Below are 135,468 nucleotides of genomic sequence, written 5' to 3' on the forward strand. Positions count from 1 at the left end.
TAATATTTTATTCCATTTAGGATTAAATTATGAAGCCTATGATGGAAAAAAAGCTGTACAAAGAAAGGCATCCAGTTACTCAGTCTTACAGTCAGAAAGTTGCGTTTAACAGCATAGGATATTTCACAGAAAATAAATCACAACAGGACAGCCTGTGTTCCCTTTTCAGAGAGCATGAGTGCTCCCAGTGCAATGTGATTTTTTTTTTCTATTTTTTTTTTTTTGGTCAGCTTCAGTTTTTTGTTTTGCATCTAGGACATATTTGCAGCTCTCTCACTATCAAGTGTGAGTCTAAACAAGACACATCTCTCAAATAACACCTTCATCTTCAGAATAAAAAGTGCCATGCCTCTGAGACAGCTTTCTCCCCTCAATTCTTCCTGGTCTCTCTGAAAAATGCATAGAAATTTTTCTAGGTATGAAAATTTGCTTTATATAAGCAACAATACAGTTAAGTTTTCAAGCTAACATTTCTTCTAACAAATGTCTATTAGCTGCCTAGTCTTGTAGAGGCAAGTACCTGGCACTGTAACCTCCACCTATTTGTTCATTACTACACCCCAGAAGTAGTTTGCATAAAAACTTTGTAAGTTACAAAAGAAAGTCACTAGTGATGAGAGGAAACATTGCAAAGGGAAAGTAGAATATCTTGCTGCTGACCATACTTCTACAGATTTCAAGAATTCAGTGGAAAAGCTGATAGTTATATAAAAATGAACTTCAATGGGTCGATATGGGTGAAAGTTGCTTTTATTCCTGTAGAAACATATCTAGGGAATCGTAGTCATACTTAAATAAGCACTACTTGTTCCTTGTCCAGGGTAGTGGGAAAAAACTGGTTTAGACAGGCAAATACACTAACTGCTCTTTGTTATAAGCTGCATACCTCCAGTTCAGTTCTGGTTACACCACCTTGTCTATCAGCAAGTGAAAATAATGAACTTGATTCTTGACCAGTTTCCTTGAACATAGCAGATAACAGGTGTACCCTAAGCATACAAAATTAGATGTAAACTCATAATATTACATATTTTGGAAAACACGTGCTGATAAATGGAACAGGGGCCTGCATTTTGCTTGAGAGTGAGCTATGCAGACAGATAATTTCCCCTTTCCCCTCCAGCCCCCTTCTTTGACAGCTTTTAAAGGGACACTGAAACAATTATTTAAGCAAGGTTTCACTACTAACAGAAGCATCTGACCCTGAACTAATAAAGCCAGCCAAAGTTTCATTCTGTTAAGAACTGATCACTTTTTTTCTGAAGGAGAAAGATTTAAAAAGTAACAGCATACCCTCATAACATACACCTTAATATTATAATAGCTAGTGTGGGCTTCTAAAAAGGTTTAGCCAGCTAGATTTCCTGAGCTGGTACTAGGCTAGAAGAGGTCAGTGCAGTTTTAGATTACTGTGTATTTCATCTGTTTGAAAGAAATACCTCTGCACAACACTTCCACACAGATAACTGAAAATAGAGTCTTCTGATGTGTTCAGTTGCTCATAGGGAAAGCAAAACAGAGCTGTTTTAGCTCCCTGAAATCGGACATGTAAAATGCTAATGCCTTACATCTATAGCTAAGTCAGCCATGCAGCAGACGAGGTTGTTTTATGTTCACATCTGTACGCTGAGGGAAATGGGTCCCATATAATCTCTCTCAGTGTGACTACAAACAATACATAAACCTACTGTAGGAATCCCTTTAGATAGGTTTTGGTGTCAGTGATGCTCCAGCTGGTGTCTGGTGTTTTTATAGATGCAGACCCCATTATCCAGATTTAGATTTTTATTTGCATTGAATAACTCTTTACACTTATTGATGTTAATCATATGAAGATTTAGGCACATGCTTGCACTGACATATGAAAAACAATTCGGCAAAATGTTGAGTTCAAACTTCACGGAATAAAAAAACCAAGCTGCTTGTCAAGCTCAAGGTTTGGTATTTAAAATTGTTTTGGAAATGTGTGGTGATGCTCACAAGGGTAAGGAAGTCCACCATTGCTTTATAAAAATTCTGTCTAAAGCCTTCTGTCTTTTGTTTGAAGTTTATGTTTTTCTGAAGTTTCTGTCACACTGCAAACAATATGCAGTATTTTGTACTCTAGAGTTGCCTGTAGAGAAAACTGATGTTCACAACGAGGATAACTTAATCTTGAAAATAAACTGACATTTTGACTGGGCTTATTGATTGACCGTTTTATACAGGAAGAAGTACTTGGAAATAACATTATTGATGAACTGGCAGTTTCTGCTGTGCACTTCATTACCACATGCTGTAAAGTAGTACTTTAAAAAATTTACTTCAGTCCAAGATTTCTCATAAGAAAGGGTACTCACCCTAATAATTTCTATGCTGTCCTACATTCACAGTTGTATTATCATAGCCACTGAGTACCTATGTAGGTAACCAGAGGCAATACCAAATGCTATGAATTTGGCAAAAAAATTTTGAATTTTATGAATATGAATTTGCCTCTTTGGTACATGATCAAGCCAGTACTGTTACTGGTTCTCCCATAAACTCTATTAGTTTTACTTGTTGGTGGTTGTTTTTTGTTTTTTTTTTATCAGCTTTGCATTATCACCTCTCTGTGATAATCACCTTATCTTTCATGCAATTATTGCCCCCCAACCCTCATTTTTATTACATGTTTAAGAAACAAGAGAAGTCAAATAGCCTCTTAGGCTATGCCCATTTCTACACTGGAAGCATCTGCACCATTTCATTAATGAAGTGACATCAATGCATGTTTATCTGGGCAAGGCATGATACACACATCTGTGGGTATGCAAGTGCGGGGCATACAGCTGACATATAAAGGTGCCATCAAGCTCATTTTTCTGTTTCTGTGACTTCCAAGAGGGGGTGGAGGACAAACTAACAGATGGGAAGCATGTTTACTCTCCCTTGTTTTCAGATCTCATGTGTCAGTATCCAGCAGTGCCAGATGAGTGTGGATTTTGAAGTTGAAGGAAGGAGGATTGATCACCTTAAACTCCCTTTACTTGAGCAGGGGCAGATAATGGTAGTCATTCGAGTTATATCCCTGAATTACACTAATTTGATTTTCAGTGCAGGGTGGGACCACAAAACCCTCCTGCACCTAAAGAGGCAGCTGGCTTAACAGAGAGCTTTATCTAGAGCAGTTCATGATAGTTAATAACAAGGAAGACACTTCAAGTTGTAACACAGTGAGAATTGCACAGGTAAATCAGTCTTCAGAAGTTGATTGCAGGCAAAGTTCTTTTACAGGATACATTTTTCTTTATTGATACTAATTCTTTGAATGCCAGACATCCAGAGAAAGAGGTAAATAAATGCAAAACAGTATTACAGAAAAATAACAGTGAAAAATGTAGGAATGAGAGCAGGTGGTAGAGCCACATGACCTTAGATTTGCCAAGTACAATCTGTATTCTCTTAGGTTCTCTATTATCTACCAAGTATTACCTTAACTTCTCAGCCCAGAAGAAAAAAATGCCTTTGTCCTTATTTTTGCACAGTATTTGCTAATATTTTATATTAGTTATTAATTAGCATTCTACAGCACCCTACTTGCAGCCTGCTACTGATAAGCCTAATAATGAGAAACAAAAACAAATAGGAATGTTAAACACAGCTGCTTGGGCAGTCACACGTGTCACAGTGACTTTGTGCAGCAGGAGTCAAACGGGAAGAACAACCATAAAATATACCAAAAGCAAGGCACACTGAAGTAAGTATCAGGATAATACTTTATTATCTAATGCACAGTGAAGAATACAAAGGCATGTAACTGGATTTTTCTGAAGGCCTAGATCACAGCTACAAGGCTACCAAGTAGGGAGGATATCAGAGAGCTCCACACTCTCTGCCAGAAACGTTTTCTGCCTCGGCTTCTGTGCATCACGCCTGGTGTAAACCAAGCATGAGGGTGGTGTAAAAGGCTCCATCTGTCATGTTGGCTCAGTTCCACTCGACAGAAGCCAAAATCCATGAAAGTAAGAGATGAGAAATCAGAATTGTGAACCCACTTCCTCCTCTCTCCACTTTGCCTTTCCCCAGTTTGTACTTCTCCAGGAGCAAGAGAAGCTGTGTCTCGTTCTAGATTGCTTCTTGCAGAGTGAGGGGAGTCACGGTTCATCCATCTTCCTCAGCCTTCCCTAAATAAGATAGAGAATGAGGGATTTAAATTTCTTAAAGAAGCAAAATGTTTTCTGAAGAGTAGTAGAAACCAGTCATTTCATCACTTCAGAAAGCCAACATACACTTCCTGGCTGATTGCTCTGCCCCATGCTGCTTTCAGTTCAATATTCAGAAAATGTCAGGCAAATTGTAAATCAAGTGCAAGTTAGAACAGTCTTTGTAACTGCCTGACATGTAGCAAAACACGTCAAGATGATGCAGTATCTTTCTAGGCAGTGGAAATGCAAAGACTCAGTCTTTGTCAGTAGGTTCTTGTTGAGATGAGTACTCTTAGTTGCAGGATTAACCATCCCCATGGAGCACCTGTGCAATGCTGTCTTAGCAGGGTCACAAATTACCAAGATAATTCAGAACCATTTATTTTTCTTTATTGTTTTCTAAACAAAGCTTTTCTCTGGACTCATGGTAATTCCTCTTTAATTCAGTCATGTTATGATCACAATTTAGATAGGGTCCTTTTACAGCCATATTAATCCCAATCAAGGACAGAAAGCAGTTCTACACTTTCCACATGGAAAAAGACCAGTGCTGTAGGAAGCATATCATGAGGCTGGAGAAGCTTGGATTCACTCTGGGTAGCAATTCTTCCTGTCTTGTTAATGAAAACTTATAGAGCAATCTGGTATTGCAAGTCCACACTGACATCTAGTGCTGAAAAAATTGCACAAGCCAGTGAGGAAATGAAGGAAAAAAGTGTTGGATTAGGAATGAAAAATCTAAAAGTATAGCAAAACATCCCTCCTGCTTTTTGAAAATGCCTGGTGGTTTGTGGGTCTGTCCTGTGGGCAGGAGATGCTCTGCTGTCTCCATGAACTTAGATGCTGAGGGGGCATCCCTTGGAGAAATGCATGGGATACGGGGTCTGACAGACAACACAGCAAGCCCTGGCTGCTCCTGAAAACTGCTCTTGAGGTCATGAGGCATCTTGAGTTGTGACTTACTTTAAGTTTGTTTTGTAGTCACTGCTACTGTAGGACTTGGTCCAGATCAGTATAATTAACAGATAACTGCTGCCAATGGCCCAGTAACCCTGATATTATAAACAAAGACTTGATGAGATTGAAATGTTCTCACCTTCCAATCTGAGAAGAGAATTTCCTGTTACTTTGGAAATATTCCCTCTTTAAGCTGTGTCTAGGCTTCTTTTTTTTTAATTTTAAATTTTTTTTAGTTCTTGATGTTCTCTTACCTCCCATTACAACACAAAAAAAAAAACCCATTCTCATCATTTTTAAGCACACACAAAAATTTGCACTTTACAATATTTGACTGTGCCTTTAAGGACAGGCAAAGATTGTAAAACAAAATATTTGTGATTTTTTTTAATTGTAGTTTCTACCTTCCATGGGGAAGTAAAAAGTAATAATAGTATACAGAATAATGAATGTTTTTCAGTGTCTTAGCTGCCAGCACAGTTCCTTCCCTGTCACCAGGGAAATGGTGAGATTAAAACCATGTGCTCTGTGTGCTTCAGAAGTGAAATATGCATGTCAGTGTTGTATAAATCATCAAAGGAGATGAGCAAAAGGACAGATCCAAAGCCACCAATATCAATGGACTTTTTTTCCCCATTAAATCCCATGAGCTTTGGATCAGGTCCCGGTGGATGCCAAACCTCTGCCAACCCCACTGAGAAACTGTTGTCCAAATGCTGGTGTGCTGTTTGGCAGCCCACAGCTGTGAGGTTGGCAGGTGTATCCTTCATGGAGAGAATTCTGGTATTGATGAGCAGGATTTCACAGTGGGACCCAGCACAGGGGAATTCTTGTTTCTCTGCACGGAGGCAAAGCAGAGCCTACCCTACCAGTGGCTGCTGTGTGTGAGGGCATTCTCTTCCTTCAGACACACACTGAGGCACACCAGCAAGCTGTATCTCCTGGTACTGCCTGGGGAGCAGCTCTTCCCTCCTCCTCCTTCACAGCACAGCAAGCAATGGCTGGCAGGATTTAGCCCTTACTGCCTTGCAAGTATGAAAATCTCAGTAGGAAAAAGTGGCTTTTGTTCTGTACATAGTACCCTTCTTCCCCTTATAGTCAGAATCAGCCCAGGTGCTCAGATGTAATTTCTTCCATCAGTTTTTGCAATTTTTAAGTTGTTTTTTTTTCCCAGGGAATTAATGATACAAAAGTAAGCAAGTTGTCACATCCAGGCTGCATTTCTTTGCCCCTGTATCTTGTAATCAACAACAGTATGCAGATTTTTTTTCAGACTTTTGCATCTAGGCTGGACAGATTGGGATGTGCCTGGAGTATTGGTAGACCCAATTAGACAATAAATAGTGTAAGTAGCTGTCAAAAAATAAGGCTAATGCAGGAGAAAGCATGTGGCATCTCTCACTAGATAAGCTAGAATGATTGGCATGTTCAGTCAGGAACAGTAGTTTTCTGATTTAATGGGGGCTTAAGACAAATTATCTTGCAGCTGAGACCATGCAAATCAATCATTAAAATGTCAGGTTAGAGTCCGATGTCAGATAAAATTCCATTAATATCAGTAGAATTGCACCAAATTTATCCATCCAAATTTATAGGGTGTGAAAATTGACCCGTAATTGTTATTAGGAGCAAAAACATGCAAAACTGTATCACATGTCTAGAATTTTCTTCAAATAAAAAGTAGTAGAATAGTAAAGCCAAGCATGTACAATAGACTAGAGTAGAAAAGAAGGAGAAAGAACAGGAACAGGAACAAGTAAAAGAAAAGGAGAGGAAGGGGACAACGGAATGAGGAAAGAAAAAAGGAAAGAGAATGAAAGACTGGAAGAAATGCCAAGAAAAGAATGCAGAAAATTTCCCTGAGGAAATTTAAAAACATGGAAAAAAATACAAATGCATATTAATAACATTGAATTAAATAATTTTAATACTACTGTCATCATGTCATGTTCATATTCATCCTTTCCCTTTCTGCTCCCAAGAAAACCCAAGAAATCTGGTGCTGGTGATTTATTCAAGGAGCCACTATAATTTTAAAGGTGACTAGTTTGCAGAGCATATTTGGTGCAGTGATTGAGCATCCAGTACAAACACAGTCAGCTGTCATTAGTTCCTAAGCCTTTAGGAGTATTCAGAGTGTGTGGAAATCAATGTTTTTTCAGTGTGGTACTTAGGCAATAACAGCTCCATTCCCAACTAAGAGCTGGCTTGCTTTGTGCTGAGCACAATCTGTTTGAATTTCAAATATTTGAGGGGAGGCATCGAGTTAAGTTGAATGGTAATAATTTAGTATTTGGTGCTTAGCATTAAATCCCCCACTTGATCCTTTGCTTTCTGCTTAGAAGTGGGGTTCAGTAAAGGGAACATTCCTGTTCATACAAGCAGCATGAGCTGGGGCTACACTCACAACCTAGGTCAGAGAGCCTCCATGGGGCTTCCCGGTGACTCAAGACTTCGACAAACCCCCAGTCTGGGGTGAAAGAATAACTTTTGTAAAGTATAGATTGGTTTTACAAACAGTAGCTGTCCAAAAGACAGGAATGACAGAGTTTTGGCAGTGTGCAGATCCATGCAGCAGCAGATCAAGCTGGGGTGGCTGACACAAGTACCAGCCTTGCCTCATCATGCTGCCCTTATCTCAGAGGCTGGCATCCTTGCCTGGAGCTGACAGAAGGATACAGACAGCTTGACATGTTAGGGTAAAGCAAAAAATATGTCAGTCAGGAACAGTGGCAGTTCAGGAGCAGCTGTGTGACCCATCAACACCCTCCCCTGCGAGGCTGGGAGAAGGGATGGCACAGTCCTGCTTTAATCCATTGCCACATCCAAGTAAATATCCCGAGACTTCAGAATTTGGCTATGAACAGCTTCTAATTCAAGCTGGCGGTCCTCAGCAACAGAGAAAAATGTAAATGCACAATGACAAGTTATGCAGTGTGGTGTGTCAGACAGTGACAGCAGAGGAAAAGAATGCTTTAGAAAATTCACAGATACACAGCAAAACCCCTGGAATTGAGGAATCTAAAGAGGATTTTTTTTCTTTTAGCTCCTTCATTATATTTGGAGTAATTATCCTTTCCTTCATCTGAAAATTGTTCTTTCCAGAATCCTTTTAGACTTCAGACTTCATTTAAAATCATATTTGATGATCTGATAGTTTGCTCTGTCTGACAATATTACAGTGCAAGTTTCAACAGCTGTAACCCACCTGAACTGATATGCCTCTACTAATAGTGTTCAAACCAGGTCCCTACTTGCAGTGGAGGCTGAAGGAGAAATGTTAATGCAATTCCATTATTAGGAAGGGCATTTTGCAAAGAGAAGAGAAAAAGTCACACTGAATAAGGATGCCAAAAATTATTAAAAATATGTTGTTAAATCAAGATTTATTTATGTGAAGGATATATTCCCAGTGGAAGAAAACTGGAAAGACAGTATATTTTCCCATAAGAAAAGGAACAAAAGGAAAGAGGGTACAATGCTTGAAGAGCAGCAGCGTAAGTCAGAAGAAAACTCGTCCTTGGTTTTAACCTATCTGGCTTAATTATTTGGGCAACTTATTAGTCAGTCTAGTCTTTAGCTGATTCCATTCCTCCCTTTCTACTCTTTACCTCTCTTAACATTTTGTCAGGATAAAACATATTACAAATTGCAAGAGGCTCAAACAGTGAGTAAAACCAGAAGGTCAATACATTTTGTACATATCCTTATGATAAGAAGAGTTTTGGAAACACAGAACTTTTAGGGAACTCATGGTATCCAAGTTATGCAAATGCCAGTCACTGAAGATCCATGTCACTAATGCTCACCTGCTAAGCAGAGCCATGAAGCACAGAACATGCAATTAATATTTTGGCAAAAATAGCTTGTAAGTTCATATACAGCAGGACATCTCTGAAAAAATGAGTCAGTGAAATACATTGTCATGTAGAGATTGTAGCAACCTGAGGAGCCACTTTTGAATTCACCTGGCAATTCACAGATATAACCTATACTAGAGGAAAATGGATAAATATTTTTTCTGATCAGCAGCTGACAAACCAAATGTATTTACTGTCAATGCTGCACAGTTAATCACAAAATCCCAGAAATCAGATGGTACAGAACCTACTGGTTTTTGCTAATATTGCTGTATGGTACTTATTAGGGCTTTCTCAGGTAAGAAATTAATTTTTATTAAGAAGTTTTGTGGGCATCAAAACAGAAGTAATGAGAGAAGAATTAGCCGGGAGTCCAGAGGCAAATAGGGTGGGAAGGTCTATATAGAACAGCTTGTTGATAAACAGTAGGTGAAAACTCATGAGAAAGGAGGAGGATACCGAATGGAAACAGCTTTGCATATTGCCTGAATATTCTTTCACCCCATTTTAGAGAGGTAGGGTGAAACATTGTCAAGGCTGATCTGTCCCACAGACAGGCAGTAAAGAATTTGGTCTCTCTCTTTATTAGTTTGCTAACTGAGCTGACTGGCAATTCAGACCACGGGTGGAAGTTTAATTATCATCCCTGTTGTTTTCATTATAAACTGCTGTTCCTTGGTGGTTTATCACTTCAGTTTTTAAGGCCTTTTTGTGTGTGGTTTGGTCACAGAGGTAGTAGAGCTAGATTGATTTAGAAACAGATTTAACCAGACTGGTGCTGAAATTGTGGTTAAACTAGCCTGACATACTTCTTCACCTCTTTCTGTAACACACATGCTAAAAAAACCTGCCCTTGTATTTACCAGAATTAAACATAACTGGAATTACATTGATAGTCTTTGCAGAAAAATCTCACTAAGACACGCTTCTTGGAGAGGCATATGATCTATCTGGAATTTCTTAATGAGACTAAGCCCGGCTCACATCCAAGGTGCAAGTCAATTGATCAACATTTGCAAGAAATCCTGAATTATATTCCAAATTTAATTTTTCACAGAGCTCAGAAGATCTTTTCCCTATCCTCCTCTTCCAGATCAGGGACATGCCACTCTCCCAGTTCTATTGGTTAATAAAGATCTGAAAGCATAGCTGTTACTGAGAGGCTTACATGTGTTTCACGTACCAGTAAATATGCCTGAAAAGTGAGAACCTGAGAGGATATAAAGCAGATTTCTGTAGACAGTAATGCCTTATGCTGGTTTTCAAAGAAAAATGGTGGAATTTAAGGAATTTTTTTCTTCCTCCATAAATCAAAGAGGTTATGGAAAGAGTTATTAGTTCCTCTTCTCCACAGCAAACTATGCTTTTGAAGGCCTTCCAGAGTACTTGACAAAAAACTGTTTACCTACCTGCTCAGGTCTTTAGAGGGTAAGAATATATTATTTTGGAAGATGCAATTATATGGTTACAAATCCAGCATGCTGTGTGGCTATTGGTGTAGGTAGACATTATAAAATGCTTCCAGAAAATGTTTTGATATTGGCAAGAAAAGAGTGGGAATTGATGAACCAGGTTTTCCCAGATCAGATTGTTGAGCTCTAGCCCCTCAGGATCTGTCTCCACTCTAGATCTAATTCAAGGGAGCAGCAGACCCAGCCTGTGCAGCCACGCTGCAGGGCTGCATTCAAGTGCCATCAGCCATCTCCATCCTAGTGCATCTTCCTGTGAAAGGAGAGGGCAGGAATACAGAGGTGGAAGAACTTTGGTTATCATTTGTGTTTGGTGTCAGAGCTTCTGTGGGTATATCCCACAGTTCTCAGCCTTATACTAGCCCAAGTTGTTCTGTCATTTATTTCCAATGAATCTTGGGCCAAAAATTGGAAAAGCCTAATTTTAAATAGTTTTCTTGCAAAATGGTGCTCCCCATGTTGCCACTATCACTTTAGGGATTTAGGGTTATAACCCAACCCAGTGAAGTGCAAAGGAAACACTTGGATGAGCTGCCAACATTTGGGTACAGCATCTAGCTAAGACCCTGAGTGAATCCCTAGGGAGCACAGAATCACAGAATATGCTGAGTTGGAAGGGACCCACAAGGATGATCAAGTCCAATTCCTGTCCCTGCACAGGACACCCTAACAATCCCACCATGCCCCTGAGAGCATTGTCCAAACACTTCTTGGTCTCTGGCCGGCTTGGGAACATGACCACTGCCCTGGGGAGTCTGGTCCAGTGTCCAACCACCCTCTGGAGTGGTTGGGCCCTCAGTACTGACAAGATGTCCACAGAGAGACTGACACCATTTCTCCTGGCAATACTAACTCACCAACACCTGGCTTCAATGGTCCTTTAGCTGTAGGAAGGGTTTGTCCCCAAAAGTCACATGTGGCTTTTCCCACTCCGATCTGTTTTCTGCAAACCTGTAAGGGCAGTTGGAGGGTCACAGCCTTTCCCTCAATAGCTTCTTCTTCCTGAAAGCCCCTATCCAGAAATGCTGGATTTAAACAGCCCAGGTGACGATCTCCCCAGTTTCTGAAGTATGGACAGCTCTTTAATTAACCCCATTTGTGGCCTGACCTCTCGTTGCTGTCAGATCCGCTTTCACTTTTTATTTCCTCCCAAACATGACCCTGATATTTACAACTTCAGAAGTGTAAGTTTACATAACTTCAGGAAATTTAGAGATTAGCAGTCTTGATGGAGAAGTGTGTAACTTCCAGCAGAGAGGGATCATATCCCAAACAGCCTGAGGAAATCAATCTCTTTCCTCCTTACAATTCTTTGTCTTGCACGTGTGACATCCCATTTCATGTTCATCCAGAAGCATGTTTTCACCAGTCAATCCCTTTTTTCTATATGCTGTTACTGTTCACATATCAATAAAGCTACAGAAATAATATATTCATATAAAATGGACTTTTCACAGCATTTCTTACGTACTATTTTCACTAAGCACAAAGTCAGATTATATATTTCACCAAAAGCTTTAAAACAAGTTTGGTTTTCAGTTCTTGAACACACGAGTTACCCAGCATTTTTCTCTCCTACCCGAAGCAAATGCTGGTAATTGAGAGTCTTCTTGCTTGACGCAAACCTTCCAAACACCATTTATGTTGGATGACTGGCCTTTGGGACACACATACACAGATGTCTCATCTTTCAACATTTAGCCTGAACCAAGGCAAGAGACAAACGGGGGATCATCTCCTCTCATCTGTCTTCTTGTCACGGCTTGCTGCCCTGCTGATAGGTTACTACCCAGATAGGTCCACCATGCCCCAGGCAGTGCCCCTATCTCAAGAGACATCTCTGAACCATTTGCAGATCCAAAGCAAATCCATTTTATCATATATATACACGGATATGCGTTATCCAGCCTACCCAGTGTGAATTTTAACTGGTGCATAAGCGCTGTGTAATCATTGTTTTGTGTGCTATTTTTGCATGTTTTACAGAGATACCGCCCTCTGCATAGCTGGGGTGTTTTTCCATTTGTATGGTAATGAATCAGTATGAAGGGGGCCTTTCCTGCTCAGTTCCTTGCCCGGCCCTGGTCCCTCGGATAGCTGAGCAAGGCCAGCAGCAGCAGAGCCGCTAATGAAGGTAGGGAAGATGAGGACAAAGAGCCCCGCCATACCTATTCAGGGAGAAATCTGCATCTGAAAGTGCCTGCTGGAAATGGGCGCGATGCCAAACAGCAGGGAGAAGGGGGACGCTCTGGAATATAAAGGAGGGCATACGATTGTCTTTTTCTGTCTTTAAGTCACTGGCTATTCTTAAAAAGAAAAAAAAAAGAGAAAAAAGTAGGAAACAAGGAGAACGGTTTGATTTGGCAGCTGCACGTTTTATATCCATATCCCAGCAAATGCAACACCTTTTCTCCCACCAACCTGCCTGCTGCTGCTACTCTGCTATTACTGCAAGCATTCTCCTGTCCCCTCTCTCCCTAAGAGTCTCTACCAACAGCTGATGAATGTGCTGGATCTACAGTTGCCCCAGGATGCAGCAGTCCAGGCTGTGCCGTCTGAGCACACAGGTGACTTAAGCACTCATTTTCAGGGATCGCTTTCCTCTGGGGAGTTTAGGTTATGCAGTTGAGCCCGATGCCCACAGTTCAGGTCACAGCAGCCACCACTGCTCAGCAGCTTTTGCTATTCCAGTTGAATGGGTTTTGTTTGGCAGTTCTGCCTCCACCCATTCCTACTCTTCTCCCGTGGGGAAGGTGCCACGGTCTTTCCCACTATAGTCCCCCTGCTGCCTCCAAGAAAAGAAAGCTTCCTCCAAGAAACCGTGGCAGCCTTCATGTCCTGATGTGTAGTGGCATCCCCTCCTGAGCACAGGTCAAAACACACAGCTGTCATCAGAAGAGAAAGAAGGAAGCAGATCAGCAGCAGCAGCAGGTTCATCAGTACTGGCATTCACAGGGGACAAACCGCAGCAGGAGCCTGGATGACAAGTAGGAATGGCATACCCAGCCAGTGGACAGCATAATGCTGGAGCAAAAGCCAGTTGTCTCTCTCCCCTACTCCCCTTTTGGTAGCTAGGCTGATTAATAGGTCCTAATAATAGGGCAGCCCGCCCCATGGGGAGAAAAAAATTTAAAAAAAAATTAAAAAAAATTATTATATGTAGGCCAAGGGTGGAGTGAAAGCCCTGAATTATGCTGAGCTCTAAACCTGGTGTTCAGTGTGGTGGGAGAAAACCTTCAGGACCCTCAGTGCAAGTTTGATAACAGTGTGTGAATCACATGCCAGGGGACCTGGGCTGAGAACCTGCTATCTAAATCTCAGCTTCCCCAGTACCAGAAACACCCCAGCTGAGGCTCATCCAGGATTCATCTGCAAAGACTAAGAAAGAGAGGAGCGGTGATTGACGTGGTAATACAGTATCTCCCATGCAAAACTGCCCTCAACCCCCTCTAGCATTTTCATTACCAAATACACATCTTGTTTTCGCACTGCAAAGAGCATGGGAATGAAATGTGATAATGAGACATAACGAGATGCATGTGTGAGACAAGCTGTGGACAGGCAGTGAACATAAAAAGAGACATGTACATGTGCACATACGGGAGAAGTGGCAGATAAGCACTTTCTTATAATCTGGCAACAATAACCATGACAATAACTGAGTTCTGTTTTAATTTTCCATCCTCCATGTGCTTTTGTGTCTCTCGAGAAAACAAGCAAATGACCAAATTGCAAATGGTCATTCACAGTGAGCAAATGAGGCTTTCTATTCAGATTCTTATAACTAGAGTTCAGTCAGCCCTGTCAAAAATGTCCACTAATATCCACTTATATGATCAGGTAAGTTTATTTAATCTGTCTTCCTGCCCTTTGTCATCTGTATATTTTTTTCTTTATTAAAAAGGAGAATGCTGCATGGAATGCCCACAAGAATGCATCTTACAGAGAATATTGGAAAATATAAATTCCAAATTCCCTTTTCATAATTTGTGGCACACCCAGTGCTAAAAGCTGCTTCCACTTTATCATGAATCAGAACTAATGCCAGACCTGCCTCTGTTTCTTACACTTGCAAAATTAATACTGGTAAGCTTCATCTCAGAATGGACTTAGAGAGATTGTCTGGCAGATATTTTCAAATGATAAATAATAGGGGAGAAACAATACTGTCTGGACAGTGTACCAGCTGAAGAAGAAGCAATATTCATTCATAAAATTCTTTTCTAAGTATTGACATACTGCAACTACTCAGCATGAGAGGCAAAAAAAAGTTATAATCTATCCATATCCTCTTCTTTTTGGATGGTTCCCAGTACTAATTTCAGCAGAGGAGCATTCTGGACTGAAATCCTCTGTCTTTTCTACTTATAGGAACTCAAAGGCTGCACATAATGTTGTAGGTTTTCAGATTTTTTTGCAGTAGTACTTCTTGTCCTTCTACCTTTTTGTGAGGTCAGGGATCCACAGCAACAGGCCTTTAGCTGAAAGCCTGTTGTAAACTGAACCAACAGTAGCAGATGCAGAAACAGATTTCCCTCGGGAAATAATGTCAAGTCAGTCTGACAGCTGTAGTGGCAAGTACTAACAATGTTCATTGCCCTTGTAAATCTTGGGGATAAACACCCCTAACACGTCAATGACTGATGGTGGAGATTGAGTGGAGTGTAAGTGTTGTAGTACACAGCGTACATTCCTGCACTTCCATTGTGCAAAAATGGCAATGAATGGTCATTTATACTGGGCAGGGTGTAACTGCTGTGCCACAGAGCCCATGGGCAGGCAGTGCTGGGTTGGGTGCAGAGGCTTCTACATGAACATGTCATGATGCTCAGTGTTCATTGATTCTTTTACTCCCTTGTATTTGTTGCTGTCCAGGTAAACACTTCCTCTTATTGAAGCAGAAATTGTTTAGCACAGTGCATAGCATTGGCACAGCATAGCACAATGCCAAGAGCCATGCAAACATTAAAATGTGGATATGATTCATTCCTGCTGATGGAAGCAAACCCATGGCATAAGAGAAGGAAATTATTCTGTTTCTTTCCACTTTGACATGGACATCTCTATGACAGGCTTGAGGGATTTCTAGTCTGGCTTTGTTCCCTGTTGGAAAGAACATTCCCTTGCTGCAACCTTGCAGGAGAGGTTGGCCTGGCAACACACCCTCTTCTGGGCTGAGATATGTGCTTGTCTCATGACAATGAAGCCCCCCCTAGGCAAATTTTTCCTCTCAGCCAGCCTTCCAGACACCATCTTTTTGCCCTTTTTGCATTAGAGGGCAAGGAAATTACTGATGGGACATCAACAATGAAGGGAATGTCATTGGCGAAACCAGCAACCTGCTTTTCATTGTTACTTTTTTATTCATGCCTGGATCATGTGCAGTGGTTTCTATGACAACAGAAAAATTATTTCTTAACATAAATCGAGTTTGTCAGACTTCTACTTGTGCATTGCACTTCCTGAAGGCTAGAAAAGCAATTCTGAGACCGAAAACAGACAAACTGATCGGCTCTATGAAAATGGAGCTACCAAGGATCTAAAATAGAAAAGATTCTTTGTTTTCCTAGGGAAGTTTCTTCCTAGTATTGCATTGTTGTTGTTCTTTTTTATTTTGAGTAAGAAAAGCATGGGAATAGTGAATATCACAAGTAATACACTTATATTGCAAATGCACACACTTTGGGACAAATCAGCTGTCTTTCTCAGAAAAGAAGTGTGAATGTTCAGTACCGAAACAACACAGGAAAAAGAAGAGAAGGTTCATAGGAGCTCCTTTTTAGAAAATGTAAAGAGGTATCTGAAAATCACATTCTGTGTCTGATGCACAGGTAGTGATAATAGTTCTTGGTAACCTGCTCCCCAGAATGCAAAATCATAAATTTACCTTTTACTTTCAACTTGTTTCTCATCTTGTCCTCTGGCATCTTTTTTGTTAGCCCCTAAAAGTACAGTTAGCATTAGCAGATTGCAATGACTGTTTTGCAGGCAGTTCATCCCTATGCCATGTGTTTCTGCTGCACAGCAATTAGCCTTTTAAAATAGTCTGAATTTTTTTTACAGACTGAGTGATGAATGGTAGCATCCCATATCTCTTTAATCTAGAATGATCATAATTTTTAGCTATAGCAAAACCCTTGCAGAAGCTCAGTGCAGTTCGTAGTATTGGTATAAGCTATTGGTTCTAGGCAGTCGGTTACTCTTGCTAATCTAAAATTGGTGGTTAACAGGCTGTTTCACTTGAGCTGTCTCTTACCTAAAGGGTATCCTGTTCATCCTATGGAATGAACAAACAGAACAAACTCCACCCCTGGATATGGAGAATGAGCTACAGTGTGAGTATGGACAAGCATATTGCCTTCTGTCCATAGCACAGCTCCTGTTTATCTCAAAGAGATCTTCCCTGAATGAGCAAAAGCAAAGCCTCACCTTTGCTGCAGAAGGTAATGGATTGTTTATTATCCCTTCACTCTTTCAGTATTTGATTCAGCGAAACTCAGTAGGAGTGATTTCTCTTCCCTTCCTTCCCATCTTCCTTTCTCTTTCTGCTCTACTTCCTTCTTGGCATCCCTCCTTTCTTCAGCCTTCTCCTTCCAGCAGTTCCAAGCCCAGCCTCAACTGCATCTTGGCTTCATTTCTATTCCTTTCCATCTGCTAAAATGTATTCATGTATTATGTATCAAATGTTGACATTTATAATGTTGTCAATAAGGTTTTGAGTCAAAGCCTGAATAGAAACAAGCAAATTGGTCAGCATTTATATCTCATCAGTATTTTATATCTCAGACTATTTTTGGACTGAAGAAAGGAAACACTGCACAGTTTGGACCTGCTAGGAAGATTTCCTGAACAACCATGATAGATAAGAGCAATTTTTCACTTTAATGGAAGTATAAAAGCCAAAGAATATGATAGTTTCCTATGGTTAACTCATGAATCAAGGTGAGCTAGTGTTTCAAGAATCCTGTATCGAAGTAAACATATGCCACTGCAGTGAAATGAATGTGCAGGCCTTTTAGGATGTCCACATACACACACATGCATGGCTGGGAGTGGGGCTTGTATTCTTAAGGCAGCAATTCCACAGCAGTTTAATATATGATCTAAAGCGGGGTTGCCCTCCACCTTTCCTGACATGCTCTCCTTGTGTGATCATAAAGAGAGCCAGTTAAGGGGGAGGAATGAGCAAATCATTTCATGAGGTGTGCAGAGGGGGAAAAGAAAGCATTTCCTTCCAGTTTAGCTTTCCAGCTCACTGCAGGATTAGGTATAGTTTTTGCCAGTGTGAGGGAGAGGTGAAAAGTCGAGTCAGCAATGTGGTGAGGCAAAGGGGCAGGTAGTCAAGAGGTAACAGCAACCTTGGTCAGCTCAGACTCTGACAGAACTGCAGATTCAAGTGTGGACTTTTATCATCTCAGGTATGACTTTGTGGTATCCATGAAAGCACGAGAGGTGTGTCAAACTTGCTTCAGCAGCATTGTGGCATTAGGGATGCTTAAATTTACAGCCCTGTTTTTAATTTCTTGTCTCTGATGTATTGATTGCTACTCTTCCTCCGATCTCTTTGCTATGCATCACACTTGGATTTTAGGAGAGGTTTCAGACAGCTCTGGATATCTGGATAAGACAAATTTCTTATTCTCTACAGATTTATTTATGTTTATGGGATGCCCATATCTGACTGTTTGGATATGCACTCCATATACACAGAGTATTCTGATTGCAAGTTCCATAGGTCTTCCAATTACCAAGTGCTACAATCAGAGGGAGACAAAATATGAAATAGGATCTGGAACAGCATCAAAATGTGATTCTTTTTTTCCATTTCATCCAATAAAAGTTTCAGCACTTGGAAGAAATGGAACAAAATATTACAGAAATCCTTAGGTGTGATTTCCTCTTGGTAAAAAAAAACAACTGAAACAAACTGAAATTCAGGTTCTCCATTAACATGATGGAACAAAGTAAGAACTAGGCAAGGTAGACTAACAAGTACATGGCTGAATCTGTAAGGAACAAAAATGAAAAGAGGTTATAAGTGAGAAAAGAAAAAAACAGTGTTTTTCTGAATGCCTCAGTTAGTCAAAGCCCTGCACAAATGCCCAGCTAGGTGAGCTGTGTCCCCTTTACCCTCTGATCTTGGTCTGCAAATGATTCGTGTCATTCACTGATCCTCTACACCAGCTTGCCAGTCAGTTACTAGGGAATCACAGTTTCTCTTTTTGCATTCCATCCTTGCTTTTACTTAATTCAGTTAATCTCTCAGTGGTATATTTGCAAGTGTGAAAGAAGCAGCAGTGAAATGCAGAAGAGCTTTCTCTCTGTGCATGGCCCTTCTTCCAACCTGCCTTTGTGTTTAAATGTTTTCTCTTGTGTTTGCTTCTTGCTCCTCCTGGTCTTTTTAAATGTATCTTTTTTTCTCTAATCATTTTACAAACACAGACTCAACCAAAGGACACCCTCCAGGGCAGAAAAGTTCTGCTTTATTTGCTCTTAGAGGTCACCTACTCTGAATATTATATTCACAATTTATTTTAAAATTGCTGTTTATCCATTCTAAGTGGTTCAATCCATACATAATGTCCTAAAAAAAAATAAAATCTGGCCTTGAAACACTCTGAGGACCACCCAAGAATTGCTGAGCACTTCCCACTTCCATGAGAAGTGAAGGCTCAAAGTAACCCCCTGCGCTGTGCTTTAACTCTTCTGGCAGAACAGGACTGCAAGGCTTCACCCTGATGCTTCTGCTTCTCACCTTTTCTGTTTGCTAAGCATCAGCTGGCATCAACCAGTACACTGCATTTTTTCAGGTGTATCTCAAACAGAGAAGAGCTCAGCAGCACTTTTTCATACTTAGAACCATCTCTTGTAGCTATCCAGTCAAAGGAAATTAAATGTAGGAATATTTGCCGGAGAATTCCAAATCCCACCCCTCAGTAGCTGAGCACAAGCCTTTCTGGGAGAACGTGTTTTATATCAATCACAAAGAGTTTACAGTTTAAATGTGCCATTCTGGTGTATGTGACATCCATGACTTTTCATCCACTACAGGATGATCCTGTGCCACTGCAGGATGATACCTGTCTGTCCTAAAATGGAGGCACACCTTCTTCTCTCAGGAGGCGAGTTCCAAAATGGAGCCAACTCACATGTGGCTTACAGGAAGTAGTGTATTATTTAGTTTCCCTTTATTATTCATAGTCACCAGGACCCATTAAAGCTGTGAAGCTGCACAGATGTTTGCCAAACTGGAGCTGTATTCTTTTAACTGATAGTGCACGTGGCAATACAATCCAACATCTCATAGTAGACACCTGAGGGTATTGTCGGGGGTGGGGGGGGAAAAAGTGATGTTGTGAAGTGATTTCAAAAGGAATCAGAAGTGTTCAGTCGTGAAGCTAATATTTGGCAAGGGAAAAGTGACAGTCTATAGAGAACACAAAATATATTTTTTTCAGAGGATGGTGACTGGAGAAGGATATAAGGAAGCTGTGCCAGAGGCAGAACCAACAAATGAGAAAATAAACTGTACCACCTACCAGAATTTTACGTGGCAATACATAATCTAATGGGCTGTAATCTCAGCTAAGTAGGCTGGAATAACTCCATTAAAATCAATGAACTCAGCAAATCCAGATGGGGACATGGAGAAGACGTGTCTTTAGCAAGTCGTTTTGTTTAAGTCACACTTTGGTGCTTTCTATGCCGTTTGTTTTCCTCTTGTAACACACTAGAGGCCAAATTCATTTTCCAAGGGTGTCCAGCGCCCAACCCTGTCAGCATCATTGCTGCTGTCAGAACCAGCACATGGAAAAGTGCAGCAGCTTGGAGCAAGATGCCCATGCTGGGCAATGGTAACAAATGGTAGCCAGACAGGAACACACTAGAGCCTCAAAGCAGCCCTCTGAGCTGGCCTGCCCTGGCCAGGACTGGCAGGACAGCCCAGGACCAGGCAGGGCCAGGGATGCTTGGGCAGGCAGTGCTCCCAGGGAGATGTTACACCTCATCTCCTCTGCAGACCAGCTGCTTCTGCTCCTCCATTGTTTCCAGAGGAGCCAGGAACAGGCAATTACAAACCTGCACACATGCTGGCAATCTGTTGCCCCATTATGTTCCTCGATCTGCCCTCTCTATGGCTAATGAAGTAGTGAAGTTAGACACAGGGCACTCTGCATTCAAAGCACAAGAGCAATTTTAAAGGAAAAACAAAGCTTTTGACAAGAAAGAACTTTGAGGGAGCTAAAAATTTTATTTTATGGCATGTAAAACACATGCTTGTGATAAAATGACCTAGTTATATGCAACAGACAACTTGCAGAAAAACACCAGTGCTAAGCACAGAGCAATTTAAGGGGAAACAAGTCTCTTGAGAGTTTTTGCAAGTTTTGTTTATAATTTCCTTTGGCAGCATGGATGCAAGAGAGGAAAAGCACCTGATTTGTTTTTCCCTCCAAGTCGTTTTCCCTCTGTTTGACCTCTGCAAGTCAGAACCCACCACAAACAAAATTCTGGAGCAAAGATCAGCTACATCAGACCTCCAGGTAAATGGATACCTTGGCTCAGAAAGCTCACTCAAAATGAGTCACTCTTGTTATTCTCTTCCTCAGATTGTAAATGACATTTATTGAGATTTTCTCTCTATTTTTTCCCATCATCAAATGACCTTTAGCTGTGTGGGCAACACCAAATAAGTATAACCCTGTCATACTATGGGTCAGGGAAAAGCCTAGAAGAAAAGCAAGGGTTGATGTAAGTACACTGCCAACCAGGCCATGTATTCATCAACTAATCTCAGGCAAGCCTCCTGAGATCTTTATCAAGTTAAATGATCAGTTCCCTTCCTTCTTTTCCCATTTTTCCTGTTGCCTTTGGATTTGCTGCCTATTCAGAATAGTTGTCTTGGTAAATAAAATTACTTTGGAACCAAGTGCTGGCTCTTCTGGCTGACTTTTCCAGAGCTGTTCCATTCCTGATCACTGCAGTACAGGAGCAAAGCATTATGAATTGAAGCATTATGAATTGAGTCCATTATTCAACTCCTCTCTAGATACAAGATGTCCTAATTTATGAACAATGTGGAACAGTTGCTGAGTTTTTTTGGCATAGTGAGGGCCTCTCATAGGTCCTCCTCACTATAACCATAAGAACACAAATATTAAGGACCTCTTAGTTTTCCAGCATTTTTCTGCAACACCCTCAGAAGTCATCAGGAGCATCTATTTTCCAATGAAAAGTCACTTACTGCTGTCAGTGGGAAACCAATTTGTTTCTCTGACCTGGCAGTGAAAAGAGATACAGGAATAACTTCAAAAGTAATTTCAGCAACTTTTCTTCTGTACTTTTTAGAGCAGTATATGTGTATGTTCCTAAATGTTCTCTTCAGGTTAGCTATGCCTGCTTGTCTTTGTGCTGGAAGGGCTAAAGCAGTACAGCTTGTGGCTGTAAACACAGAAGAGCCTCTGATGGCAAATTGTAGCCTGAACCTCCAGCCACCTGCTTGTGCCTGCTGTACTAGAAGGAACCTCAAGAGAAGGCTGGAAGGCATCTGGGTTTCAATAAGTCACTTTTCTCTCACTGTGGAAGTCCTTTTTCAGAGCCTGTAGAGAAGAATAGACTTGAGCAGGCTGCTCAGCTCTCCGTCCTTACTCCAGAGGTACTTGGGGACCTCATCAAAACTGGGGAGTTTGGGAAGAAAACTGGTTCAAGTGATTTTGAAAAGCTCTGGGAAAGGAAGTCTCTTTTTCAATGTACTTTCTTTTCTCTACATGTGCATATATCTTGTGGTACAGGCTGGAATTATAAATCATAGTCAGAAAGGTAGTCTTCTGAATGAAAATTAGTCCTGAGACTAAGGAGGAAAAGGTTGGCATCCTCCACTTAGTCAGTGGTCGATGATAGGTGTCTTCCAAAGTCTTTTGAAAGCTTACACTCCTTTTTTAGGATGTGATAATTGCCGCCAGTGGTGGACAGGTTTCCACAGGCTATAGAAATAAACTCTGTGTCATGGTTTGTACCTTTTTTCCCTGCCCCTGCTTTTCTCAGGCAGGTTTCATTTACAAGGTATGTAAGTGCTGGCCTATTAGGCAGTCAGCTTCGTTGTGGTTTCATCTTCACTTACAGGGACCTTCTTCAGCCAACTTAAGAGACCGAGAGAACAGCTCAGACTTTTTCCACAGGCTTTATTTCTCCCATGAAGGGGGTCCGGCAGCAATCCAAATACATGGGTTACTACATGCACTTTTATAGGGTTCGTGTGGGGGATCAAAAGTAAACCAATAGGGTATAAAATTGAAACACTTAGCCAAATACATTTGTATTCCTTTGTACGAAACAATCAATAATAAAGAATCCATTCTAACCAATAATATTCTAAAAAGATAAGAGAGGGTCTACATTTTTCTAGCATTAGTCATTCTAATTAAGTAGTTTTTCTTATCTCAGAGAGAATAGCAAGGGGGCCTCACAGGGGTATCTCCAGAGGGATTTGTCTCCTCTACAAGGGTTTCTGTAGATCCTTGCTATCTAGAAGACTAAATTTGTGTAAAATTAATGTTCTCCTATTGATAAGATTTTGTTAGTACTTTGGACTTGATCACCACAGATTGCACCCAGTTTGGTCACTGTAACCCCTCATTTGGTATCGCAGCCTCCATTTCTTGGGCATTGCCTTTCCCCAGTGACTTTCTAAGAAGCTTACGGTTGGCCATTTTGATTACAGAAGTCAAAACCTGTCTTTGCTTTCTCTCCTTCAAATGACCTATCAAAACGGCTATCAAACCTTGTGATGGTGATAGCATTTTAACCATTTTTTAATTTAAACATACATTTCTTTGCCTCTGCTCAATCTGCCTGTATGTCAGATTTTGGCAACCATGACATGAAAAGAACTGTGTGGGACTGGGACTAGAATAAGTTGCTGTGCCACAAGAGAAGTCATGAGTGTCTTGGGGACAAGTCAAGTTCCTTGGAGGTAACTGGGTTCACCAATTCTGCTGGAACATGGCAAGACAGGGATGGGTGTTACTAGCACTTGGAGCCAGCTTTGTGATATATATTTAGTTGCATGACATCCAGACTTCATTTGCCACTGAGAGGTGCCCTATCCATGTCTATATTATTTGTGAGTTTAATCTTTATAGCCTAATTTTCAAAGATAGCTGTCTCTTCCAGTCCCAGTGACTAAAATTGTACTTTGGGGGATTTACTTCCTGTGAATTCTTAAATAATTGCTCTATTGATTACACAAGGGGGAAATATTGCTGCTGCATGTAAGAACTGTGCGATTGGACTCTCGAGGGTTAAGATTCTCCTGGCTATGATCATCTTCCCTGTTTGGTCAGCTCCAACAAATTGAAGACAGGCAGAACATCACTACACAGTACACAATTACATTTCTGAGACATTGCATCTTGCTGTGCTATCTCTTCTTAAATCAGAACCTGTTTTCACTCTTATAATTTAATAGAGCATGATATGAAGCCTTGAATAGAATGCATTTCTTTAAAATTTGACTAAAATAGCTTTCCTTCCACAGTGAGCACATCTTTTTGCTTTGTTTTATGGTCAGTTGACTTCCATTTCACACATACACATATTTTATGAAGTGGATCAAAAGAGATCTCTGAATTATTAATTTACTTTGTGATTTATTTTAATAGTTTCCTTATATGAGTTCTCAGAAAAAGAGTTATGTAAATGGATATTTTGCAGACATAGCACCTCTTCTTGTACATAAACATAGTCAAGTATATACTTTTATGCTTTTCATGTGAAGACCAGAAGAAGAATTAGTGGCTGCTGAAGAAGAGTTTAATTTACATACTTCTGTCACCTCTGGGCTTTGTTAATCTCTGTGACTGTAGGCTTGCAAAGTAAAATGTATAAATTTGTTTACCAGACATAGCATAAGGCCCTGCACTATGAAAAACTGGGCTCCGTTCCTACTGAGTTAGATACCTGGAGTGAAGCTGTGGGAAAAGCTCTATTTTTAATTTTTTCAGCCATCTAAGACAACAGGGCTTCAAGGCCTAACTACATTATCTTCTGCTTCCCAAGGTTTTCTGTTAACTCTGGGAAATGGACATCTGCTGGGAAGTCTCTGTATAATTTGTGGTCAGATGGTTGGCCCCTTCATGCTCCACTTATGTCTTAAATCCCTTTTCTGTGTACAGTGCAATTGGGTTTCTTGTCCCAGCATGAATTGTCCATTTTTATGACTACACTTTGCAGCACAAAACCTGGGCATTCTTGCAGGCAAATGTTCATGATCAAGTAAAAGTACTGTTTCAAAGAGAGCTGTATCTCTCCACATTTTCTCTGCCATATCTGTCAAAAACCAAATTGCTTAAGGAGGTTGAGAAGGGAATTTGCATTCTCAAAGTTCAGTCAAAGAAAAAAGCCCTGGTCATGCTGCCTGGCACTGGATTGTGGACTGAGTACCAGCAGGGCCCATGTTTGTACAGGGGAGCTGTGACTGATTATCAACAATGATGGGCCTGATTATTCCTAAAGCCTGAGGAGACCTGCAGGGGGATTAACACTGGAGGACAGAAAATGCTCCTGGCACAGATGATCTCATTAGAATATTTATTGGTCTAAAGAAGCCAAATTTGAAGGTGTCAGTTATATTCCAAGGAAAACTCCTTTGTGACAGGATGCTTCGAGAGCACAAGACCTTTAACGTATTTACTCTGTTAAGGATATTCAGGACCAATGCATTAAATGTGGTGGTGAAAACAAACATGAAGATTTGAAAAAAAGAAAAGGAGCAGTAGGAGCCAGGCTTAGATTTCATACATTTTAGAAGCTGTGCCTATGGACTCAAAAATCTGTAACATCAATTAAAGGGATTCTGAGCTTGTTTGCAGAAGGATACACTTTCAACAGACTTGCAGAAATCTGAAATATTAGAATGACATCAAGACCACTTGATTACACTTCACTATACCAATATGACTTTTTACAAAGCATTTGTTAGAATGTCCAGAAATCTGCTGAAAAACAGGGTTCAAATATTTCTTCTCACTATTAGGCTGCTATGACTGAAAAAAAAAAAGAAAAAAAAAAAAAAGAAAAGAAAAAAAGAAGCAAATCAAATCACGGTGTTCTGTGCAGTTTAGCAGGGTACCCAAAAGGACATCTGACAAATGGCAGAAGTTCAGCCACGGATTCCTTTGTCTCTTATTCAAAGGGAAAAGAATGTGAAGAGATGTCCTGTTACACTGCTACACAGTAGGTCCTTTTTTGTACTTTGCACTTGCACTTGAAAGGAGACATGATACTGAACTTCAGGTAAACCTGATCTCCAAAGAGACCTCCACAGAGGGTATAAGCACTGATCACTTAAGAACTCTAAATCCTGCAAGATAATTAAGATTTCTGATTTCATCACACAGTGATAGAGCCAGTCTGTCAGCACTACAATAAGCAGTGTAAGTGCCAAAAGAGTCTCTGGGAAGCCATCCCTCATCATGGACATAGATACCTCAGGAGACAGGAACATTCCAGTTGACTCAACAGCTTGAAGCTTCCTTCATGTTCCAGCAGGGACTTCAGAAAGAAAAGTCCTGGATATGTTGAATTTCTGCTAAGAGCATGGTTCTACTTTAAAGGAAAACCCTATGGAAACCTAACAGAAGAGCTATGTTTCATAGAAACATCCCACCTAACACTGAGAAAATCGTATGGAGCACCATGACTGAACATCAGAATTGCCAGTGTTACAACCTTAACTCTATCCCTTGGTCCATCACAGTTCCAGTCTAGCAGGGCATATTTTAGGCAGGCTGAAAGGAAATTTCAGAGTCTGTAGCTTCCATTAATGTGTATCTTAACCTATTTCTCCCAGCAATTCTGAAGTTCCTCCCAAGCCAGTGGTCTTTTGTGTGTCCCATCCCATCATTCTTCCCTCCCTCCCAACTGCCTAAAGCAATGTTCTTTCTTTCCTGATACCTCTTTCCTGGGGAGTCTGAGGGAGGGAAAATTCTGCTCCTCCTCTGTAAATCCCCCACTTACTTTGAGAAAGACATTATAAAATTTACTATTAGCTAAGCATTGCCTGGTTCAGGTGATTCTTGAAGACTATGGGAAGTGGCAGTTTAGAGAACAGCCATAACTGTACTACCATACCTGGATTATATATTTTCCTGCTCCAACAGGCAGCAGGAATGTGAGACAAATGTTCTTTCACTGTTGTTAAATTGTGGCCAAGAATGCTACAACTGCAAGTTCATCACCTTAATCAATATTAACAGTAATCATAAGAAAATTTCTTCAGGTTAAATGGGAAACATTTTGATTTCAGATGAACACATTCAACCAGCACTTCAACCATTAAGTAGATGTCTGCTGGTTGCTCATCATTTTGTCATATTTTAATTTTTGTTTATAACTGGGTTGTTTTTATTTAAAAATAGAAACCCAGAATATAAAATTCTTGGTGGTTAATATTTTGATGTATGGCTCACAACATTAGAATGTGTATATATCCTACCTGAACAGAAAAACTATTTCCAGTTCCTCATCAACCCTTAATAATGATGTTCTTAACCAAATCATAAATTGTGCTGATTTTTACTCCTTACAGACTGCAGATTCCCATTACTTGGGGGGGGGGGGGGGGGGAAGGAAGGGAGTTATGTAGGTGACTGTCTCCATTAATTAAGCTATTCAAATCCAATTAGCTTTTTCTAGAGGGTATTTTATCTCATTACAGTTCTCTTAACTTGAACAATAAAACAAACAAGCAGAAACTACAAACCCAGTCTCACTGTTCCCTATGTCAGGACCAGTTAGTGTCCTGCTCGCTAGAAAGTGAGCATTGATGTTAACACGTCTAGTCAGGCCTGCTTTTGCCTTTCTCTAGGCTGGGGAGCAACTCTGATGTTCATTAGAGACACTTATCACTGTCACAAGAGAATGGCAAGCCACACCACAGCAGCAGTGGCCCACCATGGCCCTCATATTCCAGCAGCAAGAAGCTTTTGGATGTAACTTGCCTTGTAGGCAATCACAAATCCGGTTACTGTATTTAAAGGTGAGGCTAAAGTTCTGTTCTTGATTCAAAAGACACTGCCTGTATGGTGAGAGCATAGCACGTGTGAGGATTTCCAGGACTAAGGCTCAACATGGTTGTTTCCCACACAGGATTTCACCCAGTCATGTGGAAGTGAAATGCTACCACACACCAAGTTGTTTTGCCATCTGGACACTGCAGGAAGCATTTTGCTTCTCATAAACAGACTGAGATCATCTTTCCTCATTAGCTAGGTCATTAAATGGCTAGCTATCATGCCATGTTATAACGTGCACACTCCAATGCCTAATCACTTCAGACCTATAGCCTCCAAAATACAAAAATAAGGACAGATCCATAATTTTACATTGCTTTGCTGAAAGATGCCTCAAACTCATGTTTAGTGCTACTTAGCAGTGTGAATGAGCACCATTCAGGTCATTTACTCAGCAGTGACAGTGATTGGCAGCTCTAAGAGAAATACCCAGGTGTTTCTGTTCATTTCTTGCCACCTTGAAGGACTCTGGCAGCTGATTGTAATCCAAGAGAGGACTCATAAAACCAGAAAGAGGGGGTAATAAAGGCCAGATATACTGGGAAGCCCATGAGAACTGGGAACAAGTTCAGTGAGTGTCAGTGACTCAGAAACAACATCCTCCCTTAGGAGTAATTTTATGTTTTTTTTGTTAGAGGGCAGAATTTGAATTAATGAGAGACTTGATGGATATAAGTAATAATATTTCTATTTGGGAACTTGCATAGTCAAGAAAAACAATCTAAACAATCTGTGAGTGCTCATAAAAATGGATAGCCCCTGAACTAGAACAATGTAGGACTTGGCAAGTTGGATCTCTGAACCCTTTTGCCCATAGCAGGTATAATTGCTGGCATGCACGTGGAACTGTAGTTGCCAGGAATAGAGCAAACTGAGAACTGGTTTCAAGACTAAACATCACCAACAAGCCTGAGACAGAGAAAAGAAATATGCCAAAGTAGTTTTAAATTAGAGGATTTCAAAACACTTGTCATCAATATCAAAAAGGACAATTTGGCACACAACTCCTTTTCTCCTCTGGTCTCTGAGACAAAGCCTTTGTGTCTGCAGTGTTGTTTTGTACCATATCAGATTCTGCATTAGTGCATAATTGCATGTGTTGACTCTTCCTTTTGTCCTGCACTTCTTCCACAAGTGGTGAAATTGTAAACTATATGGATAAACAGCAATTTAGAGATCAGATCTCTGTAATCCTAGTTTCCTTCAGAGCATGGATTAAGAAGGGACAGCATCATAGACCTTGTTAGTTTATCAGATGACCTGGGCGGAAGCCGAGACTGCTGTGGAGGGAATAGCTGGAGGCAAATGAAGGGAAATAGGACAAAAATCTGTAGGAATTCAATATCTATTTGTTCTGCTTCTGACAAAGCAACATGTTTGGGGCAGACAGCTCTTGCAGCAAACTTCAGCACCAGGGTCTGCTTTGTAATGCTGGTGAGCCCTAACAGCAGAATTTCCCTGTGACATTTGAATGGTTAAACAGGTTTTGCTTCAGAAACTAGAGGAAGTATTACAAGTCTTATTATGATTAATGGATGTCGTTATACTGCCCATTTCCTAGATGTGTTGTAGCTAATTTTAGGCAACATGCATCAACCCGTTGTGCAGTCATAAAGTCATTGGTTTCGAAAACACATCAATCTCTAAGGAATGTGCAGAGCTACAAGATGGGCACATGAATTTTAGATGCTTGAGACAGAGCCTCAGTGTCAATGACATGTCCATGCAACAAAGCATTTGAGGGAGCTGAGTTGGGCAGCTCTACAGAGCCCAAAGCAGAAATAGCATGCATCAGACATGCAGTCATTTTGGCTGAGCCCTGAATCCTTCATCCATTCAAAAGACAGCTTTGTAGATGACTAAATGACAGGTTTGCTTTTGGAATGCAGCATTTACTGCTACTTTGAAGGGATGGTGCCTCAGTTGATAAACTTGACAACCCCTTTTAACTGGCCCCGCAGGGAGATTGTGACCCTGGGTGATGATGGTCTTTGTCAATACTTAAGATTAGGCTGAGCTCCTGGGTGATGCTACAGAGGTCGCCTCCTAAGCATATGATGGTGTTACAGTCACCAACAAACAGGAGTTCCTGGATTGCCTCTTCAGTGACCCTTGCAGTTGGATTTCAGTTGCTGTGGATGAACCAGTGACCACTGTCACCATTTGTCACAGTCTGAGGAGAATAGGCCTGATGACTGAAGGGGGGTTGAAAAAGGGAGCAGCTACTTGGTCCTGTCTTAATTCTGAGAACCTGTTGCCTTGTTGACATTCGTGCTCCTACACCATGTACTCGGTGTGTCTGCTGGCATGTTTCTCACAGATGCTCAGACTAAAATTAATCACTACAGCCACCAATTGTTATCTGTCAGAACAATTGCATAATCTGAGCCACAGGGTTTAACCTACAACCTTGCCTCTGCTAAACTAATCCAGGCAGTCATTCTTGTAAGGTAGAAGCATAGTAGGAGAGATCTGAGTGGATGGTGACTTTCTTCTCCAGCTGGTGTACACTGAGTGAGAAAGCAATCAGACATGAGATTTTTCATCAAGTCCCCAGTTAGGGTAAGGTATCATACAGGTTCTGAGAAGTGTGTGTCTCTTGTTCTTTGTCTAACTTCAGGTTTTGCATCAGTAATGTCCCGAATCAAGGTGGGAGTCATCTCATCTGACATCAGATGTCTCCATCTGAGCTGGCCTTTATCTTCAGTGAAGTAGGTACTTGTAGGCATGAGTCATCTGCCCTCTTTGAAATGCCTGCACTGGGGTGAGATGACTCAAGCTCTTCCCATTTACTACAAAGAAGCTCAAACCACAAGCTCAGATAATACCTCAAGATATTAAGACTAGCCTAGCACTATTCTTTATGTCTTGAGGTGTGTCAGTGGCCCAGTGGAACTCCTGGCCTGTCCTTTCTAAACAAAACAAAGCATTTGCCCTGAGAATGATGTGTCAAATTCACGCCTACTGAAGTGGGTGCTCTCAAACTGGAAATGGCCTAGTTTCAAGTAAAGTATAAATACCATGGAAATACCTCCAGTCCCTGGCTTCTATATAGCCAACTGATAGCCAGCTATATTTTGCTGATGTTTTACAGTCACGTCTTCCTGTTATCTTTTAAATTATATTTCTCCAGCCACCTTCTACTCTACAAGGTACTACTGAGAGACAAAATAAAGCACACAAAGAGTGGACACAGCAAGACATACAACTAATTCTGCCAGCTGTATGGAAAAAAAAGTGATTGCCCAAAGGATTTTTTACCTCTGTCTTTTTTCTTTAAAAAAAAATAGTAGTTAGTTATGACAGCAATAGAGTGATCTTAGTGGGCAGTGTCCATTTAAATTATTTTTTTCTAATCAAATAGCTAACTTCATCAAGCAGCCAAAATCAATGCTTTGTATTACGCAGGGACCCAAACTCATTAAGGCTTTATTATTCAAGCATGCACCTCCCTTCAGCTTTTATCTCCCCTCAAGGGTTTTCATGGTAAAGCAGGCTTTTTTTTTTTTTTTAATTAGCCTTTCTGCCCTGGAGTCTTCTATTTGATTTTCCAATATCCAGGGAAGTATTGTTTTTTCTAACTACTCAATCCTTGAATAGAAAATTTTGCCTCTTATTTCTACATTATCAGTGATAATAAAGCCTTGCAGAAGACATTTTGATAATGCAGAGACAGAAGTGCACAAAGGCAAAGCGACACTTCAAAGGAGCATTAGCTCTGATATTGGAATCTCATTTATCTAACTCGCTCCTAAAGGACAAGTTAGCAATTCTCGAAGGTGCAGTTTGCACGCACACGTGAAGTGGCATGAAAGACCTCTCGTTTCAGCAGAGCTGCCTGATCCCAGCCCCCTTGAGCATGTGGAGCTTTATGAATGCTGTTGTTGCATTTTCATTTTTCCTCAACTTTATTTTCATATGGAGAACCAGCTGCTTGCTTAGCTGTTTCTGTGTGTCTTGTGTGGGATCCAGAAATGGTTGTATAAGGATTATGGTTATTGTACAAGGTGTAATCTGCAAGTTTGCTGCTTTCCCAGTATGCTGAGCAGCCTGTGACTGCTCACCAGCCCATGACTATCCATCCAGGTACATGTCTCAGTGTCAAGGACACTGTGCCTTTGCTGCTTAACTGTGGTGTATCTCATCGACAGGATAACTAATGCACATACAGCAGGGCATTATTAATCAATGTTCATGTATTCAATGGGGATGAGTATATTTCTTATCCACTGGAAATACCACATGCACCTATTCAGGAGCTATAATTTTATTAATAAGGACATTAGAGCATGTTGCCCAAGGGATTCCTCAAAGCTCAATCCACATGCTGGACCAGATTGCTGTCAGTGACTGGTGAATCTGTAGGGTGGGTAGGAGCACAGGGAACCTGGAGCTGCTCACAGGGCAGAAAGGCTCATCTGGTGTAGCAGCCAGGGCTCCCAGAAGACAAAGAGGTCTAAAACTGCTGTCACCTTTTCTATTATTTCCATCCTTTGCACAATAATTCACTGTGTGCCAGCCTTGAGTGCCAAGGCAGACATTGCACATCTGCGGCACGAAACAACCTGGTGCTGAGCTGGGTGAGACAGACACACCCCTGGTAAATTTCCATTCTGGCAGGTAACTAATGTATCTGTCTCCTTCCCTTTACCAAGGACTTACACTTATCTTACCTCTGTGCTTGATAACTTCCTAAGTCTCCATACCTTGCTGAAAAACTGTGATGTCAAAACTGAGAGCAAGAAGCGAAAGCTTTCAGCAAGAGACAGACTCAGGAGCTAGTGTGACTGGGAACAAGGCATTTGGTGAAGTTTTACCTCAGTTATTTTCAAACTAACCATCATCATATGAAGAAAATTCAATGTGAACTGTTGGCAAATTGTTGTCCAAAGCACGAGACATTTTCAGGCAGTAACTTTGAAAGGAAACTATTCTACTCCTTCTAGTAAAAGAAATGTCTGCAAGCAGCCATTTAAATGTCTATGCAAATTGATTCATTCAGTGATCATTTTGCTCCTACTAATGAGTTTATCTATAGTCTCCCAAAATCCCCAAGCCCTGGGGAATTTAAGTTGGGCACTGTTTTGGGGAAAACCACAATAATAATAGATGAAAAAATGGAATTCATTGAAATAGTGTCAAAGAACTGAAATTGGCCTGAAATGGCTGTCAGACTGAAATTTTTTTGCTTTGCTTTCTTGGTCCAATCAGCTCATTTTCAAAGTTAATTGCTTCTTAGTGTAAGCTTGTCGGAAACAAGCCCCAGCCCAGTGCAGAGGGCTCTGAATTGTGCATTAATTTTCATACGTACTCTGTATGCTTTTATATTTAAATCAGGTTGCCACAGAATTCCTGATCCATCCTTAAGTCTTTAAGGCAGATCTTAGCACTGTCCTGCTCCCCACATGGATTTGGAGACAGAGTTTTCTTCATTCTGCATCACCAGCATGGGAAACAATTTCTTCTATAGTTGTGCATGCTTCTCTGCCTTGCATTCCTGTAGGATAAACACATGAAGGGAGAGGGCTGGCAGCACAAGCAGGTGTCTGGCTTTGCAGTGCCCCATGTCTACTTATTTCTCTTTGTTCTTCTTTTTGTTCTCATTTTTTCCATGGGTGTCAATTTAGCAGTGGAATTTGGTATGTTGCTTCATCTGAACCTGTGTGATTTTGGTGAGCACAGTAAGCCAAGCCAGGCTAGCTCATGCTCTTCTGGAAAGTTCTGTAATGTACTGGACACTAACTGGAAGTCTCCAGAGTGGAGTGACCCTGGTGCTTGTATCAGCCTGCTTGTATCAGTGATGGGGATTCCCAACCCCTCTGACTTGACACCTCACCTGCATGTGTAAGCAGTTCTAACCCTGGTCAAAGCCAGTCAAGGCTGCTTCTTGTCATGAATCACAGATCCTTGGTAACTTAAGGAGCCCATGGGGACACAGGTTTCATAAATGTGTGACCCAAGGATTTAATGTGCTCTGTGTTCAGAAGGTGTCTGGCTGGCACACTGAAGAATGTGGTGCTTTTAAAATGCCATGAATAGCATTTTTAATACAGATAATTTGATTGGAACATTGCTAGTTGATTGAAAGGGAAGCTTCTCTTTCTATCCAGACCATGATTAAGACCATGCCAAACATACCAGCTATGCATGGTATTAAAAATAAATACTTAGCTCTCAGGAACTCTTTAGATCATTAGCACATCTAAAAGCGCCTCAGGAAATAGGACTGCCTCAGGCCTTTAGTATCCACCTAGTCTACCCTTCTGCTCTATGATAGAATCAATTAGACGCAAACTAGATTTTTGACAAGAGTTTTTCTAGCCTGCTCTTAGAAACCTTTAGTGACAGAGACTCAATAAACACCCAGGCAATCTCTCCCAGTGTCTCACAATCCCTAGAGTTAGGAAATGTAATTTTCTGGTCTAAGCCTTCCTTGCTGAAGCTTAAGTTTGCATTTCCTTGTCCTGCCTGTGGTGGAAAGACTATTCCCTGGGCCATCAGCAACAGCATGTTTGAGGGCTGCAGCCCTCATTCTAAATCTTCTGTTTTCTTTTCTGGTCTTACTGAGCAGTGCCATTTGTACAGTCTTTTCTTATTGGTACTGTTATTTAGACACTCCTTCTCCCCATGGTCACTGCTTTCCTTTGAATACTGAAATATATCAAGTGCTTTTGTTTTGGTGTGCTGGCAGATGCCAAGTATAGGTCTCCATCAGAGCTGTGGCACTCCCAGTGTCTTATGGATAACACTTGACCAAGTGAATTGAGTGTCTCCCACACATTTTCACTACAGCATGTTATCATCCATTCATTTTAAATCAGAAACTGTCACCCTTAGCTCTTTCTGTAGAGTTTCTGGTGGCTAGGAACACCAAGAGCTACAGAAGTAAAATGGCTCAAGCAGTCCCTTCCAGATTAGAAGCAGGGGTGGGAACAGGCAAGAGGAGGTTGGTTTTAGAGAACTGTGTGAAAAGCAGGGAAAGAACAGAATGTGAGAATGCAAGTGTCAAGGGTTCTCAGGGAAGCCTTCATGAGAATTGCAGCCAGTTCCCAAACCACTCTCCTGCATTCCATCCCATCCTGGAGTTTTCTCTGTTTGCTCCAGACAAACCAAAGTAGTTAATCTAGCACTCACCTCCTTAAAGAGGTCCACGAGGTGGTGAAGGCCATACAATATCAGATACACACCTGGAGTCCTCCATGAGTGTTATTCTGCTGTGCCAGGGCACAGTTCAGAAGAGAAAACAGCCCGCAAAAGCAAGCACTCGGTGCTGTAGGGTGTGTCAGGCTCACTTGCAGTTTCCATGTCTGGGATGAGCACAGCCCCCTCCCTCTCTCACTGACACAGCAATGGCTGGGGGGTGGGGGGGGGGGTACAGTGCTGCATTCAGAGAGGTCACAGCACAGTGTGGTGACAGCATCAATGCAAGGTCAGAGCACAGGAAGGATGACTGATGCAAACAAGGATGGCAGGGTGGGGAATGAGAAAACAGAACCTGGAAAGCTCTAAGCATATTATGCTCTCTTGTTACCAATTTTCATTTGCATTGAGAAGGCAGCTTTTTTTTCTAATCATCACCAGCACAGAGCATATTTCCTGACTATGTGGAGTGGTCCAGTAAGGTAAGATGTTCTCATTGAAAGCTATGTTGCTTAGAAATGAGAAAGTTTGTGTTTGAAGAAAGCCACCTTTTTTGTTTTTTTTCTTGATGCCCTACTGTTTGTCAGGCACTGACAATGCTCAATGCCATGTGCATAGCATCCATGCCTGGAAGGAAGGCGCACTCTGGTGAAGAGTGGCACAAGGTTGTCATCCTAGCTGCAGAGAAACAAAAGCTCCAGGAGGCACTGCTGTCAGGAACAGAGGGGACATGGAGCCTTGCAGCTGTCACCCTCCGAGTGAAGCTCCCTATTCACTCACCTCCTGCCATCCATGCTCATCGGGGCCCCAGATATTCCCCCCTCCCTCTGCTTGTCACTCATGAGCCCCCAGGGATGCTACTCTCTCCCCTGCAGCATGAACAAGAAGCTCTGTTCTGAACTCGGTTTAGCAGGAAGCCTCACAGCAATAATTAGAAAATATTCAGAATTTGGTTGGGGTTTTGTTTGTCTTGTTGTGGGTCTGCAGCAATGAGGCAGCTCCCATGCCCCTAGCATAATTATTTATGAATGCTCCACAGAGACCAGGTCCTGTCAAGAAGTGATTGAGTCAAATGCTCACTGGCTGCACCGCTTGGCTATTGTGGCAGTCATCCTCACCGATCACTGGCAGAACAGGATACTGCCCTTATTAAAACAGACTACCTAATTGCCTCCTCTGGGAAGGAAAGAGTTCCAAATCCTCATCTGCTCGGAAAGCAGCGGACCCAAAATCCCTGTTTATATCTCTATAAAAATACATGCATAGGTGTTCACGTGACTGTAGTTAGTGCATACACACTGGCATGTGCACACAGGTATCAGAGAAAGGTGATAATGACCTCTTGAGGTCTCCTGCATTGTGTGAGGTAGTGGGCAGCTGATACGTTGGTAGGTGGATCTCACCAGGTATCACAGAGATGACAGTTCAGTACAGCTGTGTAAGGAGAGAGAGCCAAGTACCTGGGTCCCTTCACACTGGTCCCTGCAGATAATCCCTGCCTTGTTGCTCTCTTTGCTATGCCACAGTGTTATAGACTTTCTCCCCCCAGTTTGTGGTCCCACAGGCCAGCAGCAGGAGAGGCTTATTACTCTGTATTTATAATATTTTGTAGCATTTGCACTCTAAAAAAGCAGGAGCACAGCTTACCCCGTGTGTTAGAGCACTGCTATCAGTACTTGGCCCACTGATCCATATTTCTGCAGATTGCTGAGACTGGTGAGTGGTGTGGCCACCTCAAACCTACATATCCCATCAGTCATATATCCTAGACAGCTGATAGGGTGTGATCAGTGCCCTGATGAGGATATGAGAGGATAAAGATGGATGAGAAGGAGACACTGACCCAGTGACTTGTCTTCTGTTGTGCAGTAAGTGCTAATGCCAGAAGTTTCAATATGTGGTGCAGATGTATGTTTTCTCATATGAACAGTGAATTTTCTTTCCCTGTCTGACAGGTCTCTCCTGTTCAGGACTCAATGCAGCTCCCACTCTGATGGCTACATACCACTTCTCTGCTACTAAAAAGAAATTAGGCTAAAAAGAAAAGAGGAGGAAGGCCACTTCAAGCATTTCTGGTTCCCCCCAGATATCTGTTCTTCCACAAATACTAGTTGAGTGAAATGTTGGGGGTGCACATCCTGTGTTAAGTAACATATTTCAGGACTTGAGTACATTTTGGTGAAGAACTTAATTGAACCTGCCTCTGCAAGTTTTATTTAGTGGCCCCCACTTCCTGTATTGGAGGCCAAAGTTAAAACCTTTTCCTGTTCTCCATGGTCACATCACTTATGACTTCACAGACCTTTAGTATCTCCTCTCTGCATTTTCTCTTTTACAAGAAAAAGAGTCCCAGAAACATTTATCAGTGTTACGTTTTATCTGCCATTTACTGCCTGTTCCCCTTGCAACTCTTTGCATTTGGTTTTCATTTTATTACACCTATTAATTCATTTTCCTCCAGCTATTAACTTGAACTTTCACAGATGAAGAATGGGTATAACCTGGAGCCATGGCTCACGTACATCACAAGTGAGAGTCCTTCTGCTGTGTTGAAAGGGCTTTTAAAAACAGGCAGCCTTGGATCTGATTTATGATGTCTCCAAGGAGAGCTTAATTTGTAACTCCTGAACAGAAATTCCTAAAGATTTCAGAAGCACTTAGCCCCAATTTGCTGGCAGAGCCTCATGCCTTGAAACAGAGAGGACCCACTCCTGGTAGTTGATGCCTTTGGGAAAAGTGCAGGGCATTGATTGTTGTAACTGGATGTATGTTCTACTGTGCTACAGTGCAAAGATAGAGCTTGGTGAGGCATGCAGGGCTTTGTTTTAACCCAGTTTTAAGAGGAAAGAGGCAGCTCTCTGCTCTGCCACAAGTCTGTGGTTTTCTAAAGCCTTAAAACACTGGTAGCAAAGGGCAGCTGTCCATGGGTTAGATACAAAAAGAACTTATTTTGACCTAGAAGGAAGTTCCTCTCTTCCTAGTTTCACACTATCATGTGCCATCAGAGCAAAAGGATTTGTAAAAGCCTATAAATAAAAAAATGGGGCAGCTGCACTTCCATAAGCCTCTGCCTCTCTGCCATAGACACATCCCTTACGTGCCCAAATGATGGGTGGGGTGGATGAGGTAAATGCTGAGTTGTGAATTCCTGAGCCACCCAGCCTGTTACTAATTACCATGATTAAATATTGACACAGTGACTGCACACAGGGCTCCCCGGCAGAGATCAGTACCCCTCTGTGGCGGCAGCAGAGAAACCCAGACAAAGAAATAGTTCCCCAAGCACTTACAATGCAAGACTCCATCCTACAGTTATCACCCCCTGGGGACTGGCAGCATGTGTGAGAGCTTGCAGAGCTCTAGCAAGAGGCAGGTGGGGGTCAGGAGGTTTCCGACCCCCAATCATTGCCTTTGGGACTCCGTTTGCAGCAGTCTCCAGCAGCTGGGTAGGGCGAGCAGGATGAGGCAGCACAGGGGGATCTGCTTCCCTGAAGCAAACACAGGCTGTTACTCAGAAGAATAACAGGGTCCTGCTGCTCTGGCTGGCAACCCCAGGGCATTCTCAGGGAAGCTCCTATACTGATCTCCTAGTCCCGCTTGGCTGCCTCCCTGTACACCTGCCCAGGCCGGCAAGGCTGGTAATTGCATCCCCCCACACGCTCCCTCAAGCACCTAATGCCCTACCCTGTCACGGGTCCCAGTCAGAGATCAGGACAAAAGCTTGTGAATCTGCACTTGAGATTGCTCCTATTCAGGAAAATGATGAATCGTATCTCTAAGAGGGTCCTGCACAGGGATGCACAAACACACCTAAAATGGGAAGATTTTGTCCTAGTGATAATTGCTGCCAGAACACAGAAGCCTCTGGAGGCTGTAGTTCCTTCTCTCTCCTCCTCTTCCCCAACACTTCTGGCTAACGTGCTGGGCTGTGTGCCAGGGAGCAGATGTACTACAGCATGGTTTTCACTCCTGTATCGTAGCCGTGTCCAGCACTGATTTTGACCATGGTCATTTTTTAATACAGCAGCTGACTTGGCCACAAGTGAAAAATAAAATACGATCCCTCGCAATTGCAAATTGCCTAAAGCCATCTGAGCTCCTTCTCTGGGAACAAGAAACAGTATCTGTGAAGCTCCTCTGTATCCAGTGCATCTAGTAGCCCAAACTCCATTCCTTCTTCGTTACATTTTCCCTCTTCATCTCTTCAAATCATGCTGGGCAGCTGCAGAAGCCAGGAGGAATTTGTGTCACGTTAGTACTTGTAAAGCAGCAGAATATTAAGTTTCTCAGCTTGACCCTGCTCTAGTATTAAGGTCTTTAATGAATGCTGCCTGTTGCTTGTGTTAAGAACAATCACTCCAAAGTCTGAAGCTCTAAGGAGCACTTGCTTTGTGGCTGAGCTTATGCCAGACAGAAGACTATATTTTATTTCAAAAGTGATGATAGTAGAGGTAGCTTCTGAGATTGTATATGCAGGGAGACAACTACGATACAGCATGTATATTAATACAAAATGTTGCAAGGCACCAACTTCTCCATTACCCTGGTTTCACACTGCAGCATCCAGCAGCTTTCACCCTGTAGGGTGAAGGGCTGCAGCTGCTGTGAGGCTGGATGGGACCACCCTGGCTCCAGCTTCCCTCTTTGCTCTCCCAGGAGCAGTGAGGATAGGGAAAAAGAGTCAGGAAGTTATGCTGCAGCTTCTTTCCCCATGGAGTGTCAGAGGCTGCAAAGGCAGATGGAGGCAAGGGGCCAGAGAGGGGACTAAGGTACTCACTTGTGGTGGCTCCTGTCAGTGTACTTTCTGCTGAGGACAGCTCATACTCAGAGCCAATGGCAGCCCTGAAAAGCACTCACAGAACCTACTTATTTGGGATGGGGAGAGGAAAAGACAGGAAACAATGTATTGATTATCCAACCCACACATCAACAACAGGATGTTAATTACCAGACTGTAGCACATTTGTAGCATGCACGATTTATACTGGAAACTGTTGTTTAAAGAAAATATCAAGGATGATATTCCTTTGGCTTCTGGTTTGCCTGTACTGAGCATGTTGCTTGGTACTTTAGTACATGCCTGGTACATTTCTAGTTAACCAGAACTTAGCTGGGAAGAAGTCTGAGCCATCCCCCAGGTTTGCAAATGAACTGGGAGAGGCGTCAGGGAAACTCGATTTTGTTCCACTCCACCTCAGACGTTTCCCTGGTCTTCAGGAAAGATGCTGTGGCTGAGGGGGTCATTCTAACCCAGATGTAGGTCCCACACATCTGGCCTGATTGAATTGGTTTTTAGCCACTGAGAGCTGCTCAGTGTCCAGCAGTAGAAGTGCTTATCCAGTCGGAATGAAGGGGAGGGTGATGTGGGAATTTGTAGAGAAGGAAACACACTTTGTCCTGATTTCTCCAGGTACTTTTGTAACCTGGAGATGAATGAAAGGAGCTTCACTTCTGTTCTTCCACTTTTGATGATATCTTAATAGTCATTAATTAACACAGTCATGTATTCAAGTACTTGAACACTGGTGTTTAGGAGTAACTTCAACCAGCACTTGAGGACTGGGATGGACAACGTGGTCCACAGCCAAACAGCTGTGAAGCATGTACACAAGAAGTGACACACCACCATCTCAGGCAGTCATTTGACTCACATTGCTTTCAGCTGCAGCTTCTTTTCTTGCTATTCCTCGCCCCTTAAGAATCCCCACTTGTTATTCCATCATCTCCTCTTTTGGGGCCAAAAGGTGAACCAGCCTGGGTTAGAAATAACTTCATTTGTACCAAGGTTGTTTTCAACACAAATCAAGTCTTCAGTCTCTTCTCGTGTGTCCTGACAAATAATCTCACTGACACAACTGAGAGAGCAGGGCTGGAGAGAAATGAGTGAACAAATGCAGAATGAAGTCCCACTTGAGCTAGACCTCCTCTAGAAGTGTGCATGCCATCCAGGTGCTATCTCCTGCTTATGCTGCTGCTGTGCAGACAGGGGCTGCCTATTGCTCACAATCTTCAGAACCTGCGTGGGCAGTACAGTGGTAAATGTAAATGCACTCTAAATATGAGTATCAGCAACTGCTTTACACCTACTGAAGAGCTGAATGTGTAATGGAGAAGGTAGTAGTTCAAGTGGTAGTCCCAAGTCTTGCTGTTGGTTCCTCAGTGACTCTTCCATAGTTCCCAATTTTTCTAACTCTACTTCCACTTCATACATTAAAACACATAACAAAGAATTTCTATGCTTGTTTATGCAAATTTGTACCCAGAACTTTAGTTATTAAAAGAATAGCATGGGCTTAAGTGCAATTGGTCTGAATTTTCTGATGAAATAAATCCAGATTTTACTCCCTTCTTGAGAACAACTAAATATGGGGTGGTAACTTATACCTCTGCAAATCAAGTACTTATTGTCCACCTAAATTTTTTCAGCCTTCTTTCAAATCACTTTGTCTCCTGCTTTACAGAAGATAAAACTTCAAATGCTTAAGTTCAGCCTGTAAAAGCTGTTCATGGGTTGGCACAGAGTGTGAGCTGAGACAAATGTTGTCCCAGGCTATCTGTCACTTCAAAAGCCATCAGTCCAAAAAAAAACAGAAGCTGATTTTACATTAAGGCATCTATGGCACATATGGTCCTATAAATACATCACAGTGGAGACTTCTATAGGTTGTCAAGGGGCAGGTTTGTATTTATGGCATCCAATGAATAAAAACAAGGGAAAATTAATTTCCTGTTTTGAAATGAGTCTCAATTTTAACATGGGGAAAAACTACATCACGAAGCTGACTGCAATTTAATGTACACAACTTTCCTGTTTAGCCATTAAGCAGATTATTCTCTGCTGGATGGATGTGTCATTCCTTTTAAAGTTAATGATAGTCCCACATATGCCATGACAGAATAAATGTCGAACTATGTGAACCATTTAATCCCTAAAAGAAAATGGAGTAAATCCTTCAAGCAATGTAGGATCTGCCAGCAAAGTGATGGGAGCCTGTGATGAGTAGAGAGCAGAACTGAAATGTAGGGATGTTGTTTAGCCAGCTTTGGCAGCAAAGCCAATTGAAGATGTTCCCATCCCTCCTATGCACATCCCTGTCCCCTTATGCTGTCATCCCCTGCTCCCTGAATTGAAGCAACTGTATAAATGAGCTGCTAACAGGACTGAGGTTTAAATCGCCCCTTCAGAAGAAACCAGAAACCTGTTTGCCCTTGTTGATCTTTGACCCAGCTCATTTCACAGTTCTGCAGACAATTGTACCAGAGGCACTGGGAGCAGCAAACAGCGGCCAGAGTCCAGAAACAAGCAATTGGGGAAGGGCTAGGAAGAAAACTTCCTATGCTGGCATAGGAGGAAGCAGGTGTTATGCCAGGGTGCCTGCCTTGGCATACACAGGATGGCTGTGCCACCTCTGCACAGGAACACTGGCTCACAGCACTGTGGCTCACCCAGCTGATGACTCCAGCAGGATTTGGTCAGCACATGGCTTCTCACCTGTGCCTTTGCCCAGGCTTTGAGGTGGACTGTCCAGTTCTCCTGGATCACTGCCATTTTATTCAAGGTCCATCCCTGCTGTCTGCCCTCTGAGGCACCTCTAGAAGTCATGGACACATGCCAGAGCAGCATGACTGGGGACTCCATGACCCAGAAAATCCTGAAGATAAATGGAAAAGGCAACACCAAAACATCTTTTGGAGTTCTTTATGAAGCTATAAAGCAATCGTTTAGATGTACAAAAAGAGCAGGAGCTGGATGAAAACCAGCTCCAAGATTCACTGATTAAGCTGAAGGGGAAACTGGGATTTTACCCTTTTAAGAGGCTCTTGTAACCACTGAGCTATGTCAGTAAAATCAGCCTTAACTGTGTATTTTCACCCAGATTTCACAACTTAACAAGTTTATCAATAAACAAACCCAGCGGCATTACTTAATATCATGAGTGCTAACTTGCCAGGAGGTCAGAGCCACTGCAGAGGAACTAAGCTGGTCCAGCCCACTCTATTCCCATAGGATGAAACTCCACTGGGTGTCCCCAGTAACAGCCTACCTGCAGACCTGGGATACTTTCATTCCCCACACTTCATCACAAAACATGCATTTCTTTAAGAAATAAAGAAGATTCTTGCCTTTGGAGTTAAGAATCTTAGAGGTCTTTTCCAACTTTAGTGATTCCACAATTCTATGACTCTGTGATTTCTGAGGTAACCTTCATGGTGTTAATGAAAGATGGTATCACATAGAGTTGAAGGAATGCAGTCAATCACAGCAGAGACAATCACAAATCACAATCAGAAAACCAGACTTTTGCTGCTTCAAATATAGAGCAGGACATCAGACTGAGTTGTTTCTTCCCCACACAGGGTTTTCTTCCAGGGATGAGTCAGTCCAGATTCACATGGAGTCTCTCACATGGTACCAACAGAATATTAAAGTGAAAATAGCCAGGAGGGTCTTGCAGATCTGGCAGGTCAGCCTCTGCAACCCCTGTTTGCCACCTCACCTTCTCTTGCCAGGGTTATGACAAGATTGATGGGGACTTTGCGAAGTCCCCTGATGTGTTGATGTGTTGTTGTGGTCAAGACAGCTCCACATGCAAGGCTGCTGCTCACTGGCTGCTGGCAGTAGCTCCTGCCTGTGTGTTTGACCTGCTCTTCTGGCTGGCTGTAGTTTGGTGAGCCACATCCCTGCTCCCACACTCCCTGCATTGGATACCATTTGCTGTAGTAGTATCAGCAACAGCGGACAGGAGCGGGGAAGAGGACAGAGGACCTTTCAAAGGATACTTGAAAGGAATGCCTCCCTTAGCTAGAAGGGGCTGTGCTGTTCATCAGAGAGGCTGTGAACTGTGACCGTTTTGGGGCTGAGAGTGCAGGTGTCAGTAAAGATGTAACTCTGAGCAAATGCTCACCATCTCCATTGCCAGGATAGCTAATAGGAACATTGGTTATTTCATCAGTCTTCTCCTTTTTCTTGGATGCTCTACTCCTCTGCTATCACGGCTAATGAATCATTTTAATGGGATACTGAGAATGCAGATTGAGACTATTTAAGTACCACTGCCGGAAAAGACTGCATGCATTCTGAGAAATGACAGGTAGGTGACAGGCACTGACTGGAAGGTTTACTCTGACAAGCAGCAGCTGCTAAGGCAAGGGACATCAGGGATTCAGGGACCTGCAAGACCATATGAGCTGCCCAGCAAACATGCTGGCTTCAGTGGCAGTAGTCAGAAGCATCCTATTCACATCTTCTGTGTAATTTGATTGCATGTCTAAATGTCTGATACACAACAGCAAGTGTCAGGCCACTGCAGATGACTGAATGGCTAAACTTGGTCACTATACTTTGATTGTAGTAACTCTCAGCATCATCATCCCATTAAGCAAGCTGTAGGCCTGGGCAGGTCCTTTCTCCATGGGTAAGGCTTGCAATACAGTTCACAAACAGTCCTGTTGCAGGGCCAGTGGGAGGAAGACTTTATTAAGAAGGAAAACATGATTTTTATTGTTCTGAAATAATGGTGGTGAAAGCTCTAATGTGTGATAACATGTACAAGTTCATGCAAATGGACATGGTGACAAGCTGTGCCAAGGGTGCAGAGGACTTTAGCCTCAGACCTGCAGCAGTGCCACCCTCACAGAGCAGCAAATAACCCTGTCTGTTCAGTGTGGTGGCTGGCTGGGTATAGTCATAAGGACTTGGGGTCCTGCCAATGCTCTTTTTGCAAAGGTTGAAGAAGCTGAGTGACAGGGGAACGGGCCAGAGGCTAGCTGCAGTTCCTGAAGCAGGACCTGGTACAGAGCACCCCTCTGGGGACTGGTGAGAGGAAGAAGTGGGGCAGTGGCTGCCGTTCATTTCTTGGGTTCCACACAGATGACTCCTTTCCAGAAACACTCCAGTTTTGAGATGTTATCTCTACCACTTCTTACATGTTTCTGAAGACTGTTTAGTGGTGGATCTGGCAGTGTTAGGTAAAATGCTGGACTCAGACGATTAATTAGAGGCCTTTTTGAACCTTAATGATTATAACCCAGTGGTGGCAAGTCTAACCCAGAGATGGCAAGTCTATCCCCAGTTTCCCTCTTGAATTCTTTTATGTGCTGATGGATGAAAGCATGTTCCTTAGGCCTTTGCTGATCTGCTGCTGCAATGCTATCCATCTTTTAGCAGGGATGCTGTACAAGGCCAGCTTGATTGCCTACTTGATTGCTCATCTCTGCCTGAGAGGATACAGGGAGTGATGATGAACCCTGGTTAGTGATCATGTTACCAGTTCTGCAGGTAGTGCCCTCCCTTTTGTTGGATGACACAACAAAAAAAAAAACCCCTGTACATTGACAAAACCTAAAGGAATTTAGTGAGAGCCTTGTTCTGGTGATTCCCAGAAAGGTGCCTCCTGCTATCCTGCAGAGCTGGAAAACCACACACTCATGCCCTGGTCCTGATGCAGTTGGAGAGGTCTCAGCAAACATTTCATTATCCCATTTTATATCTGCAGCACATGGATTACTGCATCCATAAAACTGTCATGCCCTCAGGCTCAGATATTTTGCCATGGCAAGAAAGGGTCCATGGTCTGTGCTTTGTAATTTATGTTCTGCATAAATAATTTAATTGCAGCCTGGTGCATTGACTTAAGAAGGCTCAAAAAACAGCTGAATTCATCAAGGTTAAGGCATTCACTTTCCATAGCCAGAGGCACGTGGAGGAGATATGTGACCAGCACCTGGTTGACCACCCTAGGCACGGCAGCCAAGAGGGCCACTGACAGCTGGATGACCCATCAGCAGCCTTTGTCATGAGATGATGTGAGCTGGGCCCAAACTCACACGCTCAGCTCCCGGAGGGGCCACTCCCCATCACTGCTCCATGACTCACAGGCAGCTCAAAGCCTTCCCTGATAAGGGGTTTGCAGAAACAAAAAGAAATACAGTAGACAAGGAGCAGTAGGATAATAAAAAGGAAAAACCTTCAAGAAGACCCAAAATAAAAATTTCCAAACTTTTATTAAGCAAACCAGACAGTGCAAAGGCATAAAAACTGGCACTGATTTTATGTGTGAATCACTGCATTTCTTGCACTATGTGGTCTCCTGGACCAAAACTGCAAGTCTCTGCTCTTTGCTAGAGTTGAGCATATGATCCTTAAGGACACAGAGGAAAATGGAGAGCTGTGTTTGGAGGTTTCCAGCTAAACAATAGAGAAAAGGGCAGCCATAGACCTGAGTATGCTGACCAGGAGAAAAGCTGGGGAGAAAGGCATATTTTGCAAACTGCACTCCCAGTCACTTGGCCTGCAGCTGTAGCTGGGGGAGAAGGTAACGAGTGTGTAGGGCAAATGCAAGGGCAATTGACGTCCACTCAAGGTAACTAATTTTCTCATTACTGGGAAATGTGATGCACATGTTGGCAGTGTCCTGCAGGCACTGGTTTCAGGTCTCCCCCTGACAGGGCTGCTTACTGCAAGGCAAAGACATGGAATGCATGGACAATGTATGTGCTGACTGTACATGGAATGACTGTCTGCGACCTGTTTGTCAGCCTCAAGTCATTTCAATGTGGCAGAGATTGGTTCCCTTCCATTGCTGTTCCTATCCCAGAAGCTGAAAAAGTCTGGGGAAAACTCAGCTCCACCTCCAGTCCTGGGCCAGGATGGCAGGTAAAATGAAGTAGGCTGGGATTGCAAGGATCTGGGCAAGCAGCGGTAACATCTGATCAGCAGCTGCAGCGTGGCTGAGGCCAGTATGGCACAGTGCACACAGGTGAACACTGAGAGCAGAGCAGTGTGATCAGCAGCCACACCACTGCAGCACTGAAGTGCAGATACACACAACACAAAGCACGGCTGGGGCAGAGCTTGCTCTGCTGGGCCACTGCTTCTGATGCTGTACAGTTCAGCCATGATCCCAGAAGGAATGGGTACCATCAGAGCCAAGAGGTGTAGGCACCAGATGCCATGGCCCTGTGCAGCTTTGACAATGCTGGCACCCATCTTCCAGCTGCTTCTCCCTCTTGCTTCAGGTTCTCAACTTGTCTGCAAAGGAAAAGCCTGTCTCCAAAGCAGAACTTCCTGCCCCAGGAGCTGATTCTGTTCTTCCCCAGCCTGATCCCTTCTCCAGCAACAGCCGAAACTGCCAGAGAGAAAAAGCAGGGTCTCACAGGCCAGCAAACTTGCTTTTGTCATTCCCGCAAAGCCACCATCAGCTAGAGCTGTTTCAAAATGTAGGCTCTGCTGACCTCTAGGGGACTGCTACAAACCCAAAAACAAAGACTTCAAAGCTCATGGCATGTTACAGCCCTTCTTCACAGGCTCCTCAGGAGCCCTACGGTGGGGATAACACAGCTGACAACCCACTCCTGGTCTCTTTAGCACTACTAGGAGTTGTAAATAAAACCCCTGGCTCCAACACTGCCTCTTTCATCTCACCTTTATGGCAGCAGTACCTCAAGAAATGTGTACAAGCAAGGTTAGGTTGTTGGGGAGATATTACTGGCTATCAGACTGCCTCATGGAATTGCTGTTTTTCAGCATGGAGAAGCATGCTGGGAGTTTGTGGCTTTTAGTATCAGTTTATCCAATAAAACCTATAAAAGCCTTGCCTCGGTGTCACAAATACAGCTTGTCACACTACTCGGTGAAAAGCATGTGTGCATATACTTAGGCATTGGAAATAAAGTTAAACATGCTTTTTTACATTTCATCACTCAGTAAACAAGTGGAAGAAGCAAGAACCTTGTCACAGAGTAGAAGGAACATGAAGAAAATATAAAGCGAGATGAAGAAAATATAAAGTCTGATGTGCTCTTTAAAACAGCACATGGTGCTGCCAAGGGCAGTAACAGCATTTCCCAGCTGGCTGATTGAGGACAGCTGTGGTGGGGAGCAGAGCATTAGGCAGAAGCCAACAGAGGCAGCACATACGCAGTACCTCTAATGAACCTGTCCTTGATACAAAGCCAAGGCCTATCATAGCCCTAGAGTATCCTAATTTCTTGATCTGGAGAAGGTGTGACATAACTTTGGAGAGCTGGAGTGTAGACAGACTTGAGCTGGGAAAAAAAAACCTGCGCACATGGCAGTGGCCCCAGCTGCAGCCACCACCCTGTAGGGCAGCTCCCCACCACAGCAGGGCAGATGGCTGTCCCAAGGCTGAGGTCCATGCTAGCAGACAGCTGATGTCTAAACTATTTAAATTCACTTGACCTTCTGATGCAGGAAGAAGCCCACCCAGCAACCTGAGAGGGCAGCAGGCTCCAAGCAGCTGAAGAGGTGCTTGCAAACAGCACTGTTTTCACAAGGGCAGCTGCATCTGTAACGAGAACCTAACAGTCCAGTGGCTTCCACCATATGCAGAGGTCTCTCAAGAAGCTGCGGGACCTGTGCTGTTGGGAGCACGCTCCAGCATGAAGGAGGCAGTCCTGGCAGGCACTCCACCAGCCACAGGAATGACTTTATAGGCAGCGCTTAGGGCTCTGGGCACACCAGAGGGCATGTAATTGGCATGCTCCTACTCAGTGCTCATGCCAAAGCTGAAGTGCCAAAGGCAAGTGCTAAGTTAAAGCACTTCATCTTCCATGCGCTGGAAGATGTCAACCAGAGAGGCTGATGACAAAAGGTAACGACTGACTTTTTCAACTAAATCAGGATGAGAAGATGTCAAAGTGGCAATTAAGTGTTTAAAGAAAAGAGACAAATTATTTGAACATAATCACCATTTTCATTTCAGCATTTTTACGTGTCTCTTAATTAGAACAGATGTCTCCCTATTCTGTGCAAAACAGAAAAGGACCTGCAAGGTCTGAAATACTGGCTCATACACAAATACTACTACCAATTTCCAGCTTCTGACAGCAAATCCACTGCCTCAGACTGTGCCAAACCAAACCACCTGATGATTCTGGGTCCATGAGGTCTAGCTTTGCAGTGCCCAAAGCTCAGACGACATCATTTTCTCCTCCTTACACCTGTAAACACTGTGTTATCCCACCATGCACTAGCAATGCCCATGGAAGTCAAGCCTGTGCCACACGCAAGGCAGCTGTGTTTTAGCCTCTCAGATTCACAACCAAGCTGATTTTGCTCACAGAGAAAAGACACCATCAGTCATCAGAGTTTGGTAAGATCTTTAATGGGAAGCTCATGGTGTAATGACACTGCTGGATTTGACACCTTGGTGATGGACAAGGAAAGAGGATCAGAAGGCAGCCAGTGCTCCACTGAAGGCTTACACCTTTGAAAGTGCTGACTCCTTTCACAGGGCAACTTCTTTTGCTGACTCCTTTCACAGCTTTATAGTCCCAAACACAGAGAGGTCTTCCAGCCAGAAAAATGGTGGAAACCACACCAAAGACAGCCTTGGCATGGCATGGCACAACATGATTTCTGCTTGATGTGTTGAGGGCTGACTAGTCCCTGCATTAGTAAACTTGACAAAAGAATTGCACTGACTGAAATCCAGACCTGACATTTCTACCACCACCACCCCTGAAGATGAAAGCTTCCTGTACATGCAGTAAAGGAAGACCTTTGCACAGATCTTTGCCTACATGAGCAACAGCATGTTGGTACAGACAGGGAATTTCAAAGTTCAACGTATTTTACATTAAACCAGTAAGCTTCATTATAATCAGCAATAACTAGTTCAAAGAAGTTTGTTTTTTTTTTTCTTGTAGACAAATGAAGGCCCTTTTTGTTAATCTATTTTTTTTTTTTTTTTTACATCCAAGCTTGCACTGACAGTGCAGTGCTACACAGATCTGTATAAACTGGGATTTGCAATAATGCAGATGTGCCTTTAGGGACAGTCATTCTTGAAAAAAATCAGCAATGAAAAAAATTCAAACACAGATCATGTAAAAGACAATTTGGCTCACTGTACAAGTAAATGTGTTTAAGTGAAGAGGTGTCCTCTGCTCACCTGCCACAGACATCAGACACCAACAGTGCAACTAAGTCTCAGAAGTCCAATAAAAACCCAAAGTGACAAGGTCTGCCCTCTTAAGGACCAAACTGAAGGACTCTTTAAATATCTGCATTGGAACTCATATCCCCTGAGCCCTCAGATCCATGCTTAGCCTGCAATGATGACTTAAAGTCCAGCCTGTTACAGGGTCTAGGAGCTGCTGCCCTGAGTCACTCCTGCCTGGCTCTCACACAAAGCTTTGCCAGCTGCAGCTGTCTGCAGAGACAAGCTGCTAGGGTGAAGGGGAGGTCCTGCCAAAATTAAACACATAAAACAAAGCATTTGCCTCTGCTCAGCAATTTACAGAAAGGGGCATCCAGCTAATGCCCCTGAAGGGATCTTTCCCAGTTTCCTATGTTCTCTGGCCAGACCTAAAACAGCCAGCACTGAGAAAGAGACTGCCCAGTGACCAAGGCAACGAGACAAGTCTCATTTTCTGGATGCCCAACCTGGAGAGCCTCAATGGGTTATGATTTTCAGAGACTATATTACCTGGCTAGATGTAAATGCCTGTGAAAAGATACTGGGTTTGGCACCTAAATTGACTGCTGTCTTCTGCACAACCACTGTCTGGCATGGACAACTCACAGTCCTCAAAGGATAGCACATCTCCCATGCCACCTCATGCCCCCGTAGAGAAAGGACAGTGTGACTCACACGGTGCTCAACTGCAGCTCCACTGATGCACCTGGCTTCAGGTTGTGGGAAGGAAGAGGCATTTCTCTTCTACTTCCTATGCTTCCCTTCTTCTGGGAATGAGAACTTCTGAGAACAGAATGGTAAGGACAGACAAGAGGGAAGTATGGACACAGGGTAAGGATACAACCTTGCCTCCTGACACTGCTAAAGCTAACACTGAGTAAAACAGCCATAGACATCAGCCCTGGATCCCAGACAAAGATCAGGAAAGATGCTAGAAGAGGCTGGGAATATGTCCTGAATAGCAGCTTTCCAAAACAATGTCCACAATATTATTTCAATAGTTTTCACTGTCACAGACTCATGTCCTACCTTGCAGAGGGGTAAAGGACAGGGACCTACTCAGCAATGCTGCAGCAGAAACTCCCTCCCGCTTTTCCCAGCCACCATCTCACACAGCACACCTTCTGTGGGACACAGTCAGCTGACACGCGTGTCACTGATGCAGGAAAACTAACTATGGCTATTCCCAGAAAAAGTGGCATTCTTACAAGCATGAGACTTTCAAAGGCACAGTGCTAGGCATGGAGGGAAACTGCCTAGAAAAGAGCTGGGAGCAGGGCAGGAGGTGGAGCTGAAGTCTGGTAAGGGTTCAGGTCATCGTCCTCAGGGCCGAGCTATTCCCCCCGTTTCTGCAAGATAACAGACAATTTTTTCTCTCATGAGCAAGTCCTTTTAAGAGATGTTACTATCCACCTAAAAAAGGAGCTTCCTGTACCCTGACTGCTGCTCCTACCAACTCACACAATATCATAATGCTGAAGAAGAGGAATAGGCTTTTCAGTTCGCCTTCCCTATCCCTTCCTCCCTCAACCATCGCAATGCATTAATCAGGCAGGACACTAACAGGAAAACACAACTGAGCTTAAGGCCTCAGTAGTGTCCAGAGGAGCTTTTTTACAAACTGCATGGATTCAATATGCAGATACCTGGCAGGATTGCTTTGGCTGTCTCAGAAATCTCAGCATCTCTCTGAAGGGGCTTTGCTCACTCTTGCCCCTGCACTTGTCACAGTTCTGAAATCTGCCTTTCCATCTGGCATCACATGTATTTCTCATTGCCCAAGTAGCACTCTGCTGACTGCACTCATGCAACTCATATTTAGAAGCACCAGTTCTGCAAAAGGCTCTGCTCTGCTGTATTTTTATTTAGTTAGAGCATGAAATGCCTATGAGAAACGCTGAGGGAAAAGGGAGAGCCTTCTGTATCCTTTCATTACTGGTTTGCTGTGAGAACAGGTAATGACAATGCATGTCTCTGTTCACCCACAGACCTTAAGCACTATATACACTGCTGGACAAATAGTACCAACAGTCCCTTTCACAAAAGGCTTAAGATGGGACTTTCAAAGGAGTTATCTTGCTCCTGCTACATTTTCCAGAGGCCTGCATGCATAACTGGAGGCCTGCCCTGAATTTTCAGAGACTGAGAACCACCTAAAGCTCAGGGCAAGGCAATGGCAGAACTACAAACCCACATCTCACCGAGTACCCAGGTTTGCAAGCATTTATGCAAGTGTTGGCAAATCTTGTGTCTCAGTCTGGCAGCCTAGTCACTGGGTCAAGCTACCCCTGATTAACTACTGAATGGCTACTAACTGCAATATGTGTAGGAGGGAAGGAAAAATAAAATACAAATGAAAAACAAAAACATTTCATAGTACAATCAAACCAGTTCCACACCTCTTGCATCATTTGGCAAGTATGGAAAAGTTACACAGTAATAGAGAAACGTATTTGGTCAAAGTAAGGAATCAATATTTTTTGATAAAATACATTCTATATTAATGCTCATTCACATTTAATACATGCAAATTAAATTTTCTATGTATAAAATTCCAGTTTATGCTCAGTGCTGCCTGGTCATGTTTCAGTTCAGCAGCAGGGCTCAACACATTCAGCTCCTAGCAAAGTGGGAGGAAATGAGAGCACTCAGCTTTCTGCAGGACCAAGACACACACATCCTCTGGTCCTGCAGATCCTATCTGAACAAAATCTCTCTGGCTTCAGTGGGAGTTTTGCAGGGTAGAGCACTGCAGAAGAGCTGGATGTCCAGCATTTGCAGTCTGTGTGGAAGTCACTTAAATAGTATACGACATTCCAAAGAAAAAGTGAGTTAGTGAATACAGAAAATAATAATAATATATCTACATAATTTACAGTGTTTTTTTGCTTGCAACTGTATTAATGCTCAACCACTCATTAACAATTCAATCGATACGCAGGGAAAGGTAGCAGAGTGCAATACACATTACAACCTCCTGCACGCAATTACAAGCACTGGATCTTAGTCTTTCCTGATTTCATGAATTCCTTCCTATCCCACTGCTACCAGCACCCAGTTCCCACTGAGCCTTGTGGAATTAATCCCTCACAGCATTTAGGCCAGTCCACACCTCTGCCACAGGTCCCTGACACCATGCAAGGCGCTTTTAGCAGCAGGTCCTAAGCTACTACCCATGTCCACCCTGCACCCTCCCCTCTGTTGTGCCAGCACTCATCTGTGCAGCCACATGCTGAGCCAGATGGTGGGCCGTAAAAAGGCAGAGGGTTGTGTCCCAGTCAGGCCAGGCCTGCTGCCCAGCTCACCAGGCAGGTGTGCATTGGGTGCCTGCACCTGCACACTGGCTCCAGCCACCCGCCTCTCAAACAAATGGGTGGGAGTGCCCATCAAACCTGAACGGGCAGGACTTTGCCTACAGCTTGCACTACTGCAAATTGTTTGCTTGCATTACACTAGAGCAGAGGAAAGTCAGCCCCATAAGATCTACTTCTGCAAGCCACAACCCAAGCACTGGATGCTATGAAGAGAGAGGTTCGTCCAAAGGCAGGCTCTATTTAAGGCTGTAACATCTGTCCTAGATGGAGAGGAAAGAAAAATCTGGGGGCTTAAAGCAGGGATGGAAACCACTGGTCTTAGACTTTATTTCAGTAAGCAAAAAGCCTATTGCTGCTGTACAGTGTTACACAGTGAACTGCCGCAGTTCTCACATCACTAGTCCATACAAAAGGTGCTGCAACTACCATGTCTATGCCTGCAGGCTGAAAGAATGTACCAAGTTGCATTAAGCTGAGTCTTTCTTCCACTTTTTTTTTTTTGCATTCTTAAACTCTGACTTTTACAGTGTTGCAGACACTTCTGCACAGACTCAGGTAACATCATCCCAGTTATCTTTGCCTCTGATGGAAAAAGTCATGTGCTATTCACCTCTCAAAACACCATCATAAATGTAAACCATCAAGAAAACTTGCTCTCTTTAGTAACCCTGGAAAAAAAGTCTTTAAAAATCTATTGAAAAGGAGACATCATTAACAACAGGGTTTTCAAAATTATACAGCGAGTTGTTTATAGGAATTGTCCAAGCATTTTATCCTTGCTCACTCTTTGTTTTCATAAAGCTAATTCTGTATAAAAGGGCTTTTGAAGCATGTGACCTTTGTTCTACAGTTTTTAAAAAATTGGAAAAAAAGAAGTGAATTTAGAAACATCTTTCTTGATTGTGGAAAACAGCTGTATTATAACAGAACCATCTTTGCTTCTAATATTTCGGTACAAAAGGCAAGTAAATAAAGAGACCCTGCATCTTCACAGTCTGACACTCATCCAAGTTACTTAGAACTACATAAAACAGGTAATAAATATGAGGAGTTGTCTTCTCCTTCATACTAAAACCCTCACCAAACCCCTTGGGGAACAAGTCCCCTGATAAGCAAAACCCCACTAGATTTCACACCAGCTGAAGCAGTATTTCAGCTCCCCTCCAATAAGGTGTAAATACCCAGACTAGCTCAAAGGCCCAGGAAGAGGTCCAGCATAATCTCAAGAGCCTGGTGGTGGTTGATACCCTTATGGCTTCAGTTGTTGCATTCAAGTTGCACTCAAGGAAGATCCCAGAAACTACAGGCCTGTCAGTCTCATTTCAGTGCCCAGCAAAAACTGGAAATACTGGAAAATATTCTGGAAGGTACATAAAAACACCTGGAGTACAATGCAGTCACTGGTCACAGTGAGCACGGCTTCATGAAGGGAAAGTCCTGCTCGTCGAACTTGATTTCCTTTTATGACAAGGTAATCTACCTAGCTGATCAAGGGAAGGAAGTTCATGTAATATATATGAGTTGAGTAAAGCTTTTGATACTGTATCAGAAGTATCCTTCTGACCAAAATGTCCAGGACACAGGTAGATAAACATGTCATGGGATGGGTGAGCAACTGGTTCACAGGCTGGGCACAAAGGGTTAGAGTGAATGAGGTGACATCAGACTGTCAATCTGTCACCAGTGGGGTTCCACAGGGCTCTATCCTTGGCCCCCTGCTCTTCAACATTTCATTAACAACCAGGACACAGGACATGAAGGAATACTAAGTTTGCTGACTACACTAAACTGGGAGGAGCTGTCAACTCTCTCGAGGGCAGGAAGGCCCTGCAGAAAGACCTTGACAAATCAGAGAGATGGGCAATCACCAACTGTATGAAGTTTAACAGGGGCAAATGCTGGATTCTGCACCTGGGACAGGGGACCCTGGTTGTGTGTAAAGACCAGGGAATGAGAGGCTGGAGAGCAGTGCTGTGGGAAGGGACCTGGGAGCTCTGGTCAATGGCAAGTTGAACGTGAGTCAGCAGCGCTCTGGCAGTCAGGAGGGACAACCCTGTCCTGGGGGCATCAGGGACAGCATCACCAGCTGGGCAAGGAAGGGGATTGTCCCCCTCTGCTCTGCACTGGGGCAGCCTCACCTCAAGTGATGGGGGCAGTTTTGGGAGCCACAATGTGAAGAAGACATTTAACTACTAGAGAGTGTCCAGAGGAGGGCAACAAGGATAATGAAGGGTCTGGAAGGGAAGCCTGGTGAGGAGTGGCTGAGGTCACTTGGTTTGTTCAGTCTGGAGGAGACTGAGGGGAGACCTCATTGTGGTCTTCAGCATCCTCAGGAGAGGAAAAGCAGGGGCAGGTACAGATCTCTTCACTCTCAGGACGAGTGACAGGACCCAAGGGAATGGCCTGAAGCTGAGTCAGGGGAGGTTTAGGCTGGATATCAGGAAAAGGTTCCTCACCTAGAAGGTGGATGGGCACTGGTAAAGGCTCCCCAGGGAAGTGGTCACAGCACAAACCCAACAGAGTTCAAGTAGCATTTGGACTCAATGCTCAAGGCACATGGTGCCCTGCGCAGGGCCAGGAGTTGGACTCCAGGATCCTGATGGGTCTCTTCTAATTCAGCATATTCTATGACTCCATGATTCTAATGAACAATGCCACGGGGTTTGAGTAATAATTTGGCAGCGTACCAAAACCAGCAAAGCTTAAAGTTAGTTGTCATGCAGAAGTGGGATAGGCGACAGCTATTTTTTATTTGATTGGTAAGAAAGCAGCACTTGCCTTTGGATCACATGGTGTTGGAGTATGAGGGCTGGTTATAATGTGTGATACTGGTGCCCATTACGCCCAGATATTAATTCAGCATTTGGGAAACTCAGGTGTCAGTGAAATGACATCGATGTCTGACAACCCCCGGATTTCCTACTCACCATTATTTTTGCTACGCCTTCATATGCACTTCTGCAGCACCAACCACTACTAAACTACTTTTTTTCAGAAGTCTGCCCACATTTGGTACTTTGTCAAAAACCTATAGCTGTTGAACTAAAAAGAAGCACAGGTGGTGTTTGCTCTCTGCGCTGGTTTCCTTGGAAAGGTCACGGGTGAGGACTCAGCACTGTCCCCACACGCCTCCTAATTCTTGGTACTCTACATTCATGTCAGCAAACACTACTCTCGAACACAAATCGAAGAGACAAGTCAGCGACAAAACTACTTCTAGACTGATAACGGCAGAATGCTACCAAGACAACTCCATAGAAAACCCACTGAAGCAGGAGCAAAATTCAGGTCACTTCTTAGCAAAGCTCATCACAGATTATTATTTTGTTTTTTTAAAACCATTTTTTGTAAAACTTTTATCTTGGCAGCCAGACATCCCTTTGTGACATGCTAATTCAAACAGGCTAGCGTGGGACCACCTGACCCCACCTGGTACCAAAGGCTTCCAAATTTTTTTATAGCTTCTCAGAAAATCACTGCTGACTGACACCCATCTGTTGGTGATCGGCTTCTGGTTCCTCTTCTTCCACATCTGCGTTATATTCTTCAAATGCATCATCATCAACATCTGGAAGCCCAAGTAACTACAAAGAAGAGAAAATACTGTGTAACAGTGAATTACCCAGTTGTACAGCTTTGCTGCAAATCTTCACACAAATACTACATGCACTTCTTAAAAACCTCAAACCCTGGAACAACTGCATAATGATCTTGGCTCTCTTTCTCTTTCTCCTGAGGTAAAGAAAGATTTGAAAATGCATCCTCACACCAAATTAAGCGCTCAGAGACCAGAAGATAAATAAAACCAAAACAAAGCACTTGCAAAAAGCTTCACGTTCTTCCCTGAGGTCACATTATGAATTGTTGAATGTTTAGACTTGGCAGTGGTTTAACTTCTGAAAGAACCATGATAATACTGTAGCAGTAGTTGTCTTGGTTGAAGTTTGTTTTTTGTCAGCCCTATAAAAGACAAAGAAGAAAACATCCTCATGAAGGACTGGCTAGCGTGGAGTAGGCAAGGAGTCCCTAAAAACCTAAAGAACCTGCCATGTCAAATGCTTCTCTTGAACCCTTTGCTCCATCACAGCAGGCAAAGTCTTGCATACTGTGTGCAGCCCTTGAAGTAAGAATTACTGTGTATTCCACTGAAATATTGTCCCTTTAAACTTCTGCAAATTAGATTTGGGCTTGCAAGGAACTGCCAGCCCATCTTCCTTGGACAATGTTTGGATGCCTCCACCTGATGGCTCTGACCACTGAATGTCTCCACTACAGGAAAAGGAGCAAACAGCTATGTTTGGACTTTTCCCCTCTCCCCCAAAAGGCTGCCAATCCAACAGTCATCAGGAAGACAGATATACCAAATAATAGTCAAAATAATGCATCTGTTGTGAAAATTTTGTACTAGAATCCTACACTAATAGCTATTAATAGCCACAAACCAAAATCATAGCCCGGGCATTACTGAGAATACCATGCATTTAGCTTGCCAGGGCTGGAAGAGCAGCACAGATGCATGTAGCACCCTCTTTGGAGAGTGATGCAGCTGTTAGCTCTTGAAAGAGGCAAAGCCTGGAAAATTCATGAGGGTGACATTCTTTAGGTGAGAGCATGGAAATGAGAAGGCTGCAACAAGGCATATTTACAGGGACCTAAACTAATTCAGTCTGTGATCGACAATCAAAATTATTCAGTGGACAGAAATACAAGGCATAGAATCAGTTTCTGGGTGCAATGAAGCTTGTATTCCTCACTGTCACAACAAGAAAATCAGATTTTTATTTACAGGGTTTCTTCAGCAGGGAAATGGAAGGAGAATTTGCTGACCAAATCCCCTCCTTTGCATTTTAAAAATACTTACTTATGGAGAGACCCCAAATGGAAAATGTTCTTGCTTTCTGAGCAGAATGAAGTAATTGTTCCTATGCATACATATTTTTCAAATCAAATGCTTAACTGAACATGAACTGCTCAGCTCATTTTCAGGGTGCAGGGGTTTTATTTCGTGGTGAAGCTAAAATTAAAATACTCAGTCTTCAAAAGGTAAATTCAAGGATTCTTTCTAGACTTTCTTATACACCAGTATTATTTTTGCTAAACTAATTGGGTATATTCAAATTAAACGTGAGTGTTGTACTCCTGTTTCTATCACCTGGTAGAAATAGTTTTGACTGTATTTTTTTTCCCTACCTCTAGTCATAATTCCTCTTTGATTCGCAAGGAAATGAGTCACATGAATCTTCATTTTATGGGATACTGTACTGCAAAATTATCACAGAAAACACAACACACACCACAAGAATTCCAAAGACATACACAATCCCAAAGGATGGGGAGTACATCCTGCTTTTCACACATTCCCTCTCTCTTTGCCATCAGGAAATCCAGCTACTCTTTCCCTGCAGCAGCATAAATCAAAGCCAGCAGTGTCAATTGGAGTGATGCTGTAGACTTTAGTGGTTTTACAGAGGAAGAATGGGGATGGGATGGGATGGGATGGGATGGGATGGGATGGGATGGGATGGGATGGGATGGGATGGGATGGGATGGGATGGGATGGGATGGGATGGGATGGGATGGGATGGGATGGGATGGGATGGGATGGGATGGGATGCTCCTCCAAGGGAGATGCAATTTTATTCTCTTGCAGATACTTTATAACTCCAAGACACCAAGGACGTTGACCATGCTTTTAGGTGTCACATCCTGTTGTTTCCCACAGGATTATGGTGGTCCCTCACTGATGTTAACTCCTTACTGCTCTCTGGACTGCAGTGACAAATCAGCCCACATCTTCAACACAAGGAGGGAAGATCAGGGTCCAAAGTACAGGGAGTTCTACAAACATTGGGACAAAACAGAAGGAGGGTGTACAAAAGGTACGGACAAAGTAAGACGATGAAGATGGCCTGGGCTGATCCTAGATTGACTCCCACCTTGTCTTCTTTCCCACACATTAGTTTCTGCTTCTAGTCCATAGCTGCTTCATATATTAAAGTATCAGCTATGCAGCAGACTTTAAAGGACTTAACTGGAGAGGAAAACAAGGAGAAAAGGCATAAGCAAAAAAACTGTTGTAGAAAGAGAGAGCTGATCCATCAGCAGAAAAGCCAAGGGGAACAAAACTGCCAGACAGGGATGCATGGTTAGGAGGAGGTCAGGGGCATGATGAGGAGGGAAGGAGGGAGGATAACACATGAGCAGCATTGCCTGAACTATAGCTATTTATTTCTGCTGGCCAAAGTACCCATCTGGAGGTAAAGGAGAGGTCACTGGGACATGCATGAATACAGTGCATATGGAATAAATGGCTTTTACACTGCAGACTCCCCACTTCGGATGTAGGCTTTCCAGGCTGAAGATGAGCTCAGTGTAAGACCCCTGGAATGTACTGCTGAAGTAGTATGACTCAAGCCTTGGTTTCCTGCAATCTTTGCCAGTTGGAGTGATGTCCCTCAGGCATTTGTTTTATTTGTTTTTCTTGACCCTTTCAAAGTGCCCTTATTACAAATAACCTCACAATTACTAACTCATGGAAGCAGAGTGACACCATCTCCTACTAAAAGTTGGCACACAAGCACAGTGAAAAATAAACCAAGTACAAGACTGAGCTTTAGCAGTCCATGTGATGCCACACTAGAGATCACATAGCTCTGTTGAATCTCTGTAGGAAGGACTATGACTACAGGCAGATGTGCTTAAAAGCACCAGCATGGGCACCTCCTAGCACCAGAGCATGGCACCTCTGACACCAGAGAGACCAAGGCACAGGAGGAGATAGGATGCTCTGAGGCAAATAACAGTATTTGTTCTCAGTGCTATTGGTTGGTATCATGTACCCTCATGGTGTCTGGCACTTCTGGATGCTCCCTGAAAAAGTGGATAATAAGGCAAATTACAAAGTTTTGTGGAAACTGACTCAGGAAGGCAGTAATGGGCAGAGACAACATGCCCCTCACCACCTTCAGTAAAGAAACATCTTGACCTTGTCTACAGCAGGACTTAGGGGTGTGGTTTAATTGTTGCAGGCAAACCAGCACTTTTTAAAGGCCCCATCTAATTAAATATCCTGCTTCGCACTGTGTTTAGGCCCATAAAACATTAAGGAGAGATGCCTGATAAGAGTGAGGGACAAGCACGCAGACCTAGATCACCCTCACGGTCTTCTGTGCCCAGGGAAGACTGGTGAGCAGAGGGAATTCTCTGTCTCTCATTGAGAGGGATGCCAAGGGCTGGGCATTCATGTTCTCATTGCCTCCAAAACACAGGGCCCAGCAGCATGGGAAGCCAAGCTCATGGAGATATGGCTGGGCTGTTATCATGAACATGCAGAGCAGGACTGAGCTGAGTTACCGGAAAAAGTTGGTTTTGTAGTTCTCAGTTACGGGAAGGCAGATGCTCATTCTGTGGACTAGGGCATGGAAAGCTGCAGATGCACAGCCATTATTTTCTTTTAAGTATTTCCCTTCAAAGGACCCCAACAGTGAATTTCAGAACTGTCTAATAATCATAGATGTCTACCGGGAATACCAAAATGGAGAAGACTTTCAGAAGGTGCTTAGCAAATACCTGCTAAAAACCTGGTCCCCAGTGTCCCAGACTGACAGCCAGTGCCACCAGATACTTCAGAAATGCCCAGTCTGACTTTCAGTAGCAGTTTTTCCTCAACTGCCATTTTTCACACAGGAGTTTGCCAGACTGGTCTTTGTCAGCTGATTTGCTGGAATAGAGAATAAATACCCTGCAAATGCACGTTGCCGTGAAGATGGCAGCAAAGAGGTTTCATTAGTAAAATGGGTCCAGCAGAGAAAGGACAAGAGACAGTACAAAGTGATGCCAAGGAAATAATTTCGCAGTACTGAAGTAAAGTGGTTTTGTTCTGGCAAAGACCTGAGGGTGCAAAATAACTGTTTCCATGCATCTACTGTAACACCATTCAATTTTTAAAATCTTTTCTCCCATGTATGTGCTATTTTTAATAGTTACTATGAGGGAAAAATATCAATACATTCCTTAATCAGACTTGTCTACACACACCCATACCTCAAATGATAAACCCAGTTTTGTTATCTGCTGATGCAGATCTCTTAATACTGGGTCAAAGGAGGATCTGAGAAACTCAGTATCTGTGGTACAACCACAAGAAAATAAAGAGGTACTCAATTACAGTCTGCAAGAGGTCTCTGGCAATTGAGGACACCATTTTTGAGCAAACAAAAGCAAAATTAAATTCAACAGCTAGGAAGTAAAACTAGAAAAATGCAAATTGCAAACAAGAGTTACTCACAGCACCATAACTAGCCATGAGAAGAAAAAGTACCCAACAGTGTTGCATCCTTTAAGTCACCTGAAGACTACCTCAAGAGTGGGTGTCTATGGAAAAGACACATTCTACTTCAACCTACTTCAATTTACATAGCTGTGGGAATCATGAGGTGAAATGTGATGTATTAATGAAGGGCTCAGGCTAAAGGAGCATAATGGTTCCTGTTGCTTTGAACCTTTTCATTCTGAAGAGCTGCTCAACTTGGTTTAACTGAAGTCAATTTTTCAGTAATTTAAGTTATGCTGGAATAGATGTTTTTTAAATGAAATAAGTAATCTGCACCAATTAAATTGTTTCTGAAGTCCTCCTTAGTTAAACCAGTGGAAGTTTCTCATCAAAGGCACAGCTTCCTTGAGCAGAAGACAGCTATAAAGATCCTAGAGCCCAATGTTGTTCCGGGAAACATACTTCTATTTTTTGCATGTTTTCACAATTACAAACAGCTGTAGTGACAGATCAGATTTCCAGTCCTTTCTAAGAAAAGTGTACATCTGTTCTATTTATTTCTAGCCTCTCAAAGGATTCTTTAAAACTATGCTCTTTTACGTCGACCAGCTGTGGTGATTTGTGCAAGGGTGTAATACAGCGAGGGCCAGTGTTTTCATATCAGTGCTCCAGGCCCTCCCTTTCACACTAAATACTTGGGATACATTTCCAGTCTTCTCAATTAGTCAGCCAGAAAAAGACAGGAGGGAAAAGGTCTATATTTTCAGTTGAGTACAAAAATGCCCATGTGTGAACCTTCTCAGGGACATCATGGGAGAATGGCTCTGGCTAAACCTTTGCCCTGCTTTGCACCAAGCCCTTAGCCAGCACCAAACATTCAGAAGGAGAGAAGGCTATGTAAAGGGAGCATTTGGCAAAAATGAAGGGCAATGGCCAGCCTAAGACACCTCACCCTGATGAAATCCCGACTTTGGCACAAATCTTAAGTGTTAAACAAGGACGGAGAAAGCTGAGTAGCAGCAAAACAGAAAAATACAGGCCCCCTCCCCACAAAACCCAGCTTCTCTTGCAACTTCTTCTCAAACAGTGACTAAACCAGCATTTGCAAATACCAAGTGGCAACCATCCTAATGGAAAATCTGTATCACTTCAGCAGAAAAAACCCTCAACCATAAAATAAACTGCCCTGAGGAGAGACCGTACTTCCAGTTTCCCATAGGTTTACTCTTGCCGTTCATATCCTTGCAAAACCCCCCAACTCTGCCACAAAGTCCCACAGCGCTGACTCGTATCCCATTCCCCGGAGTCAGCGCTGCATCAGCAGGATGTGAGTCCCTGCCCTCTGCCACTGGCTGACACACCAGTTGGCCTCCCACCCCACGCAGGAATCTCATCCTCTCAAACACAGAGATGGAAATAAAAAGGCAGCTGACTTCCAGGAAACAATTTCCAATTGCCCAATGGCAGCTTATGTGCTAATGCTCCTGTACGCAGGCAGCTAACCAGAGAAGTAAATCTCTGGAGAAGAAAAAACACCTTGTTCTATCCAGTGCTGTCCTAGTAAAAGTCACAGTAACTGTCAATGTTTAGAAGGAAAAGAAAACCACTTACAGGTCTGAAAGATTTGAAGACTTTTTCCAATATTTCATGGAGTGTCTTTTTCCCACAAGAGGAGATGTAGTCCTGTGCGAGCTGCAGAAAAGGTAAGCAGTCCTCACTTTCGCTCCACACATGCTGAAAGCCAATAGCAACACAAGAAAGGAAAGGCATTAACAGGAATTCACACCAACCTTTCCATGTGATTTTATAAGGTGACATGTTGTAAACATCTGCCAAAGTACACTGAGCCTCCTGCAGTTCAGACCCTCCCTGGGGACAGGCATTGCAGGCTCTTTCACGAGCCATGTTTCTGAAGAGGAACCTGGATTATATTAACATGATGTATCAGAAAACACAGAAATCAATCCAGAAGTGGAAATGCCTCATGGTTGCACCAGCCATGAAACGTACACACATTTGGCACACGCATATTTTACCTATAAAGGTGCTTTTGCTCAACATAACCCTGCTCAGACCTGGAAGTCATGTTGGGTTTTCTCTTTTTCTGCATCTGCTGCAGTGAAACCCTCAGGAAGTGCTAAAACATCTCCTTGTCTTCCTGGTGTCAGTGTAAATATGATGCAACCCTGGAGGTGGAACTTGATGTGTAATTCTCTCAATGCAGAAGATGCAAAATCTGCCTACAGGCTAGACACAGAGCCAAGGAGAGACATTTGGGCACTCACAGCATCCTGACACTTTGAGCCTCCCACCCTGTTTTGAGATTTACTCCTCCTGGAACCCAATCTTCTCTTCCCAGGCAGGCACATTTAAACCCATTTGAGAACCTCCTGTCTCACTCCTGCTCTGGAGATGCTGGTTCCCCAGCCTTATGCTATGAAGCCTCTCTCAAAACTGATGTTTATTCTGATGCTAGGAGGCTGTCTGAAACAGAGCTGGGAAGTGATGGAGGGAGCACACAGGCAACAATGCTTCCTGTGCCCGAGGCACAAGCTAAAGCATCATCTTAAACACCTTCTGTTTAAAGACTTGGTGCATGGGACTCTTGGGCAGCCTGCCACACAGAGAAGTGCAATACTGCCAAATTGGCATGAGACTCCTGTACCTCTCCTTTTGTGCAGCAGCTCTTTTCCCCAAAGTGCCTTTTTACTTGCTATAAACAGCAGGTTATGCTTAAACAAAGAAAGAGGAAGATCTCTCCAAAGCTTAACTAACATTTAGGGAAAGACTCGAAATGACAGATGTTTCAATCCCTAGCATAAGGCCTGCATGTTGCCTTCCTCTTCAGTGGTGAGTATCTGCCAGGGATGCAGTTTTGCACTTAACGAAAGAAAACATCACCTAAATTGCACCTTTAAGATAAAAACTGTAATTGCTTTGCTATGAACCTCATTTGACCTGCATTTTCTTTGCTGCTTGTTGCACTTTACAAGCATAAACATAATAAAATGCTCTATTATGAAAAGAGCCCTGCATTACAGAGTACATTCTGCACTTTCCACATAACCAGTCATGTCTTAACCATTCTGGCAATAAAAATAAGTTCTTTACAGTCCTGCCAACTCTCAAACACACATACCACAAGTCTCATGATACTTCATGCCATCTTAAGAGTCATGGGCCTTGTAATCCTATAAATACACAACTACATCTCAGCTTCTGTTCACAACAAAAAAAAAAAAAAAGCAGAAAAAAAATCTGCACTTTGTGATTTCCATGGCCTAAAAAGGCAGAAATACATGAAGTGAGCACAAAGGAGCCCTCTTCAAAATATCAAATGAACGCTTCCAAATCACATTTTAAAAACAGCCTTTGGAGATGGTTTTGGAGGTTTGGTCTTCATACCTGAGGTTAGCAATAGCTGTTTAGTTACTCCTAAACTTCAGAGCTGAATGTTGCAGCTTGGCAATTCCTGGCTCATGATAAACCTGTTGCAATTGTTTATATATATATAAAACAACTATGACTGCTGAGATCCTCATTCTTGTTTAAATTGTGGCTTCTTCTGACTACCAGAGCCATACACAGGAGCTTCCACATAAATGAAAATCAGGCCCTGTCCTTTAATAAATCATAGCTGGTTCATTCCCCAGGGAAGGTTAACCCCATGTTATCCTACTGTGTTTTTACAATCTCTTTTCAAGCTGCACCATATTTTAGACACCAGTGTGCATTCATCAGCAATAGGCAGAACAAGATGATCTAGCACAAGGGAAAAAACTCAGAGAATAATCTGATCACCGAGTTTTTGAGTTTTTTTGCATAGCATAACGGGGCAATTAGCAAGTAACAATTCCAAAAATCTCCCCACCTGCAGAGGATTTAAAATGTTGACTGTAGCAACAAACACATGACTAAGTTTCATGAGCCATTAGTGCACACATCTCATTGGGAAATGGGTTGATTTAATCTTTTCCCTCAAAAACCTCAACCATAATAAAGACCAGGGTTGTAATGCCTGTAGGTTCAGCTGCATCTACAGCTCTCTGTGGTGGTTCAGTGCTGCACCCAGGCAGCACAGGAACTATCTCAGCACTGACTCACCCATCTCTACAGGAACCTGCAACAGGAATTTAGGCCTTGCAAAATTAAAACAAACTTAATTTCAGGATTCAGCTCCTGTTTAGAAAGTTCAGTAAGTCAGTAAGGCTGCGTATATGGAGATGCTTTTCCTGGAAAACCTGATGCTTGACAATCTCTCTGCAGTGGGAGAAGGTGGCTGCTGGCAAACAGGTGGAGCACAGTGTTTGGCTGTGCAATTTAAAAATATTAACCTCATCATCAGAGTATGCGTTTTCCAAGCTTGCCCAGTTTTGCTCACAGTTGCTTTGTGTCACTACAAAAGCACACAGCCACTAATTTCCACTTCAGGTGACCCAAGATCATGGTTGAATTATTTAGTTCAGAATCTACACACAGCACATAGCTGAGGAAATCAACAGGGCTGCATCTGGAGGGGTTTGCTTTCCCTCACACCTTTAGATGACTCAGTGTAGCTGGATGACAGAATCACTTGCTGGCCCACCTTTTTCTAAACAGCCTACTTGTTGCGCACGACAGCAAAACTTTTTATTTATGGGGATAATTTGACTTGCATAAAATATTCAGACCCACTGACTCTGTTCTGAAATATTTTCAGGAAATCTTGCAGCAAGACAGCATCACATTTTTATTTTTTTATCAGTTACTTTGAATACCAGTAATAACATGGTGACAAAACAAATAACAGACTGTAAGGAATACCATCACAACCCTCACTCTCCTTGATTATGGCTACACAAGTCCAGTTAATTTCTCAAGAACCTCAGGAGCATCAGGAGCTGAATTATACACTGTTCAGCTATCTAAAATGCTGACTTGGAGTTTCAGTATCCAGGTGGTACTGAAAATGCCAATAAGCATCTACATGGATCGCCTGCATCCCTGGCATGTCAAAAGCCTAGCCTAAAGATATCTTTTCAGGAAATGAAAAGTATCAGATACTGTGATCCGGGATCTCTGCTGTTAGACAAAATTCAGTGCTTTTCTCCCCCAGATTGCATCTTGGCAACCTTTCCACGTTTTTCTCCTCTCCTCTTTCCTTTTAAGTTCATCATGCTCATCATTTCCTCCTTACAAGTGGGTTATCATGGAATTCTCTGGCACCTCCTACATAGCTTTTTAAGTCACATCATTATGAAATGACGACGTAAAGAACAAGAATACCAGGCATCAGATGCTTATTAAATGTGAGGCTCCTTTATAAGAGGCACAGGGTGCAAGAAGGCTGTGAAGTGTGTCACTGTGAATTCTGTTTATATTTACTCACTTTCACACTCCGCACTGTGTTAAAGGAGCCATGCAACAAAGCTTAAAGTGCAAATGGTAATCAGTCCCTTGGCTTGTATTAAGTCTCCTTAAAATAAACTTTAGCCTGTAATTGCACATAGAAAGCAAAGTTATAATCTGGAACATTACAAAAAAGCAGAGTGACTGCCAAAAAAAAACAAGATAATCAAGCTGGGAGCAGAAATTAAGTACCACAGTGCACTAGGAGAAGGAAATAGGATGCTGGAGAATCTAATCATTAGTGGGTCTTCATCACACTGAAGAAATGCCATGTCTTTAAAGAAAAAGAATTAAGAATGACACCTATCTGCCTGTCTCAAAAGTATTATTACAAAGTGCCTCAACTAATAAGGCTAGAAAAGATAGAAGAAAACACCACTTCTAGTTTTCCACTGCTTATGTTCCAGATTTGACAGGAGTTGGCCCTTCGCTCCATTTTACTAGTGGTGACTCTGGGCAGGGAGTTCTTCCCACATCAACCCTGGAATGAAAATATTTTCAGAAAAAAAAGGGAAAATGTGATTTCAAAAGGAAAAAAAAGGCCAGCATTGGAATAGGGTCTGAAGTGGCTTAAGATTTTTTTTTGAAGTTGACTAGACTTTATATAAAAGAGTGCACTCGATTACTGAGCAGTGTATAAAGAAACAATAGATGTCCACAGAAAATAAATGGGCTTTCTTTGCAATTTCCAACATCATTAGTGTACAACCACAGTTTTAGCCTAGTGCTGCACTGGATTCATGCATATTCCTGTTCAGGAGTGCAGCAGGCACAGCCCTTTCTGGGCACAGGCATACACAGGGGAGGAATGAGCACTTGGGGTCTGGCAGGCTCAGAGGTGCTGGGAAGACAGATGTGCAGAGCTGTTCCCACAGAGGACTGAGAGAATACACACCCTGAGATACCCCACTGCTACATCTGAAGATCTCATGAATCCCTGGACAGATGCATAACTAAACTCCAGATAACTTCTTTCATAATTCAGCATCACCATCTACTCGACAAAATAAATAAATGAATGTCCTGCTCGCTGGGATCTGTGGTCCTGGAGAAGTCACTCCACTGCTCTTTGTTTCCACAGACCCATCTGCCAAATGGGCTCACTCTGCACTTATCTGTTGGAAAGGGAATTAGAGAACATTTGTCAAGCAAGTGGAGAAATGAAACTTGCTCCGTAAAGGAAGAACCTACAATGTTCCTACAATAACAGCGCTAGAAGCTGTTTTGTTAAAATAAGCAAACCAAAAACCCTTCATTGAAGTTAACTGGCACTTGGCACCCTACAAACCCCGTGGAGAGGTGCCGCTTTTCCGTGAGTCTTCCTGCACTTCTGCTCACCGCCGGGAGGGTCTGGCCGAGGGGAAAAGCACCCCCAGACTCTTGCCAGAGACAGGGGTTGTAGTGCTGGAGCCTTTTCCGCACAAACTCGGCGCTGAAGTCCGCGAGGGGCGGCGGGGTGGGGGCGCCCGGCCGGCACCTGCACGGATCCCGCGGCGGGCCCGGGGGAGCGGCGGGGGGGGCGCGGCCCTCCTGTCATCCTGACTCCATTTTATTCCAGCCCATTCTCCATTTGCCGTGACAGCCCTGCCAGTCCGCCCGTCCCCGCGCCGTGCCCCAGCCCCGGCACCCCGGGAGGATGGAGGCGGGGGGGGGGGGAGCGGCAACTGCAGCCCCCGCGGGGCGCGGGGCAGGCGGGGGGGACCCGCACCGCTCCTCCCCGCCCGCCCGGAGCCCGCAACCGCCCCGGGCCGGGTGATGGGGAAGGGGGGTGGGGGGGGCTGGGGGGGGGCGTCCCGCCCCCCACCGGCACCGGACTCCATTTTGCAGATTGTGGGAGGATCCCCCCGGCCCCCGGCCCCGCCGCCCTCCATCACCGCATCCCTCCCTCCTGGGCACGGCCCCGTCCTCCGCCCCACCGGCGCTCCCCCTCGGGTGCTCCCCGCGGGCTCCGGGGATCCACACGGACGGAGCGTCCCGGAGCGGCGCGAGGGCTCCCCGCGCGCCCACGCACACGCGCGGAGGGTGCCCCGCACGCCCGTGACCCCCGATCCCCTCACGGGGCACTCACGAAATTGTCGCCGCAGGCGGCCTCCGGGCACAGCACGTAGAAGGAGACGCCGGGCTCGGCGTAGAAGTCCATTCGCCGCTCCGTCTCCTCGGCGGCGATGAGCTGGAAGGGCGTGCGGGCGCACCATCGCTCCGCCGCCTCCGCCAGCGCCTCGAAAGCCATCGCCGACCCCGCCGCCGCCGCCGCCGCCGCCTCCCTCCCGCGTCCCCCGCGCCTCGCGCCGCCCCGCGCCCGCCCCGCGCGCCGCCCCTCCCGCCCCCCGCGCCGCTCCTCGCGACCCGCGAGCGGCTCCCGGCACCGGCCCCGCTGGAATTCGCCGCAGACAATTGACTCGACGCCTCCTGGCAACTTGGGGGGGGGGAAGAAAAAAAAATAAAAAAAGGAAAGCCCCACGCATGGAGGCGCAGTCGGCGAGACCGTGCCTCGCCTGGCTGCTTCCCATCCCTCTTCCCAGAAGTGGGCCGGAATCTCGGCAGCACCAGCTGTGCTGTGCACACGGGTACCCCCTGCACCGGGTCCCGTGAGAGCCACCCACGTGTGAGCTGTTAGACTGTCCAATACAGGCAAAATCGCCCTGTGACTGTGGAAAGCTTTACAGAGGTTTTCCCTCGCCCGCTGTCCTGTTACTGTAGATCCGTGGGTTTGTAATGAGTTTCACATTACTCTTCCAAGCTTATCCCAAGGAATTATCTATCTATGTGTCCAGCCTTGGCATAGGAGATGTGTGAGCTGGTCTGCGTTAATAAAAGGCCTTAGGTTTGCATTGGCATGCACTGTGCTGCAAAGGGAAAGAAATCCTCACAGGCCTGGGTGGGTTTTCAGCGGGAAGCCCAGGAGTTTGTAGAGGTGAACAGGAAGCACAGAGCTCATACATGGCAGTGGGCAGAAAAGTTTACACGGACAGAGAGAACACGGGTCGAAACATGTGTTTCTGGTCTCCAGAGCGGTGTTTCACCGCATTCCCATGGCAGGCACCAAAAGCCCTGCTGACTGGATCAGTGTCACACACCGAACGCTCCCCTCGTACCTATCGGTTGGTGCAGAAATAATTTGACCACTCCAAAGCAATGGTGGGGTCACCAGAGGTCTATTCCAGCCTGAATGACCCTGAGGATGACTCGGTTACAGCATGGTGGCGATAAGGATTCTGTGATTCCAAGCTGTAGAGAGAAGAATGTGATGGAGCATGGCAGCACCAGCACAGCTGCGGCAAGGACGCGTTCCCGCTGCCTCCGGCTGACCTGGGGCACGCTGGGAGCACCCACGCTGCTGTGCTCAGCCCCACGGCCACTGTCTCCTGCCGAGCACCAAGGTGTCAGGAAAGGCCAACAACATGAGTGCCTGCGCAATTGTAACTCAGCTCCTTTATGCATGGTGGGATGAGAGTGCTTGCTGTTTTTTGCAGAGAAGGGTTTATTCTGCACGGGTATTTTAGATAATGCCTTCATTCTTGGGGTGCTCTTAGAATAGCAAGTGCTGAACACTTCTCATTACACTTGGAGCTGTACTCTGAATGTGCAAAACATGGTAAAAATTACCAGTGTTCCAAAACTCCTGGTCTAGCTGCCTCAGATCTCAGAATCTGGGTGTGCGCTTGTAGGTACTTATCCTGGTTCTGGCACATGTCTCTTCTCCAGGGTAAAATGAGGCAACATCAGTCTCCTACCTATTGCATAAGTCTGGGGAGGCGAGTGCAGTAACACCCGCAAAATACTCACTGTGTGGGGTACTTGTGGAAGACCCGTGGCTCTGCAGGCAGCCTGGGCCTGGAGCAGTGAGTCCTGAATAGCTGGAAAGGAAGTCCTAAGCCTCTTGTCACTTCCTGAAGGAGCCAGGGGTCTTGCAGAAAACCAAATGTTACCACAGGCTGTCAGGGTTCCAGGTGTTGGCAGAACTGTTAGTTGCATGCAGGACTTTTCAACTTTAATATTCTCTCAGTGTTGGGTATTTGGTGTTTTCCTTTCCAAATGCATTTAAGTAATTAGCATAAAAATAGGACATAGGAAAAATATAGGAATATATATATATGAAAAATCTTTTCTCCTAATATGTGACATTTGTAGTTTGCAACCATTGGGCAGGGAGCCACCACTTGGACAGATATCCCTCTGCCACAGGGTTCAGCCACCAAGGTCAATCTCAATCCCACTGTCTGTGCTTCCCAGAGATCTGGCTTTGTTTTCTCTTATCCCCAAAGACCATACTGGCATTGGGTGAGGACGTGGTGGTGGGAGTGACACCTCGGCCTTTCCTGTTGCTGTTGGGGCCATTGGGTTTGGGGCCTCCCAAGGTGGGCAGCCAGGTAGCTGTCTCCTCCTGTCCGGCAGTGCCCTGGCCCATAGCAGCAAGGGGAGGTCAAGGCTGCGTTGCAAACAGGCACAATTTCAAATAAATGGGATCTCAGTGTTAACACCTATGATTTATGTGCATTTTCAAAGCCCCACATGAACATCCTTTTAGTCCTTAAAACATCACTTTGAAGTATGTGGTGTTTGTTATCTCCCTTCTGTGGAGTAGGGAAGCTGACAGGTTTCAAATGAGATTTTGAATATCTTGGTGCAGCATGCTCTGCAAAATCCTTTGTCACGTTTGAGGGTGCAGCCATTCAAATCAGACAGATGTGATTATTTGTTTATTTACATGTGATGAGTCTCTTTGCTCTAACACCTGTACCCCAAAAGCAGATTATAAAAACAGTCTGGTAAAGGGTAGTGATTTTGGCAATGCAGAAGTGCTGCTTGCAGAGCAAGCCAGGCTCAGTGGCCCTGACCATGTGCTGATGCCAGGGGGCTTAGGGATGGACACATGGATGCAAGGCAGGTGCAGTGCTCATAACACCTTTATGCCTGTCTGCAAGTCAAAATCAGAAGCACCCACTGCTTCTTTGACAGTGCTGTACAGTGCCTGAGCTTTTCTATAATAGTGTATACAGAAATCACACACATGGTTTTTCTTCCTACTTGTTGCAAATACCCACGAGCATCCATGCCCCAAAGCATGGCCACATAAGGGGAGCAAGTACCTTCTTGGGATAGAAGAAACGGGGTCAGGAAGCTGTCTCCTATGGCAAAGATGGTTTACAGAAGAGAAACCAGAGGAAAAGTAGTTTCCCCTATCCTGAGGGAAAACACTTTCGTTTCCATCTCCTTCTGCAACACAGCAGCTCTGATGCTTTCCATTGCCCTGATCCAGGCCATAGAGAGGGCAGGGAAACATTGCTAGATCATTTCAGAGGGATGGCTCTGAATTCAGTAACTATGACCAGCCAGAAAAGGCATTTCACTTTGAAGAGCATATGGAGAGCATTAGGAAGGGAGAGCATGTGCACTGCCACAGCCATGCTAGTTGGAACAAAAATATAAATATCAGCATTTTACAGATGACTCGTTTTCTGCAGACTCTACACCTCCACAGAAATTAAAGAGTCATGTGAGTGAGGAGTGTCAGCATGAGGGCCGAGTAGATAAACCAATTTTCTGCCATTTGCATGGATTGGAGGAGGTGTGGAGGGGATGGTTTTCAAAGTACCCGGCTCCCAGGAGTTACATTTACAAAAGCCCTTGCCTCTGCAATGCCTAATGATGAGTGTGGTCTAGAAAGCTATGGAAGGGCAGAGTACCTTGCTAGGTGTTTACTATTTCTCTGCTCCCCTGGGACACAATGACACTGGGAAAAGACATGTAGGGAAGGCGAAGCAAGAAGCTGTGGAAGGTGGAGGAGCAGAAGGGTTTCTGAAATGTGTCAGACTAGCACAACTTTCCTGCAGCTGTGGTATCTCTCTGAAACACTGAGCCACTGTTCTCCTCTACAGCGAGTTAGAAATCTGACAAATTCCGCTCATGGACTGGCTACCTTCAAGGGGTTTTTTTTGTTTGTTTGGGTTTTTTTTGTTTGTTTGTTTGTTTTGGTTTGTTTTTTTTATCTTTTATTTTCTGATGAAGTGCTCTCCATTGGTCTGCTTTTGGTGAACTGCCAAGAAATTCGCATTAATTCGCCTGACCAGCTGTAAGAACCCAATTGCCCTCCTGCAGCCCTCATTATGCACCCTCCCTGCTGATCCAAATACAGAAAGGTCAGGAGGGTGAGCTCCAGTAAATTATAAGAGATACACCCTTAGCTGCTGTGCTGTGTCAGCTTGTTCCTTTGCATCTCTACACTGTCTCCGCAGTTTGGTCTCCTGAGGAAAGATTGGTTCCCTTCTTCCAGAAAACAAAAGCATCAAGAAATCCTAGGGGAAATAAAATAGGTGAGGGGTGTTGATCCCTTCATAGACAACCCTTCACAGACCTTTATACCATGGACCTTTAAAAAGAAAGTATCTTATTGTTATCAGTACTAGTTCATTCACAACATGCTTTTCACACATCCAGAGTGTCCTTGACACTTACACTTGCTTGAGTGAGGTGCTGAAAGAGCTGTCCCTGCAAAAGCCTGGTCTATGCAGGACTTCCAGTGGTGTTTGCACCCTCACAGCATTTCCACTGAGCCTTTAACACCATTACATGTCCTGCTGCAGCAGAGCAGCAGGGTATTGTTCCAGGGACTCAAGCTGAGTGACTCTTGGCCAACAGATCAGTTCTAGGCTGGAGTCCAGAAGCCAACATGTTGGTATCTTGCAAATTTTTCCCCCACCTTACTTCCCTGTTCCTGAGGATACTCAGCTTTCCAGACAGCGGTCTGTGTTTATCGTGTCTATAATGAGGAGCACAGCTGTGGCTGTCCTCTTTACTTTGGGTTACCTTTCTTTCTTTTTTTTTAACCTAATGTTAAATGGAGTTGAGGAGAGAACAAGAAAACTTCGAGGAATAATCCAAGCCAAGAACATGTTGGAAAGCAAAAGTGAGTTAGAAATGCAGTTTCTCAATTAAATTAAAATGCTAGTTTAAAATCTATATACAATAAAGATCCTGCTGTTCCCATAAATCCTCCTTTTGAAGTCAGTGGTTGAGCATCCTATTGCTTTGACAGTAAGAAATTAAACACATAAATAGTGATGAAGATCTGGGCTCTGAAAAAATCCACTTGCTTAATTAGCAGCTTTCCCTGGTGGCATTGCCAGCTCCAAAATATGAACTTAAAAAAGGCATTGAACAACCCTTGCATCAGTCCTTCTCCTAGTCCTTGCATTTTAGGAATAGGAAGACCATGTGCTAAATGTGAGAGAGAATGTACTGATGCACTGTTATCTTCCTGGTCTTTAGGAAGGCACTTTTGAAGTCTGTATTGCTGTTGACATCCAGGCCAGCAGTATCACACCACATTGCTGGGTGCTGTGCAGGAACAGCACAGTGTCCCTCCACTGGTTTGATAGTGCCATGCACTTATTAGCAATGGCACATTATATTTGTGAACAGTGCACTGAAATATGATGGAAATATTTGATGACTCAGCAAGTTGAGGGTGATATGAGGATGGATGAACTGTGGACCCTTCCACCTGAAGCTTTTCATCCATCTTCCCTTTATTCTGACCCTCAAAGCTTGATACAAAGTCCTCATCCTACCACACGCTGGTAAAACCAACACCAGCTGTGTTGGAAGAAGTTGATTTTCCTTGAAGCTTTCTGAAGCTCAGGCTGCATACACATTTAACATCCTGAATCCTTTTGGAGACGGTATGTTTCAGATGCAGGCACAGTGGTAGGAATGAAGAGTTGTGAACTTTGTTTAGGACTTGACATCTGAGGCTCAGCAAGCAGCCAGCCAACATGGCCAGACATGAGGCTTGGTGATTGGATACGGGGGTGGGAAAAACCGGGAGCAGACTACTGGATAGCTTCTGCCCTTCCATCTTTTTTGGACAAAGAAACTGTGTTGGTACATCACAGTTCTTGCCTTTTTCACCAGGAAGTATCTGTCAACACTCTTGTTTATTGCTGGACCTGTGTATCCATGAGCAAACTGTGTGGCCAGGAAAGCCAGGTGGAGGAAACATTATGAATTGGCTTATTAAGAGCTGCAAGGTGACTTTGCAAAGACCTGAATGTCATAAGGTACCATAATCTCTTCAGGCAAACAAACAAGATTTTTTTTTTGGCAATTTGTGATCCTTTGTGATACTGAAAGGGCACAGAGCTGCAGACTCTCCCTGATTTTCAGAAGAATTACTCCACTAATATAAAAGATATTCTCATAATAGTCGCAAATTAGTTGATTGCTTGAAGTGCCAGAATTCTTAATGCTCTGCTATTTTAACATATGGAAATTGATTCAACACTTATCATCTATTTAGAGATGTAAATTTATTGAAAAAGATGCCACTTCTTAAGCTTTAGGCAAGCTCTGATACTTAGCTTTCTGGGCACAAGCAGGTTTTTACAAGGACTTGTGATTTTAACTGCAGCGATTTACTTCCTTTCTAAAGGAGGGGAGAAGCAGAGGAAAATTGACTGTATTGTCTACGAGGGGAAAAAAAAGATACTGGTACAAGCACTGGCGTGAACTGACACAGATAGGGCAGTATCTGACACATCATACTCTGAGGGTCTTTTCCCAAGCACAGCACTGGCCCGGACCTTGCCCTAACTTCTGTTGCAATTGCTCTGTAAGTCCTCACTGATGATGGAAGCATCCCTTATTTCTGACACAGTCACTTGCTTTAGGGGAAGAGTAGTGAAAAACCGAGCACAGGCAGTGACAGCAATGACATTGGCCGGATCAATACCCCATGGAAAAGAAAGCTGCCCTCGTTCCCAAAGGTTAGCCTAAGCTCCTAAAAGCAAACAGCCTCAGCCTCTTGGGATGCCTTCCTGCATAGGCCAGCCCTGTGCTGCTGATAGGATTAGATGGGAAAGTCTGGAGCCTGGTCCTAGCTGTGCTACTGACAGCCTTCCTTTGGATTTGGCATAGTCACTTAGCATTTTATAAGATGGAAATTTGTCTGTACTAATTAGCAATACTGTTCATGCCTTAGAGCTTGTGAAAAGTATGAGTTTTTCATGTGGAAAAATATTTTTAAAAAATGGTTGTCTTAGGTACTTGATCCTGTGTTATTATTATTCAGTATGATTCATATATTAATGCAATACCAAGAATGTCTCCATAAGGCCTAATATTATGCTTCTGGGATTAAGCAGTATTTCTTAATGTGTTTCTTATCCCTGTATTTTTGCAGAGAAGCTGGAATGGGGCCAGTTCACACAATGTGCCTTCACATTAGTAGTTAGCCCAGGTCAGGAGAGCACTTATAAAGTGAATGCCCCAATCATCCCTACTTACCCTGCTGTGGTTTGCATCATGAAGAGGGCACAAGGGGTGGCTCCCTCTCAGGTGAAAGGCAGACAGTGTGCACATTGCAGTCTCAGCACTCTCCTGCATTATGGATCTGCTCCCAGGCCTTACTACTTGCTAGCACAGACACAGCTGCAGTATATTTATTGCACCTTAAAATCTCTTGGTGGCATTTGGAAGGTGAGTTCACTGGCTGGATTAATTAACCACCAAGCTTGGTATTTTGACTGGCTAATGGTTAATCAGGGGCTTTATTTTCTAGTTCATACCATCTTGTTTATGATGCTGAGTCCAGCCTCAGTAATATGGAAGAAAAATCTGTCCCTGTTTCTGAGATAAAGCTTCTTAGTGCCTTGCATAAACCTGAAAAATTAATTTGGAGTAAGACAGGGTTATAGCAGAATTGGCTTTGGAAGTCACTTCTTGGGGTCTGTCTCAACCAGAATCTTTACTCCCAGTGGGAACTTGTGATGTCCCTTGTCTTAAGACTCGCTAGCTCCACTTTGAAAAGAGTGGGAAACCACCACAGCCTGCAGTTGCTGAATGACCCCCATCCCTACCATTCCCTTCTGCCATCGCTCTCCAGCACCCAGACCCAAATAACACTCTTCCAAGAGAGTCAATTCCAGTCAATTACAATGACTGCATACCTAAATATAACACTTCCTACATCATGAAGGAGAGGGTGACAGCTACCAGTAACTCTCAGGGTATTCAAAGCTTCTCCACCATATAGGGGACCTCTCACCTTGATTGTATTAGGCTGCTATGAGGCTATGGTGTGACTGAGCTGACAGAACACCGGCTGCCGCCACTGGATGGTCTCTCACTTTTTTGTCCTCTCCACCTCAGTCCCATCAGTGGCCCTGCTGTCATCTCCTCTGTGCAAACCATTCCCAAACATCTCCTCTCATTCAGCTTCTCAATGCACACATGCCACAGCCTGTGTCTCTGGTGTAACTGACCATTTTGGTACATGTCCCATACCACTTACACAATTTTTTGGCATCTTTGTTATGTGTGATGAGCATGCAGGGCTCATATCACAGGCTCTGTGTTCCTAGCAGACTATCACAATCTTGATAATTATTTGAAGCACTGGAGTAAAATCCATGATGCTCACTGAAGTATTTGGTAGCTGTTTTCCTGAGCAGGTGCTTGCTCCGTTTTCTTAGTGTTGTTAATGTCTGACAGTAGGAAAATGTTAAGGAGGCGTCAGAGCTATGGAGGAAAAAGCCAATTCCCAAGTTACAAAGGGGCGATGGCAGAATTATGGGATGACTGGGGTGGTGAAGGAGCAGACAACTATATCTAACTGGCAGCAAGCAGGGCATGTTTTCCTTCAGAGCTGACCCTGTATAAGTGTGCCTCAAAGATTTTCACACAACATCCCACCACAAATGTAGCTGGTCTTGTGAGAAACACAGATCAAAATTTTCATGTAAAACCTTTGCCATGATATTTAGCGCATTTTTACATTCTGCCCTTCACAAAACCTTATTTTTACAAAAGTTTATGAAAATTATAATTGCAGTCAGAGGTACCAGAACCTACAGGTTCTGTGGGATTTCAAGTCAGATTCACATAATTCCTTCTGAGATATCCCATTATCCCATCATTTTCCTCATTTAGTTGTCAGTGCTATTTAAAAAGGATGCAGTTAACTAAATCCAGCAGTACACAGAAGAACAAAACATATCAGTCTCACTCCAGTCCCTGCTTCCAACAGCATCTGCCTAAAGACTTAGGGAAGTGTGGGTACCCCCACTACACAGGGCACACAAAATCTCACTGACAGAGCTAAACAAAACTTAGCAAGGCAAATCATCCCCTCAAAACTCTTGCACAAATCCCTTTAGCAAGGTATTTTCAACCTAATTTTTCTCCAACCTCCAGTCCTCCCAGCCACAGGGCAATGGTAGCAGTGAATTTTGTGTTATACTTACAACAATGCTATGAGATCAAGTCAGGCTAGCTCAGGCCATGGCTCCCTTACAGTGTCCTCAACATATGCAGCATCAGCTTGAGGTCTTCACCCTCTGTCATCTTGCCCTTTCTTTCTCTTGTCCAAAGGAATACTGTTTAGTCCCAATAAAGGCAAAGACAAAGAGGGGGAGGAAGATGGGTCCATTCACAAGGTCTTTGTCATTTACACTAAATTTAGAGAGCAAGCTGAATACAGACAGTGCATTTGTAACTTTTCAACACCTACCACCTTTCCTGTAAATTCCTGCAGGACATTTTGGCAGCAGAAAGCATAACTATGCTAGAAGTAATGGAATTACAAAAGAAATGAAGGGGGTGTAAGCAGTGGGAATAGGAAGCAATAGCTAAACAGAGACCTTTCCATCTATATACACACACCCCTCTCACATAAACCAGAGGCAGCTATTGCCTAACTGACTATTAGTTTTGTTAATCATCTTATCTGCCGAGAACTGGGTTTGGGTCAACAACTTTTATTTCACATGTCTGTCCCAAATGTGACAGCTTTTGTTCATGAGGCAAGCATCAGCAATACTCTTTTCCTTTTGATATCACAGGTATTTGTGTGGGTATAACGAACTGTGAATAACCAGACAGACGATGTTGTCATTCACTGTCAGCAGCTGAATCCATAGTTATCATCAGAAGCCTTCATCCCATCAAGATGCCCAATCCTGGCCAGCTGTGTTTTTCATAGGATCTCTCTGACTCAGCAGCTAGCACACTGAATAATGAAGCATGGGCAATTACTGAAAACAAGTGTTCTCCAACACATGCACTTCCAGGCTATGTTTCTCTTAGTTTTCAAATTAGAAAAATAAAATTTAAAAAAGAGTTGACGTGACGTGCACAGATTGTTGAACTTTTTGGGTTTTTTTGACAACTCAAGTAAATGGACTTTGAAGGAGAAAAAAAATACTGTAAAGGTTGGCACATCAAACTCTTTCATACATGTCTATAAACAGGCCTGTATCTAGTCTATAATACAGGAAACTGTGCAAATCAACTAAAGCAAAGCATCTTCAAAATAGATATACTGCCCACAGTCAAATGCAGAGCTATTCTGAGATGTGCTGCAGAAAAACCTTTTCCCATCAGTCTGCCTTGTAGAAAAATCACTGTGTGATGAGAAGATGTCTAGTGCTAAAATCCTGCAAGATTAGGACCTACCACGAACAATTAGGAATACTTTATTTCATTAACAGGCTTAATCAAAACATTTTAGTCAACTTATTTCTCCAGCATGTTAAATATATTGCAAACTAATTAAGAAAACTCTAAATAATTGCTTGGATTCCATTTTCCATTCAAATGAAACTTACTCTGAATTATGAATGAATGAATAGACATCTAATAGGAACAGACAACGTTTAGTGTCTTTAAATACATGAAACGTAAAATTTCAAGGACCTCAATCAAAATGTCAGGTTGTCAATGGCTTTAAAACACGTGTAATTAGAAAAACATCAACATATTGCTGCTGGTGGTGGCAGCCACCTCTTCTGATCTTAGAAGTTGCCTACTGCATGGTTCACCTTCACAAAATACATTCCTGGTACCTGAGAACTGTGGGAAAGGTAGAGATGCCAGAGCTCCTCAGGCAGGAGATGCCAGGAGCCGCTTGGGACAATGGCAGGGAGGGAGGGGCTGGTCACACCCTCGAGCAGGCTGTGGTTACTTACCCGGGTGTGGAAAAGGGCACATAAACAGCTCATCAACAACAGGCCAGCTTTGATATGATGCATCTGAGGGGGATGCAAAGCATGGCCAAATGGAGTTTAGAAGTGGTGCAGTTGTGAAAATATGTTAATTAGGCTACCAACAAACAGAGATGGGAGAAAAAAAATCTGTCAGGGAGGCATGAGCAGGAAAACGTGGCCTAGAGTACAAAAACAAGGCAGAAATCGATTATCTGAATGAAGGTTTCCCAACTGCTGATCTAATCAGCAATTAAAGCATCGATTCAAATCAATGTAGCCTGGTGCTATCTTACCCTCTGAAGTTTCGTATCTTTTATTTACACATAATTAATAAACTTCCTATTACATGTCCTGGATTTTAGAGTACATGAGAAGACAGTGGATGGTAAGCAATGAAAATGCTGCATTCTGCTTCTTTTCCTCTTGGGTGCAAATAATATCAACAGAACTCAGGCATTCGCTCCAGTAATGGCAAATAGCATCACAAAAATGTCTCCCTGCTTATTCAGATCTTTAGCTGGGGGACATTCAAAAGCAGCATTAACATTTGTTAGACTGCAAACCATACCATGGAGCTCTCCTGTACCAAAGTGTGAAATCCCAAATTGGTACAAACTTGCTAAAAGAGACCATTTTTAATGTTAAGAGAATGAACAGGGAAAGAGAAAAGGAAAAAAAAAAAAGGAGAGCAATTGTGGCTTTTCATCAAGTATATTTCATAATTGTCCATTAAAATACATACCTACATCACAAAACACTTTAAAAAAACCAAGTATATTTGAATGTATGTACAAGAATGCAAAAATATGCCCAAATATGTATCTAATGCAAAAAATAAACCATTTAATAAAATCTCCCTTCAAATGTCCCCTTGATCTTCAACATGTTAAAAAAAAGGACAGAGCTCAGTAAACAAATGAGTTAAAACACAAACAGATGAGAACAGTGCAAAGCAGACACCTGAGAATGGAGAGGCATCTGATTCAGCTTCCCATTCCCCAGGATTACACCACAACTATGGTGCAACTCGTCCTATGCCAGCAAAATTTTGATTTTAAAAAGTCACCCTGGTGTTCAAGCTCTAAGAGGCTGCCTATGGAACTCATTTTCCACGTGAGCAAAAAAGTTAATGATAATCCAACTAAGCACCCTTTAAACCCCCTTTAAACAGGGGTGAGTTTCATGCTAGGAAAATATTTCATGTTCTGTGTATTCCTGCCAAGCACAAAGAGATTCCATCCAATGAACAATATGGACTAAAGTCCACCTTGACAACTGTGGTGGGAGAGAGACTCCTGCTGTTTCATGGCTACTTGTTTAGTCACCTCTTCTCTTTGCATTCTCTAGGAAACTGCAAAGAGGGCTCTAGTCTTAGAATTTCACTAAGTCAAATACTTTGCATTGCATGTCACTAGTAGTTGGGATTGTAAGCATTTCTGAAGACTAAGTCTGAATGTCTGAGTTAAATGAGATCCTTCAGTTTCTAAAGAGAACGCTGATCTGATTCTTACTTGGATGAGTTTAGGTGATTGATGTGTATCCTTTATCTTGCTAGAGTCACTGCCCTCAGAGCACAGCTGGCTGTATATGACACACAGCTCTTGTTTGCAGAAGCAGTCTGAAGAGGTTTCAGTATTGCTCCCTATAGGGAAGGTGGCAAAAATTGAAGCACTATTTTTAAAACCTGCTTATAAGGCACTGATGCAGCAAGGTTTGTGATGAACATGGTTTAATCACTCCTGTTTTCCAAATTTTCCAACTGTTTAAAGGTTAGTCTATTAAATCAACAATAATTAGCAATTAAAAGGCATTAGAAAAGTCCCAAAGCAAAGAAATTAATTTAGTATTTAAACTTAATTTACGGCAGTCCCACTTCAGTGCACGCACTAGCTCCTGCATGTTTTTTTAAACTCATGGTAGGCACATGTTCACCCTATATACAAAAGTCCCCTGACAAAGTCATGATGCGCTGAACATCTCCAACAAACAAGGAATTTTTAGATGACCTCATATAGTTACATGTTAAACTTACAGATGGTGGACAGGAACATACATTGGCTCACCCACTGTACATATTCATTCAAAGCTTTGAGACAATAAGAATATACACAATATATACATGTAATTCACACAGTAAAACAGTCCTCAACATCTGCTATTTTGTAGGGCTATGCATTTCTTCTATTAAAATTCCACACATGGAACTATTTCTGTGCCAGCTCCTCTTCATAAGCAATAGGATTACTTCAAGGTAAATTAGTTCTTCATGTATATGTAACAGAAACAGCAAAAGCTCAGCCTCTAGTCATCACTGTCACTCCCAGACTCACTCAACTGCAAGTCATTTCCTACAGAAAACAAAAACCAACAAAACACAACAAGTGAGTAGGTGTTAATTCACATTTCATGGCAATCAAATCAAAGAACAGTCACATTTACACTGGAAGATTTAAATAAGAATAACACATTAAATGAATGCAAATATCATCTGTGATTTAATGAAATTGCCCAAGAACACTAAGAGCTGCATGGGGTTAATACACAGCTGGATCCAGGCCAAACCAAGGAACCTTGTCTCCAGAGCCACCAAAGGTGCTGCTCCCTGGTGGGACAACAGCTCTCTCCATGCTAGCAGCTGCAGAAAGCATCCCACAGCCTCCACCCACCCAAGCTGCCATATATGGTTTTGGGACAAGGCACTGGGGAATTCTTTGGCTTTCTTTACCCTTTAAAAACAGATTTTCTTTTTGTTTTGTTTTGTTTAAGGCCATTTGGGTAGCCAAGGCAAGGCCTTCACATGTCAATAAACCAAAAGGACTGTTAAAGACATCACAACTCAAGGCTGAACTAAGTTGACATGTGCTGTGATGATGAAGGTTCCCTTCCAAAGTGTGGAGATCAGATGAAAGGCCAGGATATGGATCAAACCCACAGACTCTGATCCTGTTTTGCAGAGCGCTTGTGATTTGGAGAGGTGGAGGGGACAAAAACAGGCAAGAATCATGCTTGTGTTCTGATACTTGAACCTAACTCTTCCAGCATTCTCCCACATCCTCCCCTCAAAACAGCTGCAGGGCATCTATGCAACAGCTATGCCCTGGATTTCTTCACCTCCTCTTCCCTTTTATGAGACAAGAATTTGGGTTAGGAGAGATTCTTCCCACAGCAAAAGTATTTTAAACCCAAAGGCAAAAAGCACTGTATGAAGAGAGGAGCTATCCTAGTAGTTCCCAGATTCTCCTGCAGCAGAGGCTTCAGATCATTAAATCCATGCAGTATTGTGGAGAAGCAGGGAGGAGGCTGCTCACAACCAGAAACAGGGAAATGGACACAGTCCTAATGACTTGTTTGAACTTTGGATTTCACTTAGACCTTCATTACTGACAGAAAGACTGACAGGCCTCTACGTTTTCCAGCAGGGCTTTTTGGTGTGGTCTGTACAATATACTTATCTTCTCAAAGCTACACAGGAAACCCTACACATATCTGTATTCAGACTCCACCAGTTCCTGTGAATGGGTGCCAAGAGATGTGTGCAAACATCCCTCAGGAGGAATTAAGAATGATTTATGGTAATTGCAAATGCAGTATTTTAACTCCACCGAGTTAGAATATACGTAATGTAGCGTAAGGAAAAGCAACACAGATGCCCACCATGACCCCAGAGAGAGTCTCATAAGACAGAACCATGCTTTAAAAATGTTTCTGACACTTTTTAAAGGTTGAAGTGAGCTTGTACTGATTCAGTGCTTGCAACACCATAGCTGTAATATTTTAACATAATTTTAATTTAAATTTCCCTTGAAAATGTATTATTTGTGAAAATACTGCTGAGACCAACACAATAAATATGCTGACAAAGCAATGCTGAAGACCACAGAGACTGCACTTAGGAACCCAGGACAGCCTTGTGCCATTCACAGTTCTTTACAGACCTTGAACTGACATGTGTCAACCCCACTACTTCCATTTAATCTGTGTACTCACATGAAAAGAATTCCCAACTTCCTGTGCACCAGAACTTCTCACACCAGTGGGTACTTGAAGGCCTGAATCAAGACCCAACAGGGCCAGTGGGGGCCACTGCACTGATACCCACAGGCTCTCCACACCTTCAGACAAGTCTCAGCCCCCTGTTCATAAAACCTGCCCATGTATTTCAGGTAGTGCAACCAACTGGAACTACTATTTAGCAAAAGGCATTTCATGAAGTTAGTCTAACATGCTAAGTAAATGAGTGGTCATAATCAGCTTTCACCAGTGGTAAGACACAAGCATTTACTTACTGAGCGTGTTCATGAGCTGATTGCTTCCTTGTGGCCTGCTGGTGCCATTAGCAACAGCATTCCTGTTGTTATACTGCTGGTGTGGTGGCTGGGAAGGGGAAACATGTGCTGGCTCTTCCCCCTCGCTGCTGGAGCTTTCATCTTCGCTCCCAGATGAGCTTTCTGAATCCGATGAGCTGCTTCCACTGCTGCTGCTCATCTGCTCAATAATTTCAACCTCTGCTCTCAGCTCTGAAATAGAAAGTAATTAATCTGGTTGATACCATAAACAGGGCCCCATGGAATTTTGGAAAAGAATGTGCAAATGCAATAGTTTTGTCAAGTATAGTTTATCACACCAAAATATCTCACATGAAAGAGCAAGGCAGGAAGGGAAACCAAAATATTCTGAAAACTTTTTTACTTGTTGCTGTAGCTAAATTTAAAGAAACAACAACATAGGCTAGTATCACAAAACCTTCACTTCCATAATTATTCTTCATATACTTCACACTCCTGAAAGCATTTTCAGATTCATTATTTTTTACAGGCTATATGGTCTGCATACAAAGTAAGCATATTAGCTGATCAAAGAAATCTAAACCTGAATTGTTAGCGGTGACATTTGGACTTTCGGAAAACATGGTGTGGGGGGGGGGGTGGGGTGGGGTGGGGTGGGTACATGGGCATGGGCAAATGATCACAACAGAAACTGCCTTGACTTCAGATAATGTGTGAAACTGCTTCAGCACAGTCACACAGCCCTTTGTAAACAAACTTCAGAAGCAGATGGATGACATCAAATAACTTTGCAGTAGGACAGATGAGAATAGCTGAGAATTTTCACATACTGGGGAGTGGCAAAAATAGCATAACCTGCTATAGAGCTTATAAGTAGCCAGGACATAATGAAACTACTCTGAAACTAGGGAGTTATACAACTCAAGACACTGCCCACTTAGGGTTTCCAGTGCAAAGAAACACTGGAACACCATGACAGCACCACAACAGTCTCATCAGCAACAGCTAGTGTTGGCTGAGTGACTGGTTACTAAAGAGCTATTTAAGTATGTCACCCCAAATTTTACAGTATTGTTAAATTTGTCATAATTATAAGTGGCCTAAACACTAGTAGAGAATAAGTCTTTTGTATCCACCCACAAGGCTGAGTATCTAATGACTCAGCCCATCTTGGCAGGTTTCCATGACAGAACAACATCGACACATTTATTAAGAATGGGATGTGAATTCCTCAAAATTTAGGCTTTTGTTGTGCTAGCAGTTCTATACCCACATAGCTAGAATTCAGTGTTTGCCCTGGAAATTCACAGACTGAAGGGACAAGAATGAAAGAAGGAAAAGATGAGGTATTACTACCCCTACCTAACAAATGGGGAAGTGATGCCAGCAGTAATTCATGTTAGGTCAGATGTGTGTCAAGAGTCCCTTTCGTCAAAACTCACTTTTCCTTGGGTTGCCTAAAATAAAGAGTAACAGCTGAGTTTTCAGCCTCCACAATATTTGCTGGAGAGAATTCATCTAGCTCAGGATGTATTACTTTGAGAAACTGTGTTTTCTTTCGCCAGATTTAAAATCACTATTTTTCACTTTCAAGGTTTAGAGCTCAATTTCAAGTGCTATAGTTATACTCCAGCTGGGTATTTAAGGATAGCAGTGTTGTTTCTCCAATTTATTTCCTAAATCTAAATCCCTGCCTATACCATCTGTGCTCTCTGTAGCTTACCAGTATGCCAGGTAAAACCTACTCTTTCAGCTTGAAGACTTAACATAAGAGACCATTGGAAGAGAAAGAAAATATGATTCTACAGAATCAAATATTGATTCAACAGGCCAACAGAAGTTAGTACTTTGTACTGTAGTATCTTTCTCTCTTATTGCCTCTCAACACAGTCTTGCAGGCTTTAAAAATACATTTCAGGCCTGGAGTCTGATACTCAAACAAATGAGCATCAGTGAGTCACTGTTCTCAGCCTACCCATATCGAGGCTTTCAAATTATAAATGTTCTCTGTCTTTAAGCCTAAGAAATTACGTGGGGAAAGCTAAAGGAAAGGTAACCAGGAATAAAGGCACTTCCTCTTTAAAATGCTCATGTTTAAACTTTTTTTTCACCTATCTTGATGATGTAAAATTTCTACATTCTTCTAGTGATGGAGTTGTGAGTTGCAAATTATAGTGATAATAATACATTATTAGAATATCCTGGATTGCAGCAAGCACAATCACCTATCACAGTCCATACTGCAAAAAGATACAACAGACAAGTCTAATACAGGACAAGTGCCTGAGAATTACATACATATACCTACAGAGCTGGAATCTGTGGCTAAAATGGAGAAATGTTGGCACAGAGACTGAGACCATAGAGCCCACATGAAAAATAGAGTGAAGAAGGTGACATGATCTTAGGCACTGGTGGTGAGATGGAAAGTTACAACAAAAACACACTAGGAAAAGAACTAGGAAAAAAACCCCAAACCTAAGCAACAAGTGTGGATTCGATACAGTAGGTGAGGAGGTAACTGAAGGAAGTGATGCTGTCTGACCAATGGGAAAGGAGTATTAGCCTGGCCAATTTTAAACAGAATTGGAGATTAGTGTGAGAACGAAGAATGGGAGGTTTCTGCTGGGGAAGCAGAAAACTAGGAGCCCATATAAGAGGTTTGGTTATGAGAAAGGAACAAGAAAATGCCTTGGAAGAAGTGCTAAAGCCTACTATGCCGAACAGATGCAAGAAAAAGCTAAACAGAACCAGTATCACAAGTTGCAAGCACTGTGAAGTTAAGGCTGTTATCAATGACAGTGGTGACAGGGAGAAACTTGGTCAGAGCCTATCTTGTAGTCAACTTTTGCCCCACAGGCTGACAGCTTCTCCTCACATCTCTGTTGTCTCTTGTTCTTTGAGCCCAGAATTCTAAACATCTTATCTGAGCAGATGAGAGAAAAGCAATTATTTTCACATTTTCACTAATGTTCTGGTGGCTGCTGCACCACAAGAAGTCTGCTAAGAGAAATTCAGCGGGACCACTAAGGAATTCTGTTCAAAACACTCTTGTCTCACACTGTCAGTGCCTAAGCCAATGATGTCATCAAAGCCTTATAGGAAAAATATGGCTGTTTTACGATGGTTTGATTTTGCTTTTTCCCACTTGACTGCTACGTTTAGTACAGTTATAGGTACTGAAGACGTGGGTTAAACATTTCCTTATGGTGCTTCCAATTAAAATAGTTGTGTATGTGTACATATATTCTAAGATGAACAACAAAAGAATTTGACCTTTCCTAGATCTTTCTGTGCCATAAGATCAAACACCTCACGTTGACATGCCTTTGCAGTTTAAAAGATGACAAGAGGCAGGATGTTCAGCAGTTACTTTTAAAAAAGCTTTCCAAACAGTACAGTTTCGAACACTTGCCTTAATTGAGTCTACATCATCTGAAAAGGCTGACACTGCTTTGGGAACCTTAACTTCTCTACATTTCATGTTACAGCTGTAAAATTTATTTCAAGAAGACAAAATGACTGTTTTACATGGGCAGGAAATACAGGTTTTAGAGTAAAAAAAAAATTTCAAGGTCAGAAATCATTATCCAAACAGAACAGCCTTTCTCAACAGGATATGAATATGATTATTAATATGTCTTCTGTACATATTCAGCATCAAACACCATAACAGTGTTTAACTGTTCCTACTTCTTCTCTCAATTCCAAAAGGTTATGCAGATTTTTTTAACTAAAGCCTTAACCTTAAGCCGCAAGAATACCAAAGACTTCCAGAAAAATGTCATCGAGCTTTAGGGAGGGTTAAGTTTGAATGCCTTTAGCAGAACACTTAGTAACTTAGTGTAAGTAACAGAATGCAAGGTGGAGAAATCAACTTGATACTGGCACCCTAAGCATGTGGGGATCGCAGCTGAAAGAGGTAGTATTTTATACTGATGTACAGAAAATTTGATTGAGGTGTTCCTCAAAGACAAACAGAATGCTATGGAATAATCCTCACACACCACAGCTAAATTCCAGGCAAATAAAATCTGCTCAGATTTTTTAAGCACCGAGTCTTCAAACCTGAAACATATCTCTGTGGATTTTTTCTCAAATGCTGTAATTATGTCAACATTATTGACATATATCAATATGTTGCATGCAGTAATTTTTCAATATTATTGACGTAGATCAATATGTTGCACGCTGTAATTATGTCAATGCTGTTAAAACATTTATGTTGTGATCAAATATGTCTGATAAACGTAAATTATTTTGTGCAAATAAATGGCTGTATTGTGGTATATGTGTGCAAATGTCCACAGCTTCATGAGACATCATCAGATGTAGCTGAGTGTTCAAAAGAACAAGCTCCTACCCTCTCCTTTGCTCCCTTCAGGCACGAGATAATATAGAAGCTTGAAGAGAAAAGAACTCCACTTGTGCAAAACCCTTGGCACAGCCTCCCAAAAGCCTCGCCCATGAAGGAAGGGACTGGATCAACTCCCAGATGCTATGATCCTGTCCTCAGATACTGTTTTTTGGACTGCTGTAATGGGATAGAACTGACCTACCTATAAGTTCATTTCCAGCTCATCTGTAAGGGAGCAGTGGAAATACACAGCTGAGGGTACCAGGGAAAGCAGAAACCTGCAGTGAGGTTACCTTAAAACAAGCGTGAAACATCATGAGGGCTGTGTGTCTTACCACACCCTTAAGTAGGGCATACTGGAAGCAAGACAGTGTCAAAGTGCCAGAGATCTTTCAAGCACCTCCTCTGGGAATTTTAAACTCTGTGCTGTGTTCATTAAACAAAACCCACAGAATTTCAACTTTCTGTTTATCTTTGTTTTGTATAGAGGAAGTATCTAAACCAAAACGAAAGCTACTACTTGAATGGAAAGAACACAGGCTCTTCAGAACTTACAAGTCTGTGATCATAAAAACACTCATTAAGGGAAGATAACAGGATTGCAGACTACCTTACAGCTTTTACAGGTCATTGTGTACATTTTATTGTGGAATGGTGCCATTTTTATTCTACCTTTTTAAGGTAGGTTCTTATGATATAAATGGCTTAGCAATGCTGACACTCTAGATCATCAATGCTGGAAAAAGTTACAGACTGTAAGCAAAAAGAAGCCCTGCCCAGGCTCTTGGCTCGTCTGGGGCCTTGTACAACTCTCCCTATAAAGCACCAAATTGAAGTCCTATTTTTAGTACAAGTCAGGTGCTCTAATCCTTGATTTTGGAAACTAAACCCCAAGGTTATTTATTTGGAGGCACTTTCATATAAAAGATTATCAGGTGGCAAAAAAATATTAGAAAAGCTCTGAACAATGTGACGTACTTTAGACCATAAGAAAATGATCTTTTAGAACAGGTGTCACCCCAGACAAATGTAATTATTTCACTGTAATACAGCCTTTACAAATTGCTGTATGTATACAAAAGAGTGCTCCAGTGGTTAAGTAACTTATTACACCCTACAGGAAAACACATTTAAAATCCACAAGTGATTCAATTAAAAAATTGATATATCACCTATTATACAGAAAATAAATATAACAATGCAGCTAAGGGAACTGTAGCTAACAGGATCTCTCAGACATTGATTCTAGCTGTTGACCAGCATCCAAGTATTGAAAACACTACTGCTGCAGAAAAGTGAGACCAGTCAGCACCTATGCAAACACACAACTTAGCAGCAAAAATGTCACCTAGTGATTACCACAAACTAAAAAAATACCCTGCTGAGTAATTAACTTCATCTGGGCAATTAACATAGGCTAAGTCCACAGACAAAAATAGCTATATGGGACAGAGAAAAAAAGAGAAAGAAACCCAGAAATAAAAAACAGACAGAAAGAATAAGCTTAAAATAAAACAATTGTGTCTGGTGCTGGTGCCAGAGAAGAACTAAAGAAAAATTTAAAGTCTTCCTTATCCTGACTGTATTATCCCACAACAAAAACAGGTATCACATCAGTAGAAAAAGAAGGGCATGGGCAAAGAAAGTGCATCCTACCCAGAGCAGAACACTAACACAAAGCACTGCTTGAGCAGAAGAATGAATTGAGCCAATCATTTCTTTAAGGTGCTTTTAAAATAGAAGTTTAGCAGCCATATGGCAGGTGTGTCAAAGCTGCAAAGGAGTGGCTGTAGAAGAAGGTAAGCTGCAGGTTTGTTCACTCTCTCATTCCTCCCCTACTGGCACTGCTTGGCATGGTGCAAGTTTGTCTTGAGCTGGGAAGACAGCTGCCTAGCCCTTCCATCTCACTAACCTTACTCAGTGCAGGGTAACTTTCTCCAAGTGACTTGACTGCATAATGAGACCTTGGACCATCAGGCTTTCTTATTGCTATTGTGATGGCCTAAGACACCTGTGAAATTGGTCCAGCACTGAGCTACAGGTTTCTGAATTCACACTAGATTTTTTTTCTTCTTTTCACAACAGAGAAATAGTTTGGAAGAGAGAAAATTATCCAGAAAGACGAAATATCCTCATGCCAGAGAAGACGACAGTATAAGCATCTTATTCTAGTAGAAGAGAATAAATAATCACTAAGATGAATAAAGAAACAAGATATAAAGAAGACAACACAGCTGTCAAGTACCATATTTTAATCCCTGAATGTTTGTAGAAATTGCACAGCCATAATTTTCATTATAAAGAAGAAAGACAAAATCAACCAAGACTTAAGAAACTACAAACCCTTCTTTACCTCTCTTAATATCATCCAGCTGAGGCTCTGGTGAAGGATTATCCTTCAAAGGAGAAGTTTTAGGTCCAGCTGCTGGCTTGGTTGGGGCTCTGAACTGTGAAGGAGGCTGAGATGCTCGGGCAGATTGTTGCTCTATCCGTGCTTGGATCTTACTGCTGCCCTCTGCTCTGAAGAGACAACCAGACACATTCAGTGGTACTGTGCAACTATGTCCAGCTTTTTCAATATCCTTGTGCTAACACATCATCTGTGACTTCCCTTTGTACAGATCCCTGCTTTGTTTTACAAAGATGAAGAGTGAATTACAGCTTTCTGTATGCAACACTTATTTTTAATAACAAAGAAACATATTCAACTACACTGCAACACCCTTACAAAATGCATTTTCAAATCCAGATGTGGTTCAGTGATATCAAATTCTCTACTTGAACAACAATGAAGGCTTTAATTTAGCAATTAGTATTTGTATTTTAAAAAAAGAATAATCAATCATAGTAATTTAAAGTAACTACAAATCCATACACAACAAAATCCTGCTTCAAACAATCACAGCAGAAGAAACAATTTTCTCACTTGCAAATAAATCATCTCAAACTGAACTCTCTTAGAGGTCAACTTGACTAGAGTAATCATTCTTACTGCTAAATACAGCATACAAGCATTTAATTCCTGGTTTTTAACTATATGCTGTTAGCCCTTCAGAACAGTTTAAGCTGTTTCCTTAGTGTAAAATAGTCTCCAGAATAACACTGTACCAACCTGTTCAATTCAAAACAGGTATTTCTGCCTTTTACAGAACTACTGATGCAACTGAGAACAGTCAGTACCCTTGGCAGTAAAAGAAACCCAAAAAACCAAGCACAAACCCAAAACAGGTTCCTTTATGGTACACCATAATAAGGTTAAAGGGTGTGGTGTATTTATTGCATAACACCAAAGCTTTTGGGTTATGGCTTTATGCAGGGCACCACAGAAGCAGCTTATGGTATTAGAGCTCATTTTCTGTTCTAGGAGGGTCCCAGCTCAGCAGTGTTACACTTTGTGTCTGGAAACGAACCCCACTATGAGGTAAGTTAAACTACCCCATGTCAAACTTCCTGGGAATTCACCTAAACTACCCGTAGTACCAGAGCTGTACATCTGTGCTATCTTGGGCTATCTCTGTGCCTCAGTGAACTCTAGATTCAGCCTCTTCAGAACCCCCTCTTCATTCATCAGTGACATGCAGCTGTTGGATATCACATTAATGCAGCTTAGTCTATCTGAAGCAAAAGCAAGGAGTTGGGAAGATACTCACTGTATCAAGTGGAAGGAAAAGCCAAAGATTTCCAGTATTAATTATGCTCTTGGAATTACAGATGGTTTTATGTGGAGTAAATTCACTCACTCCCCCATGAATGCAAGGTGTTAACACTAAAAGCCCTGCTCCCACAGAGTGTCAACAGGTCGTTAAAGATCAGAGTAGCCATGGAAAATAAAAGGCACTTCTGATCTAGAAAATCAGTTACTTTGCAAAGCACTATTGATGAAAACAGGGATTCCCCAAAGTTTTTATTACTCTCCCTCTGCCTGAGAAAAATTGAAGTATTTTTTCCCCCACCAGACTCAGAACTCAGTGTAACCAAACATCTCGCTGAACTCGGGCCGTCCTGCACTTACTTGCTCCCTTCTGACTTCAGCTTCACCCGGATGAAGTCCAGCAGAACTGAAATTGGGAATTAAAATCTCATCTCTGATGTGCTTATATCTACTGGACAAGATGAATGCTACATGGATGAGTTTTCACATGACTGACTCAGAGGAGTGTTACAGTCCATTAACCTTGAACTCAAGGTGCTCTTGGCAAGCATCCAGCCAACTACTGATGAGCTGCAACCCACACTTCTAGTAGTTTTAGCAGCTAAGGGTTCTATACTGCAATAAAGTGTTTTTTAATGTAAAACTACTAAACTTAAAGAGTTTCTTCTTCACAAGACATTTGAATGACTGTTTTCTCTTTAGATTTCAACCTGTGGTTCAGCAATGCTGAAAGATCCAGACACTTCAAGCACTTGCAGAGCAGTAGGACTGCAAAAAAAATTCCAGCTTTGTAGCATTTGTGCAGCAAAGTAAGAGTATTGGGTCAGAAAGGATTCCCGGCTTCATCAATTCTTCAGGGTAAAACACCATAACCATTATTTCTACAGTTCTGCCTGCCTTCACCAGCTGGAGGCTTTGTACTTGTGTTCTACTTAATATATTGCTTATCCAATATGGGATTGAGTGTTTCTTGTTCCCTAAGATTACGTTACTGAAACATCATGACTCCCACAGGAAGCTGTAGGGAACAAACCTAGAAAGTCTAATCATCCTTTTGGCAGTCTAATATTTTAATGGGGTTTTTTTTGGCTAACTAGAGATTCCTGAAACACATCCCATCCTTCAGCCAGCTTCTAAAGCCTCAAATCATCACAGGTGTTACACTGCAAACTATAATTATGTCACTTCAGCAGTAGAGAATTTACAAATTCTTTACTCTTGGATTCACACTCCTATTTGCATTTTTAGGCATGATAACTGGCCATGTAAAGCTAAGGCTTAGTAATTAAATGTCACTACAAAATAAGAGACTTCTGTTTCAAAACTCAGTAAGAAACTTCAGCAACAATTAATCTTATCAAGAACCCTGTCCACAGCTTTACCTTGTTTTCTTGACTTGAATGCTGCTACTAAGTTTTTCCAGCACATATTCCCCAGTGTCATGATTGATAATAAGCACACAGTCCTTCTGATATGGCCTTTTATTTCCTTTAAAGACAGTCATTGGTGGAGTTGAACCCTGGTACAGAGAGAGAGCACATATTTGTTTGGTTATATTACCCTGTCCAAAAATTAATGAATACTGAGAGAAAAGAATATATGTACTGTTCTGAAAAAAGAGGCTAAGCACTTACTGTTTAGCTCCTACAGAAAATATTCATTCATGAAGAGAAAAATACAGAGAAAATGTGCAGTAGATCAGACATTTCCTCATAGCAATATTATGCCTTTCATCATTTTAAGTGTCTCTGCAGTGACATAATATCTTCTCCATGGCTGCCTTTATTTACAGTTCTCATTCCCAAAATGGCAGTGTAACTGAATTTGCATAGCTGTCCCTGACAAGTATTAGAAATCTTCTTGATGTTTCTACCCTGGAAATCATGGGTTTGGATAAGAAACAAAGTTCTAATTATTTGTGTAGCGGAACTATTGCCCAAGAAAATATGTGATCAATTGAAAAATAATTTAAACTGCATCATATATTTTACATAAATATATATAGCAGTATTTTCACAGTGGATTACAAGCAACTGTCACTTACAAACTGTGTAAGAACAGCTGCCTTCTTCAAAGTCAGATTAACATGCATATGCCCATGCAGTTATACTGGGATGTCTTCTCAAAGGCAAATGGGGTATTTTGATGCCATCCAGAAAGTCCCCAAATCACACAATGCTGCACAGAGCCATGAAAGTCTAAAGGCTTAGACTAAAAAGTAATAAAGGCAACAAAATCATGTGGTGGTGCACACTGGTTAACTGGTAATGCTGAGATTATGCTCAGCTGTACTGTATCCATGCACAGGCTGGCTCATAGACCTGCTTTTGAGGTTACAGCTAGCTGAATCCATGGTCTATCACCATGTAACAGCATGGATACACACCTTGTTACTCAAGGGGTTATGTTCCCATCTATGAAACATTCTCAGGCTCCTCTGTAATGTATAGATACAGTATAAAATATATTTTTTTAAATAAATGCTTATTTAAATGCACCTTTGCACATACTGTAGGAAAGCAACCGAAATCAGGGAACAAAAGAAAAACCCCTGCACTCTCCTAGATTTTATTCTGAGCAGCAAAAATGAACAATCACATTTCAACTACTCTGAAAGCAATTCCTATTCTCCATGTTGCTAATAGAATATATTTGAATTTAAAATGGATTCTGAACAGCAAATGTGAAAAATTTGAGTTCCTAACAAAGACACAGCAAGAGAGATTCAGAAATACGATTCAGAAAGGATGTCTCAAGATAAAGTCTGGTCTTCAAAGGCATGTTACATTTTTATCATTGCTACATTTAAGAGAGGAAAGCAGCGTTTTAGAGAGTAAAAAGAAAGTTGAAAGTCAAATCCTGCTTGCTGTTGACAACTAAGCCAGGAAACGTATAATGCACAAATGCACTGAAAATTGATCAAAGTTTGTTGGCTACCATTCTGCTACCCAGAAGTCTCCTAACACAGCAAAGACTGTGATTTTGGCTAAACAATAAGTAGAAATGTAAGTGCTTAAGCAAATTAAGTCCCACCCTTCTACTCAAAACTAAATATTTAAGGTTTATGTTAGTGCCTAAATGAGTTACAGATTTTACTGATTACAGGAAAGAATTGTTTTCATCTGTGAGGGTTTTTTGCCTGACAAGAGTGCAAGAAGAGCTTGGACAATGCTCTCAGGCACACGGTATAATTCTTGGGATTGTTCTGTGCAGGCTTAGGAGCTGGACTTGGATGATCCTTGTGGGCACTCTTCCAACTCATGATATTTTATGATCTTCTTCTGTAGTACTCTAACAAACAGAAAATTTCTTTTCCCAAACCAGATTGTTTTTCAAGTATTAAAGTCACTAAATCTACATGTGGAAATAGTACTTCAATTTATCCAAGATGCAAAATATTTCCACCAACAAATTATCAGAGATATTCTCAGGGATTAGGCAATTTCAAAAAGAAAACCTCAACTCAGAATTTAAATCCTATCCAATTGCTGAACAACTGGGAAGCAAAGCAGCATCCAAGAAACTCAGTGAAACTTGTCAGGATGGAATGACCTCAAAACCTCTCATTCTTTTCCAGTACGCCAGGTGTTTTCCAGCTCTGTCCAGAACACAAGCAGCACTGCTCTGGAACAACACAGACAGAGTGGCTTGGCTGCCTTAGCCTTTGGAGCATACCATAAGCTCAAGGCTGTTCATACTGAGGGGAAGAGAATCAAATTAAGCTCCTCAGTACAGAGATTTGAAAGGAACAATACAAGTGATGCTGCTCAAAAAAAAAAAAAAGTTTCCAACTAATCCAAGATGAATGCTGCTGTTAGTTGTGTGTGCTGTTACCTCCTCTCCAATAGCACTACCATGCTCATCATTTCTACAGACAAAAACCAGTATGTGACCTCCTACAGCACTGAAGGTGACCAAAGCCATATAAAGAACAGGAGCAGGGTGAAGCAGGCTACAGCTTCATTCAGTGAGAATTCTCTGTACCATCACCTACCAATTAAAACCACGGGTGTGCTGGGATGAACAATACCAAAAGAATCTGACACACAGCTTCCAAACTGACTGGTGCCCCCCTGCAGCTACCAGACCCACTGATGTCTGTGAATTCAGGTTTACTGGCTCGATTGCATTAACTTCAGCTAATAAACAAATCCGGTTTCAGCACGAGTATTTTCTTTTGTTTTGGTAAGGAAACCACTGCATCTTCAATTACAAACCAGCTGCACCCATAAACAGATTGATTACTTGTTTTATTGCTGTTTGACCATCATCCTCACACAGTACATTTTTATGGCATCATTAGGGAAGGAAGTGGATGGGAAACTACTTCATGGCTACTCACCAGGACTGCCCCCTTGCTTCCACAGATAACGCTAAAGGCAGGGAACCCTCTATGCCCTATCTGTACATGCTTGAGTAATGGCAGGAATGTGCTTACAGGGCTGCCTGTGGGTTCTGGGCATCCAACCTTGACTGAAGACTGAGTTACACTGCCTTTCTTCAGCAAGCCATAGCACTAAAAATGGATGGGAACCAGGTGTACAGCTTCAGCTAATAGCAAAAGTCTCCTTGTCTTTCAAGGAAGAGTAGGAAGGAAGGAATCAAGACTGAAAAAACAATTTGGCAACCTTACAAGTACAGCCCTTTACAAAGATCCAACTGTACAGTCCTTTCCTAAGGTAACAAACTACAAGTCTGGCTGCTTAAATATTGAACCCACAGTGTTAATAAAGAAAGTGAAAACAACATTTCCATTAGACTGTAACAACACTGCAAATTTGTTGGCGAGTAAACAAAGGCACATGTATAACAGACTTACTGGAATATGTGGCAAAGTGATGGTAACATCATCTCCTTTACCCACTTGGAGGTCCCCCTCACAAGACGTATCAATCGATGCTGGTTTAAAATCATCTAAAGAGAAAAACAATTGTGATTACATTTGTTATTCTCCAGAAGCATCAATGTGCCCTGCAAAGAGCCACCATAAATCTACTGTGATTGTAGGGAATGATAAAACATACACTAGTGTGCACAGCAGGGGTGGAATAACAAGCCAGTACATTCTGTCTATAAGTAGCAACCCAGTCATGTGGTGGTACCATATTCTGAACTTCCTTTTTAATATGGAAATAAATGGATATCTAGATCTTGTGTGTGAACACCAAAAGCAAGACTTCTCCAAACCCCAGGCTTTGAGTGGCACTTGAGTGGTTTTACTGGTTTTAGAGGAAAGTGTAAAACTGTACCAATCAAACTCAAGAGAATAACAACTTCCTAAACCCTAGGCTCTGCTTAGCTCTTGCCAATTCCAAACCTGAGGACTCTGTGACAAACGCTAATTTAATGACACCCACTCATTTAGTCTTACTGATATTTCAGGCTCTTTAACAGCCATCTTGCCTCCACAATAGTGCTAAAAGCTCCACATGGGTGGAGGAGATCTCAGCTCACACTCATGAGGAAATAAAGAGGTGCTGATCTGATCTTCAGCAGTCTCCATGCTGGTGCAAAGCCACGGTGGACTGAACGCATCGATAAAGGGAGGCACTGTACTGGCTTTAAATTAACACTTGTTTTAGGTACTTTTGTTCAGCTGCACAGAACGCTTTGTCTCCCAACCAAGGCACTTCTGTTTAATGCATTCATTTGAGAACATTTTAAGTTAAAAGTATTTTCCCCTCACTATTCTGTTGGGCTGGTGAGCCACAAAAACACAGGAAAAAACCCATCAGAACCTCTAATATCTTGAGAGAGGATTTAGACAAAAGTGAAAAAACATCACACAGATATAGGCTAGTTAGCTTTGTGTTTGTTTTTAAAAGCCTGCATTCAATTCCAGCATCCCTGCATCTAAAGAGGTGCAATTATATTCACGGCTTTTAATTACAGCATTAGTTATGAAACTAATACCTCAGAACAAATTTAAAATACAATTCCACTATGAAAAACACATTTGCAGGAAAAAAACCTCAAACCCTGGCTTGTAACAAATTCTCATTAAGAGGATGTTAATGTTTTATTGAGTTTTACTTTGACAGCACAACAAGCAGAATCAGACACACTTGACTTAATCCTCATGCCTTAACTGCCAGATCAAATCATAGCCTTCAATTTCATCTGAGCAATCTGTTTCTAGCTATTGTTTCCCACCTACTTTATGTGCAAGCTTGCTAAATAAAATAAACCAGCTGTACAAGAGCTAGTGTCTTTGCCAAAAAGGGATCAAGTGTTTCAACTGCACAGCCACTAACTTAAAAGCAATATCACTATCAGACTTCTTTCTCAGGTATACCAATATATAGCTACTCAAAACAAACACTCAGTTAATTGTTTTCATTTTGTTAGCACGTGCTTGGCTACTCTTCATGTAGATAAGGAGCACATACTTCCCTCCAAACAGACCCACGGCATTTTTCCCAAAAATCAAACCTTTTTTAAGATGTGTTTTCCAAGGATAATCCAGTTTCTCAGTATTTCAAAAACATTACGTAAACAAATGAAGTATTTTAAGAAGGTCGAAACAAATGTAGCCTACAAAATCCTCCCATTGTAGTTTGTGTGAAGAGGATTATAGAAATAATATAATGTTTGGATCCCAGATAAATCATTCCAAAACAACAGATAGGGGGAAAAAAACCCCAACAAGGCAACAAAGAAATCTCATTTGAAAGTCACAGACAGAAAACAAAGTATTCAGAAAGATTTTCTGAAATAAAACTGCATTCTTCCAGTTGCAGTCTGAAGAGCTTTGGCTCTACAATCCCTTAGGAAAACAGTTACTGAAGCACTTTCCAGTCTAGAAATCCAGTATATTTCCACCTGGCTACAGCTTGGGTTTAATTCACACAGAATCAGGCATTTGGGTGACCAGTATCACTGAAACTACTATTTGTGGTGTATGAATATGGGCAATGAGACCAGGCCTGTATCTGTGCATCATAAACCAAAATATCCTACTGTTGTCTGTATAAATTCCCCACTTTCACAGAAAACTACTGAATTATAAGTTTTGTATTCTTTACATTTATTCTTGATGGTTTACCAGTCATTTTAGTAAAAAAACCTGGACTCAGATTCTGCTCAGATTTCTTGCCCACAGAATTCAAGTACGGGAATACACTAAGTTCCTCTTCAAAACAATCTACCTCAGGATTTATCTTGCATTTATTAGGCATTACTGTATGTGTCCGAGTCCCTTCTGCTTGCATTCCTGGGAGAGAGATTTATTACAGCCGGCTGGAGTCGGGACTGCCAGGGACAGGTCTGCTGGGCTACACATTGCTTCATCAGGAAAACACCCAGCTAAACAAACTCCGGCTGCTCCCGCTGCCGCTCCAGGCCGGGCCTGCGGCGGGACCTGTCACGCAGTTAGCTGCCACAGAGGGAATAAAACAAAATGGCAAAGCCACCCCCTCACGGGGGGAACTCTTTATGCTTCCAAGCGATTAACGACAAACTTTCTAAAGCTGTTCCTTCGCCTTGGCCTGCCTCGCTCAAACCTCCTCCCTGCCGGCATCCACCTTCCCCTTCTTCCCGGGCTGGACCCCTCTGTGGGGAAAACACTCGTGGAAAGACGGGCGCCGAGGGAGCGGAAAGGGGGGAGACGGGTGCTGGAGGGGCAGCAGGGAACGGGAGGGAGCAGGGTGCTGAAGGGGATAAGAGGGAAGGAGGGAGACGGGTAAGAAGGGCGCTGAGCGGGGACGAAGCCCCCCCAGCGACGGCGGAGCGAAGGGGGCGAGGAGCGCAGCGGGGCGGGCGCGGCAGAAGGAGCAGCGCCGCCGGGAGACGGGACGTGAGCGGGGAGGAAGGGGCGGCCGCGGGGGAGGCGCTCACAGCGGATGGTGTGGAAGGAGGCCTTGGGCCGCCGCTCGAAGCTCTCGCCCAGCTGCAGCGGGTGCTCCTCCTTGTCCAGCAACGAGTTCGCCGAGCCGTTCATGGCCCCGCTCCCGGCCCGTCCGCTCTCTTCCCTCTCGTCCGTGCGCTGCCGCCCGGCGTCCTCCCGGAAATTCTTGACTTTCCCTTCCGGGAACCTTCTCCGGGGCTGGCGGCGGGTACGGCGGGGCGAGGCGGGGGCCCGGGGCCGGGCTGGGGCTGCTGCCCCGGGGAGGGTCCCTGGGGAGGTGGGAGCCCGGCGCTGCCCGCCCTCGGCAGGACAGAGCAGGGCAGGGGAGGAGGGACTTTCCTTCCCTTCCTTTACCTTTCCTTCCCTTCCCTTCTCTGCCGGGGTGTCCGAGCCCCGGCCACGCTAGGGTGGGAGCTGCTAGAGGGAAGCTGGTTCCGCATGGAGGGACCAGGGGATCACACAGAGGTGATACATGTTTGTGGTCTTAGCTCTGGATTAAACACCTCTAAAAGGCTCTTTAGCCTAAGCAAGGGCTCTTGCAACCGTGTTTATCATCGCGCTGCCTTCCCAGCACGGCGGATGCGTCGCTGAAAGGGCCGGCGTTTGTTTGTTTGTTTGTTTGTTTCCCTCGCTCGTTCTGTGATGAAATAATGGAGCGTGCCTACAACAGAGGCGTATGTGGAAATACGGCAGAAATCTTGCTGATAAGGTTTTTGTTTGTTTGTTTTGAGGATATGCTCTTGAAGAGACATCCTTTCAAAGGAGGCTCTTCTGTTTTTGGAGGAAAAAGGGGTGGCTGTGACACTGGACGAAATTCTGACAGTACTTTTTTTTTTCATTTGCACGCTTCCGCTTGTGTTTGCATCATGATATGTATATATCGTGATAGCATCATATATAGCATATATAACATGTACATGCGATCCATGATACGTATCACAGAAGGGAATTTATCATAGGATAAAATACACAAGTGAAGTTCTACTCTTGTTTGTTTGTTTTAGGGTGTGTATTACTATGTTTTTCTCGTTTCCTTTTTGGTGAATTGACACCAGTGCCTGGCGCTGGGCACTGAAGTACACGAGCAGTGGGTGTTTGCTACCTGGGCTTCCCTGGGAGTTTCTGGGCCATGCAGGATTTCATTTGCATGTTCCATTATCCACGATCTCCATGTTTATGACAAGGCAGGTGTCAGAACCAGTTTAACATCAGAGAAAATATTTGAGTCCTTTCCCAGCCTGTGTGAAGCTCTTTCTCTTAACTCCCGAAAATAAAACCACCTGTGATTATTAAAACCCATGTGGATCTTCAGGAGGAGGCAGTGGGATGAATGCTGGCACAGGCCAGGGCAGCTCTGGGCATTTTGGCCACATTATTGGTTTTGTTCTCTTTTTTTTTTTTTTTTTTAGGTGACGTGGTGTTATAAAAGCTGTTGTTTTCAGCAGTGTTTTCTCACAGAGCTGGGAGCAGGAAGGAGAAATGCTAACACGAATACACTTTGTTTCATTAGTTTTAATGTGATTTCTAAATGTCATCTGTTCTTCAGTTACCTTTCTTTTCTGAGGTGTCCTAACTGAGGTTGATGAGAAACAAAGCCCTTGCTTTCCCTCTCAAATCTTTTTTAGTGAAAAGTTAGAGCTGCACCATCCTTTTGTTTTTGGGCAGCTTTCTAGGATGCACAGGGAAGACTAGGAGACTCTGAAGTATCGACTTTAACTTTGACATCAGTGTGATGTTTTTTACAGTTCTTAGTTTAGATGAAGATTTTCTGAAATGAAGAGAAATCTGGTGACATGTAGGTCCATCAGGTAGGACAGATCACTAAAATTGTAGTAAATTGAATACTGTAATTATTTCTCATTTTTAATTCTGCTTCTAGAGCCTCACTTATTTTACCTACGTTAAGTGATGGAACCACACACTAAAGATAAAAAATCATCCTTGGGTCTTTGGTGTTTATGTTTGCGTGAAAGAATCTAGGATGTTCCAAGAAAAGGTGTCAGCCAGTTGCTTAAATATAGTAACAACATCTACTGAAGATGGTGCTTTCCAAAAAAAAGGCCATAGTGCTCGAGTCCTTAGTCCAGAAGAAGAGGAAAAATTGGCAAAAGATCAGGTTTTGGTGTCTGAATTCAAACAACTGAAACTGGAGAAAGAGGCACAGAAGAACTGGGATCTATTTTACAAAAGAAACCACACCAACTTCTTCAAAGACAGACATTGGACAACCAGAGAGTTTCAAGAGTTAAAGGCATGTCGTGAGGTGAGAGCTATACAATTCTGCTGTAAAAGATGGGATTGATTGTTTCCTATCACTTGTTCCCAGGGGAGTTGTTAATGCTTAGAAAAAGCCATTTGGTTAAGAGCTGACGTATGTAAAGTTTGCAGTGCCCTGTGTATTTTCTTTTAATATCAGAGATAACTTCTGAGAATCAGATGCATCAGTTCAGTTTGAGTTTATAATTGGCCCTTAGTGGATGGGGATGCTGTTCATAGCATCCTGGATGCCGAAAATGAAGTCTGGAATATTTGATTTTTGAGTCCTCAAGTAGACAGCTTGTCTCTGTGTGCAAGCTGGTGCACTTCAGTACACTGCTTTAAAGAAAAGCATCCAGAATTGCAGACTAATTGCTGAACACAGTTAAGGGGACTAGCCAGATGTATCTATTGTTCCTTATAGCCGAATGAAAAACAAGCTAGAAATGGTACAAGTCTGTTGATTACTTAAGGGGTGGATGACTGAAGAAATATTAATATGTTCTAAAATGTTTTCTAATTTTGCAGAGATCAGGATGTCTGTGTTTGAGTGTCAGTTTATGCAGTGGCTGTCTACTTTGGGTTTTTTGAAGAACAGTAATTAAAATTGATTTAAGCTTTTAAGATGCTGGTTGAACAGTGCCTCTGCTCATATGATGAGAAAATAAAAATTACATGTTTTGTCTTGTATTGCTTCCTCCCCAGTTTGCAGATCAAAAACTGACCATTCTGGAAGCAGGCTGCGGGGTTGGGAACTGCTTGTTTCCACTCTTAGAAGAAGATCTGAATATTTTTGCATATGCCTGTGATTTCTCTCCTAGAGCTGTTGAGTATGTGAAGGTTGGTGTGATACTTGGAACTTCTTTTAGAGTGTTTTTTAGAAGCTTCTAAAATTACAAACGACTGTAACAACAGACTTCTTTGCCTTCCTTTTTGTAAGAAGGGTAGAATATGTTTTGCCAAAAAATTGAGACTGATGCATTTCATTGGAGATCCTATGTAAGAAGCCAAATCACTGCTCAAGACTTGGCTTTTCAGTGTCAAATTAGAGCATTATGGTATGTTACTTGACTGATTTATGAACTCAGTGCTTTTTGGAAGCATTACTATGTCTCTGCTGACTGTGCAGTACAAGCAAAATTTGTTTGTCATGGAAGCTTGCCCTTATTAGAGGCAGTCTCAAGGAGCATCTTGAAAACAAGGCTGGGAAAATTATTGTTAAAGAAATTTGTAACCTGATTAAGAGTAGGTTGCAGTCCATAGTCGAGCCTTGCAGCAGGGCTGGTGGGGGCTTTGGGCTTTGAAAGTCTTTATTAAGTTTGTAATCACAGGTAGATTTCTATATATCTGTTAATCGAAAGCATTGTGACCAAGAACCACAAGACACAGACAGCATTTATCATGCGAAAGATGGGAAGAAATACCTGTGGAAAACAAGAGGACAGCAGCTCCCTGAGATGCTTTGGCTGCACCCCAGGATGAGGCTGGGCTGAGTGTGTATCCTGGGGTTTGGATGACTTAATGGCATCTGCCTCCACAGCTCTAGCTGAATTTATTTTTTGCCAAGACCAGTTTTTTTTTTTGTCAGCAGCAAAACTGAGGATTATGTGACAGGAACCCCAACTGTTTGCAGTCTACCTGTAGCTCAAGAGCTTTACCTTCATCACCCTGTAATATGTAATTCCTTTCAATAGTATTTATGTATTCTTTAAAGAATAGAAGCAGGGGTAAAACAGAAATAGTATGCTTTCTGAATTGTCTTAATACACACTCCTCATATTTATGGAACAGACTACTCTACTAGTTATAGTTTCACTACTGGAGTTAGCAGGAGTTAGCAGCAAAGAATTTCTGATTGCAGTAGCTGCCAAGTTAATATGTTGGAAGTTAATATTCTCTTGCCACTGTGTTTTGTGTCTCTCTACTGATTAATTTCACAAGATTTTTACTTTATTGTAGCAACAAATGCTGCTAATTTTCAGTGAAAGCTTGCTCTTTTGATTTCCCCAGAAAAATGCCTTATATAGTACTGAAAGATGTAAAGTGTTCCAGTGTGATCTTACCAAAGATGATCTTCTAGACAGTATACCAGCAGATTCTGTAGATGTTGTCACACTTATATTTGTGCTTTCTGCCATTCATCCTGACAAAATGCATCTTGTCCTGAGGAACATTTACAAGGTAAAGCCAGCTGATTTTACAGCCTTTAAAGCACTTTCCCTCTTTTTAGCTTGAAAGTACATTTTTTTTTTTCTGAGAAAATTACTGTCTTACAATGGTGATTTTTCATATTTTATTCCATGGGTGTATTTTGTTAGTTCACCGGGTATGCAGGACTAAAATATGTTTTACAATGTCCTTTTTTTTTTTTTATTCCTTGTATTATGAGATTGTTTGGTTTGAGGCCTAATTGATTCCATCAGTGTAACAAAAGATACGTAAAATATGGCTTTCATGTACCTGAAAGGGGTCTACAGGAAAGATGGAGAGGGATTTTTGCAAGAAAGAGCATGTAGTGACAAGGAGAGGGGGGAAAGAATTCAATCTGGGAGTGGGTTTAGACCAGATAGTAGGGAGAAATTCTTTAGGGTGGTGCTGGCACAGGTTGCCCAGAGAAGTTGTGGGTGCCCTACTCCTGGAAATGTTCAAGGCCAGGATAGATGGGGCTTTGAGCAACCTGATCTGGTGGAAGTTGTCCCTGCCCATGGCAGGGGTGTTGGAACCAGCTATCCTTCAGGCCCCTTCCATCCCAGGCCACTCTATGATTTTAAAGCTGTGACTTGGGTTGTATGCTGTGAATAATGTTTATATATTGCAGAGATGTCTGTGTTGATAAGATGTGAATGATAGTGAGCCAAAATTAACTTCCAGAGATCCAGTGGCCTGCAGTTAGGATGCTGCTGTTATTATTAAACATATTTGACCTGTGGTGATTTAAAAGTGGAGTGTTCAGAAGTTAATGTTAATCTAGAGACACTCACCCCCCTAAGATGTCTTTGTTAGTTGATAGACCAGGATAGGCCCTTCCAAAGGGTGTTTAAACAACCTGAATTGTGATTGTTCTGAATTTTCCTGAGATGTCATATATTGACTGCCGAGGAAAACAGTCAACATATATTTTTACGTTTGCATATGTGTTAAGGGTCTTGTATTTTCTGATATTATTTGGCTTATTATCAGTAGTTTAAAAATGGAATATTAGGGTTTTTTTTGTCTATCTCCAAATGTTTTCCAAAATCAGGATTGATTCTTAGCTCATACAAATATTTAGATATTTAGATATCTAAAATCAGCATGGGCAATGACCATGTACTTATAAATTTTAAACTCTTTGTAGCTCTCTTTCTTTACCAAAAAGCAATTTTTAAAAATCCATGATGCATTTTCCTAAAATGATTTCTTATTTATTTCTCAACATACTGCAACATTTTTCTTTCCCCTGTGAAAAAAGAATTGTCACAATTTTCTAAAATTTATTTTTAACCCATTAAACAAAAGCAGGTGCTAAACAAAATACTAGCCAACAGAAAAAATGCCCTGATGGGAATTTTTGTTAAACTGTAGGTTTTCTTCTTTTCTCTCTGTTTGAAAAGTGTTGCTAATTTAGCTGATCAGCACTCAAATAGGTATTCTAAAACTACTTGTAGTCTTTTGTTCATGGGGAAACATTTTTAAGAGTCAATCCAATTTTTGCACAACCTTTTTGTTAGGGAATTAATTGTATCTGTATCTATCTGCATCTATCTACGGCTATATATAGATACAGATATCTGTCTCACTGTTGTATTGGCTATGTTAGTCTACCTTTGTCTTAGTTACCTATGTCTGTATGTGTACACAAGTAAATATACCTATAAATGACTGAATCTGTTTAGCTTATTAAAGCATGTGTGTATTATGTGACAGGTGTTAAAGCCAGGGAAGTGTGTCCTGTTCCGAGACTATGGCCTGTATGATCATGCAATGCTCAGGTTTAAATCTGGCAGCAAACTTGGGGAAAACTTTTATGTCAGACAAGATGGGACAAGATCATATTTTTTTACTGAAGGTAAGTCATACTGTAGAGTGCTTTCTTATCTGTGAATCTTCTGTTTAAACCTTCTCCAGGGAACTGCCAACATGCCCATAGAAGTTTTATTTTGTGTGGATGAACTGTTCAATTGTGATTTGTTTAATTTACCATCCTTTTTGGGAAAAAAAAGCAGTTATTTAGATTAGCAGAACTTTGTGGAGCATTTTCTTGTTTCCAAGATTGTTGTAAATGCTGTAATTCTCCAAGAGCAGCAGTTTCTGAATTTGCTGAATTTCATTTGTATTTGTCACCTAAGGGGAAAAACCTGTGTTCAGTAAGAGAATTGATCATCTTCATGAAGCAAGTAAGCAGTTCTTTTGGCATCATTCTTTGTGCAGGGCTATTTCTGGTGAGCAGGATGAGGTTTATTGACTTCTAAAAGCAGAACTGTGACTGCAGCACTGACAAGCTCATGCACAAATCCTGCTGGTATAGCACTGAGTAGCTGTGGTCACTCTGTTTTCCAGGATTTGTTTTTTTAGTGAAGACAATGCAAAAAACCATTTCCATGTGATACAGTATTTACATTTTGTTCAGTGCTTAGAATGGTTTAGGAGGAAGGGTAGTTATTGCAGTTTACTGGTGGAGAATTTGGAATACAGAGAAGTGAAGGAATTTGCTTAGACTTTCACAATGGATTGGGAATATAGCTTGTCTATAGCTTCTAACTCCCAGTTCCTCATGCTAAACTCATTACTCCCCCCTGTCACTTGTAGAGCATTGTGTAATAAGAGCTCTGAATTTATTTCTGTGGGGCTCTATGTTCTTAGTCTAAAGCAAAATACACTGAAGAGACCGATTTGGAGCCAAGTAAATGTTACTAATATTTTATGCCATAACATATTACCTAATTGCTTCTGATGTATAAAAACCATTAAACTTGACTGAGCTCCTCTTATTCTTCATAGGACAATGATGAAATCTAAGATAATGCAGGCTGTGCTACAGCTTCTTTGAAGCATTTCTAGAACTGTTATTTATTGAGTGACTTTTAGTTCTCTTTAAACAATTAGCTCTTACAAAGAGAATCGGTGCTAAAGGGAACAAATAAGAGACTGACCTAGCTGTGGAATTTTAAATCTCATTTTTATTGTGTTTTAGAATAGTTTCTGAATGAGAAGTTCCTTGCTAGTTTGCATGTTTCCCTTGGGAGAAGAATTGAGGTAGGGATGAGGAAGATGAAGGAAGGAAGGAGAAAAGAGAGAATTTATTTTATATCATTCATGTCAGCAATTGTTTTTCCTTGGGTTGGTCTGTGACTGTTTCACAGATCACCTCTACTCCCATTTTTAATCATTATGATCTCATTAATCTGACATATTTTTGTATAAGCATTGCTTAATGCTTGAGAATTCATTTGTTACTGGAGACATGACTTCCATCATTTCCGCAGAGGTTGCAACCTTTGCTATTTTTTGTCTCTTTAGCACTACATTGGTACACGAAGTAATTGCTGCATGGGGTGATTTGAATGAAACTTATTTATAATATGTCTGCCTCAGATAACAACACAGAACTTCTTCCATGGGAAAAAAAAAATCTATTCTTCTACTGTTTGAAATAATACTAAATTTGTAGAGGAGTGTGTGGTTGTAGTTTTGTGTTACGAAATATGTGCAACTTCCTCACAATGAGATTTCAATAGGCTCACAATTGAGTGCTGTTTATTTATGTTTTATTGGTGTGGGTCCCACATTTTACATACACACACAGTGTCTACAGCCATGGTGGGCTTGGGTTGATGTAAACTTACAGTGCCACCAAAGTGGGTGGTCTCATCTTCCTCAGCACACCATCTCTTATGGTGCTTCCTGTAACCACATGATCACTGTTTCACGGAGCTAATCCCCCTGAGCAGTGAAAAATGGAATGTCTTTGTTTTCTGTCAAGTAATACAAGTTTAGAACATCTTAAATTTACTGTGAAATTGCTGCCTGAGTAAGTGTATTGAGGTGCAGGAAAGGAAAAATGATGATTTTTAATTAACGTGACAAGTCAATAGCATGAGCAGACCTTCCTGCTGCACAGCTCACCCTGTTTGGAGGTGCTTCTATGTTCTTTAAGGGAGATATGCTTTCAGTAAAATTTCTTTGTTTATGGAAAATACTTTCAGTTCAACTTAGTGGAGTCTTGGTACCACCATATCCTCTTTCCCTTTTTGTGAATTTTTCTGTTGAGCAATTGGATGTAACATAGGGCGTTATTCTTCCCTGAGCAGAGGTGCATCTGCGCAGCTGGATTAGCTTTGAAATATTTATGCTAAGTGATGTATTCAGCTAGCGAAGGTCAGCTGCACAAAGGGAAAACGCACTGGTGTCAGTCACAATGAGAAAGACAAGGCTTAGTAAAAATAAGACATGTGACAATTTTTGGAAATTCAACTGAATAACTAGCTTAAGCCCCAGTTTTACAACCTGTTTCATTTAGGTTGATGTTTCTAAAGGAGATCGTTATTGATTTTTATTCAGCAGTCTGCCCACATAGAACAGCTTGGAATCTGAAGGCCTGTGTGATTTTCATGCTGTAACACATAAGAACATATGCTTATATAAATGCTGTCTGGTGTTTTAAAAATAGATTAAACATAATATTTCATCCTTTTAAATTTTTTTTAAATTCTCTTCCAGAGTTCTTATCTCAGCTTTTCAAGGCTGAGGGATATGAGCAAGTGGTCAATGAATATGTGCAGCGAGAAACCGTGAACAGGAAAGAAGACTTGTGTGTTCCAAGAGTTTTTCTTCAAAGCAAATTTAAAAAGCCTTTCAGTGAGACATAAGTTCTTGCTGATTAGCAACAGCATTGCTTGTTTGAAATGGAAGCTAGCACATAAGATGTGTGCTCCTCTTTCTGGTGAGCCAAAAAATGACAGCATCCTAGACCTCTTGTTGGTTTCCATCCTAGGATGCAAAATATGAATGCTATTTCTAACTGAATTTTAAGACTGTTTAGTGATGCAAGCAATCTGTTGAGCTTCTGTATTCCTGCTTCTGAAATAAAACCTGTGCAACATTGTTGGAGGATCAGGTAAATCATATAAATGAACTTCCATTTTTATTAAAAACTATTTTTAAATAAGTATCCAGTGTTTCCTGTCATTTGTGATTTTTGAGGCTTGTTAAAGTTAGAATATTTCATTTACTTTCAGTATTTGTAGGACTTCTGAGTGTACTTTCTCAGATACAGGAATGAGACAGACTCAGCTGTACAGTGTAAGCTGCTTTAACATTTTAACAATGGTATCTTTTTGATTTGCTCAGCATTTAGATGTGAAAACAAATGTTTATATTATGAGTAAGATCCTAATTTATCTGACTTCATGCTTGAAGAAGCATGTTAGTGGATCAGGTTGTATTTATCCCTAATTAATTTAAGACATTCTTCACTTAGTGTGAAGAAATATTTGAAATTTTGCAAGTCGGTTTCCTGTTTGAAACTGAAATCAGCAAGTCAGGAGTACTTTCTTTGATATGAAGTGTAGTCAGCTGCTTCTTTCCTGGGCAGAGGTCTTGATTCTTTTCCATCACTCTCAGGAAAGCTGTGTTGGTCTTTGCTCTTCCTGCCACTAAAAGCCGCTGTACTGTTGCTGCTGCAGATGTAACTACTTGAAAGAACTTGATCCTTTCCTTACAGCTCTTTGCACGGTGGCACTTTGCACTGCAGGACCTTTTCTGTGTTTTTGGATGATGTAGTTTCAAAGTCATGCCTGAGTCTTTAAACCTGTGTTTTGAGCAGCTGCACTGCAGCAGAGGAAGCCCGGAAGTACACAGTGACTTGTGCAATGGCCTGAGCTGATCCTGTGTCATATATACAATTTGCAACAGGGGAAATTCCAGTGAAATACTAAGGGGAGATCAAATACTGGGGCAGGGCCCAAAGAAGTTGTGGAGCCTTCATTCTTGGGAATACATGGAATAAGACTGGCCGAGGCCTTGAGCATCCGTGACCTTGAGAGTGGCCCTGTTCCGAGTAGGGATTTCATCTCTGGCTGTATATATATATTAGTATGTGATTGCTTGACTCAAGCTGTCATTCCACCAGCCATGTGTGTTGTTAGGTGACCCAGTCATACACATCTGATGTGGAGCAGAGGTGACTTTTTCCCTTTGTTTATGACATAAGATAATATAATGATTTTTTTTTCCAGGTTCTTCACACTGGGTGTATGTGCATGAAATGAAAGAAATAATAATTTTGCAGCCTGAAGCTTAATGTTACAAAGTTAACCAGTCAGGTTTTTTTAACAAATCTGACCTGCCGAAGGTCTTATTCACTTGATACGGTTAGAAATAAATTTGCAAGAGATCACAAATCTTTGGCTGCAGAGGAAAAAATGCTTAAATCACTCACAATTCTCCTAATGACTCTTTGAGGAGGGTTATTACGTGTCATCTCCTTTTTTTTTATGGAGAGTATTATCCCAGAGATTTATGCATTGCTGGCCCTTGCTGTGCTACCCATTAGGTCTTTTTGCCGTGCTAGTAATAAATATCTAGTAACATTTATAGTAAATGAAAAGCTATGCTAAAAAGTGATAGAACAATGACAGCACTATTCTAATCTGAGACATTATTTGGTGGCTTTCATCAACACGTGTTCATCTTTTGTGCAGCAGTTTTGCAATGACTACATGTAGTCTGAACTCTGCTGAGATTTAGAGGTGTTTGCAGCCTGTAATTCTAAGTGCCTTTCAGGACTGGAGGCTTAGTCCTTTTGAAGTATACAGCATTTAAATGAGACTGAAGGAATGCCTTAAGTGGTGCCTTATCATGGCGCTGTGTGCTTGTCATCATATGCAAAGGCAGGTGCAATGAACTGTTCATCCCCAAAAGAAATGAGATGTAGGTAAGAATCAAAAATGTTAATCAGAAGACCTGAGTCAGCCCAATAGACTTAGCTGCAGACAGCTACTGAGTTCCTTTTTACACTAAACTAACAATTGCCAGAACAATACATGTTTTTGTGTGTCGCTATAGCCTCAGTATTTCTATGTACGCTTTTTTGCGTAGCAGCATGTTAAATGGAGGGCAATATTTCTAACTTCATCTCATTCAGTCTCATTTCCAGTCAGACCTGCAAAATAAAGTAGCATGCATTAATGCCCCTGCCAGAAAGTTCTTCTGCTGTAGTTTCTCATAAAGCAGATGTTATTTTGAGATGAATGGTCAGAAAGGTTAATTTGGTTTCTATGACTCTGCTTTTGTGGACTTTAAATCATGGCAATTTTTTTGTAACTGTGGTAAAGTTTGAGGAAGTTGAGTCAGCTTTAAGAAATCCTCGCCTCATCATGTGAGACACAGCAACTCATGGGGTGCGTGTGGTTGCTGCAGTGCTGAGTAAAGTGGATCTACTCCCCCAACTCTTCAGCCGTGCCAAGCTCAAGTAAGCTCACCAGCAGCACATGCCAGCGACACCTGTACCTTGTATCCTTACTTGAACAGTGATAGGACAAGGAGTTACTGGTTCAGGCTGAAGGAGGGGCAATTTAGATTAGGTATATGGAAGAAATTCTTTGCTGTTGAGGCGGTGAAGCCCCAGAATAGGATGCCCAGAGAAGCTGGAGAAGCTCCACCCCTGGAAGTGTTCATAGGCCAGGCTGGATGGGGCTCTAAGCAGCCACGGCAGGGAGATTGGAATTCGATGATCTTTAAGGACCTTTTCAACCCAAACCATTCTGTGTAGAGCTGTCCTCAGGGAGACAGAGTAATCAGGGATAATGGTGTTAAATTACTTGAAAAAAGCATATATGCACTGCATATATGCACTGAATCATGCTCACCTTTCACAAGCAAGCTACTCTGCCATGATTATAATAAATGTCCCGATTGTTCTTTGATTTAAGCTGTCTGCAATCAATGGAGGCTGCTGAGATGACTCAGGTGTCTGTCCACGTGCTTTTTGTTCCCCTTAAGGTGAACTAGCTGCTCTATTTGACAAGCATAATGAGTAAGTTCCTTTATGCCAACGCCCAGTTCTGAGCAGTGTTTAGGATAGAAGCACATGATTGTTGAAGTAATGGGACTGAGAAAGTCCGATTTTTTTTTTTAATTATTTGGTGCCCTGTGCTTACATTCTCTGATGTTTAATAAAGTATGAACTTGGATTAAGGCTTTTCCTGAAGTCAGGGAATCCTAAATGCCACTTTTCAGTGTGGGATTCGCTGATATCTCCTCCTGGAACTGGACTGCATGTATTAAGGAATGATGTTAATGAGCCGTGCTTCAGTGAGGACATGAGTAAGGTCTGACTGTCATCTATTTTCATCAAATTTACAGAAGTATGAAGTCTTTGAGTTATCTGACATCATGTGTCCTTTCTGTCAAAAGACAACTTCTGTCAAATTGGATGTTTTCTGATGCCTGACAACAAGTTATGACTAAACAGAAATCCCCACAGATATTGTGTCTATACTACATGGATGGGTGAGCTTTCTTTCCTTAGAAATATGCGCTACTGAGAAAAAAAAAAATGAACTTTAGGGTGATAGCACAGGTTTTGTGTGGTTCATTTGGTGGCTAAAAAGCTATTTCAGGTGCATCTTTCAGGTACCTGAAAGCTCCTTGTGTTCCAAGGGCAGAATATTTAAGTAATTACTATAATACTAGGGCCATGGTTGATTGTGCATCGCTTCCATGAAACCAAGTGCTATAAAAGTGGGACCTGGAACTCCAGCAGCTGTAAGCATCAGCATTCAACTGTAAAACATACTGCTGTGGTCTCCTAGGAGAAAACTGGTATATGAAATTGAAAAAGGTCATTTATATGCTCACCTCTTATAATTCTTTTTGCTTGATCTGTTGAATGGTTCATACATCAGAATATACTGAGAGATACAAATTACAAATTAGGAAGTGCTTTATGGAAGAGTTAGTTGAAAGATATGTGTATATATATATATATATATTATATATATATATATTTGGAGAGGATATCAGTGTTGAGCATCAATGTGTGAAGGAAAAAGAGTAAGATTATATTTAAGTTTCTGGGGAAAAAAACCCCTGAGTTTCACAGACCAGGGATGACATATAATTAAATAAGGTGTTAATCTAAAAAGTGAAATTTTGGAAATGGAAGCCTACAGGCTCCAAAATTAGACTGATGTTTCAGGGGGCAGAAAGGTGGCATCTGATTGTGTGTGATATTAGTAATACAAGCAAGACTCTGTGGGAAGCAGAATTTTATATTGGAAAGATATTGCTGAAATAAAATTAGTGAAAATAGATAAGTATTTTTTAAGGAGTTTTACCTTACCATAATATAGCTGTGATGAATTTTTCACTGGTTGTGATTGTTATTAGGAAAGATTTGGAGCCATTTCAAACATTTGCTAGTTATACATACTAGAAAAGTATCTGACCCTTGGGTGCTGTAGGCTCAGGATATGAATATGTTTGTGCTCTGTGTTCGTAATGTGGGTTCATTTATTAGAGCAAAGGCAGATGGTGAGTCTGCACTGTGGGGAGGCACACAGAGGCATTGCAAAGATAGAAGCTATTAGCTAGGTAAGATGTTCCATTGGAGAATCTTTTACATTCCCACTTCCTAGGCTGATGTGCACCATTCGTTGTGTTAGTGGCAGGGTGCTGTGAAATCAGGGAAGGCAAGGGCACAAGTAAAAGGCTACGTGATTCTTGCAAATGAATGGGGATTTTGTGTATTTCTACTTAAATGATTCTATTTATGACTATTTTACCCTTTTTCCCAGCAAATTTTAGGCCTCATCCTTGGAAAATATGATTGCTCTTGAAGATCTTTGTAAAAGACTCGGGCTTAATTTGCGTGCTTGAAAAATATATGATGTGAAATATTTAAAAAGGCAGCTGTGTGACTGAAAATACAATTCCACCTCTGTTTTCCTCCATTGACTTGTAAGAAGCTTTATACTTCCCTGTCACTTCAGTGGTTTTTCACAGTTCCCACTTTGAGCTGCTGTGCTGTCTTAGGTTAGATGGCACCAATCAACTGCAGCTCTGGTTTCTGATGCCTGTAGCATCCAGAGAACTTAGGATGGAAATAAATGAAGGTAGTTACAGGGAAAAGTCGGAAAGTAGGCAAATTACAAGGCAAATTGCCTACTGTCTAGGCTCCACCCAATTTTTTTCCACAGCCCATTTCTCTTTACCCTTGGATTGTTGTTGTAAACTTGGTACAGCAGAGAATCTGCTGTTCAGTGGGATAATGATATCTTCATACATATGGGATTGTTGTGGATCTGAAATTTACGGATATTCATGTGCTTTTTTGGGGGGGGTTTTCCCAAACTTTGGCTTCAAACTTTTGTGGGAAATAGGACACTTAATTGGAATTTTTATCATCTAATAAAAGCCTTTTCAATAAAATATAACAGACCTTGCTATTTTTCTTGCTATTTTGCTAAAACCAGAGTATTCAAAAGTAGGATGGGAGAAGATAAGGAGAGAGGAAAGGAGGTTTGTTTCCATCCCAAAGTAAGTAATGTTCTGTTCTATTTTATTGCAAACTAAATTTCATGGGAACATGAAAATAGTTTGAAGAAGCCTCAAAACCATCGCCACCATTTTTTCAGAACTACCTTCAGAAAGATATCTGAAGGTATAGCTAATATATTCTGAAATCCTGTACAACTTCATAAATTTGGCTGTGACCATCTGGGTGAAGTCTCTAATCACAGATCTCACATCCGGAATTTGAGGCTGCTTGGTTGTGGCCTTCAGGACCTGGCCTCAAGGGACATCACGTCTGTGACCTCTTGACCAGATGAATCTGAGTCATTTACTGAAAGTTAGAATATGCAGATGTTTGGACTTGCCACCTGATACAGTAACATGCCTTCTTTGCTTCATGCTGTGTATGCCACTAAAAACATTTGCTGGCTTTGGATCAGCTTCCAGTAACAGTTTCAGGTTTTGTTTTTGTTTTTGAAAGAAGTTAATAAATTAAGGCTCAGCAATTATCTGTGCATTCTTAACCTCTTCCTGGCTGGGAAACAATGACCAAGAAAAAGCCTGTTAGAAATAAAACTCAGAAGAGACAAGAACCCACCTCAAAGTAAACTGAAACAATCAAGTTAATACAGAGCCGGAATGTATCTTAGAAATAGTGAAAAATCTTCCTCTTACATATTTACCTCTATGCAAAATACTAACCTGCCCTTGGGTTTAAGGGTTCCTTTCCAAGCTACTTTATAAGTTCCAGAACCCATAAACCCTAAAGGAAAAGAAAATACCACATACAGACCCTGCAGCATCAACCACAGGCATCTCCTAAGAGGTGTTCTCAAAAGCCCGCTGAAGAGAGGCTAAGCTTAGCAAGTGAGGGCTTTAGCCTCAATTCCATAATGCACAGTTTGTACTTCATTTTCACAGACTTCTTTATGGGAGATCTTTGCCTGATTCAATCACCAATAGCAGATCAGTGAGATAAAATGATTTTGCAGTTGGAACAGATCTTAAGATATATTAGTACTTCTGTAAAAAAAAAAAAAAAGGTTACCTGTGAATGACTGATAAAGGAACAAGACTGTTTTGTTAATGTTAGCAGCAACATAGTTTGTTCATGTGCCACGCCAGCCTATTGTTTGGCAGGAAGTTCAGTGTCAGGCAGCATTTTGTAGTACTGTAAAAAAAAAAAAATCCAAAAATTAATATCCTTGTCTAAAAAAAATATAAAAAGAAAAAGAAAAAATCATCTTTCAAAAATTTTAAGAGAGGTGATTGAATGTGCCTGACACATTCGAACAGCGTGCAATTAAAACCGTAGCTGCGACAGTGGCATTATTAATATTTAAATGCCAAACAAAGCTGAAGATGTGCAATACCAAACTGCTCCAGTGACACTCAAATGGTTTTGCAGTATAGGTAGCAGTAGTGTAACTCTCTCTTACTGTGATGATATGGTTTTTGTTTCATGTAGCCATGTAGAGAGTTGTGAATATGTTACTGCTGATTACATTCATAAATATGAGTAAAATATGAGGCATAAATATAAAAAGTGTGAGAAATTTTCTTTTGTGGCTTGATTTGACAGTTCCTGGAACCTTTTATATTATATATCCTTACTTTAGCTAATTTTATATTGCTATTGATTTTTAATGGTCCATGTCTTAAATATTACAAAAGAAAAATAAATATATATTACTGGAAAGAAATATAAATTACTGGAATTGTAGATTGTACAGTATGACAGGAGAGTCTCAGAAACCAGGGTGAATGGAGCCCAAATGCTAATAACACGTCATCTTCCAACAAGGATTCTATTGAACAAACCCCTTTAAAAATATTTACTACATACTTGTTGTGGTGATGTCTGGGACCCCTTGAATGAGACAGCATTTTTCTAGGTGCTGTGGACTCAGAGAGTAAGAGACAATCCTTGTCCTAAAAATTGTAACCATTCAGTTTTGCAAGATGGAAGAGGAAGAAAGGACACCTCCCCCTTGTGGTAAAACACAGAGAGTGATATTTTCCCTACTTCAAATTTAAGTTAGTGTGAAAATGGAACTGAAGAAATTATCTCCCATAACTTGCTTCAGTATCTAACCAGCAAGCCGTCTTGATACAGAGCAGGTCCTTTATTAACGAGAGGTACTGGCTCTGATGATGGAAAACCTGGTTCCTGAATGACTTGTCACTGCAATTTGAATGATGAGTACCATTCCCAGCCCTGCTGTTGGTTTCCTGGGTGACTTCAAGCCTTAATTCTCACTTTCTGCCTTGTAGGGAAAAAGGAAGGATCTCGGAGTGAAAAACTGAAGAATCATAAAATTGTTTAGGTTGAAAAAAACTCTTAAGATCATTCAGTCCAAATATTAACCCAGCACTGCCAAGTCCACCACCAAACCATGCCCTTAAATGCCAAAATACTTCTAGGCATGGTGAATCCACTACTTTCCTGAGCAGCCTGCTCTAGTGCTTGATAATTCTTTTGTTGATGACATTTTTTCCTCATATCCAAACATCCCCTGGTACAACTTGAGGTCAATTCCTCTTGTACTATCATTTTTTACTTGGAAGAAGGGACGGATCCCCACCTGGCTGCAACTTCCTTCCAGGCAGTAGTAGAGGGTGATGAGGTGTGCCCTGAGCCTCCTTTTCTCCAGACTAAATACCCCCAGCCCTCCCAGCTGCTCCTCATACAACTTGTGCTCCAGACCCTTCAGCAGCTTTGCTGCTCTTCTCTGGACATGCTCCAGCACCTCAGTGTCTTTCTTGGGGGCCCAAAACTGAACACAGGTTTTAAGATGTGACCTCACTGGTGCTGAGGACAGGGAGATGATCACTTGCCTAGTCCTGCTGGCTCCACAGGTGTAATGAGTCACTGACAATTTGCCCATGGATTATGGCATCTTCATTCTGCTCCCTGGCCCCGTCTTCCACTTCAGTGGGTACCTGGAGACCAACTAAACGTTAGTCTTAATGTTAGTCTGAAGCAAAGACAGCATTAAGTATGTCAGCCTTTTTCTTACCTTTTGTCATTATGTTTCCTCCTGCATCCAGTAAAGAATGGAGATTCTCTTCAGCTCTCCTTTTGTTGCTAATGTATTTATAGGAACATTTTGATTGTCTTTTACAGTAGCATCCAGAATAAGTTCTCAGTGGGCTTTGACCCTTCTGATTTTCTCCCTGTATAACTTCAAGATAGCCTTGTAGTCAGCCTGAGAGACATTCCCCTTCTTCCAAAGACATAAACCTCCTTTTTTCCCCCACTGAGATCCAGCCAAAGTTCTCTGTTCAGCCAGGTTTCTCTTCTTCCACTCCAGCTTTCCTTTATGCATGTGGGGACAGCCTGCACCTGCAACTTTATGATTTCCTTCTTGAAGCATGACTAACCTTCCTGGACTTCTTTGCCTTTCAGGACTGCTCCCCAAGGGACTTTTATCAACAGTCTCCTAAACAAGCCAAAATCTGCCCTCTGGAAATCCAAGTTAGTAATTCTGCTGATCCCCATCCCTCTCTGAGAATAGAAAACTCTTACCATTTTTTGTGATTACTTAAAATGAACTCCAGCCATCATATCACCCATCTCTCCCTCTCTGTTCACAAACAGCAGGTCCAGTGCCTTCCCTGGTTGGCTCCCTTGCCAGCTGTGTTGGGAATTTACCTTCCACACACTCCATGAACCTCCTGCACTGCTTCCTATCTGCTGTATTGTCTTTCCAGCAGACACCTGGTAAGTTGAAGCCCCCCACAAGAAATGGTTCATAAGAAACCAGGAGTTACATTTGGTGTGAGTTATAAATTTTATTTTCCTACTATTTATTTTTCCTACTGCTATAAACATCAAGTCTTTAAAGTGTAGGAGATGAACAGTTAACCACAATACAACCTTGAAAAGGAAAGGATTGGGTAAAAGGACAAAACTGGAAGTATTTTCCCAAATTAGAAATGGGCACAGCAAAAGGCTCCTTCTGTCAAAGTTGAGGGGAAAATTCATCTGGCTTCCTTAAGAGCTGCTTGTGCCTCTAGGATGGCAAAAGGGCTTCCACTTTAGAATGGGAGATCTAATGCATGCCCCTACTTGCTGAACCTTGATGTTGGGAAAAGAGGAACCACTGATATAGACCATACTGTAAAATATTTACCTTCTTTCTAGACTGTCTCTATTTTGTCAAGCTCGTGTCTGGCATGGTTGGAGGTTTAGTCTCATGTTTTATCCCTAAATATGGAAATCTTATCATGAAGTTACTTACTTGTGCAAAAGTTGGATTTTATTTTTTTTACTCTACTTTGCAGCTTAAGTAGTTTGGTAAAAAGGGTGAAGGAAGGGTGTTTGGGATTTTGTTCACAAGGTGGCACTAGCCACCAATCAATGCTACCTTCCTTTTAGTCCCAGCACTGAATTGTCTAAATCTTCCACAGGGTGGTAGGAAGAGCTGGTAATGATTAACTATAGACCAGACAATTAAGAGTGTTTTCTTGCATGCAGCCAAGTCCTCTTTTGTTGTCTACTTAAATAGCACTTGGATATCAAAAAAAGAAAAAAAAACTTTTTTTTTTCAAAGAAAATATAGTTGCATCTCAGAAATACTTGTTATTAGAGGGAATGTTCTTAGCACAATGTGAGGGAGAGTAAGGTGAAATACTATTACTGTTAATGGCAGCTGGGATTCTAATTGTGTCTACCCACGAGGCAGTAATTTGTTGCATTGACAACTTGCTATTTGTTTGTTTCATTTGTGTCCCACTATATTGATACCTTAGAAACTGCAGTGCTTTATACAAATTTCAAAATGCAGTGCTGTAATACAATATTTCTTTAATTCCACAAAAAATATTAGACAAATCTCTGTTTATGTTAACTGCTCCCATTTTTCCTCACTTCTTCTGTTTTATAGACGAGCTGCTCTCCAGTTGAGCAGTCATTCAAGCAGAGATGCATAGGATGCACATGACCAGAGAGGCAGCATCTCTCTCATTAATTACTGTGTGAAGTCAGCTGCAGTTTAGTTTGCCATTTTACAGTTTGTCCTACTTTAGTAATCCCCATTTTGTCTCTGGCAAGCCCTTCTCATTTCAAGGGAAAGAGGAAGAATAGAATAAAATTACATTTACATATTGCTGGCTTTATATCTCACTTTAAGCATGGCTTGTTCAGTATAATCCATTACTGCTAATAAGCTGCATGTAAAATTGCCTCAACTGCATTTTATGCAACAGTAATTATTTTGGATATTAAATATTTGAATTAGTATAAATGCTAATTAGCTGTCACTGTAGAAACTGATTTATAAGAACATAGCTCCTCTCCTTGCCTTTCTTACACCTTCCCTTCTCTTTATTTAGAGTTGGCTTCTCCTTGCCTTTTGCACGAGTGAGTGGGATCTGCCTACCTCAAAATAAGTGACTTAATGGAAAGGCTTCTATGAATGAAAACTACCACCAAGCAAAGTGCAGAGGCTGTATCCAAATGGCTCCTTCCCAGCAAATGGATGATAGGCAGAAAAGGAACTGACTGAGAGCTGCTTTTTATCCTACTTCCCAAGACAGTGGTGAGTGGCAGTAGCAGGTATGTTCAGCCCAGGAGAAGCTTTTCAGGCACAGTCCTTTCCTGGCCCCTCTCCAAGCACTATGCCTATCTACTAAATGCTTCTAGTGGGCTTTCTTGCTCAGAGCCATCTTACTTGTTATCAAGGGTCTGATCCTACAAAATGCTGAGTTTTGCCATCAGTTTCTACTGACTTTCATGGAGGGACCACACCATATCACAGATTTGGGCCTTAAGACATTTCAAGGAAAGGTTACTTTGATTGGGAACTACAGTAGGGGTTAACAAGTGAGTATTAATACTGTGGTACTGGACTCCTGGTTATTTTGTTATTCTTCCTTCCCTTTCCACCAAACTTGTCCTGATTTCCACCATGTAGAAGTAGCATCTGGCCTACCACTTCCTCTCTAAATACCTAGTGATCAAAAAGAAAATGTGTCATTGTCATATCAAACATTCATTTGTCTGTACAGGCTGAGAGAGCAGCAGACCCAGAGAGAGCACAGCTCAGAGTGTACTCATGTATTTGGGCAGCACAAGAAGTCTTCCCTTCTTGGTTAACACTGATGGGGTTAAGGCTGATGGGGTGTCACAGCTGTGGGACTGTGAGGTTTCCCTAGTTATGTCAGGATTGTGTTCAGCCTTGGCGTCTTTTTTCACTAGACACTGAAACAGAGGTGGAGCAGGAGTGTTGGGTGTTATCCTGTGGTGTTTCTCTTGCCAGGTTGGTCTGTGTCACTGCCTGTGGATTTGAGGAGCTGTGGCCAGCTCATAGGGGAGAAGGATGAGACTGAATGTTTGCATTCTGCAGTGCTGGAACCAAGGTGTTCAGACCCAACAGCTGTACAGCCTGCAAGAGAGATACAAAAGCTGGCATCTGCCCTTTGTTCAACAGGTTAGATGGTCCTGGTTCACTTACTGAGGCAGCATCCAATACAAAGCCAGGGACAACACTATAAACCCAGCCTTCCAGTTCCCCACCCCTCCAGCACTCTTTAGCACCAGACACGGCAGTAGAATCACTCAGACAATTTGCATCCAGGATGTGCAGTGCTTTCCTTGGCTCCCAGTCTCACAGCCTCTTCTCTTCTGCCATGTTCTCAGCGTGAAGCTGAGAACAAAGAGCATCTGGAGTCCTGCAGCATGGCTGCTCCCTCCTGTCTTCACAGCAGGTGAATGGAAGCACGACTGTTCCATGTTGGAACTAATCGGTGGTCACAGCTGTCCCCGAGGCTGTGCTGGATTGTTGTACCCCAGAGAAGCCGTGGCACGAGCAGTTGGAGTGGGATGCTGTGCTATGTGGAGGCTCGTATTGTGCCAGGCTAAACAATTAGGGCTCGTCCACTGAATAAAGCAGACTGTGACCAGGCTTCTTGGCACTGTGTGACTACTGTGTAGCAGATGGTACACGGGGTATAATGGACTAAGAAAATATTCTGAGTGGGGGAAATGTCACAGCTAAAAATGGCACCACAGCTGACGTCGCTCTGGAAAAGCAGAGGCCAACTGTAAAAGCCTTTTATGCAGACAGTGGGTACCAGCAAAATGTGAAGACAGTCATAAGACTTTTTCTTTCTTCCCATTCTGAATCAGTCAGTATGTCTCAGACTTTCGAATTGTGACCAAGTAAAGATAAGAGGTGAAGAGTGCATTTTCTTGTTCTGTTTTTAATATGTGAATACAAATTGAAAATGCAAACGGAGACACCAGCTTTTTCCATCAAGGGAGTTAACATGGTCCCTGATGAATTGCCATATACTGAGTGGAGTCTGAGACAAAGCCATCAAAGAACATTATTACTTGGCAATGCAAAACTGACCAGTTATATTGATCAATTATAATTTGCAAGGCAGAGGGAAATCCCCAGGCTGGTTTAGGAAATTTAAGAAGGTTGAACAGCTGTCCAGTACTGTGGAGGTACTAGAAAATGAAATCTAAAAACTACAAAACATGCAGAAAGGCATGCCAGAACTCAAAATGTGCTGATGTAGAGACTTTGGCAAACACTGTTACCCAAGACAATACAGCATTTGAAGGAAGGATGCAAAAACACCCACGGGTTGTATTATTTGCTAGTGGAAGGCAAAGAGTATAGGTTGGACTGAAGGACAGTGAGCTTCAGGAGGAAAGGAAAAGTAGATACTGCTTCAGCTGAAGCAAATGCCTCCTAAACCACAGAGTTATGTTAGCAAAGAGTTAGCCAGTGAGTCACAAGCTGATATGAACCACAAATACAGGAATATCAACATAGACACAGTGCTGATATGACTGAAGAGTAGATACAGCCTAAGTGATGGTGGTAAGGGATGCAAATTGAAAATCTTGGTAAGTTGTGAGTGGGCTCCATTAGCTTGCTGGATGCAGATGTGGGGAGGATATTAATTGTTATGGGAATCTGGGACTTAGCTACTTGCTGACCTCCTCAGGTGAATGTGCCATTGGAGAAGAAAGAGGCAAAAAAAATTTAAAAATTGAGAGTGTGTGTTCACAGATCAGCAGTATTTGTAACAGCACCAGAGATAGCCCCACTGCCCCATACCACTAGTATAGCTCTCCTTGCCCTGAGGCAGAAGTCTGGGGAGATACAGGCGAATTGATTACACTGTGAATCACAAAATCAATAGGGAAGCTAACAGCATAGATACCCATTTGCTCATTGTTCTGAGAGAAGGCAAAAATCCAGAATTATCCACTTCATACATGAACCCAAAGAAATTTAATAAGCATTTAGAAAGGGAGCATTTTTCATGACCTGGAAGAAAAATGCTTGAAGAATTGAAATTGTTTTTAAGCTTGGTGGGCCAGGAAAGTTCTGAAAGCCTAAAGAATGCACACATGCATTTTAACTTTGTGCATTGCTGGGACACTGCTTTCTTGGATAAACTGTGGGACTTGGACCTGCAGCATGGCCCTCAAAGGACTGAATGCTGGGATAGACTTGTTTGTGCACCATTTCCCCTTCTCTCTCTTGCAGTCCTCGTTTTCATTAAAAAAGATAATAGCTGTGCAGGCAGGGAGAAAGCCAGAAGGTTCTCCATGGGTGCTCCCTTGTATTATGGAGTATACTCATCCTGAAGGCCTTAAGACGCTACTTGGGATTTCTTGAGCAATTTCTGAGAAATTTCACCGGAAAATGCAAAGAACAGTAAATGGCAAGGGGAGCAAATGTTTCCACAGAGCAGCGCTTTGGCAGCCTGGGTCACCACCTCCATGTCCTCCTCTCAGAGACAGTGGTGAAATAGATATTCTACTAATGCAGGTAGAATATTCCACTTGCATTATTCTACTGATGCAAGCTGTGGGTGAACAGGGCTGTTCAGTGTGTGGATGCTGAGGAGCACTGGGTGTGCATGACTGGGAAGGGAGCAGTGCTGCACTTTTTGGGAGGTTCCTCTGCAGAGTCCCACATTGTACAGGGGTACATGTTGCAGCCAGCAGACTGCACAAGACAGACCTTTGTGCCTGCTTGGCTCAGGGTGATTTCTGAGCCAGGAAATCAAGGCCATCAACAAGTCATTTCATATCCAGCCCTTTTCCCCATTTTCCATAGTTATTCTCCTAACCTTAATTAAATTGACTTGCCTGGCTTTCTCCCTTCAGTGATGCAAGCTACCATGTAACTAACACTTATCTGTATGTGATAAACATTTTCCTTCCTTCTCTAGCTTATTGTCTTTAGACTGCAAATATTTGAGGGCAGGCTTGATTTCCTGTATGTTTACATCGTACTTAGGACAGCAGAATCCAAATTTGGGCTGAAACTACCAGGATTTAGTCATCTGTATTCTTATTTATAATTTATAATAGGTAAGTTCTTGTGGTAAATGTTCTGTAAAATGCACTGCTTCCTCCACTGGCCTTGCTCCTGCTGTGCCTCATTTGTGTCAAGGATGTGTTGGAACAAATTGCTCTACAAAAGACATGGAGTTAATTGCACTTTATTATACCCTTATTCAACATCTCTCTTTTATTTTTTGCTTTTACTTTCTCCTTTTTCTGTTAAGCCCTCACAAAAATGTAGACAATTCACTTTATTTTTCTTATATGAGCAGTAAGAGCCTTCTCTGTCATCCTATCCTGCTGACTAGTCAGTTCAAACAGTTTCACATCACTCTTCACATACAGCTCAGTATGTCATTCAGCCTCTTCCCTTCAACATTTGCTCCCATCTCAGCAAGTTCGTAGTCTAAAGAAGATCCTAAATTGCATTAATTGGTCTGTGAGCTGACATATAATGATGCCGGGTTTGTTTGGCTGCACAGAAAGAGAGGAAACCTCTTCACTGTAATCTAATGTTCTAATTTCTTTTAGCCAAGTGGTGCTTACAGGTATTTGTTCAAAGAAAGCACCTGTGTTCTGTAGATCAAATCCCAGGGCTTTTTTCCCAATTTTGGGTCATGTTCCCTTTAGAAAGTAGGTGTGAGAGGAAGAACAGCCCAATTGAAGAGAAGAAGAGAGAGATTTGAGGAGAGGAAAATTGTGTCTGAATTAATCTGTGACATGTATGAGAAAAAAACACAGAATAGCTTCTGTGGGCTTCTGCTTTGGTTCCAAAAAAACAAAAACTGTGGAAACTTTAACCAGCAGAGAAGCACAGGTAGAGTAAATCATTGCCTAGAAAGTTGATTTGGTTGAGAATCCTTACTATGACATGGACATAAAGGTCAACAGTGGTGCAAGACAATGTAAGTGCTTCTGCTATCTGTTCTCCAAACCATTTGCTTTGTTCTTTAGAGTTACCTGGACAGTACAGGATTTTCATAAATCTGGCTGGGAAATGCATGGTAGTGTCTTACATTCATTAATCTGTTTGGAAAAACTTAAACTGCAGGTGCCACCCTCAGTTTCTTGAGGCAGAGAAGGATTCAGCAGTAGAGAGTGATGGACAGGCTAACTAGTGGATTTGTACCTCTGAGCTTAGACACTGAGACCAGCTGGGGCTGAATGGCTGCAAGGGCATAGACAAAGAAGAAAATGCTGAGTAAAGCAGCTCTGGATGTATCTTGGCACTCTTGCAGTCAGCTTAGCATATGAGAAGAGAAACAGAGGGAGGTAGGTTCTGGTTTTCCTTGAGGCTGGAGTTTCTTGGCTGTGCTCTCTTGGTTTCAGCTCTGTTCTCCGTGCTCTCAGGCAGAGCATAGCCTGTGTGTGAGACTCTGCTGAGAGCTTCAGGCAGTCAGACATGACTCCCTTCTTCTTGGTGTTCCCAAGCATCTCTACCTGACTCAAGGCTCTTAATATAACATACCATACCGTAATGTGAGGCTCAAACTCCTAATCAGTATAAATAGTAGGGATTGCTCTCTTGGCATGACTTAGCTTTAGCTCTCAAGAAAGCTTTTATAGTCTTTCTTCGAGTTCCTCAAGTCCCTACAAAGAAAAGTTGCTCAGTTGGCCTTAAAGTAGGGAACACATGCAGTAGAAGGATAAAAGCTCAATTTGGACACCAGTAGAAAAGAAAGTAAGCAAGGAGTGTAGAAATAAGGCTTTGTGTGCCATGTCAGCTCTATGCTGTCTTCCCAAAATGCAGCCCACTTTCATTGTTTTGTTTTTCTTCTTGCAGTGCTGGTTCAGGCTGTTGTATTACAGACTCAGGCAGCTCTTAATTTAAACTGTGGAATGTGGCTTTCAAGAGAAACTGTTTCTATTTTTCTACTGACTAGAAGAATCAATGTTCTTTATTGTGAGACAAGACTATAAATACGTGACTCCTGAAAGCTTGAAGTTTATTTCTTACATGAAAAAGCAAATTCAGATCAAAAGTTCAAAGTTTCCTTTATCCTAAGTTTTAAAGATCAGGATTGTGGAGAAGTAGGAGGATATAAACTAACAACATTTCAGAGGAGACTTTTGAACTCTGAATTTGGCATTCATTGCCACTGTCCAAATTCCATTTTTTAAAAATTTTATTTTAAACCATTTATTTATTTAGTAGTTGAATTATCATAACATTAGGAAGCACATTAGTCACACATCTGTTATCAGAGTGGTTCTATCAAAGTCTGATTACAGTAATTTTTAAAATCAGGGCTTCTAAGTGAAGTCTGTAGTATCTGTTTTCATCTGGATAAAAAGCAGCACTCTTTTTTGAAGAGAAATTGATCTGACTGCACACTTGGATACCAATTAGGAAGAAATTCTCACTGCAAAAGCACAAGAAAGAGTGGGCGGAAGGTTGTACATCTCTTTAAAAAGAAACTGTAATGATACCCTTTTTACAGTCATGATAATCTTGCCATTTGAATCAGAGAGTGTCTGAAGAGAGATGTCTGAACACAGGCTTTTGGATGTGGGGAAGGACCACTGGAAAACAAGCCATAATTGATGAAAGGGTGCTCTGCTCTGCTCCAGCAGTGAACTATTGTTAAATGTTAATGCAATGCATTTGTTACAGGTGAAGGTGTGATATGCAGAGGTTTTGTACCCATTTATGTATTTTTGGTAGAGAGCCTGTTTCCTTCTAAAAAAGCTGCAGCTACTGTAACCCTGTGTAAAAGGTATTCGCTTAAAAGGAGTTTAGAATGATGCTGCTGCTTCCTCTATGGGTGAAGAGTCAGATCCATCTTGCACATCCTGCATGAGACTTAGGTATTTGAGCCTCAGGTGTGCTCTGCTGTGCTGCCTTCATCTCCAGCCCTCTGTGTGTGACTGCAATGGAGGAGAGGTCACAGTGTTATGGTGCAGCTCTGTTACGTTTTGGAACCAAGAGATCTCTTGCTAGAAGGTGATTTTCTCTCAGTCCATGAGCATACTCCTGTCCTTGAGGATATACAGGGGTATCCAAGCTAGCTTTATCCTTTTTCTAGGTTTTGTCATTTTTTTTTTTTTTTTTTTTGTCTGTATAAAAAGAGTTGTACTACATTACATCATGATTTTTGCATGTATGCAAGTCATGATTAAACCCCTTGCTTCTGTATCATAAAATTGTGCCTTGCTGCTGACAAGGCAATGGGCAAATCTTTGCCATAAGTGACCTGAAGGAGGTTGCTCTGCATCCTCACTCTTTGGGGCTCTTCCAGCTTGTTTCCCCAGCTCTGGCATGTTGGACTAGCCTTTCAGTTAGGAAAGAGGCACAGATCCCTTGAACTCAGGGAACTCTACTAACCTGTGCAAATGGCAGATATGATCCATTATTGTTAGTATTCCCAGATGGTGAAAAGTGTCCAGATATTTTTACTGTAGGCAGAGAAGAAGAAGCCACAGTTTTGTTCTTAGTCTGTATCTTTGTAATGCTATGGAGGGGGGAAAAGGTGAAGAAGCATCTTTCTTCCTCTCACTTCTGCTAGTATTTACTCAGGGATATGACAAGCTGTCATTCTCTAGTTTGTGTGAAAAGTGACACTTATTTTCCTTTCCCCCTTTGCAACCTTGCCAGTGTATTTGCTACATGCAGATATGGATTTGTGTTCGTTTCCCTAGCAGATGTCACAGTGATTCAGTGCAAAATCTGCTTGGGGACATGATGATAATTGAACTGTCCTCCAGGAAGGGGAGATGAATGCGTGGGTATTTTCTGCTTCCATTACAATAGTGGAGCTTTATATCTCAAATCCTCAATTCAGAGCTTTAATTTTCCATTTTTCCCAAGCAGGCTGGGTGAGATGTATTGACATCCAAGATGATGTTTGAACTGTGCATTACCTAAACTGTTTGAGAACTGACTTTATATGCAATGCCATTGTGAAGTGACAGTTGTTTGATATTTAGATGCAAGAAACCATCTATTAGTGGAATGTAAATACTACTGTTATTTAAAGTAAAGTTCAATTAAGTTCTGGTTTCTGATACTCAAAATTTACTGAGAATGCTTATCCCTTCTTTCATTTCTGCATCCAATTTACATCTAAAAATCATTCACTGCCAAGGAAGTGGATCAAGAAGGTTTGGTGTTCTTGTTATGACAACCCAGGGGCACCACTTCCCTCTCCAGAGTACAAGTCAATTATATAAGCAGAATAATACAGGAGCCAAATTTAAAAAGAGTGAAAAGCAGTAACTACCTGCTCACATTGCTGCTGCTATGCAACTGTTTGATAGCTGTATAATTGATGTGTGTGGCTGTGATATGCAATCTTCAGTTTGTGTGCATGCTTGGTGCCTGTATATTCTTCCAGGAGTTCCCGACTGCCTGCTGTTTTCTGTTGTTATGTGTAGATGTTTACATGTATTGCATCTCCAGCTGGCTCTTGACCAAGCCTTCTCCAAGCCAACACCCCTCCTTTAATAAAGTCAATAACAGTGGAGATTGCCATCTTCAACCATTTTGATATCCTTGGCACAAAGGAAATGCTGTTTCCTCCCTCTGGAGGATTAGACAGCATTAAAGCTGCTCCATCTGTGAAGATTAACACACTGCTGGGTGGCTGTTTTTCCTCCCCTTCCCCTCTTGAAAGAGTTACTGCTCCAAAGGGGTGCCTGCAAGAGGAGAGCTGTACTGCAGACTGCCTGACATTTGCTTTGTTCCTTTTGCTCTGTCTGCAGAATGCCTTCATCTGAAAATCAGGTTAATCTCCTGCTGTTTGGAGAGGGTGCTCCCATGCTGGTATCCCACTGCTCATCCTGGCACTGTGCAATGACAGTGGGAATACTGTCTGCCCCTGCTGTTATACTGGGGCGCCCTCCCACACCTGTTTGCTGGGACTGGGGAGCAGTGTGGATGCCAGACTGCATTCAAGAGCTTTTGTCCCTGTGTGTCAGCATTTTATTTGCATTCTTAACAGTTTTCCCAATTTGCCTGGGAAATCTGACAGATGCCTTCTGGGTCCCCAGGGTGTTAAGCACACCAAACCTTCTGGTGACCAAGAAGGCAGATCCCTCTCCTTTCTGGTAGGTTGGCTGTTGAGAGATTGATGTGCCAAACATCTTCTCAGCTTATTTTGCAATGTGCGTATCCTTCTCCAAACAAGGGCTGGATGATCCTCACACACCCATCAAATGCAAATCCCTTGAACTACTTTCCTCCATGCTGACTTCCTAAGTCCATTTGCTGAAATGGTCTTGACAGCAAATCAACTAGGCAGCTTTTGCTTTTCAAGACCCGAATACCTTTTTCACAAAAAGTAATGTGAAAACTTGGATAAATGAAGGTACCCTTTTTTTGGGACGTATTAAATCATATCTTGGACACATAAAATCCCGCTGTCCTACCCAGTATCTCTCCCAGGTATTCAGCATACCTACCAGTTTCAGGGAATACAGATACTTTGCGTCATTTGTTTGTGCCTTGGTGTCTTGACAGAAGTGTGGATGCAGGGGTTTATGTGTGGCTTCTGGTGTGAAGAGCTCAATTGAAAGGAGTTACCCTGTGGGAGGGTAGGAAATAAAAGGGTGGGAGGAAATTGGAGGAAAGGTCAAGGAGCTGAAAAGGAGGCTCAGGGGTCACATTTTAGATCAGAGGAACACAGTCCCCAGTATGAAGTGATTTGTGTTCATCTGCATCTTAATAAAGGACAATCTGTCAGGCTCTACATGATCCTTTTGGGCAGGATTTTCCAAAGGGCTGAAGAGCGCTCCCTTATCTCTTCCTGCTGTTGTGGAACTTGCTCTTGAGATACATCGTGGCTTTTACATCTACAAAATATACCTGCAATTTGAGCTGGAAAAGTCTGCAAAGTCTACAGTCTACATCTGAAATATACCTGCAGTTTGAGCTTTCAGTCTGATACAGTCACTGGAAGACAATAAAGGAATTGCCATCTTGCTTTCTTGTGTCAACAGAACAAGGAAAATGAATGAATGCCCTTTTAGACAAAAGGGAGTAATTCTTTTAATCCAGTTACCTGCACAAAATGAATCCCACTCTCGAGGTCTAGAGGGCATTTTTTTGTCTGAAGAAACAAAATTCTGACCACTGGGGGAGTTGCAGGAACTTTCAAAGTAAAATATTTCATTTCTATCCCTATGACCTCTTATTCACTGGGATTGCAAAACTGCCCTCACACTGGAGAGACTTCAGTGGAGAGGAATTTGCAGCTAGGCTTGAATATGTTTCCTGTGTCAAAAGAGACTGCTCTGCTCTGCTCTGGGGAAGATCAATAGATTCCAAATGGTACTGCAAAAGCTTTTCGGTCTCTGCAACAGATGAGCAAACCCAACCCCAAAGTGGGAGGTGAAATGATGAAGCTGCATCATTTTGACAAGATGTTGAACCATAACTAATGGAACTGCTATGTAACGGTTTATACATGAAAGAAGGGGAAAAGTGAAATGAAGGATAAAGAAAAATAAAGGAAGGAGGGAAACAACGGGTTAAATTATACTTGCAGTAGTAGAAAGAAGGGGAAGATATTGAGACTGGGGAATAAACAAGGCTGAGCTGGATGGTGAGGGAGAGGTAGAAATGACAGACTTGAGGAGTGGGGAGCAGAGGTGAGATCTGCAATCCAAAATGTTAAGCTCTAGGAGATGAGAGGCATTTGGTCAGGTACTGCTGCAGCATGGCTGTGCCAGGGAGGCTTCAAAACCTGCCCTGTGTGACTGACTTTGGTTTCACAGCCTTGGTGCTGCTGCTGCAGGCTGCTCTTGGGCACCAAGATGGAAATGCAGGGATGTGGCTCTGCAGCAGACACAGGTAACCATCTGCATGCAGGTTATGGCATGGGAACAGGAAGGAGAGGGATCACAGTTAATCACTACTTCTCCTGACATATAAAGTTGGGTGCTAAAACAGACTCTGCTTCGCTCCTACACACAATGTGCTCAATCATTCCATTTTTAATGTAACGGGAAGCTCTGAAAAGTATGATTCTGCCAAGGCAAAAAAATCTAGCTATTAATGCTGGGAGAGGGAAAAGTGGGGCTTTGTAGACAGGAAACGTTTCACTTGTACAGATCTCAGACAGGTATTTTTAATTCAAGTATTTTAAAGGTTTGAATTTCCAATATATATGGAAGGGCACACTTGAAGTGTAGACACTTAGGATCCTGCAGAGATCAAATTCAGATTTGTTAAACTGACATTTTTTTCTGTATCTAGATACTTTTTAATCTCATATTTTCTGGCACAAGGTGAAATAGGCTGTAACCACCCTGTAAAGGAAACTAAAGAGGAGGGTATAAAAACATTTCCTATTTCTCCTGTCACTGCTTTTATGCAGTCAAATGTGGTTAGGAAGCAAATAGACAGTGCAAAGACCTTTCTTAATATCTTGTTAATGAGACTTGGCTGTGGAAGGGTCTGTCCCCTTCTCTGGGCTTCCCAGCTGTCTCCCTCTTGGCTGCCAGTCTGCCTTCACAACTCAGTCAGGAGTTCCCCTTTGGTTTCCCATTCCCAGCCACACACCCCCCCCGCCTTCTTTTTTTTTGTTTTTCTCTAGCTGTAGACCATGATTCTGCCTTTTCTCTTTGCACTTGAGCTGTTCATGATGATAATGGAATCCCAAATCTTCCTGTAGCTACCTGGTCTACTCAGCCCTATTTGGAAGCTCATTTTGAATAGGTATTTGTTTCCCTCATCTTCTGGGCCATGCTTTTACTTGAAATGTCTATGCTGTTTCTCTCAATTGGTGATTAATAGAGGAAAGCATTTATAAGAAATGGGAAACCAAAGGGAAAGGGTCTCCAGAAAGCTGATGCTTGAAAGAATGCTCTGAGATCTCTGACAGAAGTTCAAGATTTTAATGTTGTGTGTTAAGCAGCTTAAAATAGGATGAATGAATTTCCTGCCAGATAACAAGATTAGTAAGAAGCAAAATCTGTGGTCAGAGAGCCTTCACCTGGTTGCCTTTGCACAGAGCTGTGCTCCAGCCTGCACACACCAGGTACCTTTGCTCGGTAGGAGATGACTCACTGCAAGGAGTGGGTGTCACACAGCATCTGTCAGGAGCATTGCCTGGGATCAGGTGGCACACGGAGATCCTCTCCTGGTGAGCTGGAATGTACCAAGTGCATAGAGCAGTCATGCTGCTTGAGGGAAGGGTTGTAGAAATTGCCAGCTTTAAGCAACCCTTCATGGCTCTCTCACAGAAAAGTGCACCAGACACGTGAATACCCTGCACCTGACCCACAGGAACTTCACTACCTGGAGTTTCTTGTTTGTCTTTATATTTTCATCTGCCAATGTTGCATTTGGTATCATGAGCAGCATGGGCTGATGGCAAGAAGCCTGTGAATGGATTTTATCCTTTAATTTACCAGTGAGAAATCTACTGATACAGTTAAATAGCCACAAATATGGAACTGGTCTGAACATTAAGCACATTACTGAAAAACTGAGATGAATTCTTGCACGTGGCTGACATTATTTGAGAGTCAGAGGTGGTTCTTTAAATAAATGCTTTAAATGTGGTTTGCATAGATGTCTAAGTATAGAGAATAAAAGATGAGGGTGGGTGGTTTTGTACTGAATAGCAATGATATATCCACACCACTGCAAAGCATTAGTGAATTGTCAGGCTGGGTAGAGGAGAATGGTACCTGCATCTCATTTTGGCTCTCATGAGCCAAAATCTCTTGTCTCAGGCCTCATTTTGAGTACAGACTAACTCCTTTGCATTTGATCCTGCTGCCATTGAAACTGATGTGAGGCTGCTTATCAAGGAAAGCAGATAGCAGGACTGGGAACCTAGGTGGATATATTCAACTTAAAAGGGTGCAGTATAGGGCTTTTCTCTGTTCAAGTGTGAAGCACTGTAAAAGGGATCTTCCTTATCATTCAGCAGCAGATCTGAGGAAGAGGTTCAAGTTACTCTGTTTTTTTCTAAATCTGCAAAAGCAGCACACTCTGAATTTTGGTCAGAGGAGCAGCAGGACTGATGCAAGTGTTGTGTCATTGCATGGATGTTTTTTTTCCAGTGGGAAATTCCACCACCACCAGCCTTGCCAAAAGACAGCTTGGAGGGGGAGAAAATTTCCTGTGATGATGGTGGTTCCTTCCCAGTGAAATAAGAACAAGCAAGGAAATCCATCAAGCTGTTAGTCATGCGTTTTTTACACACATATATAGTGTAGTGCATGTGAGTGTGTCTATGTGTGTGTATAAAAAACTATATTGCACTCACACACTCTGTATGAAGCATCATCAATTTCAAGCTTCAAAATAATAAGAAAAGTAGCTCATGATATGATGAGAGATAAATGTATATGCAATAGAAAATGGCCCAGCAGATAATTTTGCTAATAATCTTTGTATTTAGTTTTTATGGAAGATACTAAAATTAGTGTGGCTTGAAAATAGATTGTACCTCTTTTAAGTAAGAGGCTTTCTTTGTAGCCCTGTGAAGCCTGGAGGTTATTTTTAATTTTAAATGGTGCTTGTTAAAGGGAAGTGAAATCAAAGGGTATTTTGGAATGTAGCCTTTTCTTTAAATACATTCCTCGTAGGTGGGGAAATCTACAAGTTTTTTGTACCGCAGATGCTCAAGCTCCATTAGTATGTCTTTGTGTGTAGGTTCATAAGGCGATACCATCTTACAAACTGGTGTAGGAGAGATAATTGATTTTTAGCACTTTCTAAAATGCAGAGCACAAACATGACACAACCATTGTGAGTATGGAAGTGTGAAAATTTGCTTGAGAAATAAGCCACGGGAAGTTTTGATTCTGACCGCTTCAATACCCTGCATATGCAACCAAGAAATTTAAAATCTTCAATAAATGCAGTGCATATTTTCATAAAAATATTGTGCTTAGCTTCCTATAAAAAGTTAAATGATAGAGGCCCAGATCTTCAAATGTACTATGACTGTTGGTGAGATCCCACTTAATGCTTAAAAATGTTTCCAACATGTGCGGTAGACTTCTGAAAACCAGGAAAGTATACAGGCTTTGAACACTGACAGAGCAATGTCAGTGTTTGCTGCAGCTTGGAAGATAGAGATGGTGGCTCTGTGTTTAAATGAGACATTCCCTGAGTTAAACTAATTTCTGGGGTAACATTGGAATAGTCAGTGTAGTAAACTGGTCTTCAGGGTTAATTCAGCCAAGAAGCTATATGGTAGATTTTATGCTCATAAATGTATTTTGGAGGCCATGTTCTTAGAACTGGACTGTTAATACTTCTGTGTTTGTTTGTTGGTAAATTATTTAATACCAAATTGCAACAGCACTTCAACATTTGAAGCCAATTGGAAGTTAGCCTCTAGCACCATCATCAACAGAAGCAGAAGAATTTTTCAGAGCAGAACTATTTCTCCAGTCTCCTTGAGGAGAAGGGCAGCAAGGCTCTGTCTCTTAAGCTGTTTTCTCCTTGAACATTTCTGTGCACAGAAAGGTGTCTTCAGTAAACAAATGTGAATTAATTTGTCCTGAACTCTGCTTAGTTTGTTATCAATATTCAGAAAGAGAAGCTTACATGTTTATGAGGAAGGAAATGCAACTTTTGATTTGTATTTTAGGCTCTTGCCTCTAGTGCTGGGGCAGAAGCAAGCTTTGACGGCAAGTATGAGCAGAAATTTGAATGTAAGATGAGATTTGGAAAAAACCTGACTCAGTCTTAAAATCCATTCAGATTCTACCATTATCAAATATATGTAAAATTACACTATCCATTCCCTTTGAATTTTGGCCCTAAATTAACTATAGTCATTAGGATATTTCCTCAGGCAATTCCTCACTGATGCATACTTCTTCCCAGCTGATTTTATTTAAACTGCAACTTCTAGTTCCCCAATGGCTATTCAGAAATGTAATACTAGATCTACAAACCATCTTCCAGAATGAGGAAGAGAATTCTTCTCTGTATTCCTTCCTCAAAGACATTTCAATCTTTCCCTTGCCAAATCTTTCCCTTGCCTGTACAGAGGATTTTTGTGGGACCAGATAATGTGGTTATGTAAGTAGCAACTTCCCCCAGAAGTAGAGCTGTAGCAGTTCTGTCACCCAGAACATCACCCTTGCCTTAGGGATTTCTGTGCTCCACGGCATGATGTTAATGATAAGGCTTGTACCCTAAATGCCTTCTGTCATGCCACAAGACAGAGGTGTTGCCTGGTACACTTACATTGGTTGCTGAAGCAACTAGGATCATTGCTCTTCCTGTGCCAGAACCTCTCCTTGTGCTTTTTAGTTGAGCTGTACCCTCTTCAGCATAGCTCATGTTAATTTGCAGCCCAGCCTGACAGGTCTGGACTAATTCTCTGCTGTGGCCACTCTGGAATCCCATTAGTGAAAGGGCAAGCAGTTTCTTCCTGCCTTGACTTCAGAGTGCTTTGTTCAAATATTGAATACTTGGGACTAGGGTTTTGAAATATTGATAGAAGAGAAAGTACAGACTGACTCGGTCAGCCTCGTGCAAGCTTTGCTCAGACGCCTTGGCACACCTGGGGCCTGTAGAGAAAGCAGAAAGGTCAGCAGGACTGGCTTTCTGGGGTGGGGCTGGGGAGCAGCCTGGCCTTCAACAGACTGTGTTTGCAGGAGGGATTTGCTGGGATGAGATCACTCATGATTTGGCAGAAGTAATACCCAAATGCCATCTACCGCAGTTCGCTTGCATGTTACTGGCCTAAGCAGAGAACAGAATCATAGAATGGTTTGGGCTGG

At 42.2% G+C, this 135,468-nt stretch overlaps 3 protein-coding genes across 8 annotated transcripts; 1 reads left to right on the forward strand and 2 right to left on the reverse strand.

Moving 5' to 3' along the window:
* Positions 1-3,813: 3,813 nt before the first annotated feature.
* Positions 3,814-68,932, reverse strand: MTURN (maturin, neural progenitor differentiation regulator homolog). 3 transcript variants are annotated; one of them, XM_062509060.1, is made up of 4 exons: positions 68,646-68,932; positions 62,801-62,923; positions 56,347-56,501; positions 3,814-4,145 (listed from the first exon to the last, which is right to left on the reverse strand). In XM_062509060.1, exons 1-3 carry the CDS (start codon positions 68,805-68,807, stop codon positions 56,391-56,393), a joined length of 396 nt encoding a protein of 131 aa, XP_062365044.1. In that variant the 5' UTR covers positions 68,808-68,932; the 3' UTR covers positions 3,814-4,145; positions 56,347-56,390. The 3 variants fall into 3 exon arrangements, with proteins under 3 accessions (XP_062365044.1, XP_062365036.1, XP_062365025.1); XM_062509052.1 differs by lacking the exon at positions 3,814-4,145 and adding an exon at positions 48,931-50,952; XM_062509041.1 differs by lacking the exon at positions 3,814-4,145 and having other exon boundaries at positions 48,931-56,501.
* A 10,935-nt stretch (positions 68,933-79,867) lies between these two features.
* On the reverse strand, positions 79,868-99,816 carry EAF1 (ELL associated factor 1). The gene is made up of 6 exons (XM_062496711.1): positions 99,692-99,816; positions 96,675-96,769; positions 93,238-93,374; positions 90,557-90,723; positions 83,847-84,077; positions 79,868-81,908 (listed from the first exon to the last, which is right to left on the reverse strand). Exons 1-6 carry the CDS (start codon positions 99,792-99,794, stop codon positions 81,862-81,864), a joined length of 780 nt encoding a protein of 259 aa, XP_062352695.1. The 5' UTR covers positions 99,795-99,816; the 3' UTR covers positions 79,868-81,861.
* A 528-nt stretch (positions 99,817-100,344) lies between these two features.
* Positions 100,345-109,041, forward strand: METTL6 (methyltransferase 6, tRNA N3-cytidine). Of its 4 annotated transcripts, XM_062509073.1 has the most exons (5): positions 100,345-101,964; positions 102,663-102,797; positions 103,968-104,138; positions 105,864-106,005; positions 108,657-109,041. In XM_062509073.1, the coding sequence occupies exons 1-5, from the start codon at positions 101,683-101,685 to the stop codon at positions 108,803-108,805; spliced, it is 879 nt and encodes a 292-aa protein (XP_062365057.1). In that variant the 5' UTR covers positions 100,345-101,682; the 3' UTR covers positions 108,806-109,041. The 4 variants fall into 4 exon arrangements, with proteins under 4 accessions (XP_062365057.1, XP_062365081.1, XP_062365073.1 ...); XM_062509097.1 differs by lacking the exon at positions 105,864-106,005; XM_062509089.1 differs by lacking the exon at positions 103,968-104,138.
* The last annotated feature ends 26,427 nt before the right edge of the window (positions 109,042-135,468 follow it).

This window comes from Cinclus cinclus, chromosome 1 (genome assembly GCF_963662255.1).
Source record: "Cinclus cinclus chromosome 1, bCinCin1.1, whole genome shotgun sequence".
Lineage (NCBI taxonomy): Eukaryota > Metazoa > Chordata > Aves > Passeriformes > Cinclidae > Cinclus > Cinclus cinclus.

Excerpts from the sequence above, each read along its gene's own strand:
- MTURN (XM_062509060.1), bottom strand. The coding sequence starts at position 68,807 with ATGGCTTTCGAGGCGCTGGCGGAGGCGGCGGAGCGATGGTGCGCCCGC. Across the intron at positions 62,924-68,645 it reads CCGCCTGCGGCGACAATTTC|CATGTGTGGAGCGAAAGTGA; the intron begins GTGAGTGCCCCG and ends ATTGGCTTTCAG. Across the intron at positions 56,502-62,800 it reads TCTTCAAATCTTTCAGACCT|TTACTTGGGCTTCCAGATGT; the intron begins GTAAGTGGTTTT and ends TCTTCTTTGTAG.
- EAF1 (XM_062496711.1), bottom strand. The coding sequence starts at position 99,794 with ATGAACGGCTCGGCGAACTCGTTGCTGGACAAGGAGGAGCACCCGCTG. Across the intron at positions 93,375-96,674 it reads TCACTTTGCCACATATTCCA|GGTTCAACTCCACCAATGAC; the intron begins GTAAGTCTGTTA and ends TCTCTGTACCAG. Across the intron at positions 90,724-93,237 it reads ATTCAAGTCAAGAAAACAAG|AGCAGAGGGCAGCAGTAAGA; the intron begins GTAAAGCTGTGG and ends TTGTCTCTTCAG.
- METTL6 (XM_062509073.1), top strand. The coding sequence starts at position 101,683 with ATGTTCCAAGAAAAGGTGTCAGCCAGTTGCTTAAATATAGTAACAACA. Across the intron at positions 102,798-103,967 it reads GAGCTGTTGAGTATGTGAAG|AAAAATGCCTTATATAGTAC; the intron begins GTTGGTGTGATA and ends TGATTTCCCCAG. Across the intron at positions 104,139-105,863 it reads TCCTGAGGAACATTTACAAG|GTGTTAAAGCCAGGGAAGTG; the intron begins GTAAAGCCAGCT and ends ATTATGTGACAG.